The sequence below is a fragment of the Protopterus annectens genome, chromosome 4.part0 (genome assembly GCF_019279795.1).
Source record: "Protopterus annectens isolate FY-2018-M chromosome 4.part0, PAN1.0, whole genome shotgun sequence".
NCBI classification, from domain to species: domain Eukaryota; kingdom Metazoa; phylum Chordata; order Ceratodontiformes; family Protopteridae; genus Protopterus; species Protopterus annectens.
In genome coordinates, this window is record NC_056733.1 from 77,748,351 (window position 1) to 77,870,246 (window position 121,896).

The window sequence follows — 121,896 nt, forward strand, 5'->3', positions numbered from 1 at the left end:
TTACATTTTAGTGGAAAGTCCCTATTTTTAAAACAGCAAGATAGATTGAAAGGGGGTGGTCACTTTTGTATTCTGGTGCTATGGAATACAGTAGGATGGCCAATAAATTTAAATAGTTGAAGGGGAGTGATTTCACAAAATGATAATTTTGTGCTTACTCACACAAGCCAATAAAAACAGAGAGGAAATGAGATATATGGTCAAATTAACATAAGGGGAAGGCAACTAGAAAGACAGTGGTGTTTAAGAACACTACAGTAACCGGGTGGGAGGTTGGGGAAAACAATTCTGCCTGACTCACAAGAGACAGAGCTGTGGACTCTTTAAACGTTTTAATATGCAGGTAAAAGCAGAATACAAGTAAAACACAAGGTAAATAAAACAAATCACAGTATTCAAAATAGAAAAAGGCAATAAAGTAAATAAAAAGCAAACTAACCTTTCCCTCACAGCAAAGTGTAGCAGAGTCTGGGTGAGCCTTTCTAGTAAAGCATTGTCAACTTCTTGCTGGCTACAGAAGTGATCCAGTGCACAGAAGCACCTACAGCTGTTTTCAAGCCTATAGACATATTCTGAAGCTCAATATCCCAAGGAGTGAGCAATATGTGCCGCGGCACTTCTCAATCTAGAGTATTACAGTTGTAACTACATCTTCTGTTCAACAGATGCAAGAACAACAGTGCAGGCAATGGCTGTTCAGTCTCATATTCCTTCACATCAGAACTAATTGTAATCCCCTTCACTTACCCCCAAACATACGTAGGTACTCCATTTTAGCTTCCAGTCTTACATCAAAAGAAAATACATCAGGACGATAACCCAAATACTGAACCTTTAAGAAAGACTCTTGAGATCCAGACTTTCTAATGCTACACAAAAGTAAGGCAATCCATGCACAGCTTGACCCAGAAAACCTCTCCACCCGGAACACACACACAACTACCTGAATTAATCCTCTGACACATCCTCTCCAGGAAGAAAAATGAATCTTCTGTTTCTCAATACTCCACTTGTGCTTCTTGACCCAGAAACATCGCTGTACTCCACTCAACCCAGGAATAGAAATTAATCATTGGCGCTGGAATGTGCATCATGCCAGTTCCTGTTTCTTTGTTCCAGAATTTGAATGCATGCACAGACTGCAGACCTTGCAGTCCGATCCCCTTCCAGTCTATACGGTTGTAATCGCATAGACTTTTGGGGCTTCTGTAGACTGCTGCCTTCTTCCTGAATCTGGACTGGTTAAACAGCAGTCCAGATTCAAGTTACTAAGGACGCATGCGTGAGTTTCGGGATGTTTTTACAGCTGGGTGGGCTGCAATCCTACACTCCAATATCACGAGCCACCACTGGTCCTCAGCTTTGGTTAAAGACCTTTGCCAGTTGAAGGCATCCATGCCTTGTGTCATGCAATACATGGGCAATGTGTTAGCACAGTGACATGTAGGTGATAGAGTGTGCCCTGTGTTTCCGTAAACCATACCTCGTATCATACAGTGCATAGGAAGTGTGTCAGCACAGTGATGTGTACTGTAAGTAATAGGGTGTGACTTGTACCACTGTGCACCATGCCTCATATCATGCAGTGTATAGGCAGTGTGTCAGCACAGTGATATGTACTGTAAGTAATAGGGTGTGACCTGTACCACTGTGCACCATGCCTCATATGCAGTGTACAGGCAGTGTGTCAGCACAGTGATGTGCAGGTGATAGGGTGTGACCTGTTTTTTTGTAAACCATGCCTCATATCATGAAATGTGCAGGTAGTGTGTCAACACAGTAATATGTAAGTAATAGTGTGGGACATGCACTTCTTCTGAACAATGCCTCATATCATGTAGTGTGTGGGTAGTGTGTCAGAATAATGATGTGTAAGTGATAGGGTGTGACCTGTACTTCTGTGAACCATGCCTTATATCATGCAGTGTGTAGGGAGTGTGTCAGAATAGTGATGTGTAAGTGATAGGGTGTGACCAGTGAACCATGCCTCATATCATGCAGTATGTAGGCAATGTGTCAGAATAGTGATGTGTAAGTGATATGGTGGGATCTGTTTTTTAGTGAACCGTGCCTCATATCGTGCAGTGTATAGACAGTGTGTCAGCACAGTGATATGTAAGTGACTGGGTGGGACATGCACTTCTGTGCATCAGATCTCATGTCATGCAATGTGTAGGTAGTGTGTCATCACAATAATGTGTAAGTGATAAGATGAGACATGTACTTCTGTGAACCATGCCTCATATCATGCAGTGTGTAAGTAGGATTTCAGCACAGTGATATGTTAGTGATAGGGTGCGACCTGTACTTCTGTGAACCATGTCTTGTATCATGCAGTGTGTAGGTAGTGTGTGAGCACAGTGATGTGTAAGTGATAGGGTGGGACTTGCACTTCTGAGAACCATGCCTTGTATCATGCAGTGTATAGGCAGACTCATCTTATGCAGCCTCTGTTATGCGACTTTAGTTATTCTTGCTGTGGGAGATGTAGGGGGCGGGGACAATCATACAAACCTCTCAACTGTACATATTTTCACAGAAAGTCCAGATTTTTACCTCAAAATTTTTGTCTGTTTCTCATAAAAGTTGTGGTTTTCTGGCAAATCACTGAGGATTAAAGTAATTATATAAAGGCATAATTTTGAGTTTCAGACTTCATATCCTTCAGAAAATGCATGCTAACACAAATCATGTTATTCTTGCAACTTCTTAAGTTTGTAAGAGCAATGTTTAAAATATGTCCCTATTGTTGGGCTTTTGTCCCCTCCATTATTTTAGGCTTTGTTCAGATTTCTTGAACTAAGAGGTTGAGAGGTATGCACCCAGATTTGAGTAGTCTCCATTTCGCTGGTTCATTTTTAGAAACTGATCATGCTGGTGTGACAGGGGCATGACAGTCTATACCATCAACAATGACAACTGAACCTGTTGTGTTGTCACTACATCTGATTCCATGTTATAGGCATGGTATTGCAGCTGGTGTGGATGGTGCTGTAAAGGATGCCCTCACAAGCAAGTAGAACTACTGTAAACATGCAAAGAGTCACAGTTCATGGCAGATAGGTCTCAATAAGGATATGCTACATTATGCAGCAGGTATCCTGTCATGACTATTGTAACTGGACACAAGAGCATGATGCAGACAGGGTACAAAGCTCTCCATTAGTTCTTTTTATTGAGCACTTTCATCCTTGCTATTGTTGGGACTTCATCAGAAAGCATTTAAAAGCAGAGTTGCTCATTAATTTAAAAGTGTTTGCAAGACACCTGACTTAAAACAACCACAGTTATTTTTATTTTTATTTTAAGGGGGGAATTTTTCCATCGGAAAAAGGAAGTTGCAATGGGGGCTCTTTGCACATTCATATATGCAAACATGGTTATCTGTTTGGGAAGAGAAACACAGTTTTACTTGGTTTACTATCAAAATCCTGAAGTGCATTTGTGCTTTTATTCACGTCGTCAAACCATATTGTCAAAATTGAAAATGATTTCACGTCCCCATTTCAAACCATGTTAATACCAATAGTCGGGTCTATATTATATGAGTGAAAGTGCATATGAACGAACGCTCTTATGAATGAAAATGCCGGACATCGAATGTTATATTGTGGAGGGCTGCGCCCCCACACCCCCGCTAAATATATATTCCAACTCTGAGATCGCACTACAGTGAGGAAAGGGCAAATATTCCTATCTTCACTGTACTGTAACCCCAGAAAAAGAGTTTCGATGTCTGGCATTTTCACTCATAAGAGCGTTCGTTCATATAATATAGACCCCCGATAGTCCGAAATTCTTTGTAATAAAAATATGACAATTGGATTTAATTTGGCATTTGGTGTTCGTTGATGTAGGTTCGCTAAGTTTACATTCGATTTTCAGACACTTTGAAACTGTACTTTGATGTAACACTAGTCGACAAAATGCACTTCAGGATTTTGATAGTAAACTGTTTTACTTCTGAATTTAAGGAATTTGTATACTACTATTTCAGAGTGTTGGCTGACATGTTTATGTTATGGAAATGTGGAATAGTTGATTTGAATAATTTCATTGATTTTATGTTTACCACCACTTCATTTTTCAAGTTCACACATTCATACAATAAAGAAAGAATAAACTACTTAGATGTTTTAGTTCATACAAAATGGTATATGCTAGACATGAATCTATGATATAGCAAAAAAAAAAATTACTAACTCATATTTGTACTTTTTCACTTGCAAATCCCATTACAAAAAGAGTAACATAATGAAAGGTCAGCTTGTCCGTTTATCTAGATTGATTATTAATGGCAATACATTTTTGGACAAAGTTGATGTTGTGTCTTTCGGCTTTATTTTTGGACAAAGTTGATAAACTCCCTAAATTGTTCATTGGTAGGGACTGGACATATTAATGGAGGTACAGAAGAAAGTAACTAATTTGAGATATACTCAATTCCTTCTGATTTTAGGTAATGAGCTTAAAGCAATTGAGAAGCACGCCCTATTTGTCAGACTATAAAAAGTATAGAACAATGATCATTCCCTATTGTAGAGATGTTACAGCAATTGGGGATATTATTAACAGAAACTGGTTACTGATGTTCACTCCTGAACTTAAAAGTAATTTAGGAGATGATCTCTTGATTGTGTATAGTAGAGTTAAAGATATAAAAGAGATTTTTGAAACTGATAGGAAGGAGAAAGTAAGGGATAAATGGAAAATTGGTGTACATGCATATGGTCGAGTGCAAATTGGTCGAGCGGGTATGGCCGAAAGGAGTGCGGCAACATCTCAAAACTGCGATTGCAAATGTTGCGAATCGCAAAATCCCGTCACCTTTTTGACCCATGTTAGCACTCATTTTAGGGTGTAGAGCAGTTGGAAATGTCGAATTCTGTGTTTTTACAACATTCCGACCATTCTGCGTTATGGGATTTGAAGATAAAAATCGTTCAACTGCATGGTCAAGCAATTTGCGCTCTACCATTTGAATGTAAACCTGGAAAATTATGAAAAGAATGTCTGAATGCAGGTATTGTAAGCACTGTAAGTGTATACATGATGACCCTAACATAACTGTTCAGGGTACAATGGACTGATTGGTTTTAATCGTGTACATATATAATTATGAGACAAGCATCCTGCCTCACATGTAAGAGGTTTTTATGTTGGAAAAAAACAGAAAAAAAATTACTGCCATTATTATTCTTATTTGGGAGGTGGGTGTTGCCTTACCACTTAGCTCCATATACCCTCACCCCCCAGTATATGCCTCATTTTTGTGCATTCAGATGGAAATGGTTTAGCTGTTTCTAGTGAGTGAGCAATGCGTACAACAATCTGAGAGTGAACTGCCCCTTTTTCCACAGTCGTAATGTGTGGTCTGGCCTGTGGCTGATACTTCCATACTTACTGCTGCCATATTTGATATAATAAACAGTGTGCATTCCATAATGCTTTCTCACTACACATGGTTACAGCTGCATTCATCTTTGGGAATGAGATGTTATACATATGTGGTGTGCTTTATTAATCACATTCTGTCACATCATGTAATGAATTAGGTTACATATGTGTACTGTTGCTGATTTGTTGATTGCAAACTAGTCCTTCTGGAGAAGTTGCATGTTTGTCTGTGAATATTTTAAGACTTTAGTATGCCATTTGCATGATGCGTCATTGGTGTGTACTGTGCAGTATGTTAATGAATACCACCTCAGAAAGCAGAGAGTTTAATACCTCTGTACTGCACAAAGTTGTGAATGCCTTATTTTTTCTTGTATGCTGACACTAGAAGACTTATTTTTCAGTCATCTGAAATATGCCTTTCTCTCCACATCATAAGTATCCCAAAGAGTAATTTCTTTCCTAATACACCCAAGATATGCTGTGACTTCATCTGAGCCTTAATATTTTCTCTAGTGCTCTTTATCCCACAAACATGGCTTCTTTCTCTTTCATTTTAGGCTGTGCATGAGTCAGAACAGCTTCTGTGGGTTTTCTTAATTCAGAAGTTTCTAGAAGCACTGCTTCCCTCTGCCTTTCATGTTCTCTGGACTGATAAGTAAATGGTTGCTGGCATCCTTTATGAATGACATCTGGCAACTGTCTTCTTTATCTTTCAGTTGTTGCCTTACAGCTTCTGTGTGCCATATGCTGAGTCACTTTGCAGAAGAAGGTAGAGTTTCTCTGACTGAATGTTCTTTGCCATTGGGACTGGTTTCTTAGTGTCTTTGTTAGCCAGTGAATATTCCTTCTTAGCCTGGTCCATCTTTTCTCTCTCCCACATTTCCTGCACTCCTCCTTCTTTTAATAAATTCCTGAAATTCTACATTCCTCCAGCAGCTTTTCTTATGTATCTTATTTTCTTACTTGGCTTGGCTTGTCCAAATATCTGTTCTATAGTCATCAGACATGCTGTTCTCAGATGCTGCTTTTCTTCTACAACTCCACCTTCTTCTTCCTCTTTCTGAGGTACTATAGTCCGGAGTATTTCCTCAACTCCACCTTCTTCTTTTGAGGTGCTAGAGTCCAGAGTATTTCCTTGAACTCATATGCTTTTGCTCCAGTCAACTTCCTGATCTTCAGCCTAGTCTCTATTGACCTTACAGCCTTCTCTGAGCACTGCTTGCAGATGATTGTGGCTACAAGTGATTTATGCTGGGGTTCAAGTGTTTCATTGGGGATAACTTTGCAATCTCTGATTTTACCTCAGTGCCCTTTCTAAGGCAAAGTCTACCTGACCACTCCTGTATGAGGTCTTGTGAGCATCTCTGTTGACAAGCCATGCATTGGTCACCATTAATACATTTGTCAAACAGAAATCTAGAACTTCTTCCAACCACGAAATAAAGCCAGATGAATTTAAATATTTATTTCATACAAAACTGTACAATATCCCTAGTGCTTCAGCTATACAAGCCTTAACAAAGAAATCTAGAAATGCCTGTCTACTTTTATTCCTGTTAGCCTCATCAGTGTGGATCCAGGTAATCTTCATATCCAGTTTGGTCTTTTCCAATATGAGCATTTGTCCTCCATTATTAACAGAAAGTGATGTACTGATTTATTTTGCCCACATTATCTAGGATGTCCTGCAACTGCTGCCAGAATGCCCTCTTTTTTATACCATCACATGCTGTGCACTTTAGTTCATTTTTGGCAGGTTGACTGGTTTTACATCCAACTCTTCCTCACCAGCTCTATCCAAAGTAATCCAGGCCGGGCCACTGGACACTGGCCAGCAAGTGCTTATTGATCCAGGGCTGATGAGCTTTATGGCAGGCACATACTAGACAATGGGGCATGTAGACCTCCAACCACTAACATGGTTCCCTGGTATATGTCAAAGCAGGCCAAGTCCTCATCTCACTATCCATTTAAAACCATGTCCTATTTAGATGGCACTAGTTGCAAATAACCTGGAGGCAATGTTTTACTGCAAAGTGGCTAACCTTGGTGTGGCACACAGCTTGTTTTACGTGTTCTCTTCCCTAGAGGATACTGCACACTACAATTGATGCATACTGTGGTTGGTCTATATGACTGTTCTCCCCAGTAGCCATCACCTACAGTCTTTGTTGCCGCCCATGACTGTATCTATCCATTTTGGATAAACTCTGTTGGTATACCTTTCAAGTTCAACTGGGAGGACTGGGGTTGAACCCAACACCTTCCATTCTTGAGGTGGAATTATCCAACATGTTTTTGGGAGGGGGGATACAGTCCACATAGAGACAGGGAGAACATGCATACTCCACACAGGCAGGGACTGGAGATCAGAATCAAACCCTGGACCCCGTGTCTGTGAGAAAAAGACCATAACCATTGTGGCACTATTTTATCCTTGCAGCGATATGTCTATTGTATGACATTTATGAATATCACATATAAGTCTGTCTCATTCTAATGACTCCTGCAACTTTCCAAACTCTCAGTCTTTAGTTCAGTAAAAAAGCATCCATAATTTCTACAGTACCTTGTGTCTTTAAGAAAAACAAATGAAGTACATCTAGCATGGAACTCTAAAATTTCTGGGTCACCTCTGTAATATTTTCTGTCTTGCTCTTGGCCTGTTCAAACTCAAATGCATCATAAATGTTCAGCACCACCTCCTATGCAACATCTACCTCTTGCAGCTAGAAATAAAACAAATCTCTGTAACAGTTCATGGACAAATTGCCTACAGAGAGAGACTTCATTGAGGATGTACCTGCATCATTCTAAAACAAAATGCAGATTGACTTGTCCTTCAGTTATGACTTCATCTGGCACCATGTACCATTTGGTATATTAAAAAAAAATGAATTAAGGAAGGTGATACGAGATGTTCTGGCAACTCCAAGATGTGCTGGCAACTCCATTTACTTTCTTACTACGCAGTAGTGTACAGCAAACCAACTCACATAACAAACACATGGAACTTTAAATAAAGACAAATGTGCCAAATATTTATAGCTATAAAATCATGAGTTGCAGTTAATAGGTTGAACATTTGCTGTGTGGGACCTAAATGTTGAATGTGCATAATATTGAATGCACAGGTTTTTAAGGTAAGTGTATGTGTAGAGATTGAGAGGGTGGGAGTTTGTGCATGTGAGTGTGGGTGGGTTAAATGGGCTAGGTGAGGGATAGTGTATGAGAGTTTTGGGTGTGTGTGTTTGTGAATTTTAGGGTCAGGGTAGGGAGTTAATTTGGGTGATAGTTGTGTGTGTGTTTTGTATGTGATCTGTGTCCAAGATGCCATGTATAGTGGTAGTGTTACAGGAAGTGTTTTTCCAAGGTTAGATGTAGGTTGGGGGCAGGCTTAGGGTTAACAGGTATTAGTAAGGGGAGGGCAAAGAGGCTCCCCCACACACACTTACTAATATCTACTAACCCTAACCTCAACCCTACACCTGTCCTTAGAAAATCCCTTCCCATTACACAACAGTTATTCTGAGGAAGTATGGCTGGAGTTAATGGCAGGGTTAACAGATCAGAAGAAGATAGTCTGCGCCATTTTCAATTTGTTAAGTTTCAGTGTTTTAAATGTTCAATGCACTGTTATGAATATTTGTCCTGTGGATGTGGATAATTATCATCTGAATATGGACCAGACAGGAAGTACAAGCAAACAAGACTAGACAGTGTCTGACATATCTGAGTCTGTGGTGAAGGAGATTTCAGGTGTGGAGAAGCTCACAGTTCCACAAAATGATAATAATTTTAAATGGTTGGAAGGATGTGATCGTGAGACAGTATTAGTTTTAGAATGTATCTACGATGTGGCAAAGGCGGCATGATTTAATGATGTATCTGGATGAACTAAGGAATGCAGAAGATCATTAGGCGATGATGAACCAGTGGAAATATCTTGTAAGAGTCTTAAATGCTGAACAGGTGATGGATACTGTTGAAGTGGAAGGCAACTTATCTCAGAACATGGAGCTCAGATTTGGGTGAGGAAGACTTGGATAAGGAAGATAGTGCATGGATAGCACATTGAGGGTCTCATTGCCATGAAAATGGGGTTGATATGTGGTGCCCTCCCACAGTAGTAATATGCTAATTTGGTATAACCAGGGGAGGGTATGTTACAAAAACCAGAGAAATTAGTTGTTTTAAAACTTCATTGATGAGCTCAGTCATGATAATTCCCAAAAATCATGAAACCCAGGTAGTGATCCAAAGCAACATGTCTTTATTTGTTACAGACTGCTTGTTGCTTTGGAACACTACCTGGGTTTCATGATTTTGGGAATTACAGCGACTGAGATTATCAACAAAGTTTTAAGACCACTAGTTTCTCTGTTTTTTTTTCCTCAACACTTGCGGTGGTGAGGTTGGGACAAGACAGATTCCTATGCTTGTTCATGTTTATTTATTTATTTATTTGTATGTTACAAAATGATACATGGTGTGTCTTATTTTTAAAGAGTTCACCTTGTATTATTGTAGTCAAGGTTTATTGACTAGACAGCTGTTGAAAACTAATGTAGATTTAATAGCTGCTGATAGTTTTTTGTTAATTGGAGTGCTAAATTAAACACATGCTGTTAGTTTCAAGATAGTGTATGTCCTAAAATGACTTGGATCAAGAACAAAGCCATTGAACAGTGAGATAACAAAAAATAAATAAATAAAAAAACAGTGGTGTCACCGGATTGTGATTAAGATTTTGAAAAAAGAATGATAACAGGCTTTAAAGAAATTAAAATGTGAATATTAATAATGCATTGTATTAATGAGGCATTTCTCTGGATGAAAGAAAGGACTGAGCTGTTAATTATTCTAGTGAAACTTGAACAGTGAATTTTTTTGGACTTGGAGTAGAAACAGAAAGTTATGTTGTAGTTTGGGTTGGGGCAGAGAACTCCTCAAAATATTTTAAATGGGCAGAAAAGGAGTGTGCTATATTATAACAGTTTTCAGGCTATTGCTGAATCCAGGGCTGTGTTACAAGTTTCTGTGTTGCCCATACCTTACTTGCATAGAAGAAAGTTTCTCTGTTCACCTGTGAGAGAGGGGAGCTTTGAGCAGCCTATCTGTCCCTGGAGGAGTGGTTTCAGCCCAGAAGTTAGTAGTTTATCGGCCATTTTGGGCTAATTTCTATCTCTTTCACTTCCCTGCTATAAAAACTGCATTTGCGCAGTTTCTGTGCTTGTATTCTGCTCAGCACGTGCCTTCCAAGTGTTCTGCAGAGTCTACAGCAGCAGAGAGACAAAACAGTGACTTTGGAGTGATTAAGTATCATTTTTCTGCTTTTCTTGCTGTCTTAACTAATTCCGCCTAAAACACCAGTATTTTTAGTGAATCTGTTTTTTAAAAAGTTTGTTATTGCTACATATTGTATTTATTTGCTGCCTGCACTTGAATTAAGTCATTTTTGTGTTTAAATAATCTGTTTAACTGTTGTAGGCTACACACTAAAGTGTAATAGCCTTTTCTGTGCATTTAAAGTAGTGTTGTTTTGATTGTATCTACTCTATTTTCTGAAAAAAAACCCCAAAAACAAACAAAAAAAACAAACAAACAAACAAAAAATATACGTTTTCACACCTTTCTGAACTAGTATAGTCCAGTTTTCAGGTTATTGCTGAATCCAGGCTCTGAACTAGTATAGTCCAGTTTTCAGGTTATTGCTGAATCCAGGCCTGTGTTACAAGTTTCTGTGTTGCCCATACCTTACTTGGATAGAAGGAAGTTTCTCTGTTCACCTGTGAGACAGGGGAGCTTTGAGCAGCCTATCTGTACCTGGAGGAGTGGTTTCAGCCCAGAAGTTAGTAGTTTATCGGCCATTTTGGGCTAATTTCTATCTCTTTCACTTCCCTGCTATAAAAACTGCATTTGTGCGATTTTGTGCACCGGGCAGCGCCATTTAGCTAGAGTTAAACTATTCTCTGCTCCACAAAGTCTACTCTTCAGTTTTTCCATTGGAACTAGACAAACCTTCAACTTTAGCACTCAAACCATTAATTTCACAGTCAAGCACTTGCTTAAAACTCATAGCAAGCACTAATTAACCCTAGCACTAGACCCCCCCCATACTGTCCAGAAGGACAAGGCTCTCTATTCATCCCCACCAGCCAATCAGAAAAACAGCTTACTCTAGCTATTCAGGCATGTCCAAAGGGCAGTTTCCGGTGTACTCTCCAGTCCAACTGGTGAATCTGGGTATTTTGAGGCAATGTTACAATTGCCTCATGTACATAGACAACCCTCTCCTCCTACCACCAAACACTAATATATGCGAGAGATGCAATTATACAGCCAAACTGGAGGCAAAACTCTCTCAACCCAAGACTGGAACTGACAGTCAAGAGGAGAAGAGTAATACTTGCAACACACCACCAGTCTCACATAGACCTAATAAACCAACACCGGCAAATAACACACATGAATACATGAAAACATACTCGGAAGCTCTAAATAAAAATCTACAAAAGCAACAGAGACCTCCAAAGCAGACAACCAAGCAACCTCCACACCCTATCATCAACTATGAAACACATACTTCACATAATCAGTGTGCCATGCAATCACAGTCCTTAAAGCAAAATAACATACCCAACACACTAGTAATAGGCGACTCTATAGTCAGGCGCACTAATGTCCCACTAACTAGGCTGGACAAGGAGAAGGTTACAGTTAGCTGCCTGTCGGGTGCCAGGATCCGCCACATAACACAAGCACTCAGGTCACTCCAGAACAAGTACAAATACAACTCTGTCATTGTCCATGTTGGTGTGAATGACCTGAGACGTACCTCCCTGGACTACATGAAAAGAGACATGGAAGAGCTCTCTGATCATGTAGCCCAGGCCGGTATGACCCTGACCCTGAGCAGCATCCTGCCCTCACCAAGAATGATGCCACAGTATAAAGAAAAAATGATCAATTTCAACAATTGGCTAGGTTCCTGGTGTCATTCAAAGGGGATCCAGTATCTGGCTGTCTGGGATGACATGCTTGACAAGCCACGTTGCTTCACAAGAGATGGCTTGCACCTGTCACCCTTAGGCTTTCGAATACTGGCCAAGGCTCTTGCCGCCCCCATAGTGCCTTTTTTAGGCAAGGCTCAAACGACAAACTCACCACCATAAATAGCACAAGTAACCAAAAACTGAAGGCAATGCTACTCAATGCCAGAAGTCTAAACCTCAAAATGCACGCACTCAAGGCACTCCTCAGTATGGAGAACATCGACATCTGTGCAGTAACAGAAACCTGGTTTAAGGATCCTGAGAGCACCCCAGCACTACTAGGCTATAACTCATGCCATACCTTTCGGCCACAGAACCAGGACCAAAACACAAAAGGCGGGGGGTGTATCCATATTCATCAAGGATACCCACACCTCCAGGTTAGTGGCACAGCACAATGCATCAGAGATCATCCATGTGCAACTAACAATGGAAAAAACTGCAATCCAAATTGTAGCTTGCTACAGATCACCCACCATGGCCCAGGACCTCCATTCCGCATTTCTGGAGATACTGGGAAATATGAAGGTCCTACCAAACACCCTAATACTGGGTGATTTCAATTACCCAAACATAAACTGGGAGAACTACTCAAGTACTAACTCCCTTGCCCAATGCTTCCTAGAATTTATAAACTCGAACACCCTGGATCAACTGGTCAACACCCCCACCAGAGGGAACAACATATTGGATTTGGTCATCACAAACATGGGCGACCGGTGTTCCACACCGGAGGTCAACCCCTTGCTGGTTAGATCAGACCATAGACTAATCACTCTGGATATCCACATTCCGCCCCACCCCCAATCAAGGAAACCACCATGAAAAACATTTCAAAAGCAAACTTCACATTACTTAAGACCGAGGTGGAAAGGTTCACAGCCCCCATGCTAAAGAACAATGCTGTCCAAGCTGCTGAAACCTTTACAAAGGCACTCTATGAGCATCTGCAGGAATGCATGGATCGTGCTATCCCAAGTAATACCAAGACTCACTCCTCCAAGAAAAGGAAACCAGTCTGGTGGACCCCTGCCATAAACAAGCTATACAACAGAAGGAGGAAACTAGTACAGAAAAGAGTAAAATCCCAAGAAGGAAAGACATCCCTGATCAGTATCAGCAAGAAACTACAATCCCTCATTAAATCATCCAAGGCTAGTTTCTAAAGAAAAATTGACAATGACTCCAAAGATAACCACAAAGTGTTCTTTAGCTATGTCAAGAACCTAAGTGGAAACTCTCAGATCTGCTCTGAGTTAGTGCAGAATGACACAAAATACACTGAACTGACTGATATTGCCAACATTCTGGCAGACAGGTTTAGTGCAAACTTCACCCCCCCCTCACCCCCTAAAGGGCCCATAACCATACCAGACGAATGTAGGGCCCCATTAATCACTGACACACAGGTTAAACAGCCCTATCCAAAGCCAAACACAGCTTCAATGGGACCGGACGGTGTCCCAGGCTGTGTTTTACAAGAGCTCCAAAATGAACTAACCCCTCACCTAAACACACTGTTCAAACTCAGCCTCTAAAGGCTACGTACCCACAGAGTGGTGCACAGCAATAGTTATCCTGCTCCACAAAGGTGGAGCCACAACGGACCCTGGGAACTATCGCCCTATAAGCCTGACTAGCCTGGTCTGCAAGGCTATGGAACGCATCATCATGGAACTCATTAACAGAGACATTGGGAACCTCCAAACCTTGGACTGTACCCAGTTTGGCTTTGTTAAGGGCAGATCATGCCTCCTAAACCTGGCTGACTTCTTTGAGATGGTTACCAAGGCATTAGACGAGGAAAGGAGGTCCACACAGCCTACCTAGACCTAGCAAAGGCTTTCAACACCATTCCCCATTCTAGTATTATAAACAAGCTCACCAGCTTGAACATAAACCCCTACATCATGAGATGGATTGCCAACTGTCTCATGGATAGAACCCACATGGTGAGAGTTGTAGGCTCTACGTCCGACTCTAAACCGGTTACAAGTGGCGTCCCCCAGGGCTCAGTCCTAGGACCCCTCCTGTTCGGTATATACTTCTCAGAGGTACAGGCAAGCATAGGAGGACTATGGTTGACCAAGTTCGCAGATGACTGCAAACTAGGGGCCATAACTGATTTTCCAGCTGATACAGACACCCTCCAGATGGGTCTCACTGAGACGGATACCTGGTGTCAAAATCATGGCCTCAAGGTAAATGCCAAAAAGTGCATAGTCATCCCCGCTGGAAAAAAACAAAGTACCCTCAAACTGCCACACAGGTGGTAGTCCCTTAAATACAGAAAATGTAATAAGGGATCTGGGGACCCAAGTAGATAGTAATCTCTCCTTTGATAATCATATTGCCAAGGTGGTTAGAAAATCCTTCTATGTGCCCCACCTAATCACAAAAGGGTTCACATCTAGAACAAAAGAGGTTATTGTGCCTCTCTACTCATCACTCATTAGACCCCTCATAGAATACAAAGCCCCATTTGGGATGTACCTTATAAGACACCTGCAACAGCTGGAAAGACCACAAAAGTACCTCACCAAGAGGATCACTAGCCTCAAACAGATGCCCTATGCAGCCCGACTCAAGAAACTCCAGCTGTACTTGGTAGCATACTGCTTACTCAGAGGTGATCTCTGCCTGACGTACAAGGCCATGTCCAACCCAGAATTGATGGACATGCTCCATCTAAAAAAAACAAATCCCAGAGAACCACATGCTCTAGAGATATAAACCTCACCACAACAATAAATAGGACATGCTGGAGGGATAGATTCCTATCCCAGAGACTCCCCATGCTTTGGAACAGGATTACCAATATACATCAGGCAGAGCCCCTCACTAACACTTTTCAAGAGAAACCTTGATGGGTGGATGGGAAACAGAAAATTTACCCCAGGGATCACTGCAGTGGCTCTGCTGGACAGTGGCACAGGGAACTAATGTCTCTGCTGGACAGAAGCACAAGGACCTAATCTAAGGGGGTGGTGAAAGCCAACACATTCTGGCTAGGCTTATAAATGCCCTTGGGCAGATAGCCTAGTACTTACCTATGAACCTATAACAACCAACTGAGTTAAAAAAAAAACTGTTTCAGGCTAGGTTTCATTACACTTGGATGAGTCAGCATTGGTTGGTTGAACCTTCAACTAGATCAGAGAAACAGGCCAAAGCTTCAGCTCGTTGCAGAAAAAAAAAGAAAGCTTCATGTCTGGGACTTTGCCCTCACCTCTTCACCCTGCACCATTTATATGCTAACTCAAAGATCACACAGCCACAAAGAAAACTGAAAAGCCCCAACATTTTAAAATCACTGCTAATGCACTAATGGAAACTGTACTCTCAGCAGGGGTGTAGCCATAAATTTACAGTTTGTACTCAAACTTAATGCTGTTGCCCCCTCCACCCAATTATCATTTTAAAAATGTACTCAACCCTCAAAATGCTAGCCTCCAGGTCTACTTCAGAAGACTGAAAAACCAAAAGCCTGAAAATTCAAAATACTAAATGATGGAATTTGCCCCTTCTTCACTGTTGTGTGATCTTGGAGTTGGTACATATAATTAGCAAGGGGTGTATGAGGAGTGCAGGGAGGCTTTCCTCAGCATTAAAAATGTGTTCAGTATTTTGAATGTTCAGTCGTTTGGTTTGTCAGTCTTCTGAAGTAGACCCTACCTTCCATATATAGGAAGAGGACACATTTTTTTTCAACTGTAATAATTTATACCCATAAAAATCTTATTTTAGAGGTGTATTCCTTTTACACAAGCATTCTTTGTATACCTCTATACTGTAAATATTTATTTATACAGTTAAAATATTCTGTACTTTTTGAGTGTTGAGGTTTCCAAGAAATTCTCAGAAAAATGTATTCATTTGAGTACATAGAGTATGCCTAGCTACACCCTTGACTCTCAGTGATTCTCAGTGACAAACATAAGCTGATGAGCTGCCACTTTCAGGAAGTGCTCTAAGCAAGTTGCAGCCTCGTCCATTTCATACTTGACTGTGTGTAGAGGAGCAGTGGGGCAATGGGCCATGTGTCAGCAGATTATGTTTATTTTTCCCTAAAACACACAGGCCTTGAATTAGGTCACATGGCTTATCACCTGTGAAATATTTTGAAGTGTAATGGTGAAAGGGTGACTTTGTATGATGGTGGAAAGGTGTGTTGAGGTGTGGGTTGTGACTCGAGAAGGTAATTAATAAGAAAGATGGGGTTGCAGATATAACAGTGCAGAAAGACAGGGATGAGGTATGAGAGATCCAGAAAAAAGTGAGCAGAGATGTTGATTGGAGGAGGAGAAAGATAAATGGGTGGCTAAAATGCAAAGAAGAAACATATAGAGGAAAGTAGCTGAAATCAGGTATGCTGTTTTGGAACAGGAAGAAGATATATCGAAAGAGGGTATTTAGGAAGCTAGAAGGATGAAAAACTTAAAGAAAGCAGATAATTATTTTTTCACTTATTAAGTGTACATTATAAAGAATTATGATTTGGACTGAAGAATACAGCATTAGTACATAATGTCATTCTGGACATTGCTGTGGAGATTATTATTTCACTACATACTAAGCTTAAAAAGAGAAGCCGGATGAGTGGGTTAAATGTTGATGAGTGGGATGAGTGGGTTAAATGTTGATGAGTGGGTTAAATGTTGATGAGTGGAACCTGTGGTGGTTAAAGGATGTGTAGTTTTGTGATGACATAACTGTGCCAAAAACTAATAAATAGAAAGAGAGTAAGGGTAACAGAGGTAAGGAGGGAATAATCATGCTAATCTGAATTCATACAGAGGAAAATAACAGCAGGCAGTTCTATTGCTGGAGTATGTGCAGTAAAGGGAAACATAAAAGAGTGTTACAATTACTGAGCTTGCAAGTGCCAAAAATGAGTGATAGGCACAGGCGACTTGAATGCAGATTTGGATAAGAGAAAAAGTGTGAAGGGAATGTAGCAGGTGATGCACAGACTTTCTGACAATTGTTAAAAATAGAGGATTGATTCATTTTAGTGGTGGAAAGTTGCTGGATATATCCAAAGGGGAAGTGAAGGTACAGATTAAATTATGGTTGATGTTAGAGGAAAAATATTAGTTTGAGATGGATGTTCAGGAAAGGCATTTCTCCATTTACTGTCTGATGTTACTTATAGAAAAAGGTAGAGTGGATGACAGGCTACAGTCTCTTGTGGGTTTGCCCTTGACTGAGCTCCAGATAATCTAGGTTTGCTTAACATTCTGATTGGTGCAGAAGACACTGCAATTGCTAGAAAGAGATGACAGAATTGTCATAAAACAAGCTGACAAGGGGGGAGCAACTGTTAAAATGGATCGGGGAAAAGATTTTGAGTCATTTAAAATTATGCTAAATGAAGAAATTACTTTTAAACAAATTTCCTTTAATGATGTGAAAAAGTATATATCAAATATAAATATGGCTGTTTATGACCTAACTAATGATATAACGTTAGAGCTATTTAATTATTTCACTGTCTCATGTCCTAGGATCTCTCAGATATATGGGATCCCTAAAATTCACAAGGCTATTGACAATCCCCCCTTGAGGCCTATTGTCTTGGGGGGTGGTTTGTCCACAGAACCAATCTCAAAATACTTACAAACAATATTGGCGAAATATTTAGCCAGATGTCCTAGCATTCTTAGGGACACTGATAGTTTTTTTAGTTAATTTATTTGAATGACATAAGGGATATGCCAGGAGAGAATTTTTTATTTGTCACAACCTCACTCTTTACGGTAATACCAAATGAGCATGGGATAGAAGCCATGCGGAACTTTCTTAATATGGAAATTAAGTTACAAGCTAGAGAGACAGAGAACATCTGTACATTGTTGGAAATAGTGTTGACACAAAATGTGTTTATTTTTGATAGTGTACATTATTTGCAACTAACCGGAGTGGCAATAGGAACACCAGTGGCAAATACATATGCTAATCTGTTGTTACATGAATGGGAGAAAAAGTATGTTCTTAGTAAGGTCAATATCCTCAATAGTAAAGTTATTTTTTATAAGAGATTTGTAGATGATTGCTTTCTGGTATGGCAAGGAATAAAAATGAATTAGATACTTATTTGAGTTCTTTAAATTCCACAACAGAATTTCTGAAATTTAAAATGACGGTATCAGAAGAAAATATAACATTTTTGGATGTCCAGTTATATAAGAAAGTAAATAGAATAGAGGCAACTATACATAAAAAAGCGGTGGCTGTTTGTAGGTATATTAATAGACACAGTATGCATGCACTGCATACTTTTAAAGGAACCTTGAAAGCACAACTGATTAAAGTAAACTTAACACTGAGGAAATGAATTTTGAAATGCACGCTAAAAGCATGATACAAGAATTTAATGACAATGGTTACTCACCAACATTAGTGGATGAAAGTTATAAAGATGTAATAAGAGGTAGGCAGGATAAATATAGACCAATATTTGGTCCATTGCCGCAGGAGAAATCCTTGGAGTCAAAGGAGAAACATGTAACCAGATATATCACTACTTTAAAAACTAATACGAAAGGAGTAAATAACATATTTGGAAAAAATTGGACCATTTTGATGGCTATGCCAGAAATAAAGAATATAGTTGTAGAAAGACCATCTTTTTCCTATAGGAATTCAGAAACACTAAAAATGAAATTGTGTTATAAGGATTTTAAGGGGGAATGGAAGAAGGATATAATAAGTAAAGTAGGAACAAAGAAATGTTATAATTGTATTTTCTGTAATGATATTTATGGTGGAATAGATACTTATAAACATCCAATGACAGAAAAGAGTATTTTTTAACATTACTGCAACATGCAACACAATTCAAGTGGTTTATTTAGCAACTTGTGTAGCATGTTTTGGATTTTATGTCAGCAAAACTAGCCGGAAATTGAAGGAACGAATAGGGGAACATAAATCAGAAATTAGGAGGAAAGTACTGACAAATGCTTTGAGTAAGCATATTTCTGACAATGGTCCAGGACATCAATTTAAATTCAGGGTGATCAACATGATAGTAAAGGGAAATAGGGGTGGTGATATGAATAATGCCTTGGAGTTAAAAGAATATGAGTGGATTATTAGATTACAGGCCGACAGTAATCCAGGTTTAAATAATACTGTGAGCCTGAAGCCAGTATTGGTGAGAAAACAGAGAGAAAATGTATAACTGAATAACATAAAAGAAGTTTCCTTCTATATATTTATAAGTTTTATTATTTTTCTACTTGTTGCTTATATGTTTTATTTAATGTATGTTTTTAGAATTTTTTTAAAAAATCTCTTTAAAAAAACTTTTGTGGATAGGCTGGCTGAATCATGTGATGTTAATTATCTCCTGTTTAAAAGGAAGAAAGATCTTGTTTTAATTGCACTGATGAAGGGTGGTTAGCCCGAAAGCTTTATCGTGATATTAAATTTGTTGGCGCTATTTTTGTGTGAGATTTGTGGTGCAGAAGACAGCCAGAGAGTGATGGGAAGGGGTAGCTAACCAAACCCACCCATCCTTGTAGGGGTGTTGGCAGAATATAGGTGCAACAGAAATATCTTGGGGAAGGTCTAGAAGTACAATTGCTTTAAACTGGCCTTTGGGGTGAGGCGTGAGAATCCATTAAAGTCTGAAAAACACAAATGCATTAGCTCAGGACTGTAGGTCTGCAGAACTGTGCATCAGTACCACTCTTAGCATAATGGTCACTGGGAACTACTTTACAGCTGTGGGTGCTGCAAGTATTTAAAACGTCCTCCACTGCCCAATAGACGGTGGCCAGAATCATGATTTTCACCACCTCCTAACAGAGATTTCAGGTGGTAGGAGATAGGAAAATTGAATGGGTCTGTAGGGGTAATTGTGAGAGTTGTCATAGCTGGAGTCCTGACAAATTATTAAAAAATGTAAAAAGCAGTCAGGACGTAGATGGTACTGCAGGTTGAGTAATTCACTGCTGCAAAATAAGGAAGTATGTGACAGATGTAAGAAGCATGATGGTCACTTTTGTCTGATTTTTGGCCACAGTTGAGAAAGAGCACTCAGAACCAAGTTTTGTTGTAAGTAATGTGTATTGGCAGTGGATGTTGCAGTGGTCCAGTGCTTAGAGCTGCTGCTTCAGAGAGCATAGTTCTCTGGTTTGCTTCCCATCTGGGTGCCTTTTGTGTGGAATCTGCTTTCCTTCTTGTACTCAAATGGGATTTTGCCATGTATTCCACTTTCTTCTCATATCAATAGCATGTACCAAATAAGAATTAGAAATCTTCCAAACTGCTACAAGGTGTGTGTAGCAGTGGGTGAGTATGTGTCTGCACCCTGCGATGAACTGCCATTCCACACTGTGCTCTGTCCTGCTCTGCCCAAGCTGAATACTAGGATAGGCTGTCACTTCATAGTGTCTCTGAAATGATTAAAGCTGTTTCAAAGAATGAAGGAATGCTTTGTATTGTTTGTATCTTTTTATAATAATTTGAGAACACAACGGGTATAGACCCCATTCCTAAGTCAAAGTAGGATTAAAGATCATGAAATTAGTATTGTTTTAATCCCTGATGTTAGCCAGAAGTGCTCTTTGCAGCACCCACATGTGTTCAGAATCATTAACATATGATTGTATGATTGTAAATTCTTTTTTATAAGACCTGTTGCTCCTATTACTATCGAAACTATATAGGTATCCTTCTTCCATATTGTCCTAGTTTCTGCCTGTAAATCCTGGTAATTTATGACTCTGTGTCTCTCTGTATGTAAGACACTTTAGTCACTGGGTGCAGCAATTTCAGTGATCAATGCTACTTTTGTCTTCTTTTCATAGCCTACTATATCTGGTTTTCTGGCATTTATTCTTTGAACTGTTGGTAATGGGTGATCCCATGATGTGATACAAACATCAGCATTCTCTATAATGTTTTGTGGCTCATGTTTCCAGTGCTTCTCATCTACTTCAATATTGCTAGATTTGCCACAGGCACAGCATTTAGGACACACTACTGTCATAACCTAAATCTTCTAGGGTGGCTTGAATTACCTAGCCTACTTCAATGCAACAAGCTTATAGTGGCATATAAAGTACTCAACCAAACTGAAAATACGCTTGCACTTAAAAATATCATTAGCCCCTACAGTAACCTCAGGCCACTTCGCTCATCTAACAGACTGCTGATTCAAACATTCAAAACCAATAACTCATCTGCAGACTCCCTGTTTGCCAACTCTGTCGGCAAAACTTGGAACTCTCTTCCTGCCGACCTTACTCTAATATCCTCACTAACTCAATTCAAAAAGTCTCAGACAACATTTTAAGACACACTGGTTGTCCTTGTTCTAATCCTGACTAGCTCCTTTCTATAATTGTGTGCCAAACAGTACTTTATACTACATACAAGCTGTGACATAATTGTTAGTTTAGATACTTATGTAAGTTTAATAATGATCAAATGTATAACTTGCTTGACTGAACAGAGTCTGTAAACTGTTTGCAACGTGTATTTATATTATAATTTCCCTGTATTATTTTTTCTGTATGTTGTGTTTGGAGATTTTCTCCCCGGGCCTCTGCTGAAAATGGACATGTATCCAGTCAGACTATCCCGGTCAACAAATGTAAAATAAATAAAGAAATAAATATTTACACAATCCCCAGTGCAACAGTCTTGCCACATTATTATGCCTTTCAGTATACAGGCTTTCTGCCATTAGTGCCTCACACCTGGCAACAAGATTTGCAACTGTTTCCAATTCTGTTTTACAAAACCTGCATCTCTCTGTTTCTCCCACATGTTCAATGGACTTTGTAAACCACCATGTACGTAGCCAATATCCTGGGCCGCCAATATTAACCTTTCACCTCTTGGTTTAAATTCACCTTTCCTTAACCAATCCTTTGTTTGATCCTGATCAACATGTGGTTATTCCGAGAGTTTTCTATACTTGCAGCTATATTTATGCATTTTCCACATTCCTTGCCTTCTCATTTGATCATTCACCTTATATTCTTCCTTTTGTTTTTCGGCACATTAATTTGATACCTAATTTTTATCTACTTCTGGTTTAATTTTCATTCCTGCGACACAGATATTCTTCTGCCAAACTAAACAAGGAAGTCATCTTAGACTTATTCTCCTCATGTTTTAAAACGTTCACTGTGTTTGGGTCTTGTGAGGTCAGCAGATATGTATGTAGTCCTATGTTTGCAGATCAGTACATGCAATCAATGTCAAGGAGACCCATACTTCCTTCAGAATGGGGAATATATAATCTTGGTATACACTGATTTTTTTATAAATCATTTGAAGAGCATGAAGCATTTTCTTGTTTTCCAGTCCAACTGATCCAATACATTTTGGGGTCGGTCAATCATTCCAAAACTGTAAGTTAGGACAGGAAGAATACATTGGTTTATAGCTTGGACTTTGTTCCTAGATGCCAGAGCTGTTTTCAGTATTCATTTTAGTCTGCTAAACTATTCCTTACTATGTTTTAGTCACATTTGTCCATGCTTTATTGTTGATTCTTCATCAGTTCCTAAATATTTATATACTCTCTTTTATTCAAGTTCTTTTATATAACATTCTTGTCCCAAACTGATGTTTTCTTGGTGCTGTAGCTTTTCTGCTTTAAAGGCTGCCATAGCACATTTATCAAGACCGAATGACATCCTTATATCATCTGAAAAGGTTTTGACCACTTGCAGTTGTGCCTTCAATTCCTCATCTGATGATCTATACACTTTTAAATCATCCACAAAAAGAAGATGAGAAATCTTTACACTTTGTTGTTTTCTGGGAGCCAAACTGTAGCCATGACCTAATCTGATAAGTCGAAAGCTTAATGGATTAAGGGAAAGGCAAAAGAACAGTGGTGACAAAGAGTCATCCTGGAATATCCCCCTCTGAAATTTTTATCTCTGGAATAATAATTTACCCTCTATCATGGCTTAACTGCACAGTGTTTTGCCACTCTTTCATGGTTGCTGTAATGCAATCAATCAATGCAGGGTGTATCATATACATTTTTAAGCACTCTTTTTATTCATGAATGTGGGATACTGTCAAATGCTTTTTTGTAGTTTATTCATGCCATACTTAGATTATTCCCCTTTTTACAGTTCTCCATTATGACCTAATTTGACAACAAATGATCCTTTGTTCCATATGACATTCTTTTGTTACTGTTTTATTTTATTGCCATAATTGAGTTTTCTTCTAAATGACTTTAAACTCTGTTGGCATCATAGCTCTCAACCTTCCATCTCCAAAATGAGGAACACTTGCCTTCATAATGTGGAACAAATGGGCAAAATGTGGAACACATACTAATGGCTTACTAACAACTTCAGCTAGGAAGGTCATAGGATGGTTAAAATATGCTGGTTTTACTTATAAAGAAGATCTTTTAATGAATTAATATGATTAATTTATATTTACCATGGATTTCACTTAAAATAATTCCTAACACTGAATGTGTGACAGACTCTTTCAATGTGGAACTTTGAGGAACTTCGAGGAACATGAACTTTTTAAGACCTCAAATGAGAGGTATGGTTGGCATCAATCCCAGTGTATAGTTTATACATCATTGGAAGGCAAGTTATTGGTCTATAGTTTTTAGGATAGCTTGCAGGTTCACTCTTAGGGAGGAATATTGTTTTCCTATTGTCAACCAGGTTGGCATCTGTTTCGAGTTTGCATATAAATAGTTCTTACTCATGGTTAAATTTTTATGTAAAGATGTTAAAACTTTTAAACAGAAATTAGGTACTGCATTTCAGCCTGGGGTTTTCCAGTTTGGAACTTTTCTTAATTTTGTTTCAATTTCTCTGACAATTGCATCATCCTATTTCATTCCCTGTACATTTGAACTTCTTATTCTTTCATTTACTTCTTGTATCCATTCAGCATCTTTGCTATGTTCCACAGGATGATGGATCTTCCTGGATATTTCTACAAAATGTATCTAGTTCTTTTTTATGGTGGTGTTTCAGTTCCTTTTCAGTTGTTTCCCAATTCCCAATAAAACTGTTTTGTGCCATCAATAAATTGCATATTTTGTAGCTTTCCTTTATATTTATCTGCATTCTTCTATTTGTTTCTGCCTGTGCTATCTTTAGTTTATTATTTGCAAGAATATATGATACATCCTGATCTGTTCTGATGCTGCATGTGATTTTGTTCTGAGTATTTTTGTTGATCTGCTCCCTCTTCTGTACTCTTCTAACAGTGCCACTTCCTGTATTAACTGCTTTATAGTTTTCTCTATTTGATACTTCCATGATGGCATTTGATTTCTCCCCTTCCTTTCCCTTACTGCCCTGTGTTTTTGTGGTAAAACCTTTATATGTTATTAATTTAGCTGCACAGTAATATATCCTATTTACTTCTGTTATATTGCATGAATTTCTATGAACAGTCCTGATTACTGTGTTCATTTATTTTATCAAACGTCTAACATTTTGAGCCTTACTGACTTTCTGTAGTCTATTTCTTTCATTGATCTTAATATGTCTATCCATCTCTATTAAATCAAGCAACTCTTCCCTTAGATAATTTTCTTCTAAACTGAAGACACATTCCTAATTCTCCATTTCCTGCGAGCATTCTGCAGAAAGTTCAAGAGCATCTTCCTGTGTCATATTCTGCTCAGTTTCATCCTGTGCCATCCATTGCTCTTTCATATGAGAACTCACTGGCCTGTCACTCCACAACATTGACTGTGTCAGAGTTGGCACATTTTCCTGTTCCTTCCCTTGTTGTGCAACTCCAACTGAGCTTTTGTACTGGTTTCCTACTGAAGGCTCCTAGGTATTTTCATATGGCAACTGATCAGATGTTTCCCACTCCACCAGTTTCTCCTTAATTTGGGCATCCATTATTCTATTCTGCTGTGGTGTTATCAGAGATAGAATTTCCTACACTAAATCCTTCACTTTACAGGTTCATAGGTTCATAGGTGTGTACTAGGCTAATGGCCCTGTACCTTTACAAGCCTAGCCCATAGGATTGCCCTGGCATCATGCCACCCGACTTTAGTTCCCAGTGCCATTGTCGAGTAGAGCCACTGGAGTGATCCCCGGGGTGACGTTTCTATTTCCCCATCCACTCATCAAGATTTCTCTTGAAGAGGCCCAGTGAGGTGCTCTGTTTGGCATGTATGGGAAGTCTATTCCATAGCATGGGCAGTCTCTGGGTTACGAACCTGTCCCTCCAGCTTGTTCTGTTGATTGTGGTAATGAGGTTGAGGTCTCTGGAGCATGTGGCATGGAAGAATTGGGATTTCATGCAATCCATAACCTCACTTTCTTTACCTTCCCCATTACTAATCCTCTTTTCTACTTTCCCTCTTTATTTTCTTATTTTTATATTGTAAAATGTTCCATATCCGGATGCCTTTATTTCTCTTCAAATATCTTTGCTGCTGCTCTTTTTGTATTGATTAGTATTGCTTTCTCCATTGCATAAATATCACAGCATACTAAATCTCTTTTTCTTTCCCTTGTCTATATTTCTTCTTCAGATGTCTCCTGCTCCTCCTGTTTCTCCTTACTTTGGGGACTCATTGTTTCATTATGCTGTGATGTAACCTGCGTTAGGCTTTCTACACTAAATCCTTCACTTCACGGGTATTCTGTAACTTCAGCTTCTATTTTTTTAACCTCTGCTTTACTAATCATCTGTTCTACATTCCCCTTTTTGATCTTATAATTTGTAATGTGACATTTTCCATATCTAGGTGTCTTTGCCTGTATTTCTCTTCAAATATCTTTGGGGCTGTTTTTTTGTATTGATTAATTTGGCTTTCTCCTTTGTATAAATATTGCACCATATCAGATCGCTCTTTCTTTCCCTTGTCCATATTTCTTTTTTATACCTTTCAAAAATCTTTAGATTTTGTTCTTTGTATTTTCGCACTTCCTCAGTCATTCAGTGCTGTACAGCCTAGATGTTAAAGTATAACTTACTGAATTACGTTCTCATGAGGAATGACATGCCACAGAAATATAGATTTTGATAACAGAAAATACATACATACATACATACATACAAATATTTCAAGCACTGGCATTAACGCCCTTCTAGCTTGACAAAATACCAAAACACTTGTTCCTATAATAAGTGTCCAGGCTGTTCTTAAAAGTATCTAAACTAGTACTTGTTTTAATGTAATTTGGTAGTCTGTTCCATGCATCAGCTGTTCTGTCAGAGAACCTATTAGTGCACTTCTCATTCCTAAAGAATCTTCTACACAGGATGTCTGATGATTCTCTAGCACTTGGATAACCACAAACATTCCAAGAGGTAGTCTCTAAATGCCCTATATACCTGAATACGATCTCCTCTTAGATATCTGTAAGAGACACTGTACAAGTTCAGATATTTTAGTCTTTCACAATAACTTAAATGTTCACATCCATGGATGCTCTTGGTATATTTCCGCTGTACTTTTTCCAGCTCACTCATGCTAGTTTTCTTATAAGGTTTCCATATTGTTATTCCATACTCATGTTTGGGTCTAATATAACTAACAAACAATGACTTCATCATTTTTTTGATTTCCTAGACTTTATAAATCTTTTTATACAACTTACATTTCTATAACTATCATTAACCAATTGGTTGATATGATTAGAAAAACTCATAGCTGAATCTACCTGTATACCCAGGTCCTTAAATGAGTCTACAGTTTCCATCACTGTGTGCTGTATTAAATATTCATCATTCATTTTATGTCTCCCAAATCTTATATACTTCGTTTTTGATGTATTTATCAGCATATAAGATCTGGGAGACATAAAATGAATGATGACTTGTGCCCAAATGGTCGATTTAGTCAAGTTATTTTGCAGCATGCCTTATCTGTAACACATGTAATCAGTTTACTCAAATTCAGGTCGCCTGCATATAGACTGTAGAACACCTCAGATGAAGAAGTTAGGTCTCAAAGATACAATCTAAGACAGTAAGGGTGTAGGACAGAGGCCATTCATAGCTGTTATTATATTGTTATAGAACATCATGTTATCAGTGGTAATAGATCTATTTTCAACATATGCATGCTGATATATGGTTTCAAGTCCCAACCTATCCAGTTCTGTCAATATCTTATCCAATATTATCTTCTCCATTATTTTTCCACTGATACCTTTTTAATCAAGAAAAACTATATAATTGACAGCTATTGAAAAAAATACATTAGCAGGAAAAAATGTCTTCCATATCCATGCAGGGAGCTGTGTCTATACCCTGAAACTATTACATCTGATATTGCCACCCCTCAGGGAAAGGACATAACTAAGATAATTTTATGGCTATCTATTCACCTTATTGGTCTCCATCAAATGGAACTTGATGAATCAGTCATCAGCTAAGTGTATGAAAAGCCACATCCATTTGGCAAAAGTTGCCTATTCTCATGTTGTAGTCATTTAGGTAACTGTGGACTTCTTTTATAGTGCAAATACACCTTTTTCATTTAGTCTCATCAAAGCATATATTACAACCCAGATTTTCTTCTTTTTTGTGGGGTGATGAACCCTACACTATTTTTCATTATTTTATTTTAATTTTTCTGGTAGGTAGACACAGCCAGAAGTACATGTTTTCAGCAATGGCCTTTCATACTGACTAAAAGTAGCAACATGTGTCATGAGTAACATTGTTTCACACTATCTTGAGCAGAGGTTCTATTGTAGCAGGAGCAAGGCTTAACAAGGTCCATCAGGTAGGGCTTAAAAATAATCTTTAAGTTAGTCTTGCCTATGTTACCCCAGGGTTTGCAGTGATATTTAATGTCATTATATACATAAACTTTCACCTTGGAGATAAATTTCACAAAGCTACTAAGGCCTTCAATGGACACACGCAGAGCGTTTCCAGTAGTAAAAGCCTCTGAAGGATGTAAGCAAGACGTTTGAAAATTAGGGCGAATAAATGAGGAGAGTTTAGTGGTGCATTCCAGGGTGAACTCTGGTATGAATAAGGTTAATAGTAAGGTTGAAGGTTCAAGGTTAACAGTAAGGTTGAAGGTTCAAGGTTAATAGTAAGGTTGAAGGTTTCAGTAGCAAGGGCTTTTCAATGATGTAAGCTAGACATTTCAAAGTTAGGGTATATAAATGGGGAAAGATCAGTAATGCACTCCCTGCTCTACCTGCATAATCAAGCATTTGTAACTGTTCTGCCTCTGTCATTTACAGTTTATCACTGCAATACTCTTGCCAGCATTAATCAGACCTCATTCATAGGTAAATACTGAGAAATCAATCTGCAGACTATTACACATCTAGCAAATAACCAGGCAGTGACTTAAGATGAGAATCAAACCTTGTAACTTGTTTCTGTGAGGTAAACACCTTAACAATTATGTCATCCTTCAATCCATTAAAACTAATTAACAAATCCCTGCATTACACAACTGAAAGCAAACACAAGAATATCATAAATCCCCAAACACTACTCTTCAACACAATATATATATATATATAAAGTATCACAGCAAAGCGATAGAACCCATATGAGTATAGGAAATGTAACCCAGAAAAAAACACGAACAAATAAAATGAACTGGAATCTATCAACACACTACCTGCTATAAATTACAATAGTTCATTAAAGCTGCATGATAAAATGCATTTAGACATTAAAAAAGAATAAATAGAAAATATGCTCACCTATTCACCACAGATAGTCACAAAAAAAATGGCAGCCAGAACAATCACAAACTGTAAAAAGACTCCAACTTCATAGGTTTATAGGTTCATAGGTTCATACTAGGCTATCTGCCCTAGGGCATTTATAAGCCTAGCCAGAGTGTGTTTGGCTTTTGCCACCCATTTTAAATTAATTTTGCTATGCCCTTTTTCGAAGTTAGTATACTGTGCCTCTGTCTAACAGTGACACAGAAGTGATACCCGGGGTAAACCTACGATCCCCCATCTACTCATCAAGATTCCTCTTGAAGAGAGTCAATGAGGGACTCTGCCTAACCTGGACTGGGATTTTATTCCAGAGTGAAGGGAGCCTCTGGGTTATGAATCTGTCCCTCCAGCATGTCCTATTTATTTCAGTGCTGAGATTCAAGTCTCTCGAGCGTAGCTCGATGGGATTTGGATATTCTGAGGTGCAGCATGTCCATTAATTCCGGGTTGGACATGGCTTTATACGTCAGGCACAGATCGCCTCTGAGCAGGTGGTATGCCACTGAGTAGAGCTGGAGTTTCTTTAACCGGGCAGCATATGGTATCTGTTTGAGCACTTTGATCCTCTTGGTGAGGTACTTTTGGGATCTTTCCAGTTGCTGCAGGTGTCTGGGAAGGTACATCCCAAAAGGGGAATTGTACTCAATTGTGGGCCCGATGAGGGATGAGTAAAGAGGCACGATGACCTCCCCTGATCTAGATGTGAATTCCTTCATGATTAGGTGGGCTATATAAAATGTTTTTCTAACCACTTTGGCCACGTGGTTGTCAATTGAGAGGTTGCTATCAGCTTGGGTCCCCAGGTCCCTAATTACTTCTTCCGTACTTAATGGATTACCACCTATGTGGTAATTTGTGGGCACTTTGTTTTGCCAAAGGGATGACTATACACTTTTTGGCGTTTAGCTTGAGGCCATGGCTCTGACACCAGTTGTCTGTTTCTATGAGGCCCTTTTGGAGGATGCTTGTGTCGGCTGGAGAGTCAATTATGGCACCCAGTTTTCAGTCATCTGCGAACTTGGTCAGCCACAGTCCTTCCGTGTTGGGCTGTACCTCCGAGAAATATATACCGAACAAGAGAGGTCCCAGGACTGAGCCTTGTGGGATGCCACTTGTAACTGGTTTGGAGTCTGACATGGCTCCAGCAATTCTAACCATGTGGGTTCTGTCCTTGAGCCAGTTTGCAACCCATCTAGTGACATAGGGGTTTATATTTAAGCTGGTGAGCTTATCTATAATGCCCGAGTGGGGTATTGTATCGAAGGCTTTTGCGAGGTCCAGGTAGGCTGTGTGGACCACCTTCCCCTCATCAATGGCCTTGGTGACTGTTTCAAAGAAATTGACCAGGTTTAAGAGGCAGGATCTGCCCTTAACAAAACCAAACTGGGTAGGATCCAGTGTCTGTAGGTCCCCAATATCTTTATTTATGAGGTCCATGATGATCCTTTCCATAACTTTGCAGACCAAGCTAGTCAGGCTTATGGGGCGATAGTTTCCAGGATCCGTTGAGGCACCACCTTTGTGGAGAGGGACCACTGTTGCTGTACGCCACTCTTTGGGTACATATCCTGTGGTAAGGCTGAGATTGAACAATAGTTTTATGTTTGGGTTTAGCTCTTCTTGGAGTTCATGTAGGATGCAGCCTGGGACACCGTCTGGTCCCATCGATGCTGTGTTTTTTGTTTTGGAGAGGGCAGCTCTTACCTGAGCATCTGAGATGTTAGGGGGGCAGCACTCTGCTGGGATAGATATTTGCCCTTTTGGTGGGGTGGGGGGAGAAGTTTGTGCTGAACCTGTCAGCTAGGATGTTGGCAATGTCTGTGGGTTCGGTGTATTTTTTGTCATTTTGGACTAATTCTGAGCATATTTGGGAATTCCCACCCAGGTTACTAACATAACTAAAGAAAGCCTTGTGATTATCCTTAGTGTCCTGTGCAATTTTTCTCTCGAAGCTGGCCTTAGATGATTTTATGAGTGCCCGTAGATTTTGCTAACACTGATCAGAGATGCCTTCCCTTTTTGGGATTTTGCTCTATCATGTAGTAGCTTCCTCCTTCTATTGTGTAGTTTGTTTATGGCTGAGGTCCACCAGACAGGACGTCTGCCTTTGGAGGATTGGGTCTTGGTTTTATTTGGGATTGCATGATCCATGCATTCCTGAAGGTGTTCATAGAATGCGTTTATAAAGGATTCTGCAGTCTGGGCCGTATTTTCCACAGGCCTGGGGGCTTTGAAGGATTCCACCTCAGTTTTGAGGAGTGTGAAATTTGCTTTAGAGAAGTTTTTCACTGTGGTTTTTTGGGCAGGGGGTGGGGTCAGGATGTGAATATCCAGTGAGATTAGTTTATGGTCTGATCTTACCAGTGAGGGATGCACTTCTGGTCTGGAGCATACAGTCCCCATGTTGGTGATGATCAGGTCCAGTATGTTTTCCCCTCTTGTGGGAGTGGTAACAAGTTGTTCCATAGCATTTGAGTTTAAAAATTCTAGGAACCTTTGAGCTAGGGTGTTGGAGCTAGAGTAATGCTCCCAGTCTATGTTTGGATAGTTGAAGTCGCCCAATATAATGGGGTTTGGAGAGACCTTCATATTTTCCAGTGATCTCAGGAAGGCCGAGTGGGGTTCCTGGGTTTGGGAGGGTGGTCTGTAGCAGGCTATAAACTGGAAGGCAGTTTTACCCACTGTTAGTTGCACATGGATAGTCTCTGATGCTTCGTGCTGTGCCACCAACCTGGAGGTGTGGGTATCTTTGACGAATATTTTCTGTTTCGGTCCAAGTTTTGGGGCCGAAAAGCATGGTATGAGGTGTTACCTGGTAGTGCTGGGGTGCTCTCGGGAGCCTTGAACCAGGTTTCTGTTACTGCACAGATATCGATGTTCTCCATGCTAAGGAGAGTTTCGAGTGCATGCATCTTGAGGTTTAGACTTCTGACATTGAGTAGCATTACTCTTAGTTTCTTATCCCTTGTGATACCTATGGAGGTGGGTTTGTCTTTTGAGCCTTGCCTAAAAAAGTCACTATGGGGGTAGCAAGAGCCTTTGCCAATATCCAAAAGCCCAAGGGTGACAGGTGCAAGCCGTCCCTAGCGAAGCATCGTGGCTTGTCGAGCATGTCATCCCAGGCTGACAGGCATTGGATCCCCTTTGAATGACACCAATACTTAAGCCAATTGTTGAAATTAATCATCTTGTCTTCATGTTGTGGCATTATTCTTGGTGAGGGTAAGATGCTACTCAAGGTCAGGGTCATACCGGCCTGGGTTACATGCTCAGAGAGCTCCTCTATGTCTCTTTTCATGTAGTCCAGGGAGGTACGTCTCAGGTCATTCACACCAGCATGGACAATGACTGAGTCATATTTGTACTTGCCTTGGAGTGACCTGAGTGCTTGTGTTATGTGGCAGATCCTAGCCCCCGACAGGCAGCTCACCGTGACCTTCTCCTTGTTCAGCCTGGTGAGCAGGACGTCAGTGTGCCTGACGATAGAGTCACCTATTACAAGTGTATCAGGTGTGTTCTTTAGCCTTAAGGGCTGTGACTGTTCAGCACACTGGCTTTGTGAGCTATGTGTTGCACGTGTTTTGTTTTGGGGTAGCGGTTGCTTGGATGTCTGCTTTGGAGGTCTCTGCTGCTTAGGCAGATTTTTATTTAGAGCCTCCGAGTATGTTTTTGTGTGTTTATGTGTTTGGTTTGCTGTCGTGGTAGGTCTATGTGAGACTGGAATTGTAGTGAGTGTGGTTTCCTTCTCCTCCTGACTGGTTACGCCAGTACTGAGTTGAGAGAGCTTAGCCTCCAGTTTGGCTATATGGTTGCATCTCTCACATGTGTTGGAATTTGTTGGGAGGAGGAGAGGGTTGTCTGTGTACATGAGGCAGTTGTAACATTGCCTCAAGATTCCCAGATTCACCAGCTGGACCGGAGAGGAGATTGACAACTGAGCTTTGGACATGCTAGAATAGTATTGAGAATTCCTTTATAATTGAAAAAAGGGCCAACGGGGAACAAGGCACTCAAGGTGAGTTTGTGAGGGTGTAGTGCTTTTAATTTTTTTAGTGCTGACTTATATAACTGCTTTAGTGAGCAAGTGCCAGGTAACTTAAATGCAATGTGTTACAGGTAACTTAAATGCAAAAACGACAAACAGTAACTTCATTTCAAGTGAAACAAGGAAATAAGTACAGTAAGCAATGCAGATATCACTAGGGATCCACAGAAGTGCTGAAAAGCCGCATTTTAAGTGGAATTAGCATTTCAGGGAAATAACAAGCAAACAAGCATACAAACAAAGCTAGATTCAGCAGGCCTGGATCTAGTCTATGCTACAGCAAACAAGTTGTACCAATTTCAGTAAGAAAAGTGGAAAGAACTAACTCAAAAATACAAAATCAGCCTAAAAATAGGAAAGAACTGAAGAAAGCAAAAAAGTACAAGAATTCCATCCTCAGAAGGAAAGTACTTCTCACTGCTACCATAATCTATCACAGACTTAAGCCTAAAAAGAGAAACTATGCAAAAGTAATAATAATAATAAAACAAAAATGAAATAATTTCACAATAAACAATAAATACTTTCAAATGCAAATCTTACTCATCATCATCCCATCTAATTCAACTGATACCATAGGTTCATAGGTTCATAGGTTGGTACTAGGCTATCAGCCCTAGGGCCTATACAAGCCTAGCCATAACAATTCCCTGGATATTTCTTCCCACAATATTTACTTCCCTGGACCCCTGTCTAGCAGGGTGACTGACGTGATCCCGGGGTAAATTTCCTATCTCCCATCCAATCGTCAAAGCCAAATACTACATGAAAATAAAGAACAAATAAATAAAAAAGCTCCAGATCAATAAAAGAGTTACACATACCTGTACACACGTTAAAATGAAGAATCCAGATCATCATCATATCTCATGAAACTCTCTCGTAAGTTGTAATCTTGATTGCTGACATCTTCCGTATCCACTAACCTCTCATAAATTACCTACCACTATCCCCAAGCTCCAAATCATAGCCACATATCCTACCTTTTTTACTTTACTTTACCTATTTGTAGACTGGGTAAGTCCATTGGACAAATTGTCCCTTTTCAGTGGCGATCTGGGAGCATTGTCTAGTTAAAGATCGAGTTCATAGTGACAGTAATGTAACAAAAACGGGTCTACCTGAAAACACTGAAGTCCTAAATGCCGACAAGGAGAACACTGACACCGGAAGATCGACAACGGAGAAGACCGACAGTTGAGAATCCCGATGCTGAGAACACTGACATGTTAAGGTAAGTGTGCGATAGGGACGGACGTTCGGGTCAGGGTGTGGGTAAGGTAAATGTGTAATAGTGACAGACGTTAGGGTAGGGTGCGGGTCAAGTAAGTGTGTGATAGTGATGGAATTTAGGTTTAGGGGCGGGTTAAGTGAGTTAGGGTTAGGGTGCGGGTAAGGTAAGTGTGCAATAGTGACAGACTTAAGGGTTGGGGTGGATTAAGTGAGTTAGGGTTATGGTGCGGGTAAGGTAAGTGTGCGATAGTGACAGACCTTAGGGTTAGGGTTTGGGTTAAGGTTAGTGCATAGATAGTTGTGTATGTAAGGTTTAGTGTAGGTTTGTAAGGTTTTTGGTGTGCGTGTGTTGTGTGTGTGTTTTTCGGGAAAGGTATTTGTTTTGTTGATTGTCGGGATTGTGGTTTGTCGGGCATGTGAAGTTTCATGTTTTTGAACTTTTGGTTTCTTTCGGTTTTGTCGTGTTGGTTATTTCATTGTCGGTGTTTTGGCGTGTCAGTGTTATCAGGTAGACCCAACAAAAACACATACAATTTTCCTGATTACATCTTCAGACTTGCACTCACTAGTTCTTTCCAAACAAAACACTTTTCATTAACACTTCCAATAAAATTTAAAGTTTTAAAATTTCTGTGAATACTGGAAACTAGATTTTGTATACCTGTTGGCTTATTCTTTCAATTAGTACAGCCGTCTGGATGAAGTGATATCATAACGGAAGCATGTTGTAATTACTTAATTGAAGACATACTGCAGAACTGTAACCAATTTGATACATGCCAGACTGCTAATTAAACTGGGCACTGGGACTTCTGACCGCTGACAGAAAGCTTAACTGCTTTCTGTGTGGCCCCCAAAATGCATCATCAAAGTGATTAAAATGCCACCGGGGGGGGGGGTGTGTGTGAGAGAATGCAAAAGACGACATTCATATTCCTGTTTCCTGTGTTCACAGAACTTTTAAAACTTGAATTTTAGAGGAAGGGCAGATAACAAAGGTTTCATTTTACAAAGATCATGTATTCACAAGCATGAGGATAAGATCAGGAAAATGGCAACAGTTTTTGTTATATTCCTTCATTGCTCTAAAGTTGGTCATTAAGTGACTTGCTCAGAGTCACACAGTAAGGAAATGAAGGTGGAAGGACTCAAGCCCCGTATGGTCAGAACAGGAAGCAGCACATTAACAGTTAAGAGTTTAAGCCTCTGAGCTAACTGCCTTGAGCACAAGACACAGCTCATTAACAGTTTATAGAGATTAAATTCTCTTCTCTTCCTGCCAGACTATATGCTGCTGTAAAATCTGAGTGCATTTCTCATCCAGGAATGAACGCCCCACTGAACCTAATTCCAATACCAAACTTCAGTGCAAAAACTGTACAAAAATGTTCTAAAATCAATAACAAATAATGTTACTGATGGAGAAACTGCAAATAACCAATCTTTTCAACCTTTCTCAATGAAACCTACTTTCTCAATGAAACCTAACCGAAATGAAGGGCCATTCTCAACAACAGGTACAGTTATGACTCTGTCATAGTCCATGTTGGGATGAACGACTTGAGACATACCTCCCTGGACTATATGAAGAGAGACATGATTGAGCTCACTGAATATGTGTCCCAGGCAGGTATGTCCCTAGCCTTAAACAACATTCTACCATTACCCAGAATGATGCCTGAATACAAACAGAAAATGACTGACTAACAATTGGCTTAGTTTCTGGTGTCATTCCAGGGGGATCCAGTACTTGACAGCCTGGGAAGATATGATCGACAGACCACAATGCTTTGCTAGAGATGGTCTGCATCTGTCTCACTTGGGCTTCAGGCTTCTGGCAAAGGCCCTTCCCTCCCCCATAGTGCCTTTTTTAGGAAAAGTCCTGAGGTCAATAAAACCAAAATAAAAATTTCAACAAAACGCAAATTAAAGGTCATGCTGCTAAACGCTAAGAGTCTAAACATGAAATTGCACTCATTGCAAGCATTCTTAACCCTGGAAGATGCTGACATTTGTGCAGTCACAGAAACCTGGTCCAAAGCTGCAAAGAGCATTCCAGCCTTACCTGGTTACTCATCCTATCATCCATTCAGACCCCAAACTGTGGGCAGCAAAGCCAAAGGAGGTGGAGTTTCAATGTATATTAAAGACACACACACCTCCAGGCTGGTCAAACAGTATGATGCACAGGAGACACTCTAGGTGCAGTTAACCATTAACCCCTATTCAAATCATAGCTAGCTACAGGCCCCCAAATTAGACTCAGGATGCCCACTCCACCTATCTGGACCTCTTTGAATCTATCAAGATTCAATCCTTTACCCTGATCCTATGCGACTTTAACTACCCAACCATAGATTGGAAAAACTACTCATACCAGAATGCAAATGCCCAGAGATTCCTTGATTTTATCATTGCAAATGCCTTGGAGCAGCTAGTCAGTACCCCCACAAGAGGTAATAATATCTTCGACTTGGTATTAACCAACATGAGTAACCATGGCAGCACCCCTACAGTATCATCCTCCCTGGTAAGATCCGACCATAAAGCGGTCACTTTTGAAGTTAGCATCTCCCCTGACCCCCCCCCCCCTTCTAGCTAGAGTCAAACAAAAAAAACTTCTCCAAAGCTGATTACAACCTCCTGAGGGATGGTATAAACAGTTTCATAGCCCCCTTCCCCTCTGCTGGAACTGGCACCGATGTCCAAATCTACACCAAAGTACTATACGAGCACTTATATAGATGCCTGGAATCAGGAATACCTGACAGGACAAAATCATCCCTCACAAGGAAGAGTAAACCTGTCTGGTGGACATCTACAATAAATAAACTATATAACAAAAGGAAACAATTGCTGTCCAGGACCAAGAAGGAGCAGGTGCCCAATTGGAAGAAATCTCTCCTTAGCCTGAACAAGCAAATAAGAGCACTAGTGAAATCATCTAAAGCCAACTTTGAGTCCAAATTGGCCACATCTACTAGAGACGATCATAAGGCCTTCTTCACATATGTCCACAATCTCAAAGGAAGCACCCAGATCTGTTCAGAACTGGTGGTCAAGGACACCACATACACAAATGCTGTAGATATAGCCAACCTACTGGCTGACAGATTCAGTAAAAACTTCACCCCTCTGTCCCCCTATTAGTAAATCAGGACATCCCCAGTACCTGCCCCCCTCCCCTTACCTCTAGGTAACAGGTCATCACTGACCTCTCAAAGGCAAAAGATACAGCCTCCATGGGACCCAATAACATCCCAGGCTGCATCCTACATGAGCTCAGGCATGAACTTGCAGCACCATTAGGCACCCTATTCAACCAAAGCCTGAGTACCGGCTTTGTCCCAGCCAAGTGGAGGACAGTCACTTTCATCCCTTTGCACACCGATCCGGGAAATTATAGACCCATCAGCCTAACTAGCCTGATCTGCAAGGCCATGGAACAGATTATCATGGACTTCTTTAACAGGGACATTGGCAACCTCCAAACACTTGACCCCACACAGTTTGGCTTTGTCAAGGGGAGGTCATGTCTGTTAAATCTGGTTGACTTCTTTGAGACAGTCACCAAAGCCATGGATGAAGGGAAGATGGTGCACACCGCCTACCTTGACCTGACCAAGGCCTTTGACACTATTAACCACTCGGACATAGTAGACAAACTCTCTCAACTAGGTATCAATCCATATGTTATGAGATGGGTAGCAAAGTGGCTCACTGACAGAACCCACCTAATCAAAACAGGGGAAGCCACTTCAAGCAGTAGACTCATAATGAGCAGCATACCCCAGGGATCGGTCTTGGGGCCTCTGTTATTTGGGATATACTTCTCTGAGGTGCAGGCCAAAACCATGGACTGCAAGCTGAGCATGGTCATCAATTCCCCAAGTGATGTGGCCATCCTCCAAGAGGGTCTCACCCAAACAAATGACTGGTGCCAGAAACATGGCCTCAAGCTGATGCCAAAAAATGCATCATCATCCCCTTTGTAAAGAGTGATGTCCCCACATATTATCACATTAATAACAATGTCCTAAGCACGCAATCAGCCATGAGGGATTTGGGCACCCAGGTTGATAGCAACCTGACTTTTGACCACCATGTTGCTTCCATTGTACGGAAAGCTTTCTATATGGCTCACCTCATAAGTAAGAGTATCTCATCCAGGGACAAGGAGGTCATAACATCCCTGTATTTTTCTCTAATAAGGCCAATTATTGAGTACAATGCCCCCTTTGGCATGTACCTCATAAAACACATGCAGCAGCTGGAGAGACCACAGAGGTTCCTCACCAGAAGAATCCAGGGCCTCAAACATCTACCCTACACAGATAGGCTAAAAGACCTGTCCCTCTACTCAGTTTCATACAGACTCCTGAGAGGTGACTTCTGTCTGGCATACAAAGCAATCTCAGACCCTGCCTTGATGGGACTACTGCATTTCCACAAGTCAAGCTCCACCTGAGTATCCTGCACGTGTGACCTCAATCTGGTCTGTGACATCAATAGGACTTATTGGTGGGACAGATTTGTGTCCCAGAGACTCCCCCATATGTGGAATATACTTCATCTCCATGTCAAGCAGAGTACCTCATTGTCCCTTTTCAAGCGCAACCTGGAAAACTGGATGGGAAACAGAAAATACACCCATGGGATTCCACCCATGTCCCTGCTGGACAGGGGCTTTGGGTGCTGACTTGTCTAAACATGGGCTAAATTCTTGGCTAGGCTTATAAGGGCCTCAGGGCCAATAGCCTAGTAACTTCCTATGATCCTATAAACCTATCTGTTTGACACAGCCAGGAAAACTATAGCAAAAACCTATCTCCTGTGGACAGCTCAGAGATGCAGCAGTATTGTTGTCACCTCACAGCAAGAGGTTCTGCAGTTCAATTCTTGGCTGGGGTGCCTTCTGTGTGGAGTCTGCATGTCCTCCCTGCATCCATGTGGGTTGCCTCTGGGTGCTCTGGTTTCCTCCCATATTGCATAGATATACATCTGGAACATGTCTTCTCGGGCCTCTGCTGAAAATTGGCTTTGTTCCAAGTCGAACTTTCCTGGTAAACAAATGTTAAAAAACCCCCAAAAAAACAAAAAAAAAAACACTTGCTATAATGATGTGCTACCAAACAGCCCTGTGGGACTCATCACTGTATTGCCCTAAGGCAACTAAACTGGCTCTAGCTACCCCACTACCTAACCTATTCTCAACTATTCATGGCCCAAACTCTTATCTATAAACCTGAAAAATATCCTTCTGCACTATACACCATCTAGAGACCTTCATGCTAATAATACATTTCTTCAAAGCACTATCAAATCCAGCAACAGTTCAGTTGACTCACCATATTCCAGCTATGATGCTAAGTTATGGGATGTCATCCCACTACTCATAAGACAAACTGACAAACAAAAAAGCAGAGACTCAAACAACACCTAGATATATAAAAGTTAGACTTGTGCTTAGCTCCAGGTTAACCTCACAAGTCTTTGATCACCTTGCTGAGATTTCTGTCCTCTTTAATCCTACATTTCTTACAAGGAACACCCACTCATCCGTTTTCTTTATTGCCCAGTTCTTTCCTTCCATATGTTTTCTATTACTTTCTTACCCTTTTCCCGTCCTATCATTTTCTGTGCTTATTGTGACTTTTATTCCATTCTACTTTCATAATGCTTATTTAGCTGCAATAATTAAATATGTTAAATATGAGGTCAGCCATTGACATATTAATTTCAACTCAATCTAATTCTGTAAACACACTATGTACCACTCATAATTTACATATAGAAAACCTTCACTCTTATTTTTTCCTAATTTTTGACTATAATTTATGTCCATGATTTCTCTATTGTACTTTTTGTTAAACATATAATGTTACTTTTTGGAGCTTTTCTTCCTGGGTCTCCCCTGAAAAGAGGCATGTTGCCCATTTGGACTTTCATGGTAAACAAAGGCAAATAAAAATAAATAAATAAATAAAATGTCTGTTAAAATTATTTGAAGTAAGAGCTCCTAGTTAGCAGTTTCTGGATTACAATCGTAGCATTGACATCTCAGGAAGAGTGGAGGGGTTGGTCCATCAGTACTTGAAGGACTACAAATTGATAGGTTTAGAAAAAAAAACTGCAGTTCATCTACTTTATTTTGTTGGGGATTTACACCTACTAGAAATAGGTTCAAACAACTGTGAGAACAATCAAATCAGTGTAATTCAGGCAAAAATGAAAAAAAACAGTCAAATTCTAGAAGGTCTATAAGATGCTTCGTACTTGCACTACTGTCATTGTATTTGCATGATAGTTAAAACATCTAATTCCTTTATGTTTAGCATGACTTATATAAATAGGGACCTGAGAAAGATTCTGGGAGCAAGACCTTCATGCAGTAAAACAAGCAAGACCATATTAATATGGCAGGCCCATATGATGGATATGTTCCCATCCTGTTGTTGATGTAATCAAACTTGGGCATGGTCCATTAGTAGAGTGGCTTCTTTCCCTAAAAGATAGCACCTTAGGTAGGGAACCAAGTACCCACTTGATTGCTATGTATTCTCTTTTTGACTGTAGAATACGTAGCCTCTGTTTTGCTTAGATTTCAGCTGAGGAAACAAACTAGATGCTAGCCTACATTAAAGCTTGTGTGATCTTTGCTCCTTATCTATCTCTGATGCATCTGTATGGTCTATGAATGGTTTACTAAATCAGGAGATGCTAGCAAAGGCTCTGAGCATAATGTGTCCTTCAGCTTCCTAAAAACAGTACCTGGTCCTGCTTTCCACTTTATTTACAGGGACATCTTCCTGTTGGTCAGATCTGTGAAGAGGCATGCACTCATTGCAAAACAGGGCACAGACTGCCAGTAATATCCTGGTTAGCCCAAATATATCATCACTTGTTTTTTCAGTTTCTGAAATAGAGACTTTTCTTACTGCTTCTACTTTTTCTTTTAGAAGTATAATCATTCCTTTTCCTACATCTTACTCCTGGTGTTTAACCTCTGTAATGTCTACCTTGCTTTTTGAGGCATTCACATTTAACCCTGCTTACCACAGGGAATCTTGTATAGCCTGCAACATAACTAGGTATGAGTCCTTGTCCTCAGAATATATAATAACATTGTCTAGGTAATCTGCAGTACAGTTGATGTGATGTTTCAAGACTGAGCCCATTAATCTTTGGAAGGTTGTTTGGACACTATGCAGTCAGAAAGGAAGAAGGTTATTCTGGAATAATCCCTCTGGTGTTGAAAAGACTGTATTCTCCTTATGTTTAGCTTTTAAAGGTATTTGTCAGTAACCTTTCATTAGGTCTAATGTAGTTAAGGCGCTTGCCTTCCCTAACCTTTCTGTTAACTTATCAACCCTAGGCAGGGGGTAATTGCCATTTTGAAATACTATTCAGCTTCCTAAATTAATAGTTCCATCAGGTTGTGCGACTAACTCTATGGGACTGTTCTACTCACTTATAGATTCTTTAACTACCCCTAGCTGAAGTATTTACATTAATCCTTCTTGTACTGCCTTTCTTTGTGACTCTGGTAGGTGAAAGGTTTTTTTTTTAAGTTAATCTCCTCTCCTGGAGTACTCTTAACATGGCATTGAATCATATTTGTTCTGCCAGGCATTTCTGAATACATTTATTTATTTTGTAACATCACATTATATTCTTTTTTGTTTTGTGGCTTGGGCAGTATATCATATGTCTGTTTTCTTTCTTCTCCAGATTCACTAGTCTCTGCTGTTAAGCTAACAACCAAAATGTGTACTCCCTTCCATAGTTTCAGAACATTGATATGGTATACATGTTCTGGGCTTCTCATACCTGTATGTCTACCTTTGTAGTTTACATCATTTATTTTCTCTGTTATTTCAAAAGGAACCTGCCCACTGCTATTTACCTAAAATCTTATTGTCTACAGAGGTGAATAAAACCAACACCTAGTCTCTAGCTTTGAATTCCCTTGTACTTACATTTCTTTTACATACCCCTTATTGTATAGCTTGAGTTATTTCTATGTGTTCCTGAACTATGGGCTTCAGTACTTTTAGCTTGTCTTTCAAGCTGGTATAGTATCCTATGACACTTTTTAATGAGGTTTTCACTTTTTCTATAGTTTCTCTGGCAATACCTAATAATCCACAAGGGTGTCTGCCATATATAACTTGAAGTAATACTTGACCTAGCGGTAGATTGTGGCACTGGTCTAATGATAGGTAGGTGGTATGGTATTAACTGGTCAAGTTTTTGTGATCTTCTTGAACAACTTTTCTTAGCTTGGACTTCAGTGTTTGTTTAAAATGCTTCATCTGTTCATCTCTCTAGGGTGGTACACTGAGATTTTAAATGCTTGATCATAAAACAATGGCAAAGTTGATGCATTATTCTGGATATAAATGAAGTCTCCTAATCACTGGGTATTCTATTTGGTATCCCTTCTTTGGAAAATAGTAAGACAACATTCCTAGCTAGAGATTTAGCATTACCTTTGCTTAGTGGGTTGGCTTCAGGACATTTAATTGTGCAGTCCAAAACAACCAAAATATATTGAAATACATTACAGGATTTTACCAGTGACCCAGCCATGTCCAATGTAATATGTTCAAATGGAATCAAAGGATTTGTACAACCTGAACAAGGGGCTGCTTTCTGTCACTCAGGGTATCCAGTACAGACATTTTCAATTTATTTCACTATTCTGGATGGTAAAACCTCAATAGAATCCATGTTTTAGTGTTGCCTATCCCTAGGTGTCCCCTAACACAAGGGTGTGTGATAATCTCATACTTAGGTTTCTAAAACTTCTTGCAAGCAAAACAAAGTCTTGTAGTTTAAATAAATGCATAACAAGTACTTTTAGTTCAGTCATACTGCTGAGAAACTATCTCTGTTGGTAGTCATCTCGGGATTCCTCGGTCAGAAACAATTTCTGTCTTCTTTTTCAAGGTTTTCTTTCACTGTAATTGATTATATTTCCCAGAGCCACTGCTCTGGGCATCTAGTCCTTTTTCACAAAAGGCAAGCACTCTCTGACTCAGCTTCTCTCAGCTCTGCCTTTAAATGGCATTCAGTAGCTCATTAACAAAGCCTGATCTTGTTAATATACACAGGAATCTTTTAGCTCCCTAATTTCAAGTGCCAACAAGCTGAAAAAAAAAAAAGACAGAAAACCCAAGAAAAAAGCAAACCTCAAAGATTGCTCTTCTCATTTAAACTTCTATTTTTTGGGAGGGGCTTGCCCCCCTGATGAACTTTATACCAACTCCAAGATTGCCATACCTCAGAGAAAAGGGAATATTTCCAGAAACGGGCATCTCAGACTTAGTATATGTAAGTCCATTTTTCAGCCATTCACTCCCCATGTTTCCCGATTCACTCTAGCCGGTCCCAACATTTCAAATGGTTACTAGAATCTTTATGTTAATGAAGTGGCCCAACTTGACAGAAGCACTTACTCCATTTAAAACAACACAACTCTGTTTACAATGGACTCCTTCTAACACTTTTATTAAAAATTATTCACAGAAATATATACTGATTTCGAGTTACTTCATTCTTCTATTTGGTGAAAAAGTACAGTTGTGTAAGATGAACTCACTATAACAGTAGATGTTTGAATGATCAGTGCTGTAGTGCTATATGGGTTATATTCTGCCAAGAATATAAAGTAGGTCAACGTCCAAGCTTCAGGGCACCTTCCATGTGCCCAAACTGTCAAGCAGCTTGAGCTGAGCTGATGAAAAGATAAGTTTGGTCACGAAGCCCTTGAGACTTCCTGCCAAAAGAGAGAGGGTGGATGAGTCCGGAAAGAACAAGGACAATAAAAAAATGCCACACACTGCCATAAAAAACACACAAAAAAAAAAAAACAAGGGGGATGGAGACAGGGAGCAACTACTGCAACAGTGATCACTGGAGCATCTACTGTTACGGTAAGTTCAACTTACACATCGTTCTTCATATTGATCATTGCTGCAATAAACCTTAGCTATATGGGAAAATTCCCATAGTTAACTGTATTTGGGAGGTGGAAGGACAAGAGCCCACGAGCTCCTGGAGAATGATCCTAGCAAAGCGTGATCTAGACCCAGAGAAGGATTCCTACATATAGTGCTTTGTAAAAGTATGCACAGAGGACCAAGTAGCAGCTTCTAGAATACGTCTAGAATTCAACTCTATCCAAAAAGCCATAGAAGAAGCCAAGGTCCTTTTAGAGTGGGCCTTGACCCTGCCTGGAATAGATTTGTCATGGTGAGTATGACAAAAGGTAATAGCCTTAGACAACCATCTGGAAATTGTCTGTTTTGGTGCCGGTTGCCCCTTCTTACCTTCACAAGAAAATAACAATTTATCTCATGATCTGAAAGATTTAGTTCTTTCAATATCATACATAAGTTGTCTGTGGGCATACAAAGTATGGAGTATACTTTCTCCCTTATTTTTAGGTTCAGGAAAGAAAATAAATAGATGGATAGTCTGACTTAAAATAACCTCGGATACCACTTTATGCATAAAAAAAGGATTAGTTCTCAAAGAACCCCTGTCCATGAGGAAAATAAGGTAGGGTTGACTCACCATAACAGCTTGCAACAGATACCCTTCTTGCAGAAGTCAGAGCAATCAATAAAACTGTTTTCCATGTTAACAACCCCAAATCAGCCAGATTCTCTGGTTCAACTGGCGCAAGTGTTAGTTTCTCTAATATAAAATTAAGATCCCAAGGAGGGACCCCTTGTTTAATTGGAGGCCTCCTATGCAAAACCCCTTTCAAGGACATTCTGACAGGTGACTGCCTTGAAAGAGGAGGATCCATGGGTAGACATGTTGAAATGGCCGATAAATTAATCTTGGTAGAGGAATAAGAAGAGCCATAGGATAGTAACTCACACAAATATTGTAAACCAGAGAACAACTAGCCCTGAATGGGTGCTGGTTATGTTGTTGACACCAACTAGAAAACCTTTTCCATTTGCTAATATATGATTTTCTAGTAAGAGGCATACCTCTCAATCTCTTAATGCACAAACTCTGGGCAAAGCTTGACAACATGGGGGTACAAATAGGGACATATTTTGAATATTGTTCTTATAAACTTAGAGAGTTGTTAGAGTAACAGGATTTGTTTTAATATACATTTTTCTGAAGGATTAGAAGTCTGAAACTCAAATGTATGTCATTATTTAGTGACTACAATTCTGAGATTATCTCAGTGATTTGTCAGAGAGACAGAGGAACAGGCCAAAAATATGTGCCGATTATCTGGACATTCTGCGAAAATCTGTAGCGTTGAGAGGTATGGTAACAGGCTGTCTTGCCTCCATTAATATCTGTTGCACATTCACAAAAAAAGGTGCCTAAAAGGAATTAAGATCTTATCATCCAGGCCATCATTTGAAGATGATTGATGTTTGGGTGTATCAAACACCCCTGTTCTTTTTTGAGTGGCTCCATTCTGTGAGGAAACTTGTAGTAATTGCCCCTGGCCATTTCAAAAAGAAGGGAGAACAACAGTTGCCTGGACCAGAAGAATGATCTTTTGGGGGCACCTTCTGAATCTTCAGAAGTAATCTGGATATTAGTGGAAAGGGTGGAAACGCATACAGAAACATTCCTTTCCAAAGAAAAGAAAATGCATCTGTCTTCCAGGCCTTCTTCCATGGAGTCCTGCAACAGGATTTTGCCAGTTGATTGTTCAGAGGAGGCAAAAGGTCTGCTTGAGGAACTTCCCAAAGATGGATGAAATTTGGGAAGACCCCTGATCTAGTTTCCATTTGTGAGGGTCTGCCCTGATCATACTGAGTTTGTCTGCCACACAGTTTTGCTCTTACAGAATGTAGGATGCCTGTAGAGTGAGATTGGGCTGTGAAACTATATCCCAAGCTAACATGGCTAGTCTGTAAAGGGGTGTATGACCTGGTTCCCCCTTGATTGTTTATGTACCACATCACTATGGCATTGTCTATAACCACTTGAAGAGGTCCAGAGGACCAAATATGGTTCAGAGAAGTGAATGCTTTGATCAGGACAAGCATCTCCTTGATATTTATATGCTTTCATCTGTCCTTGGTGTCCCACACCCCCCTGCATGTTTATCTCTCCTAAAACTGCTCCCCAAACAAAGTCTGAAGCATTGTGGTGACTGACTGCTTTGAAGCAGGGAGGGAGAAGGGGAGACATTGATTTAAGGATATCTGTTGTCTCCACCAAGTGATTTCTCTTCTGACAAACCCCAGTACTGGGATCTGAAAAGATAAAGGATGTTGATGCTGGGACCAAAGAGATTTCAGATACCAGTGTATATTTTTCATGTGGAGTTTTGCTAGGGGTATCATGAGAATCATAGATGCCATGAGACCCAAAATCCAGAGGTATTCCCAAACTGTGACTGAAGTCTGAGTGGAAAAACTTAGAAATAGATCTAAATAAAGATATTTTTTCCTGTGGAAGAAAAGCTCTTTGAACTAAGGTATCTAGTTGACATCCCAGGAACACAGTCCTGTGTGAAGGATTCAATAAAGACTTTTGAATGTTCTCTTGGAATCCCAGCTTGTGCAAGAGATCTCTCACTCAAGAGAGAAATTTCTGACATTTTGCAAAAGATTCTGCAAAGATAAGCAAGTTATCTAAATGTCAACGAAATGTGGATACCATGTAGCCTACAATGAGGTATAACTGGAGATAGACACTTTGTCAACACTCTTGGTGCAGTGGGGTAGTCCAAAAGGTTAGGGAGAGAACTAATAAAGTGATCCAGACACACAAAACACCTTAAGTCTGGATGAATAGGAATGTGATTTTAAGCATCTTTTAAGTCTAGTGTTACCATGAAACTTGGAAGAGGAAGAACAGGCAACAGGTTGTGAAGTGACATCATTTTGAATGTGAGAGTATCACAAACAGGTTTAGGAAAGAAAGATCCAGAACTGGTCTCCAAACATTTTCTTTCTTTGAGGCTAGGAACATCCTTGAATAAAACTTCTTCCCCTCCTGGAAGGAGGAACTGGTTCTATCACTCCTTGGGACAGCATGTGATGAAGAACAGGTGGAAACAAAACAGTCTGATATGCTGGATGAGGCATGACCCCTTGGAAAGGAGGAATTTCCTCCCAGTGCCATCTGTAATGATTTTCAGAACCCATTTGTCTGAAACAATCTGTTGCTAAATATAATAATGGAGATCCAGATTTTCTGGAAGAGAAAGAGGGCTACCAGGGTGGGAGGGGGTCACAAGGTTTCTTGAAAAGTCATTCAGACTTGTTGGGGTGTCCTTGGTTTTGGGAGCTTTGAGGCTTATTTTTGGAACCTCCTTGCCACTTCTTGAAAGTCTATTTACCTGAATTCTGTTGAGACAGTTTATTTTGTTTTATGCTAAAACTGGATGAGGAGAAAGAAAATTCATTGAATCAGCTGGAAAAGGAGGCCTGAAAAATCATAAGAGATTTCCTGGATCAGCTTGCCTCTTTCATCACACTTTTGATCAGCTTTGCAGCAGAGTGGTCAAACACTAAATCTCTATTCAAGGAATAATTCAAAATCTCATTTTAACATTATCTGGAAGGGTCTGAGAATGCAGCCAAGCAAACTTCCTTAAAACTGTACCAGTGGCCATAGTCGTGGAAGAAGTATCAACAGAGTCATATACACACACTGCAAATAATGAGTATTGACCTGTGCAATATAATAAACTACGTTATTTAAAGCAGATTTTTCTTTACAAAAAGAAATATAGATAAAACATTCTGCATATTTTCACAATATGTCAGAATAAACTTTAACATATGAGCCTGGCAGTTTAAAATTTTGAAATTCAAAGCTGTAGAAGTATACACATTTTCCTCATACCTATCAATAATTTTCCCATCCTTATTAAAAAGAGTAGCATTGGAATTAATGAAGTGCTTATCAGCAGATAGGTTAACTAAGGCTATATAGCTGCTGGGTCAGATTTGGGAACAGTGTATAATTATTTTAAACACTGAGGAACTTTATACATGCTGTCTTTTTAGGGATAGCTGGCTGACTATCAGGAAAATTGCAGACAGTAAGATATATGTCCTCTAAAGCAGACAGGACAGGAGGAATGGGTGTAGGTTCTGGAAGATCCTTCTGCAATAACTCATAGTATTTTTAGAGGGACTGAGAAATGTCAGTGTTCTCCCACTGAAAACACTGGGACATTCTAACAATAGTCTCAGAGAAAGAGAAACCCCCACAGGGCGAATCAGGAAGAGAGCTCTCCTCTGAGTCTGAATCAGAAATCTGAGAACAAAACCCTGAATCTGTCCCTGTAGCTTCCTGTTCAAATTCATAAACTTGAATCTCTTTTGGAAAGGAGGCATCCCTCTTTCTTTTACCAGAAACTACTCTACAAGAACAATCAATAGCCTGAATCAAATCCTGACCCAGTCCCAGCAAACTACTCATCCAAAGAAAGGCAAATTGCTAGTCTGCTGTGGTGGTGAAGGCTGTTTACTTAACTTTTTCTTATTGTGGCTGGAGGAAGGACGAAGCATGAGAGTGACAATCTGCTCCATGTTCAAGCTGGAAATGGTGCCTCTATCCTTGGGAAAACAAGCAACAATGCCAGTAAAACTACCAGCTCACAAAACTTACTTTTTTATTTATTTTTTTTACCAAAAAACAGAGTAAAAAGTACTTTCAAGCACTATGGCATCCGGTATACATTCATTTAGTCATCCGTTACCTTGTCAACGTACCAAATGTCGAAAACAGTGCAGCAGGTTCTCACAATTGTGAACCGGAGATAGTCGAAACTCACAATACCCCCCCCCCCCTTTTGACCCATGGTAGCGCTTGTTTAGGTGGTAGAGTGGTCAGAAATGTCACATTTGGTGTTCTGTATGACATTCCGACTGTTTGCCACTTTCAAATTTGACATTCTGTTTCAACGTTACACCCATTTGAGATTGGTGTGGACGCTCAAATAAATGTATACCATGGCAGCCCCATGTCCTTAAAATAAACACAAATTCTTCACAGAAAATAGTTTATCAGTTAGATAACACTATGTTTAAACTGACAGAAACAATGTGTACTCCATTTTAAAGTACATTACAGTCTCAAGACTATCCATTAAAACACAGCACTCCCAGCTTTCCTGAAGAGGAAAGTAATAAAACATCAGTAATAAATAAGAAAACAGGAGTTTTTTTTCTCCAAAGTGGACTTATCTACCCAGCTAAGGAAAGCACAAGCTGAACGGTGATCCTCAAAATCCTCAGAGGAGCATACACTTTGGCAGCAGTAAAGCTCTGAAGGGCTGTGCACCCAAACTTGTCTTTTAGTCAACTCAGCTCAAGCTGCTTGACAGTTTGGGGGTATGGATGGTGCCCTGAAGCTTTGGAAGCTGGCCAGCTGTTATATCCTTGGTAGGATATAACCCATATAGCTAAGGCTACTGCAGCAGTGATGAATATGAAGCACATCAACTATGTTATGCTAAAGTATTTATAGTGGCTGGATTGTGAGGCAGAAAATCTTAACCACTAAGCCACTATTTTCCCTCATCTTGTTCAACATAAAGAACTAACCAAATAAATAAATAAGTAGTACAGATGAGGGAGTTCAAAAGTACATGCTTTCTGCTAATTATATGACATGTGAAAGAAAAAAAATCATGCTGAGAATATGTGGTGTAAAACATATGGCGCCATTGGTGGTGATGGTGATGGTTGGTGGTGGGGTGCAGGTCAATTTAATGCAACCATATGAAAGGTTCACAAACTCATGTTAGCCTGTTGGATCATTTGTACCCTAGTCAACAGTCCCACCAATTTAGCAAGACATTTTTTTTTGTTCCCCTTTCTTCATCCTACAACTCTCTACTCCATTGCTGTGTCTCCCAGCCTCCTCCAACACCCTTGTACTTTCTCTGTATGAGCTGGGACTGACGAGGATCCTAAGGGTGTCTTGTAGGGGTCTGTCCATCTCACCATCTGCTGGGAAATTTTTATTTTATGCCTTATCCCATTTCCCCCTGCCCTGCAGTCTGTTGGTTGCATCCAAAGGGTGGGCATGCAATGGTGGTGTGCTACTATATTGTTCTGTGGCAGATCAGTCATGTCAATACTCTAATCCCTCTTAAGACTCCATTCCTTCTTCATATGTCCCTAGCTTCCACCAGGGATTTATTTATTTTATTGTTTATTTATTTTATTTCAGTTGGTTTATTAGGATGGTCCATTGGGCCAAGAAGAACCCGTTTTCAATGGAGTCCTGGGGAGACAAACTCCATACAGACAATATTCATGAACAACAGATTGTAAGTTACATAGCAGAACAGTAGTACATATAAAACATGGTATTTAGAGATACAGTTAATGAAAATCCACAATTAAGTATAAAAAATCAACAAAGTAAGTATAAAATATAAGTATGTACAAATATTTACAAATATATCTGTTCCTGCTATAAAGACAGCTGGGCCATGAGCACTAGGGATACCTATGGTGTTAGTGGGGATGTGAGATGAAGGAGAAATTGATTGAGAGAAGAGAGAAGGGAGAAAAAGGGGAGGGGTGAGGAAGGTAAGAAGTAAGGATGTTATGTGGGATGGGATCATGTGAGGAATGCGCCAAAGACTGCCCGCTTTCCAGGATGTTAATGCTCCCATGCTGTTCATTCAGTCACCCTAGCTGCTAATCAAACTTAGGTTTGCTGGGCTGTAGTCAGGATTTTATTCCTGTATGCTACCATATTGGCTTCATTTACCAAGTCATGAATTAATATCAGATCCTAGCTTAGCTCTAGCCCCTTTCCATAACGACTAGAGGGGCCAGTCCAGGGGTGTACTTATGATTGCCCATCCAGTTGTTCAGGTTATGCTTAAAAAGGGTCATGGAACTAATCTGCTTTACCTCTAGGAGGAGACTATTCCATAAAAGAGGTACTGCTTGTGAACGATATCTATCCCACCAAGAGGTTCCATTTATGTTTCACTAGCTAGTTATGTGTCTTGAACAGGTATTTATGATGATATTAGTTTTGTGGATATATAGGACATTACATATGACTGGATCTTTCAAGACTCTTTAGGAGAGGCAGAGATTTCCTCATAATAGTCGATAGGAAACAGAAAAGTGTGAGAGTGCTTAAAGTTGGTCAAGGTAACTCAAGGAGGATATGCCCTCAATTTGTTTGGTAAGGAAATGATGCGGTCTCTCAAGTTGGGTCATATGCCTAGCCAAGTACTTACCAAAGGGGATATTATATTCTGTCAAGGGAGGAGTGCAGGGGCAAAGACATCCTTGGACCTAGAAGATATGCCCCAATGATTATTTTGACTATATAAAAGGAATTCCTAACAATAGTGGTCAGGTGGTCAAAGGAAAGTTCATTGTCAGTGAAGGTGCCCCAGTTCCTCATGACCGACTCAAGTTTTAGCTAGAGTCTCTTCCTATTATTCTGTAGTTTGTTGATACAGGGGTTCCATCAAATAAGTTTGTTTTTAAATTTGGCACTATGTTTATGTCTCACTAAAAAGGAGGCCTCAGTGTTAGCTTGCAGGTAGGCATAGAATTTATCATTGAAAACTGCAGCGTGTGAAGCATGGTCATCTAGGCGGGAAAGGTGCTTGAATTTCATTAGGTCATCATTTTGCTGAAGTAGAGTTGCTTTGGAGTAGTCTATGAAGACAGATGGATTTTGGAGTAACTCAGGCTTCCCATATGCAGTAAATTTTACTGTATGATGGTCAGATTTGACCAGTGATTTGGAAACTGTGGGTTCTGAGCATGGGAGGGCTGTACTTGAGAGAACCAGGTTTCATATTTTTTAATCCTCATTGGGATTTGAATTAGCTGGTCCAAGGAGCTGGTTTTAATGAAATCCAGAAATATCTGTGCATTATTTGTGGTGGTGTAGGTTCTCCAATTATTGGAGGTATAGTTGAAGTCACCCAAGAGGATAGTGTTAGGTTCTATGGAGAGGGATGTCAGTTTGTTATGATATTACCTATGGTCTGCTGGTGTCATAAAGTCTACTATATGGTACTTTTTTATTGTAAGAAGAATGCAGAGGGAGTTTGAGATCACTACAGGTCATTATCCTGCTTTACAAGTTTGGAGATGAAATATTTCCTTTGGAACACAAATATAACCCTGCCAGCTACAACGTCCAGTTCACCACTGGGTCTGAAGGAGTGGTAGACATTAAAACTCTGTACTGCAGGAGTGCTTTCACTGTCCTAAAACCATGTTTTAATAATTAAGATATATCAATATTTCAAAGGATTAGAAATGCCTGTCAGGAGTGCAACTTTTTGTTTAGGTTTCTAGCACTGACCAGTGCTTTTATATGATTTTCATTATGATTAGCTATGTGGGTAAGGAGAATGACTTTGTCTAAAAGACACTATGGGGGAATAAAAAGTTTTAGCCGTAAGGACAGAGATACAGACTAGTTCTTGGAATTCATAAATTCCAATGCCCTGGATCAACTAATCCATAGTCCCACCAGGGGCTCCAATATCCTAGATCTGGTCATTACCGACATGGGAAATTGATGCTCCACACCTATGGTCACCACCTCATTGGTCAGGTCTGACCATAAGCTAATCACCCTTGACATCCACATCCCTCCCCCACCCCCCAGTAAGGAAACCTCCGTAAAAAAACTTCTCCAAAGCCAACTTCATGCTACTCAAGTCAGAAGTGACAAACTTCATGACACCCATGCAGATGGGAACTGAAAGTTTTACTGCTGAATCTACACTAAGGCATTATATGAGCACATCCACTCATGCATGAATCGTGCCATCCCAAATAGAATCAAGATGCTCTCCTCCAAAAAAAGGAAGCCAATCTGGTAGTCCCCTGCCATAAAAAACTTTACAACAAAAGGAAGAAACTGTTGCAGAAAAGAGGAAAATCCCAGGATGCAAAAAACCCCCTTACCAGCCTCAGTAAGAAGCTGAGATCCCTCATAAAATCCTCCAAAGCTAGTTACGAAAATAAAATTGCCAAAGATTCCAAAGACAACCACAAGGCATTCTATAGCTATGTCAAGAATCTAAATGGCAATGCTCAGATCTGCTCTGAGCTACAACAGAATGGCATTAAACATACTGATCCCAAGGATATTGCCAATATCCTGGCAGATTGATTCAGTGCCAACTTCACCCCCCTCTCACCCCCTAAAGGGCCCATCTCAATACCAAAAGATTGCCAAATTCCAGTAATAACAGCCACACAGGTAAAATCCGCACTCTCCAAAGCTAAGAATACAGCATCCATGGGACCAGATGACATCTCGTGCTGTGTACTACATGAACTAGAAAATGAACTGGCACTTCACCTAAGTGTCATGTTTAATCATAGCCTCACCTCAGGCTTCGTGCCCACTGAGTGGCGCACAGCTACAGTTATCCCACTCCACATGGGGAGATCCACCTTAGATCCTGGGAACTACCGCCCCATCAGTCTAACGAGCCTGATCTGCAAGACCATGGAATGTATTATCATGGAACTTATAAACAAAGACATTGGCGACCTTCAAACACTGGACCCCACCCAGTTTGGGCTTGTGAAGGGCCAATCTTGTCTCCTGAACCTGAATGACTTCTTCGAATCTCCAGAGCTGTGGATGAGGGTAAGGCGGTCCACACACAACCTATCTGGACCTCACCAAGGCCTTCGACACCATCCCCCACTCTGGAATCATAGATAAACTTACTAAGCTGGACTTTAATCCCTACTTCACTCGATGGGTTGCCAACTGGCTTACAGACAGAACCCACACTGTAAAAGTAGCCAACTCCAAATCCAGCTCCAGACAAGTGACAAGTGGAGTACCTCAGGGTTCAGTCCTGGGACCACTCTTGTTTGACATCTACTTCTCTGATGTACAGGCCAACACTAAGGGACTCTGGCTAACAAAGTTCGCAGATGACTGCAAACTGGAAGCCATTATTGAATCCCCAAATGATGTGGATATTCTACAAAAGGGCCTTACAGAAACAGATGCTCGGTGCCAGAGCCATGGGCTCAAGCTCAATGCCAAGAAATGTATAGTTATCCCCTTTTGGAAAAAACATGTACCCGTGAATTACCACATAGGTGGCAGTACACTAAACACCAAAAGTGTGATAAGAGACTTAGGGACACAGGTGGACAGTGGTCTCACCTTCGATAACCACATCGCCACAACAGTCAGAAAATCCTTCTATGTGGCACACCTCAACAATAAGGGCTTTTCATCCAGAAAAAAGAAGGTCATTGTCCCACTGTACTCATCCATCAGTAGACCCATTATAGAATACAACTCCCCATTTGGTATGTGCCTCTCAAGACATCTGCAACAACTGGAAAGGCCACAGAAATACCTCACTAAAAGAATCACAGGCCTAAAGCAGATGCCCTATGCTGACATTCTAAAAAAACTCCAGCTATACTTTGTCATATATCGTCTACTCAGAGGTGATCTCTGCTTAACATACAAGGCCATGTCAAACCCAGAGCTGTTGGACATGCTACACTTAAAGAAATCCAAATCCCTCAGAGCCACACGCTCCAGGGATCTAAACCTTGTCATCACAATGAACAAAACATGCTGGAGGGATAGGTTCCTGATCTAGAGACTCCCCAGACTCTGGAATAGACTGCCCATACATGTCAAGCAGAGTGCCTCTTTGGCCCTCTTAAAAAGGAACCTTGATGATTGGATGGGAGATAGGAAATTCACCCTGGGGATCACATCAGTCACCCTGCTAGACAGGGGTCCAGGGAAGTAAATATTGTGGGAAGAAATAGCCAGGGAATTGTTATGGCTAGGCTTGTATAGGCTCTAGGGCCAATAGCCTAGTAGCCTAGTACCAACCTATAAACCTATGAAGCTATATATATATATATATATATATATATATATATATATATATATATATATATATATATATATATATATATGGATGCCTATCAGATGCTTGAGTTGCAGAAGACCGAAGACCATATGGTCGAGACCATATGACCGAAGTTTTGCAACCTCGAACACTTTGCATTGAGATTGCCGTAGAGAGAAGAACTCAGGATTTGCCATTTTCCTCACTGTAGTGTGATCTTGGAGTTGGTATATTTAAGTAGCAAGGGGTGTGGGGAGTGCAGGGGGGACTTGCCCCCTGCAAAAATGTTACAAACATCCAGGTAAGTTGTTTTATTTCATTTTGTGTTCTTACTTTTTTTTCGAGGTTGCAAAACTTTGATCATATGGTCTCGACCATATGGTCTTCAGCATTCTGCAACTTGAGTATCTGATAGGGATCCATATACCTTTTCTTGGCTGGCCCCCAAATCCGTCCCACGATGGTATCGGTTCCTTGTTCAGCCAGGAGAGGAATTCTCCATCACCCATTGGTTGCAAGCCTTTTGCATTCACTTTGCCTACTCCAGTGCCATTCACATCTCTCTGTTCTACCCCTGAGTAGGATGTTCTAGCTTCCTGCAGCTCACTGGGAGACTTTTCAATGACAATACAGTTGTTAACATTCATTTATTTAGCAGTATGAATTTCTTTTGCTCTACCGGAGCATACTAAATCAACTTTAGTATTAATTTAGGATATTAAAGCCAAAAGCTGTATAAGACTTGCACTGTCATCATTGCTAATATTGTCCACAGACTGATCCATTGCCAGGAATGTGTCAGTAAATACTGGTCAGTCTATGATTCACAAAAATACTTGCTTTTAGTTTCTCTCTTCAGATCCAACTTCCAAAAAAGTGTCAAAGTCTTTCCTTGATCAAGTATCCTGTGTACCGATGTACACCAATATCACAATAGTAAAACACATAAAAGCAAATAATCCAACAAAAATGTCACAGGATACCTTCTCCTTGAAAAGAACCAGACACCAGACAGGGTAAGGTTATAAGCGCTTTCATTCCCTTTATTCACACAGTACAAACGGAACTTCATCAGATACAAAGCCTTACACACTTCTGCCCTTTTTTATATACAATTCAATTAATTAAAAGAAGAAGAACAACATATCCTTTCACCTGAGTGGTGACTAACCATTACTCTGTCTTTACTCAGGTTGGTGAGTATAGCATTTGTGTGTGTCTAACTATGGAGTCATCTGTAACCAGGACAATACCAGATAAACTAACTTGTTCTTGCTGCCTTAAGGGCTTGTGTGTGCTAGTTATATGACCCCTGTTATTGTCTGTCTTTCTTCTAGTGTCAGAGTGAACTGTATGTTAGATGTGTTGATTTTGGGTTTAGCAAAGATTTGTTATTAGTGAATATTAGACAGTTCATACACTTCCTCTGGATTCCATGTGTTATAAACCTGGCAATGGGAGGGGGTTGTGCATTGACTCCCCAGGATGACCTCTGCTGCTATATTTAAAGTACATGAAGATCTAAACAGAAAGCTGGGGAAATATTACAGCTAACAGGAAGCTTGCACAACTAAGTGCAAGCATATTAGAGAAAGTAAAAATGGATTAGTATGGCTGTTTAAGAAGGTACCCTTTCTGTAGTGTGAGAAGAGAGACTTTTGCTTATGTGTGCGACCTGCTATGGAAATATCACTACCACAGTAAATACAACAAAAAAAAAAAAACAAAAGAACCGATGAAGGCTAGATAAAATCTGAATTCAAGTGCTATAAACTGCCCAAGGCCTGTAGCAAGTAGTCTAACTTGCACTTAGATCAAATCACAACTATTTCTATGATGGCTTCCACCCTTCACCAAACAGATTCATTCAAGGTAGTACTTTAAAATGGGAAAAAAGTATCAGACACATTAGAACAGCTCAAAATGGCTAAAGTACAGCTAGCAATATCAGGCGAGACAGTATTAGCTTAAATTGTTAAAATGATGTACTGGAGTACAAGCAATACAAAAACAGCTCAAAACTGATAGAATAGCTAGGCAAATTAAAGGCAGACAGAATAAAGTACTTTTGTGGCTTTTTTTTGTCTTTTTTCAGCAGCTAGATAAATTGTGGGGATGAGTTGAGCTCTCTGCAGTCTCTTTAGGAATATTGGGTTCTTTTACTTATTAGAAACTAGGAATGGTAAAACTCTTCTACTAGTTTGGTTTATTTGGCTTATGAGAAGTCAGAGATGGTAAAACAAATTTACAGTGTAAGAACAAACAGTGCTAACATACATAGTCTTATAGCCAAAGACATCTTGGATACTAACCAGAGCCACAATAGTGATACCCTCCATGATTGCTGATTTGTTTACATGCTTGGTAAGCTGATTATTGATTAGTTAACATGCTTGGCAAGTCTACTGAGAGACTATCACATGCAAGTAAAACAATACTATGCCAGTAAAATATTTTCCTAGAAAAATACCAATAGCTCTCAGGTCCGAGGTATGATGACATTTAAGTTAATGAAAAGCTTAGGTGTCATTAAAGTGTAATTAAAACCAACATAACTGGTGGATAATATACTTGCTGTGGTAAAACAGACAAATCATCATGCACATTAATCCACAAGATCTGAATAGAGAGTATTACCCAGTGCTTACCGTTGATGATCTGGTTGCAAGAATGAAATGCTATTTTTTGTGTATAGTAAATACAGTACACAGTTTCTGGCAGACAAAGTTAGATAAAGCAAGCTCCAAACTGCATAACCATAATGAAGGTATAGATTCCTTAAAACTTCCATTTAGCATTTGATCAGCACCAGACAATATTCCAAAGAGCTGTTGCATAAGTAACTAAAGACAAAAATGCTGTTATAAACATAACTGATGATCTATTAGAGTCAAATACATGAACAGTATGGCAAGAGAAATGAATACCAAGAAATTCATTTTGAGAGAAAAGCAAAGCAACTATATACCTGTATGGGTCTAACCAAATTCATCTAGCTATCATAAAGCCAGTACAGAAAACACTGACAAAAAAGCATCTAAAACTCAAAATTTTTACAGCTGATTGCCGTATTAAAAATTATTTAAAAAAATAAAAATTAAAATAAAACAATTAAAACATTATTAATAACTATTTTTAAAAAATGGTGGCACCCTGTGTAGCTGCAGCTGTGCCAACTCATTCTAGAGATATGTATATTTTGTCTTCTTTTGCACAGAAAATCTCAAAAAAATCAGTTTCTGCACTTCCAGTTGAAGGTACAATCATTTATAGTAGACAGAAGTTACTAGAAATTAAACAGTCGACATCTACATGTTGCTGGTTGGATGCCTTGAAGTCTGTAGAGTGGCTAGTGCCTACTAATTGCATAGAGCTACAACAACTGGGTATTTTAACTCTTCACACTCTAAAGTGCCTGAAACTGGTAGAACAGGTTTCTGGAATACCCTGGACAAGATAAAAGAGAAAAAGACGTCAGAGAACAAGGAAAAGAGGTTGCAGAGCAGGTATTGATGTAAAGTTAAAAGCATACCCCTACAAGCCTGTACTACCAACTATACTGCTAGCTAATGTGAGATCACTGGATAGCAAAGCAAGATGGACTACTTGAGACTGGAACTCTCCAACAAGAACAAGGAGAGGAATACTTGTTTATTTTTGATTACTAAGACATTGCTGCATAACAAGATAAATGATAGTTTAGTAAACCTAGAGAATTTATGCTTTTTCGTGCAGACAGAAAACATACACTGTGTGGAAAGGCTAGAGGAGGTGAAGTCTACATCTATGTTAACAAAAGATGGTGCAGCAACTGTGAAATCATACTATCACACTGCTGTGAGAACTTAGAGTTCTTGTCCATTAAATGTAGACCATTTTACTTTCCCAGGGAGCTGAATGAGGTCAGTGTAACAGTGCTGTATATCCCATCTAGTGCTAATACCACTGAGGCTCTAAATACACTATGCAATCACATGGGCGAGCTGTAGAGCAAATATCCTTACTTTGTACACACGGCAGCTGGTAACTTTAATAAAGTAGATCTGAAAGAAGTACTCCCACACTGCCATCAGTATGTGGATGTTCCTACAAGGGGTGATAATATCCTGCACAAGGTGTACATAAACTTAAAGAACGCTTATAAGGCAGTGTAGCTTCCACAAATGGGAAACTCTGACCATTGTACCATCTTGCTATCACCAGCTTACAAACCTGCAATGGGTAGAGAAAAACCCACAAAGAAACAAATCAGGGCATGGCCCAAGGGAGCTATGGAGCCCCTCCAAGACTGCTTTGAAAGAATCGACTGGAATATGTTCAAGGAGGTAGTCACAGTGAATCAGCATCTGAACATTGATGAATACACTGAGGTAGTAATGGCATACATTTCAAACTGTGTTGATGGGGTAACAAATACCAAGAGTATCACTATTAGAGCTAATCAGAAGCCATGGCTCACCCCTAAGGTATACAAGCTTCTGAAGGAGAGAAACGCAGCTTAAACTCTAAAGACAAAGCAGCCGTAAGTGTAGCAAGAGGTAATCTGATGATGGGTATAAAGGAGGCTAAGATGGAGTATGGTAGAAAGGCACAGCGCCACTTCAAAGATATGAAGGATGCAAGGAGCCTATGGGAAGGCATACAGGACATCACTCACTACAAAATCAGATCAGCACAATGTGAGGACAGCATAGAAATCCTGGACAGTTTGAACATTTTCTTTTGTAGATCTGAGGAAAGAAACAACAGTTTGGCACTAAAGCTACCCACTGATGAGAAGGATGCAGTACTCAGCCTCAGCACAGAGGAGGTAAGAAGAGAGCCAGGAAGACTGCTAGCTCAGATAACATATTGGGCAAGGTGTTAATAGGCTGTGCTGATCAATTGTGCATAGTGGTCAAGGAAATATTTAACACCTCTCTTGCCATGGCAAAAGTACCCTCGTGCTACAAGGAAACTAACATCATCCCACTACCTAAGAAAACCCCTCCCCCCAGCCCTAACAACTACAGACCAGTTGCTTTGACATCCACTGTTATGGAATGTTTTGAGTGGCTGATAAAAAGCGTCTTTTATCATGCCTACCTCCTGATTTTGACTCTCTGCAGTTTGAGTACAGAGCTAAACGATCCATGGCTGATGCCATATCAGTAGCACTGCACATCACCCTTGAGCATTTAGAGGGCAAAGACAGTTATGTGAGGATGCTGTCCATATACTTCAGCTCTGCATTTAATATGGTGGTACCAATGCAGCTCATTTAGGCATCATTAAACATCTCTATAACTGGATCCTGGGCTTCCTAATTGAGAGACCACAGAGGGTGTGTACAGGTCAGAACACATCAAAGGGCATCACGATTAACAACGGGGTTCCCCAGGGATGTGTTCTTAGCCCACTATTATTCACCATCATGACTCATGACTGCTATGCTAAGCACAAGTCCAACCACATCATCAAGTTTGCTGATGACACCACAATCGTGGGGCTCATCACAAAGGAAGATGAAAGGGAGTATAGAGAGGAGGTGGCATCTGCGATCAGTTGGTGCGAGGGAAACAACCTTGGCCTGAATGTAACCAAGACCAAAGAGATTATCATCGACTTCAGGAAATGGAGAACAACCCACCCAGTGCTCAGGATCAATGGTGAGAGTATGGAGAGGGTTAAGAGTACAAAATTTCTGGGTCTAGACATATCACAGGATCTCTCATGGTTGAAAAACACCAGCCAACTGGTCAAGAAAGCTCACCAATGCCTCCACTTTTTAAGAAGGCTGAAAAAAAGTTAAGCTTCCTCCTCATAGTCTCTTCACCTTCTATAGAGGTGCAGTAGAGAGCATCCCCACCTGCAACTTCACAGTGTGGTTTGGAAGCTGCACAGTTACAGAAAGGAAGGAGCTAGAAAGAATGGTGAGGGTTGCAGAGAAGGGAAAAGATTCCAATCTTCAGGCACTAGTCCCAGAGGTCTGGACACATAAGTCAATTTGAATTTATTTGCGCAATGTATACTTACATATATTCCAAGTAAGTTCAATATTTATTTATTATATCCATAGTCAGTATTACTTAACTCACTTAAGTGCAATATTAGACAAATAACTTAGGCATGTGTGTTTTGTATTACTTTAAATAAGGTAGTTCATTTAACTCAGAAGAGTGGATTTGGATTTTTGAGGTGGAGCATGTCCATTAAGATCTGGATGTGGGTATTCTTTTGTATCACAGTGTTGATAGCTGTCTCTGCTCTTTCTTTCATGTATTGGGAGTAATATTGTATTTGTTACTTATGTTTATTCCACTACTTGTATGTGTTGCTTCATTTTCAGTTGTAATTTCAAGAACTGAGCTGATGCACAAAATTTCATTTAGGCTACACGTGTGTAGTTCTAAATGACAATAAAGTTTACTCTGATGTTGACTTTATTACTGCAAGATTGCTGTTATAGAAGGGAATGGAATATATCCTTTTACTGCTGTTGTATGGCCTTGGAGTTGGTATGTATAAGTAGCAGGATATGTGGGGGAACCCAGCCTCCTAGATGTTATGAAGGAAGGGCTTGTCTCTCTGAAAAAAGTGCTGGTTTTGGATTTGCATTATGTCACATTGCATATGCAGTCTCTGTTAATCTAACTTTTAGATTTTTTGACAGTGTTTTGTGTGTCAACCTTATAACAGTTAGATCAGTTTCAGCATGCCTATGTATATATACGTATGACTGCATGTCAAATGGTCAAAATGACAAGTGTTCACAAACAAAGTATTTAAACGCTAGTTATCAAAGCACAGACTATCTAAAAAAAAGGAACCACACTTCAGTAATTCTTTTTTTTTTTTTTTTTTTGCAGGGGTGCAAACCCCCTGCACCACCTTCTGCTACTTATATACATCAATTCCAAGATCATACTACAGTGGGAGAAAGGCAAATTCCCAATACCCACAGCAATACCACAGGATGATTCTCTCTGCTCGACAGTGGCACAGGAAAATAACTTTCTTGGGTGGCGTAAGCCAGGGAACCTTGTTGGCTAGGCTTATGTAGGCCATTGGGCTGATAGCCTAGTACATACCTATGAATGTATGAACCTATATCTCTCATATCTCTACAGAACTTCTCCCCCACCTTGCAACTATTTCATTTTTTTCTTCTTCATCAAACCTTCTCTCTTCTCCTCAATAACCCTTCTTTTACACATTCTTTTCTCTTTCTCTCTTATATATTGCACTTGAATCCTGCACACACCACTCTACTCAATACTAATATGTGTGTGTGTGTATATATATATATATATATATATATATATATATATATATATATATATATTATTGTCAGACTTCAACATGTCAATGTTCTTCATGTCCAGAATGTCACACTGTTAATTTATTTACTGTGTAATATTTACTAACAGTGGTGTTAACATTTCAATGCTTTGTAGATTTTTTTGTTATTGTAATACATGCCTATGCTATGATATTAAAATTTGTTTAAATTTGTTGAATATACTGAAGCTTTTCTCCCTCGGCCACTGCTGAAAACAGGCAACTGGTCCAGTCAGACATTCCTGGTAAACAAATGTAAAACTAACTAACTAACTAACTAACTAACTAACTAACTAACTAACTAACTAACTAACTAACTAACTAACTAACTAACTAACTAAACAAACACGAACATGTAAAGACTGTCAATGTGAGTCACGGGCCAGCATAGCCATGGGCATATATATATATATATATATATATATATATATATATATATATATATATATATATATATATATATATATATATCTATATATTTTTTTTAATTTGCTAACCTGGGCAGAGCACTGATTTCAGTGGACAATTTTCAGTGCCCAGGACACAGAGTAACACTGCAACACTTGTCTGCTGCAGACTTGCTTGACGCTACTTTCCCACTAGGTATTAATGACAAATTATCTATTAAAAGTTTATTAAATCTGAAATATGATAGGAGTTAATTTGTTTATTAAGCTTTACAATGGGTATACTATTTGATTGAAACTGATGTGTTTTATATTTGAAACATGAGCATTTTTTTACTTTACTTATGTGGCTGTAATATTGACTCATTTAGTAAGTTAGTTGCTCTTTTAATTATCCATTTGTTTTACACTGGAATGTTTCTTATTGCATGGAATTTCTTGTATAAGCAGTAGGAAGGGATGTATTTTTTTATTCTGCGAAAGTTCCATTATAATAGGAACAAGCGCGCTTAGTATTTGATATAATAAATGACATTTTATGGGACAACGTGAAGTTATTAAAATTAAACAGTTATTGGTATCATAGATTCATAGTATTCAGATGACCAGTTCAGAAAAGAAATGTATCGCATTAAGTACAAATAGTTTGCCTCACTACATACACACTTGTCCTGGATGTGTCCTGCCTCAATAGTGCAGTAATGCCCATCATGAGTCCCTTCAGTACTGCTGAACCATTCAGATGTTGATTCCTCATCAGTACAAAGGAATCTATCATTGTGATGTCATTGGGCTAGGAATCCATCATTGTGATGTCATTGGGCTATGCTACTCACCAGCCCCAACCAGTGACACAGGAGATGCTACTGAAGGACAGGAGGAGTAACAAAGCTCTATGAGTCTCCCTGTCCTCCAGTTTCCCATCAGTACTTCAGGGAAAAGTTACAAACCTGATATTTATTGTGTTGTTTTAAATAACTAATGAGCACTTTTAGCCAGAAGGTGTTATCATCATTTAAATGATACAAATAACTTGGATGTTTATATGTGTGAGTGAACTGAGTTATTTGCTGTCCAATGTGTTATTTCTCTTAGGTTAGACTGCAGGTTGCTTAGAGTCATTTGAGGTGCATATTGAATGTGCAAGAATCAGGAGCTAGGGCTTCAGAAGTACGTTACTCCATGAATCAGTGTGTCCCCACAGAAGGTGTGGGATTAAATCTGAGAGATGAAAGTGGGGTGGGGGTAGTGACTCTCCAATAATGGACAGGACAAGGGCCATGTGTGTGTGTGTGTGTGTGTGTGTGTGTGTGTGTGTGTGTGTGTGTGTGTGTGTGTGTGTGTGTGTGTGTATGTTAGGTAGTAACATTTTTTTCAGACAATTTATCAAACTGTACCAATCTGGGAACTTCATGACACCCATGCAGATGGACAATACAGTTACGACTGCTGAATCCTACACAAATGCACTCTATAAGCACTTACATGAGTGCATGGATTGTGCTATCCCAAACACAACTACACAGGTAAAAGCTGCACTCTCTAAAGCCAAAAACACAGCATCCATGGGACCGTACAACATCCCAGGCTGCGTTTTACATGAACATCAGAACGAACTGGCTCCCCACCTAAGCACCATGTTCAATCATAGCCTCACATCAGGCTTTGTGTCCACTGAATGGCGCACAGCAACAGTTATCCCACTCCACAAAAGGGGAGCCGCCACTGATCCCGGGAAGCATTGCCTTATTAGCCTGATGAGCTTGGTTTGTAAGGCCATGGAACATATCATCATGGAACTCATAAACAAAGACATTGGTAACCTCCAAACTCTGGACCCCACCCAGTTCAGGTTTGTGAAAAGCAGATCATGCCTTCTGAACCTGATCGACTTCTTTGAGACAGTCACTAAAGCTGTAGACGAGGGTAAGGTGGTTCACACAGCCTATCTTGACCTCGCCAAGGCTTTTGACACCATCCTCCATTCTGGAATTATTGATAAACTCAATAAACTAGGTATAAATCCTTACATCACAAGATGGGTTGCCAAATGACTCACTGACAGAACCCACACTGTAAAAGTTGCAGACTCCAAATCTGACTTCAAACCAGTGACAAGTGGAGTACCATGGGACTCAGTCCTGGGACCTCTCCCGTTTGGTATTTACTTCTCTAAAGTACAGGCTAACACAGAAGGCCTTTGGCTAACGAAGTTTGCAGATGACTGCAAACTAGGAGCCATAGTCAAGTCCACATGTGAACATCCTACAGTAGGGTCTCACTGAGACAGATGCCTGGTGTCAGAGCCATGGCCTCAAGCTCAATGCCAAAAAGTGCATTGCCATCTCCTTTGGTAAAAACTCTGTACCCATGAACTACCACATAGGCGGAAGTCTAGTTAACCCTGAATGTGTGATAAGAGACCTTGGGACCCAGGTGGACAGTAGTCTCTCCTTTGATAATTACATCACCACAGTAGTCAGGAAATCCTTCTACGTGGCACTCCTCAACACAAAAGGGTTCTCATCCAGGAAAAAAGAGGTCATTGTTCCCCTCTACTCGACACTCATTAGACCCATTATAGAGTACAACGCCCCTTTTGGAATGTACCTCACAAGATATCTGCAGCAGCTGGAAAGGCCACAGAAGTACCTCACAAAGGGAATTACTGGTGTCAAACAGATGCCCTATACTGACCGTCTCAAAAACCTCCAGCTTTATTCCGTAGCATATTGCCTACTCCAAGGTGATCGCTGCCTAACATATAAAGCTATGTCAAACCCAGAGCTGTTGGACGTGCTGCACCTAAGGAAATCACAATCCCTTCGAGCTACATGCTCTAGGGGCCTTAACCTTGTCATCACAATAAACAGGACATGCTGGAGGGATAGATTCCTGTCCCAGAGACTTCCCATACTCTGGAACAATGTAAAGCAAAGTTTCTCTTTAGCACTCTTCAAGAAAAATCTTGATGAGTGGATGGGAAATAGGACATTCACCCCGGGATCACTTCTGTGGCTCTGCTCGACAAAGGCACAGGAAAATAACTTTCTTGGGTGGCATAAGCCAGGGAGCCTTGTTGGCTAGGCTTACCATAGGACCTTGGGCAAATAGCCTAGTACCTACCTATGAACCTATGAACATATATATAGAACATATATATATTTATATATATATATTCACTATATATATATATATATATATATATATATATATATATATATTCACTATATATATATATATATATATATATATATATATATATATATATATATTCACTTCAATGTATTTACTCCACCAGCATGTTTTTGGAAAGTAGCTGAAGTGCCAGAAGAAAACCAAGAGACATGGGGGAATAAGTAGACTTTACACAGACAGTAACCAGTGGCTAGGATTGAACCTCAAACCATGAAACTTTGAGAGAGGGACTCTTACCCCTGAACTACCATACAACCCCAAAACACATCAATATAACTACCTGTAAACTATAAACTGTATTATAATGGTACTATGAACAGCATCAGCATCATCACAGTGCACAGCAGAGGTTCAATGCATTGCTGCTTACGTTTGCACTGTTTGAACGTTGCTATTGAATCAGGAGTGTATATGACCAAAACAACTTCTGTTCAATATTAAACAACGCCAGATGCTTACTCTGCTTTGCAGTTCTCTATATATCATGGTTTAAATTTCTCTTTTTACTAGAAATGTAGCGGAATATTCTAAAAATATTACAAATTCTTTCTCACATGTAAAATTTGTCATCAATCAGTTTGACTGCTATATAGTAGAGTGATTTTCTAGTATGTCGTCTTATAAATAAATATTTATATGCCTTCCTCTTTCACTCTTTATCACATGTTTGTTTCCTCTAACTTTTAAGAAGTGATGGTGAGAAATGCTGTTCAAACAAATGAGAGATCCCTGACTGTTGAACAAATATAAGGCATGGTTTCACTGTCATAACAGCTATGGGAATCGCAGCAAAAATTACAGTGGGATTGCTTGCTCTGTGAAACTTTTATGTATCTGTTAAGTAATGTCCTTTCCAAGCAAGACAACAAAAGAAATTTCTTTTGGTATTCAGTAAAGAAAGGGCACCAACAGACTCTAATGTTGCTTTATATGAGGTGGGGGAAGGAAAGTGAGTTCATGCCTAATTTAACTCACAAGCAATTAGAGAATAAAGCATCACAGCTTTGCAGCAAAAGACACAATCTTGTTCTTCCAACATAACAGCAGATTACATGAGCTTGTGTGGGTTAAAAGTGACCTGACAAAGTTTCCTGTAATGCATTAGCATATAAAAGCCAGTGCTGGAGTCTTCAGGAACTAGACCACCACGGAAGTTTGTATGCAGACAGGCCTTTTCCTGAAACAGCTGCTATAGTGTTCAGCCTGTTTTCACTACACTGTGGGATGTGACAGCTTGCACTCAGAAAATAGCAGCCTTTCACAAACGTTGAGCTACACTCTCTCAAACATTAACAACAAATGAATTTACATTTGCACATTTAGCTTGCTGTGAGCATTACAGACATTACATCATTCTAATTTTCAGCATTTTCTCTTTACACTATATCTTTACCTATGGAATAGAACAGATGATACTGAATGGAAAAATTAGGGGTTGTTCATGGTGTAAGGAGCTTTATTTAAGGCCTATTGGCTATAAGAAATGTACTGGTGTTTTCTTTTATAAAATCTAATGTTGGTATTGTGACTGCACATACCATAAATTATATTTGGCACTGCTGTGCAAGCTATTAATGACAATTTAAAGCAGTACACCTACCAGATTAGCATATAGCATCCTTAACAGTTATGTATATTTTGTAATATACATGTAAAGTTCAAGGCAGGTATAATGCTTAGTAACTTCAATTCAGATACGTGTGTGTGTGTGTGTGTGTGTGTGTGTGTGTGTGTGTGTGTGTGTGTGTGTGTGTGTGTGTGTGTGCACATGCGCCCATGCATCTGATGTCTCATGATCAGAAGGCTGTATAGAATCAGTCATGTGTGGGGTAGTACTACCAAGGGTGTACAGAAATGATGGATAAAGAGACAGTTGTACTGAGGCACCTTTCTGACTGCAAGTTAAATCAAGAACAAGGGCAAGTCCTTTTGTATGTGTATTTGCAGTTGTTTCAGTATACATGAAAGTGGCATTGTAACACTTAGAACTGCAGATTCTTATCTGCATTTATTTCCTTTTATAAGTAGTACTACCAAAGGCTTACACTGTCATAACACTAGCTGTCTACCACCTGTATATTGCTTCTTTTTCCCTTCACAGAGATGAGGGTGAAAATTGAAATCCTTTCCCTGGTTAAAATGAATGAATGAGTCAATGAATGAATGAATGAACTAAAGAATTAGTTGTAGTGCCCCAAACGTGTTGCATGTGAGGCATTTGTAACAGTGGTACGCCTCCCTTGGAGTATTTTTTTTTAAACAAAGTGCACATGCAAAATGTAACTGGCAGATGAGTGCTGTTGTTTTTTAATGTTTTCTTCAGCATAAAGATAAATGTGGTTCTGGTGGAGGAATCACCAGATATATGTAGTGAATTTTCACCAATGTATGTACGAGGATGCTTTTTTTCTGCTTGCTGCACTGCTGGTGAGGGTAAAAGAGGAGAGCATGGCTTATCAAAATACCAGTCGTGGTCAGTGTTTTTTTCTTTCTTTTTCACAGCTTTACTAAGAAATCAGAAGAAAGCCACTTTGGCATAAGAGAGATGTATGGAAAAGTGCAGCAATACAATAAGTAATAAATGGCTGCGTAAACTTGAACTGCAGAAAGCTCTCATCTGCGATGCCATTAAATTGAGTTTAATTAGTGATCCAAGTGCTTGAAGGTTAACAAGAAGTGGCATATGTTTGGTGCTGATGGTCTACCCTCCAACAGGAGCAAGAGACTAGTTCTGGGTGCCCAAAAGAAAAGGGAAGTAGACAGGTACAGGACTTCCAAAGCCATGTGTGCCTATTCCATTATGTCATTCATATGCCTTATCCTAAACCATATTCCCAGAAAGGAATGTAAAAGTGTAACCCAAAAAATCTTGCAGATGCTTCCAGTATGGTAGCCACTGACCTCCGTATATTTGATTTTGTCCCTTTCATTGCCCGGCATCACTGCTGGTAGTGTGTCCAGTAGTGGAGACTGATGGTAGACCAGAAGCATTAGAGGTGTTTGAGTACATGAACCTTTGTTCACTGATACTTCATTCTTCCCTCCTTTAGAGGTGTTTGAGTACATGAACCGTTGTTCACTGATACTTCATTCTTCCCTCCTTTAGAGGTGTTTGAGTACATGAGCCTTTGTTCACTGATACTTCATTCTTCCCTCCTTTTCAGATATCACACATATCTGAAGACTCTGGTGTCTAGTATGTGACGGCTACCTATTTCCAATACCTGCACCAGTTACAGTCCTTTGTTCCTGCTACATCTCCTTGAAAGTTGTCAGTTTCCTCCATGTAGAGAAAGTCTTCATCTGAGGAGGGTTTGCATCAGGCCTGGTTCACATGAATGAATGGGGTCATGCAAGACAAACCTCTACAGGTCTGGCCTAATGAAGTTCATTAAAAAGTGATGGATAACAAAATGGAGAACTGAAGCTTGTAGAGACTGGACAGCAAAGCAAGATACAGCTACAAAACCAACAGCCATTAAAGGGTTTGAGTAGCAATTTATTTATTTATTTATTTATTTATTTGTCTTCAGTGACCATGAAAATTCCAACTGGGTAAAACCCATTTTCAGTGCAGGCCCGGGAAGAAAAGCTCCATATTTAAGTTACACCTGATGCACATTTATAATTGCATGGTAAAAACATCTATGCATGAGCTTATTTACATTATTTTTAAGTATTTCGTATACAAACATAACATTTTAACACACACAAAAAAGGAGAAATTCATAAACATTTCAAGAAAAAAAAAGATTGCACCTTGAATCAGGTTTCATTATCCATCTGATTCTAGAGTAATTGTTGAAAATGTATTAGTAAATTGTCGTTTATGGACTTTCATTTGTCGTACGTGTTGCTGCCAATCTGTTTAGATCATTTAAAGTTGTTACCTGCCAGTAATTATTCTGATGCTCCAAACCCTGTTTGATGTCCCAGTCTCCACTTGACTATGTATATGAGACACTCAGGGAGCACAGAAAACCTGAATAAGCTTGTGATAACTGGATGCCTTTGTAGCAGCAATTTTATCTCATTCCCATTCACTGTTCATCTGTAGGGCTAAAATCCCTATTGGTACCTCCTTCCCCTCTGACTGGATGTATTATAAAACTGTTATTTTTATGTAATGATGTTCATGTTACAGGGGCTTCTCCCCACGGATCCCTCATCCACACTGTCTACATATGCAACTGTACACCTGCCAGGCTTCACACAACAATGAAATATCAAGAGAAGCCATGATTAGCAATTATACAAAAGTTGTCATTATGTATGGGCTATTAGTTTATCCACTTTGCTGCAAATTCTGTGTCCACAGTGTCAGTTACCAGACTATGCACCCTGCTTAGCCATAAGACAACTTGCTAATTTAGTAGGTAAGACAAGCATTCCTTTATAAACCCTTTTCTGACACAAAATAGCTTAACAAGGAAGGGGTTAGTACAATAAATAAGGACAGCTTGGTATAGCCATTCATTTGGCATGTTTGTTTTGGAGGTTGAAGGAAACAAAATACCTACAGAAACCTCATTCAAGCACAGGAATAAAATACAAATTCCACACATACAGTAACTGAAGAGCAGGACTGAATCTTGGATCTTATCATCTGGAACGGTGTGACAGTTTTTAAGACGAAGTCCCAAGTTTGATCATACTTGGCAGTCTTATGTCTTAACATTTTAATTTTTAATAACTATTTACTACCACTTGCTTTTCTAAATTGATACCATCTTTGCTGCTGTGTAGATCTGGTTTCTCAATTTTGTCTTAATATATTCTCTATTTAGTTTTGTATTATGACCATACTGTGTTTCTGTGTGTGTGTGTGTGTGTGTGTGCTGTGTACCTTTATGTGTGTAAGTATTGCTATGAATATTGATATAATGAAATAGGTATAGATACACACAGACACACTCACACATGTATATATGTATATATATGGATTCACTTCAGAAGCTCGAATTTACAAAATCTCGAACTGCAAATAACCAAAACCAAAAGATCGAGTTTCATAAACTCAAACTTCTGAAATGAAACCAAAAAAAAAAAAAAAAAGACAAACTTCGCTTTTGCAGGCCTGTGCCCCCCAAACCCCCCTACTTAAATATACCAACTCCAAGATCACGCTACAGTGGGGAAATGGGAAATCTCCCATCTTGCGATGTATGCGGAAGCGCAAAATGGGAGATTTCTCATTTCCTGTCAACACCGCAAAAAAAATAAAACATTACGTACACACAGAGCATACAAAAATCCTTGCCTCTGTGTGCACGCATTGTATTAAGGTATGTAAACTTTTATTTTTAAACACTACACATATTCGATTTACTGAAATCTCGATCATATGGTCTCGACCATATGAAATTTGAGATTTCAGTAATTCGATTATGTGAAGTGTTCCTATATATATATATATATATATATATATGTGTGTGTGTGTGTGTGTGTGTGTGTGTGTGTGTTTATTTGACTCCCTGTTAGAGGTGTAAGACCCACTAGAACAAGTGCTGATACTTTGAAAAACAAACTGCTTCAAAAGAAAAAACAGTGATATGTGAAACTCACACTTTTCAAGTATTTTTACAAGGGGGCTTTGCTCTATTGCTTCGCATTCCTCATATGTGGGCAGCTGCTCCCCTCCAATACCCCCTGGTACAATTCTGAAATCAAGACAGAAATGCAGGGCAAAAGCACCTCAAACCCCAGCAATCTTCAGCTATTTAGCTCTTTAATAAAAAAAAAAGTGACGAAAAAAACACAGTAACACACTGAAAATGTTGTTAAGCGCTTTTCGTCTGGTTCAATGATCAAACTTATTCTGACAAAGGACAGCAGGTATTAACTAACTTATATACAAGGAAACACTTCCCTTCACCCCTTAATTATTCAATTATTCAATAAACTGACAATCATAAAAAATGAATCTCAAGTCCAAAACCAAACTAAAATACATCCATTAAAATCAACTGAATCATTCTAAATGTATATTAACTTGTCTACTCTGAACATATAGTCCTACAAATATTATGCATACAATTTACCATAATATTATGGAATAAATACATATAAATTGTATTTAAGTTTTTAAGTGTTTACAATTCTACAATCAACATCAATTGACCCGACATTCACCATAGACGTTAGGTATCAGAAATTCATAAACCACATATTTAATCAACCACTATTTGAAAAACATGTAAAACATGAAATACTGACCATAAACATAATACAGGACAACTTGTCATAATAAAATTAACTTATAAAAATACTTATAAAAATTGGTTATCTATTCAAACTTTTAAGTTTTAGTAAACATTGAATAGAACAACTGTCATTTATACCTGAGAAATGGCAAACATCTAAACCAATCTGCCACATTAATACTCTTTTTTTCTAGTAACAAAGATCTCAGACCACCCCTTATTTCACCAGTTACATGGTCTATTACTCTAAACATAAAACTATCTGTGGGGTTGGTTTTGATGTGGGCCACTAAAGCATTCTCAACCTTGCCTTTCTTGATGTAGTATAGATGCTCATATACCCTCTCACGCAGTCTACGATCAATTTTTCCTACGCAGAATGCGGGGCATAATTTACATTGAGCAAGATATACTACATAGGTTGAGTTGCAATTATACTTGCCTGATAGAGTCTTATAACTACTATCCCTGATGTTAAATGAGTACCCAATATTCATGTGTTTGCAAAAGTTGCATGATTCACATTTACTCATCCCTGGATTCTTAATAATTTTATGCTGTCTCATTTCTATAAAAATTTTCAAATTCACACCTCTCTTAAATGTAAAGGAGGAGTATAAACCCAAAAATGTATGCAATTCCAAGTTATTGTTTAGCAAGTCCCAATTCTTCCTTATGATTGAAATGATGTGACCACTCTCAGGGCTATAGGTTAGGGTAAATGGCACTGATGACCTATTATCCTTCTGAATACTAATCATGTCATTCCGTGGTGACAAAGCACCCTGTAATAATGGTATACAAAAAAATTTACATCTTTTATATGTCACTTCATCAATCATTTCATTAATAAGGTCCCCTGGGTAACCTCGGGCAAGGAACATTCCAGCTATCTTATTACATTCCACTATAAATTCACTATCAATAGTTACCATCTTCGCCGCTCGTACTAACTGCCCTTTTATTACAGATTTGTTCTGGTGGAAGGGATGGGAACTACTGAAGTGTAAATACATGCTTGAAAATGTATCTTTCCTGTGAATCCTAGATGCTACTCCTTTTTGAGTTGAGACCTTAAACACTTCAATGTCCAAGTATGCTATGGTCTCTGTATTAAAGGTACATGTAAACCTTAAAAATGTGGTAGTTTGATTTAAATATTCAACAAACATTTCCGCTTCTTCCAGCCTCCCCTTATATAGAATATGAATATCATCTAGGAAATGTGTGTAAAGGAGAAATTTCTCTGTTAAATGACTTTGTGAGAGAATAAATTATCTTTCCCAAATAGCCATCACTGAATTTGCAAAGCTGACCCCACATGGGGACCCTATTGCCACCCCTATTTTTTGTAAATATAGTTGATCATCAAACATAAAGAAATTGTTTGTTAACACTATGTCCAGTAGAATGTTAACTAACCTGATCTCACTATCAAGGGCACCTTTCGTATTCAATAACTCTGAGATCAATATAACTCAGAAAAGAAAGAAAACTCCAAGATAATGCAACCTCAGATTTAAATTTGCAGGACTGCAATTACAATCATCACACTTGCACATGCAAGTGCCCACAGACACGGGCACAGACATTGACACACATGAGCACACTCATTGCTTGGAAAGAAAACAGAGTTTATTTTCCCTATACTGTAGCTTGCTATTTGATTGTTTTAGTTACATCTTCTCTAGTGTATAGATATTAATTTCTTATACAGGTTGTCTAACATCTGTACTCCTGTCATTTGCATAGCTTCCACACTGCCAATGCCACTTTGAAGATAGATTTCAAAATTAAAACACTGTGCGCCTCAGTGCACCTTACTTCTATATTTCTAACAGTCTTACTACTCTCTGTGGCTCCATATCTTTTCTGATTGAGAAATGGTTATTATATGCCTCTTTTTAATTTACATTTGCCATTTATATCCCCATTCCCTGCATGTCTATTTATTTTGTGTCCTTTGCAAATAATGTCACATTTATTATGCCGAGAGGCAGCCCTTTAGTTACAAGAACCTTACAATATTTCCATTAAGATACATCCCATCAGGCCCTGAAACAGCACTAGAAACACAAATGAGGATGCCTTCCATTTTTACAGATTTTTCATGTAATCTGCATAAGAGTATACTTCTGCAGGACCCATGGGAATTCCTTGTTCACGTTGTCCTCCAGAGTGAATGTTTTTACCACTGAACGTTTGTCATTTAACCGGTTTTCCACTCATTATTTCATTTAGGGTGTGTTTCATGGCTACACAAATTCCTTACCTTTATTCTTTAATTTTATGGCACAGACAGCGCCACTGAAGTCAAACAGGCCACATCCAGCACCATTCTTATAGAAATAGTTATTACAACAAGCTCCCACTTACAACCTAAGAAACCTCAAGCACTCTGCCATTCTTCAGCAAATCTCTCAATGTCAACTACAAACTTCTAAGCATAAAAGGGCCAAATTTTGAGAATCTAAATTTAAAGAAGTCACTTATCCCAAATTCCATATTCTGCTAAAATCAGACCTAATAACTCAACCAAAGTGTTCATGTTACCACTCCAATAATATAACCTAGGGCCTCACTCACCTCTTCATTCATTGTTCTCCTGCACTCTGATTTAATCTTTCAGTAGGGTATATACCCAAGACATACAGTCTATGTATATTTTTGCTTTATACTTAATCTTTTTATTAATCTGGACATATGGAATCTTGGTATATGTTGTGCATTACGCTCATTGTGTGTTGTATTGCATTATAATCTCACTGCATCTTAAATTTTGTAGTTTAGATAACTTGCCTTATATTTACTTCTTGTAACTTTGTTTGTATTTCCTCCAGTCTGAGTCTGAAAATGGCAAAAACTAATCTGTGTTCTATTTTGGTAAACAAATTCAGATATGTTTTTATTACTGCAGGTGTGCTACGCCTAATCATTCTGCTTGTTTTCTTATCTTTTACCAGCCTCTGATTTCATATAAGATAGATCTATTTACTGTCTCAGCTTCCTACTTCATGTAAAGTCTTTTATGCTTTTACCATGCACTTCCCAAATACTACAGGTTTATCTTTACCCGTCAGATGGCACGTTCCCTGAACAGCCATTCAACGTAAACACAACATCAAAAGTTCTTTTCAATGAAAGGCCATATGATAGTAAAAAATATCATCAAAAGATCATAGTTGGCCAACATAAAGAAAACGGCATGAAGAATGTACTTATTGGTAAAGTAGGGATGAGGAAATCTGCCCTTACCCTCACTGCAGTGCAATCTCAGAGTTGGTATATATAATTTGTGGGGAGGGGGTGTGAGGCACAGCCCCCCCCACATGAGGAGGATTCGGTGAACATCAGACCCTCCTTATGTGGGGGGAGGCCATTTCCCCCTAATTATATATACCAACTCTGAGATCGCACTACAGTGGGGAAAGGGCAGATTTCCTTATTCCTACATTATCGATAAGTATGTACTTCATGCTATTTTCTTTATATTGACCAACTATGATTGTTAGATGTAATTATTTACAATCATGCGGCCTTTTTTTGAAAGGCGCTTTCGATGTTATGTATGCAATGAATGGCCATTAGGGGAACATGCCGTTCAATCGCTAAACATAGACCCAAATACAACAATATGGTTGTGCTTCTTTTACTGTCACCTATGCCAGGACCTTGAATTCTGTTAGATGTATAGTATACTGATGTACTAACCTCCAGTTGTTGTGTCTTTCGGCTTTTCCCGGTTAGGGCTCACCACAGTGGAACTCCGGTCCGCTAATGATTGGCAGTAGATTTTTACATGCTAAGTTGCCGGCCCTGATGCACAACCTTCAACGAAGGTACGCCTATTCACGCATGTCTCTACACAGAAGACGCTCTAACTGAGAATTGAACAGGGCAACGTCTTACTGTGAGACAACAATGCTACCGCAGCACCACCACCGCAGTATTTATATACTAACCTCCAGTGGAGACTGTAAAATGTGTACTTTCCCAGCATCAACAAGTACAATAAGGTGCACAGAAGCAGACACATGGGGCCAGCATAATGAGCACCTATGCTCATTGTGGCTTCCAGGGGAATAAAGGCAGTTGGACTAAGTCAAATCCTTGATAGTTGCTTGAATGATGGCCTCCTGTGATTGAGTCTTATTTGCTGGGAAAGAAAAGATCAAATTGTCAAAGGGAAGGTCTGATGAATGACAGGCATTGTGAGAAAAACATGTAGAAAAAAATTGCATGCAGCCCCTATTAGTTCATTCCTGCATGGCTGTACTAGAATGGTAGCTGTGGAACACCTATGCTATGGCCCACTCCTGAATATTCTTTCATTAATATATGTAGAGCTCTGTGTTCCCCTTATCACAATTACTGTTTTCAGTTGAAGTAGTCTCACAAATGAGTTTGACCATGAATGTGTGAGTGTATGTGTGCATGTGTTTGGGTAGGTACACACCCTCCTGGAGGAGAGCTTAAAAAAAGTGAATATGCTGAGTGGCACTTTCAAACATTTTGAGTGCTGACCTCATTTTACCACTATCAAGCATCTAAGGAAATTTTAAAGCTTCATATGCAGGCCTAGTGGACTTCCAAATACTTGTTTTCCTGTTGTGTGACATGGCTGTCTAAGTAAAGCACTACTTCATAGGAAGCCATACTTTTGTACATTTTCTTTCGGGAAAAAGGGCAACATACTGTTTATATTTATTTATTTAACATTTAAGTCTAGACTTGGAACAAAGCCAATTTTCAGCGGAGGCCCAGGGAGAAACGCCCCAGATGCATGTCTTTGTTATGTGGGAGGAAAGTGGAGTACCCGGAGGAAACCCACACGAATGCAGGGAGGACATGCAGACTCCGCACAGAAGAAATCACAGTAGAGAATCTAACTGGAGAACCTCTTGCTGTGAGGCGACAGAGCAATAGCTGCATCACTGCCCAGTCAAATAAATAAAAATAAAATAATGTGGCCACGCCTCTCAACTGTTCAGATATTTGCAAAATGTTCAGATTTTTGCCTCATATTTTTGGTCTGTCTGTTCCTCATAAAAATTGTGTTTTCTGGCAAATCACTGAGGACTGAAGAAACTAAATAATGACATACAGTTAAGTTTCAGAGTTAATATCCTTCAGAAAATGTATGTTAACACAAACCCTTTTATTCTAGCATTTTTCTAGGTTTATAAGAGCAATATTTAAAATCTGTCCCTCTCTATTTTTGGGCCCTTGTCCCTCCATTATTTTAGGTTTTGTCCAGATTTCTTGCACTAAAAGTTGAGAGGTATGAACGTGGCATTTTCAAGTATTGTTTATAAAGGTCTTATGTTTGCAACTATTACTTTTTTCAGTGGACAGAGGAGTGACCAGTCTAATAACCCGTGTAACAAATTCGAACGAACGAATAATCCACCCCTTTTATAAAAATGAAATTAAACGAAATGAAATAAAATAAAGCAAATTTGAGAACCAAAATTAGGGATGACGCGTGCCTAAAACTAGCGGACCGATTTTTACAGGTGCCATTACCAGCCTAGGTGCCTATATACTGTCCCCATTGGTACCAGTTAAAGGGGAACAAGGAGATTCATTATCCACAAAAGAAAGAAGTGCAATTGTGGTAGGGTACTACCTTGCCTATGGATACGTCTAATGCAAATCAAATGGTCATTTAGTCAAACTGAGTGATTAGTAAACATTTCATATTTTTCATGAATTATAAAATGACTATATATATATATATATATATATATATATATATATATATAAGGCACACACACGCCTACAATTCCGCAGCACGTGCAAACCGTTTGTAGAAACTTTGCCCTCTTGAAGTGGCTTATTAACTATAAATCTTCTGTCCCTGCTGCAATAGCACTTTTCAGAAACTCAAGGAACAAATGCAGCGCATAGGAGCTTGGAGCGGGAACTATGGTTCAACAGGGACATTAAAATCACCTTTGCACAAGCACCCCTCCCTCTCACACTGCAAACAACAGATTCGGAGTATTCAGAGAAGAGTGTGGGAAACCTTTGTCTAGCTATTTTGGTCGACTTTTGACCAAATCTAAGTAATGTCCCCTCCCGATTTTCTCAGCTTGGTGGTGGGGTCGTCAGATACATTAGAAATCACTAGGTATGAAACTTAGCAAATCCAGCTTTACTTAGGAAATGAATCGTTATCTAAAATTTAATAAAAAAGGGTTAAGGGAAGCCTTTAAGAATGGACGTGTCAGCGAGTTACCGTTAGTGACCTTTTCTCAGAACCTAGTACTCCGTGAGAGTTCATTAACAAGTGGAGAAAAAGTTTCAGTAGAAAGGATTAGGATCCCCACCCCATGGCGACCCTTTGGCCAATGGCTAGATAGAAAGCTGTTTATAGGGGCGGAGTGTTGCCACGGCAGCGGTAGAAGCTTTCCATGGTTGCTACTTATTGCTCATACTTTGCCTTGGTCAATTCATTGCCGCTACTTTCATTAAAAAATAAAACTGGCGCTTCAAAAAGTTTGGACAGGAGAGTAGTCTGCAGACGATATTCAGCGGAGTTTATTTTATCCCTGAATATATTGTTTAACGTGGATCTTAGCTGTGGACCTGTAAGGTATGGACAAAACGTAAACTGAATTTGTTCTTAATTGAAGAGCAATATGGATAGAAGAAATTCACGTGATTTATTTTCTTTACTTTCTTAAAACAAACGTTTTAGAACTTATAGGCATACAATTTCAGATAGCTACGCTGTAGTATATCTAGCTGTATAAACATATTTAGGAATAAACTGTCCCAATGTCCTGTGCTCAGTTCTTTCAGACTGCTTCCTTTTCAAATGCTCTGTGTGACTTTTTAATAGAAAGGTGCGAAGGTCTGGGTTTCTCTTTATTTACAAAAAAGGTCCACCAATGCACAATTTATCTCGTTTCATATCATAACTAGCCGTTTCAGAGACATAAACTTAAAGATTTTGCAACAGGTTGAATAAAGTTAGAAAACATCTCTTCTTCTAACATCACAGGTCTTTTGCCATTTCCATGTTTGTTCACAGGGCATAACTGCAAAGACAAGTACTGCCCGTGAAAACAAGTGCATGTTGTAACTCTGTAGTCCTTGCTTAAAGTATATGGACTTGAAAGCAGTGACTGACTTGAGTCTGAAAGGTTGAATGTGAAATATCGTTCATCAATAACACACTTTGATGAAAAAATGCACGTATCTACATTATCATAATCAGAATGTAATGTAGTCTGTATTCCATGGACACTCTAAATGTTCTGTAGCAAGAACTTTTGTGAAGCACTTACTTTCGTTAGGGTTATATGCTGCTAAGGAAAACACCTGATTCTTTGTTGAGAGATATTACCTGAATATCCCACACAACTGTTTGCAAGCTGGTGGTCTGTGATTTTCTGTGTCAAGTGTAATGTGCTGTATGAAAAGTAGTTATGTATGTGTAGTAAAACTTAGGCCTGAATGCCCACTGGTTATGGCAGCTTCCTCCTTTGGTCTTTGTGTGAAATGATTTAATTGTTTTCTTGACCTGCTGTGCTCAGTATGACATACCATATTATCCAGCAGTATTTTGGGTCTATTTGTAATGTTCACAGTTTAAAAAATAGAAAATGGAAATAAATCCTTTCCCTAATTAAATCTCATTTCAATTAAAACTCAGATATGGCAATTTAGTTAAGCATATTATGCTAAGCAAGTAAACATGCTTTATGAGCCAATAAAAGCTGAAAGTTGTGAGTATAGGCATTTTTTCTTAAGATGATGTTTCTTTTTACTGTGGTGAAGTCCTGAAGTCCAGTTTTGAATCAAAATGTCCATGCTTATAACTTCAGCATCTTATTTTTGTCTGTCTTTCAGCTCCACCTGGCTTGCTCAATGATGTTCCTTATGAATCCTAATAAAACCCCAATGTCTTCATGTTGCAGCTTCTACAACTAGGATGAGATAAAATTGATATAGTGTAGATCCTTGTTCTTCAGCTGGTGTCTTGGTGCCTTACGCATGCGACTTTTTAATAAATTATTGCAAAATGGACCTATGGCTTTATGGTAAATGGCACTGGAAGCTAGTTTCCCTTAATGATAAACCATATTACCAATGCAGTTTCATTAGGTTCTTCTTTGCATATTGATTTGCTTGGCTGAGCAATAGGGTGAGATATTTTTCTTGCGATATTAAATTTGATGACTAGTCTATTGTCGGTTCTGAGAGAGACTACATTTGTTTAGTAATAAGTTCTTCAAGGAGTGCCGAAAGGAAATGGTGTACATGTAATTTACAGTGCACTGTATGGCAACAAGTTTGTAGCATGCTGTTGTAGTTTTAATATGAAAAGAAGTGAGGGGACCAATGCTTTCAAGTTCTGGTAGGTATTGTGAACAGTAACTAATTTCATTACAAAAAAAAAGCTTTCAAATGCTGGTCAAGCAATTCTAAGCTATGCAGGAGAAAAGTAATGGCATGCTAAGCTCTTATTTAGAAGGTTCTGGAATGCAGTGCAGAATGCCAACTGTATTGTAGTAACATTGCTAGTTTACAAATCCTGTTATCTTTTGTGTGGAATTAGCACATTTAACTAACTGAAAGAAAAATAGAGAATGAATTAATTTTGCTGCTTTTGATAGAAGTAGACACGCAGTCCAGCTAATGCTGGAGAAGCACAAGTTTTATAAATGTTAATGTTTAATTTTAAAGTGAGGGATCATGATTCTAGGCGACAGTCAGTTTGCTGGAAATGAGAGCTGGAGGTACCCATATGCAATAACTATGCTACTTTCACTGAATGTAATTAAAGGAAGTAACCATCTTTATAATGCATTTAGCTGAATTAATTTGGTCAAAACTACATATTTTCAGGGTTACTTAGAATGAGAAATTTTGGCTAGTGTTTCTAATAAAGTCCATGAACAAATAAAATCTAAAACTGATGCTAAGAATACAAATAAATGACTAAAACAGAAAATATTTACTTTAGTTTATATATATCATAACACGCATGAACAATATATGACACCTCAAAGTTTTAAAGTGAATTTTGCAGTGGTCAATAATAAAACATTTTTTTAATTAGGACAACTTTTCTTTTTATGTAGAATCATTTTAAATAATGTGTGAAACTGACAACAGGATAGCTGAAAAATGTTTTGGTTGTGAACTTTAAAAACTAATCTGAAAGAAGACTAAAGGATGACATAATTTACTTATGATACTTTTGTTCTATTAAATACAAACATGCATTGTAATAATAACAATGCAGTATTTTAGATCTTTAGTTTGCATTTTAGTAGAAGTTGAAGAAGTCAAGAGAAATTTAACTTTAAATGTATTTTTTTTTCTTAAAGGCATTCCAGATGTTGGAGATGCCCCTCCAACCCTGCTCTAATACAGTTAATGGGCTAAACATTTACTGTGAGGGACCAGAAACTGATGAGTCCCACATGGAGGAGTCAGTAAATTTGGATGATAGTTTAACAAGCCTGCAGTGGCTACAAGAATTTTCCATAATCAATGCCAACATGAACAGCAAGCCATGTACTTTTCAGAGTGGCTATGCTGGCTACAGCAATGGTCTTGGTTCTATGGCTCCCTCCTCTCCTTTGGCTGCTGATCCTGCTTCAATGGGAATGCCCCACACCCCTGGAAAACCCATATCTACTTCCACATCCAGACCCTGCTACCCAGGGATGATATATCAAGAACAGCCACTGGAAGACATTGATTACAAGACCAATCCTCATGTGAAACCACCTTACTCATATGCCACCCTTATCTGTATGGCAATGCAGGCCAGCAAGAAGAGTAAAATTACCCTTTCTGCCATCTACAACTGGATCACTGACAACTTCTGCTACTTCCGACATGCAGACCCTACTTGGCAGGTATGATGTGCCTTTTGGTTGTTTTATGTTTTAGAGTATTATGCATTTTTATTACACATGGATATGCAGGCATTTTACATATATAACTTGTGTGAATATTGTATCAGTGGTGTAAGTACAGCTGACATTAGTTTTGCTTAACAAGCTATCCCAGTCTTTTTAAAATAATTATATAACTTGGTGCTTGCATTCAGAGTTTTATGAGAAAGCTATCCTAGTCATTTTAAAGTAATTATGTAACTTGATACTTACATTTTGAGTTGTATAAGGAAGCTATTCCAATCCTTTTAAAGTAATTATATAACTTGGTGCTTACATTCTGAGTTTTATACATTCTGAGTTATATGAGAAAGCTATTCCAATCCTTTTAAAGTAATTATATAGCTTGGTGCTTACATTCTGACTTTTATGATTAGCAGAAAGCAAGGTGATCTCCTATATACACTCAACAAATGAGGTGGGCTATCACCTGAGCTCCTTTTTTAAACTACTATTCAGTTCTTTATATGTTACATTATCAATTTGACTGTTTGAATGATTTCCCCGCTACCTGAAAGTAAAATATTCCAGCATTTAATATACATTTTTCTAATTCTTCCACTAACAGTCTTTAATTTATTTAACCCCACCACACACACACACACACACACACACACACACACACACACACACACACACACACACACACACACACACACACACACACACACACACACACACACACACACACACACACACATTACAGTTGTTAACTGGGTAAGTACAATGGTTTGACAACCCTTTTCATGCATGCTCCAGGCCAAAAGGCATAAAGCAAAACATTATTACAGTAAATGATCTCAAATCAGGAACAAAACTCAGATGCTAAATACAGCAAATTTAAATATGGAGTACATGTAACCTAATGATAAACTGTAAAATAAAGTAGGAAAGAATAAAAATCATTAAAAGACAACAAGCACCATTTCAGTTATATATTGAAAGGATGGAAACACAGTCATGTGACAAGTAAAAACAGTGAAGGGAATTAGAATAAAGGGAAGTGGTGGTGAAGGGTGATGTAGATTAGGATGGGAGGAGACTCCATAGAAGTTAAGCAGGTTAGTAGAAGAAATGTAACAATTAAAAGATGGTGGAAGATCTTACTGTACTTAGACTTTGTTTAGATATAATTTTACTAGGTGGAAGATCTTACTGTACCCAGACTTTGTTTAGACATAATTTTACTAAATAGCAAAAATATGTTGCTGTTCAGATATTAATTGTATATAAAACTGATATTAAGTTAATTAAGGTAATTAAGTATAAACGACTTTAAACAGTTTTCAGAATAAACTGAACAGGTCTTTTTGATTTTTAGATATCTCTGTGTACTTCCACTGTCAGTTGACTTGATACTTTTATGTGCTGTGTTGCTTCACTAGCTTTTGTGAAAACCAAAAAGTTACCAAGTGAGCTGCACATTCAATATACATAAATGGACAAGTTTACATATTTATTTTGTTAGGCATACTAAATGCAAGCATGCTTATTTCAGATGAAGACTAAGAGAATTACAGAAGAAAGTAGACAAGCATAGTAAACAAAACACCATTGTAACATATGGTATAACAGAAGCAGGATATAATAAATGTATCAATCAGCATTGCACAGAACAACAGCAATGGTAAAGGAAACCGGGATTAATGCTGTAAAGGCAATATATGCAGTCATTCTGCAACAATGCAAAACTCTGTAGGAAGTATGAGTTAATAATCATATAGTGGGCAATTTACAACAGCTAAAAAGAAACTAACTAAAAACAGATATAAATAATTATATTCAAATCTAGTAGTTAGAGAGGTTGAATTATGCTTGGCATATGAGTAGGGAATGTGATTAGACAGAAAGATGTACCTTTCTTGAAATTCTGATTTTGCCTGTTTTCTGAAGGCTAAATTAAGTGGGAATACCACTGCAGAATTTCCCTGAAAAAAGACAACTAGCCTAATTGGATTAACTCAGTCAACAAAGTATAAATAAATAAAACAGATTAATAAATAAATAAAATAAAGTCTGCAGAGTGACAGTCAGTCCTAGGTGTTTGAGAGAGGCAGTAATTTTGTTTTTGGAAGAGCAGAAAGGGAGATCATTAACCGAGAAGACATCCTGCAATTGAAAATCATTCCTATGTTACATTCAGAGAGAGGTGATACTTTTGCAAAAAATATGATGGAGCTATAAACTTCAGTGACAGGATGTAATGTAAGTGAGAAGTAAAGATGTTTAGATGTTAATGGAGATTGTCAGCATACAGCAAGGTAAAGCAGAAATGAAACAGAAGCTATCATCATTGTATGCATTAGGACAATAGGATAATACCCAAAAGGCAGAGATCCTGGAGATTTCATACATAACATGAAGCAAGGAAGAGGAGGAACAGGATAAAACATGCCCATGGCTACCTATTATGCTTGTAGCTTCTGCACCTCAAGATCATGGAAGGAAATGACAGCATGTGTGATACAGAGAAAGTGGCTACTTTCTGGATCACAGGCTATGATAAGATCTATGAATGGTACACTGTTACCAGATATTTTTTATGTTGTTAGCTTTACATCATCTGTTAATGTCAGGTGTGCAGCTTAGATATTGTACCCTGATGTGTGTATGTGTGTGTGTGTGTGTGTGTGTGTGTGTGTGTGTGTGTGTGTGTGTATACGTACATATATACATATACAATAAAATCTCAGTTAACCGGCACCCATGGGGATTGGTAGATGCTGGATAACAGTAGTTTCTGTATGCTTGAGAGTTACTATTAAAAGTAGGCCTGACTAAATACTGTACTCTATACTATTTGTTTGATTTGACTTGTTCTTAGGTTGGGGAGAGAGGGAATTTGTTCCTTTCTTTTTAAATCTCTAAAAAAATGTAAGGTATGTTTTTGCAGGGGACGGAAAGTGCAACACATAAAAATTGCACTGTATTTTTTCAATTTTTTTTCCTGGTTGCTTGAGAGTTCTGGTTGCTTCAGTTCCAGTTAACTGAGAGTTTGCTGTATATTTTATATGTATATATATATATATATATATATATATATATATATATATATATATATATATGGGTCCACTTTGAATTTCAGTATTTCAAACTTACAAAGCCGCAGACTCATATTTCCGAAACCGGCAGAAGAGCGAAATTCAAAATACCGAAGCATGGATATTTTGAATTTCTGCTTCCGGTGGTGTGGTATTTGGATGTTTTGGTTTAGTTTTGGTAAGTTTGTGTGTGTAAGTATGTTGGTTAGGGGTTTAGTGTGTGTAAGTGTGTGTTGTGACTGTTATGTGTGTGTTTGAGGGACTGTAAAATGTATGTGTGTGAGTTTTGTTTGTGCAATCCTGGAGTTAGAATATATAAGTAGGGGGGGTATGGGGGGCACAGGCCCCCACATGGGGAGTGCATGGCAACTTGCCCCCCTGCTTACATGTGATTTAGCTGTATTTGTTTGGTTGTGGGGGGGAAGTTTTGTGTATGTTTATGTGTGTACTGCATGTGTAGCGTAATTGCGGGATTTTGAATTTCGCGGTTGTGTGTTTTTGAATTTGTGAGTTGTGGTTGGGTTTTGAGCTTTGTGGTTTCGAAATACTAAATTTTGAGATTTCAGTATTTCGAAATTACAAAGTGGACCCATATATATATATATATATATATATATATATATATATATATATATATATATATATGCACTGCCCAAAAAGATCAGATTACACTGAGAGATGAGGTAATATATTCAGATAAAATAAAATCTTTGTAGGATACTGAGATTTACTCATCTTTGCACCCCCAAGATTAGTGGTGGTGCTGCGGTAGCGTTGTCGCCTCACAGTTAGACGTTGCCCGTTCGATTCTCAGTTAGAGCGTCTTCTGTGTGTCGACATGCGTGAATGGGCGTTCCTTCGTTGAAGGTTGTGTGTTAGGCCCAGCAAGCCAGCAAGTAAAAATCTATTGCCAATCATTAGCGGACCGGAGTTCTGCTGTGGTGACCCCTAACCGGGAAAAGCCAAAAGACACAAACATTTGTTATGTATTTAAAGCATGTTTCATATGGTAGGGTTCAATGTATTATCAGCATTTAAATGCTTTTATAATCTCTTCTGTGAAATGTCAGATGCTGAACAAACAGTTGGAGGGTGACACTCTTTAAGCTTCAATAGACGACTGCTTCATTTTTGATTAATCTGATTAACGTCATCTAATGTGCATTAGTTTGCATTTAATGATTTTCTCATAGAGCTCAATCTCACCCATTTCATTTTCTTGCACTATACAAGGGCTGACAAAGGAAAGCAAGTGCCATTGTGTTTTTGTTTATGTTAACGTATAAATATTTGTTACATCTGTTTATTAGGTCTTGTGTTGTAGTAATACAGAATAATAAATATTGATTTTGAGGGCTAATGGTAGTTATGCATCTTAAAACAGTGTGCATTTGCAGCACTTCAAAGCACTGATTGATGTTGAGAAAGGGCTTTGTCATTTTATCAAAGCTTAACAGCCATTTATAATTATTTGAAGGAACCTAGCTCTGGTTACAGCTCTTAGAAGATAAAACAGTTTAGTTCTAATAAACATTTGCTTATTAACACATAAATGAGGCTTTGTGACAGAGAGTCTACATTTTCACTAACAGTCCAGCCTGTATGAGCAGGTTTAACTATATAACAACATCGTGACATTCTGCTGCATAAGAAGTTCATTACTGTTAATTGTAAACTATGCCATATAACGTCTAGCAAATGTGCTAACTCTGTGGTCTGGGTCAGACAGTAAAGGTGTAGCTACTCATCTTCCAATAAATCAGTACATCACACAAATTAACAAGACTAATTCCAGTTTATGTACGCTGCATCTAACAATGATTTTGTAACATTATATCTCATGCGACTAGTTCTAGTCAAATAAGAGAGCTTCAGTCAGTTTTCTATCACAGAAACAGGGCAATATTTCCTTTGTTATTTCCATTTCAGGTTTTATTTTCCACATTATGTTTCAGAAATAGTAGTACTGGAATGTATTTACTCCAGTGACAAAGCAATCCTGTTTTTAAAAGCCAGTACTTTTAAGAACAGAAAATCCGTTCTCATAACCCTGTTTTTTATTATTACTTTTTAAACAAATGTATAACTAAGGATATTGAAAAAGGATAATGCATTAATCTTGCCTGTTGAGAGCTGTTGTGTAAATGCATACAGGTGTGCTAGATGAGTAAAGGACAGGTAGAAGAAATACTTTATTCAGGAAAATTCACAGTTTTTAGAATAAACTGAGATATCGAGCAATTAAATTCCCATTGATGCACCATGAGGGGCTGATGGTCTACTCCCCTGTTTTATCACAATGTGCAAAGAACATACACATCCCACCCTATGCCTCCTTTACAACCTGTAGTTAAACTTCATCATATTGCCATCTCTCTGGAAACAGACAACTGTGATACCCTCCTCTAAACAAGCCAAACCAGAGAACACCAAAGACTTCAGATCGAATATCCATTGTGTCTTGTCTTATCTAAATATTTGAAAAAAAATGTATACAACTTGCAAAATATATTCAAAAATGCTGCATTTCCTCACCTTATCAACATGGTTTCTGGTCTGGCTGAAGGACTCTGACAGCCTTATATACTCACAGATATCCTCAAAAAAATGGACGTTGACCTTTTAACAGGATCATTTTTATTGACCTGTCCAAAGCATTTTTACTCATAAACCATGAACTTTTTCTGAATTTCCATATCTGAGCTGGTATCAGACAAGATTCTCTACTTTGGTTCAAGGACTATATCAGCATCAGACAGTTCACAGTCAAAGAGGGCTCCTGTCTTTCCCCTCTTCACTTTTTAACATTGGAAAACCTCAGGCCTTGATATTGTTCATTAATAAACTTCCATGTGATCTCCCTCAAACAACCATTGTCCTGTACACTTATAATATGGTCATTTATTGTTCTAAACCTTCCCCATCTGCCATCAGAAAGGATTTAGAAGATGATCTCTGCCTAGCTGGTTAACCAGCAACAAATTTATAATAAATGCCAAAATAAAACCCCAAAAAAACAAACCAAAACAAAAAAACACGAAAAAACAACATGCATGTGTGTGCGTGCGCACACACACACACACACACACACACACACACACACACACACACACACAAAACACATATGTGCACACACACACACACACACACACACACACACACACACACACACACACACACACACACACACACACATATACACATAGACACACGTACGTGCACACAAACACACACAGACATGCACACACACACACACACACACACACACACACACACACACATGTGTGTGTATATAAATAAAGAAAAATAAATACATATGCACATAGCAGTGTCAGTTGTGAATCAGGTAGAACACTCGCCTTTGGTGCAAAAGGTTGTGGGTTTTATTCCCACACCAGGTGGATCAATTACTGACATGGCACTGCAGCATAAGGGGTGAGTGTGCAATCCTTTGGATGAGAAGTTTAGCCATGACACCATCTGCTTGAGTTGGTAGTAGCTCAGGTAGGTTTAAAAATAATCTTTAATGTATTTCCTTCCTATATTTGCCTCTGTTTTATCTCTCTCTTCTTAAATGTATTTTTTTATATACTGCTCTATTACATCAAATATTTTTTCTTGTGTGTTCACTCTTTCTCCTTCATTATTTTTCAATTCTTAGTTGCTTTAATTTTTCTCTCACTATTTACTCAAATATTGTGTAACTTCTTTTTCCCTTGTAAAAAGTACCTTTGCTTATATAACATTTTCTTAATCTTCTCTTGGTTCATTTCATATATTTCCTTCTCATTTTCATAAAAGTTTTTTATTATGTCTTATTATCTCTCTAAATACTATCTAACTTAATAAGTTATATTTTTGCTTTTCTTTCCTTCTTTTCATTACTTGACATTCTAGAAAGCAATTTTTATACTTTCTTTTAAAACTTAACTACAAATCAGTCCAGTTTTCATAAAATATTATAATTTCTATATGATCTTTCCACAATTGATCAATTTCCTTTCTCTTTCTCTCTCTCCTTCATCTAAATCTTTCTCATTCAATTTTTTAATACCTTTACCTAACCCTATATGTACTTCCTTTTCTTTTACTTCTACCCATATAGCCAAATAGTCTGAAATAATGTTTCCTTTGTTCCTTCTTTTATAATTTTTAAATTATCAGATATTATGAAGCAACCAATTTGTTTTAATGTCATTTCTTTTAGAAGTCTAATGTATATTATCCCATATATATAACTTTCTACTTTTCATTATATGACATACCTTCTTAACATAATTCCCTTCTTTCTTTCTCTTACTTGGCTCACAGTTAAAATTTCCTACTAGTATTATTTCCATTGGGAGTGCCTTCTGTGTGGAGTCTGCATGTCCTCCCCGCGGTTGAGTGGGCGTTCAAAAGACATACGTTGAATGGGTGTGCCTTCATTGAAGGTTGGGCGTCGGGCTGGCAACTTGACACCATAAAAACCAACTGCCAATCATTAGTGGACCGGAGTTCCGCTGTGGCGACCCCTAACCAGGAAAAGCCAAAAGACAAACAACAACAACATTATTTCCATGTTCACTCGTACATAGTGTAAGATTTTTAAACATTTCCTCTCTCTTTCTTTTTAGTAACATATACATATACTACAATACTTCTGCACACATCTTTCTTATATCTTATATGTAACACTGTTGTTCTACCTAACTCAGCTATAGTATAATCTAAAATCTTAATTATTTTGTTACATAACACAGCAATCCCTGAGCATGTATCTTTTCCCATATTCCATACAATACTTCTAGCGCATAACTTTTTTATCTGCATCCTTTCTTCTTCTGTTAATATTCTTATGTCTTCTAGAATAATTACATGCACAGCAAGTAGCATACACAATTCCAAAACACCTAATCTTTTCAAATTTTCTTTATACTATTAACATTTATTTATAGAATTATCATGTTCTTTCAGATTTATTGTATTTTCCATCTTACCCTTTATCTTATTTTCTTTTATTTTCTTTCACAATCACACTTTTAAGTTTTCCTTTTCTATGTTTCACCCTTGTCCCCATTTAATTCTTTTTTCCTCTCACTATTTTCCAACTAATATCTTCTTCACTTGTTTCCAGTACTAATTCTTCACCTTCATTATTCTTATTTTCTTAATACATATTTTTTATTCTCTTCTTGTATGATATTTTGTTTTTCATGTTCATGTTCTACATTTTTTTCTACATCATGCACATGTTCTTGTGTCTGTTCTTGTTTTTCAGCTTGTAATTGTTCATCACAATTAACTGAATCATGCCTCATTTTTCCACATTGTTTACATATCAGATCACATTTCTTTGCTTCATGTCCCATCTTTCCACAAGCAAAACTTTTTCTCTTATTACAATTGCTTATTAAATGGTTATTTTGTTTCTTATATCTTACAAAACCTCTATTGCCTTCAATATTTATTACACTTGGAATACGTACAATCTAATCTTGGCATTTTCAGAATTATCCCACAATTTCACCCCAGTCCATAAACCTCTATCATCATATGTTTTTGTAATGCCCAAAACATCTTTACATACAGTTTTTAAACATTCTTTCAATGCTTTTTTATCCACCTCAGTTCAAAACTGTATAGCAATTCTTTTTTGTTTCTCTATTAAAAGTATGCACTACATAAGAGTTTCACACTTTCTTTTTTCAACTTTCTCTAAATAACTTTCCATATATTGTCCAGTCTTGAATACAACATCACAATAAGTCTCTTTGTTAAGATGAATAAAGGGTCTTACTTCATTAGGTGATATTCCCAAAAATGTGATAACTCTGTCCCATACCTTATACATTTCAAGTTATTTTTCCTCCTTATTGTTAAACTATACAACAAACTTTTTTCATAACCTCTTCTTCTCTTTCTCCTGCTCTTATTTGCTTCTTGCCTTCTTTCACCATCCTTGTATACGATTGTTTTCTTCTGTGATTTCTCTCACCTCTTCCTGAATTCTTTCCATAATGTCACCACACAATGCCACTGCCTCACTTTCGGGTTCACTCTGAATTATCATTTCTATTAAATATACATCCTGCAACCCTTCCAACTGGAGGGTTGTAACCATACATTCTGACTTCGACACAGAAAACAGATCTTTTTGAAACAATTACTCAGAATCCTGTGAAGGTTTGATTACCTTCTTTTCATCATTCTCCTTCATTTCAGCCTTCTCCTGCTTCCTCAGAATAATGACTGATCCTTTGATTTCATTTACCTTTCATGACCAACAACTTTCTGATTCTGCTCCCTTCTGTGAACTCTCCACTTCCTTCTGTCACTCACCATCACACTTACTTGCTGCATCCATCTTCCTTCCAGTTTCTCCAAGCTGCCTATATGCTCAAAATGGAAACCAGAAGTCTAGCAATGAATAGTGTCCCCACATGCTCACAAAAGAGTAGGTGAAATTCCCCAATGCCCTGACCAAATTTCCCCTAATATTATAAATACCACCTCAGGTATCCCCTGAAAAATGGCTATCAGCCCAGCGAGAATAATTTGGTCAACAAAAAATAAAATAAGTAAGAGTCAATCTAAGATGAGGTCACTGGAAAAGGTGCTAAATAAATATAAAGAAACAGGAGACCTGACTGATAGTCTGGAAAAAAAGTATGGGGAGGAGATAGATATTGGTGCCGAGTGATTTGAGAAGAGCTGAAGAAAGGACTCTTGGACTTCACGAGGATAAGATACTTTGGTCAAACAGGTTGCCCCTATATCCTGGGAGGATAGGCAGTCATGCTAGGTGAACTACTGGCAATATGATATCCTTTCTTGTTGGACAGTGAAGTAAAGTTAGAGTACTGGAGTGTGGAATTGGTGGACTCATTACACAAAGGAGGATCCAGAAATGAACTGGGTAATTTAAGTGGCACCTGCTGTACCATCATCCTAGGAGATTTTATGGGTAAAATTCTACAGGGAAAGGTTGTGGAGCTCCTGAATTCAAACCCTGTAGTAGATGGGAAACAGTAGGCTTACACAGAGCAGAGACTATGTCAGTCTGACCTGATACATTTCAATGATCTGGTCACTTCTGAGCCAGACAATAACAACCTGGTGGATATTTTATACCTAGACGTCTGTAAGGACTTTGATTCTATGCCTTACAGGATACTGATGGGAAACTAAAAATGTATGGCATTAAACCCAGATGAGTGATGTGGATATGCAGTTTGTTTGTAGTGTAGTAGAACTTTGATGGTGGAGAGAAACCAGAGACCAGTGGAGTGTCATAGGAAATGGAGCTGGTACCACTCCTGGTCTGCATATTAGTCTCAGAGATGACAATAGAGTTATAGAATGATGACATCCTGTTTGGTAACACCAAGACCGAACTGGGGGCTAATGGGGAAGTATTCTGCAGCTTGACCAAATATAGCTCACAGTGTGGACAGACAGGTAACTGGAGGGGGTTAAATCCACAAAAAATACAGGTTTATGCATTTTGTAGCAGGTGGAAGAGCTGTTGGATGACTTATTTTAGGAGGACTAAATGAAGCAGATAGAAACAAGGCAAAAAAAAATGTTTGCATAATCACCCCAAGGTGATAAGCAAGACAGTGGTAAAAGCCTGCCAGGATTGCGGACTCCAGAAATACAGCTTTTACCCTCTCATTATACACAATGTTGGTGAGGCCTCATCTAGAATATTGTGTTGAGTTCTGCAGAGAAACTCCCTTACCTCCAAGCTACAGTATTTCACTGCTTTGTTTTACCCTATCTGATAGGATGCCAGAGTCTTCTCACCATATATAAGTCACTGATCACTTTTATTTTGTTCTTTCCTTGCTGTAGAGTTTAATTAGTATTTTATTTTGGTTGAATCTGATTGTTGCGGTTTGGCGTGTTTCCTGATTTGATTGACGTACCCTTCAGCTGTGTCTTATTGAGCATTTTATGTTTGGCTTTGCCCCCCCCCTTCTAATTAGCAAAGTTAGTATACTGCACAACCTACCACTACTGACATAATTTTTTGACCATTTCATTAGCTTCAACCTAGACCTCTTTCTTCCTTTGTCACATCTGACACTTTCTCCACAGGTGGCTCTTAAGGCTTAAACATATATATATATTGTGGATGTACCTCCTTTCTTTTTACTCCTAAATGCTAGCTAGCTATTTCATGATAATAGTTATTGCATATGTATAAAACACTGCCCAAGCTAAGTTTTCTGATAACTTCTCTTTGCCTTGTTAAGTATATTTTCAGTGTTCAGTATTAAAGTTATCTTGTTAATTTTCTTTGGATTCATGAGGGTTCCTCTTATGGTGTTTTCGCTATCCTGAATGGTATGCTATACTATTCCCATTTCTTCAAGTTGTCTTGTGTATTGTAGTCTTCTTTAGCCTTGCTTCTCTGCTTTGCATTTCACCATTGGTATGTTGAGGCACATCCTACTGGTCCCCATGTTATACTGGACCTGTTTAGCTAGCCTCTACTATTTGCTTATTGGACCTGTTTAGCTAGTCTACACTATTTGCTACCTTTGAACCTTCTACTTTGATTGGGTTCTAGTTCAGTTGGATGCTTCCTGATCTGTGCTATTTTTTGCCCACTGGATTGGTCAGCAAGTTCCTTTGCCTAGTGGGGTTCTACTTGTCTGTCACTGACCCACTCTTTGTGAGGTAATACCTGATTGACACCTCCTCTTACCTGCTCTGATTACAGTCAAGGCCAATTTCCTCTTTATTTTATTATTCTTTCAGTTCTTAATACCCTTCATTTTAGCCATTTAGTACAACTGACTTAAACTATGTAGTTTTCTTGGTTTAAATTTATATACAGTACATATCTCAGCTGACTTTATTTTATTTATTTATTGATTGATATGACATTGCTAGAAAAATCTGACTGGGTAGGTGCTCATTTTCAGCTGAGGCCAAGGGAGAGAAGCTCCAGTGTATTAAAAAAAGCATTTTAAGAACAATAATTTTGCAGTTTTTAAAAATAATACAAAACCATCTACAGTTTAAATAGTTATATCAAATCAGACATAATGTGAAAACATTGCTTAAGAACAGATGCGAGTTATATTGCAATGAATTAATATTCAGAGAAATTTTTGCCAGTTTATAGAGAAATTAAGGTAAGTTAGTATAAAACAAATAGGACTTTTTATTTTTAACAGGAGCTTTATAATTTTTCATTACCATAATTCTTTGCACCAGCCAATGCACACAAGGTGTTAGCTTTCTCTCCACTAGTTGTATAGTCTCTCCTAGTTTATGGTTCTTCTAGAAGTTTTGCAAGATGGTTCTAGTCAGCTTATAACACCTTTCATATGCTGACCTTCTCAAGGCTGAGTTGTTTCCTATGATTTGCACTATTTTCTTCAGGGTTTCTGATTTTGTGATAAATTAAACTATGCAATTTGCCTCTGTTTTAACAAAGTCAGAGTATTTGAAGATTCAATATTTCTGCATGGCTCCCCTCTTGCCTGATGACAGTCAAACCATTCTGCCATATGTATCAACCTAATTTTTGCAATTCTTGTTCTCCCCTCATGTCCCTATGACAGGTGTCCCAGTGGCCCACATCTTTTCCTGGGTCTACGGGCACTGCAGTCAACCCCAAGTCCATTGCTCAAATGTGAGCCGGGCCAGTGAGGATAATAAGGATGTCCTAGGGGCTCTTGCTGTCTTTCTTCAATTGGGGGGGTTTGTACTTTTTTTGACATACCTTGTTTCTCCCTTCTCCCCTCCCTCGTGGATCCTGTGGTTACATTCAAAGGGTGGGCGCACAATAGAGACATGTAGCAGATTGCCCCATCTCTGCAGCAGCTCAGCTATGTCTTCATCCTTTTTCTTCCATTTGAACCACACCTCCTAGCAGAGATATTCACTGTCTCTATCAAGGATCACTGCAGGAGATGCCCACAGGACTGCCCTCTCTCCTAGGGATAGTGATACTTATCCCTCCCTGCCACTTTGTCAGTCACCTGAGTCACTAACTGGACCTATTTGGCTGGGCCATTGTGAAAGCTTTATTTATGCCACTGCAGCACCTAACCTCATTCATTCTTGATGCAAAGTGACCAGCCTGCACTGACGAAGAGCCAAGCCAAGAGGGACGTCATGTGAGCAACCATAGTGTAGCTTTTGGTCCTACCTGTGCACTGCTCGCTGCCACAAGAATATCTTCATCCCAGTGCGCTAAGGATCTAACTTCACCCCACCCCAGACTGAGTCCATTTGTGTTGCAGAACTGATTCTAATTATCCTGAGGCCAGGGAGGTATGTGGTAGTCTTCTGTCTTAGCATTTGACATCATACCAGACACAGTTTTAGAGAACACTTCTGTTTAAGACCTTAATCTCCCCCAGGTAGCTGACTGACATAAGCATCTGCGTCTCTGTGGGGACATGCATGCTACACCCCCCATGTGTGCTCCCACACCTATGTCAGTGAAGGCTATGTTCACCAGCTTGGCTCTGTCAGGCTCACGTCTTTGGTTCATAGGTAGGTACTAGGCTATCGGTCCAAGGGCCTACATAAGCCTAGCTAACAAGGTTCCCTGGCTTACGCCACCCAAGAAAGTTATTTTCCTGTGCCACTGTCGAGCAGAGACACAGAAGTGATCCCTGGGGTGTATTTCCTATTTCCCATCCACTCATCAAGATTTTTTTTGAAGAGTGCTAATGAAGAACTTTGCTTGACATAGATGGGTAGCCTGTTCCAGAGTATGGGAAGTCTCTGGGACAGGAATCTATCCCTCCAGCATGTCCTGTTTATTGTGGTGACAAGGTTTAGGTCCCTAGAGCATGTAGCTCAGAGGGATTGGGATTTCTTTAGGTGTAGCATGTCCAACAGCTCTGGGTTTGACATAGATTTATATGTTAGGCAGAGATCACCTCGGAGTAGGCGATATGCTATGGAGTAAAGCTGGAGTTTTTTGATGCGGTCAGTGTAGGGCATTTGTTTGAGGCCAGTAATCCTCTTTGTGAGGTACTTCTGTAGCCTTTCCAGCTGCTGCAGATGTCTTGTGAGGTACATTACAAAAGGGAAATTGTACTCTATAATGGGTCTAATGAGTGTCGAGTAGAAGGGAACAATGACCTCTTTTTTTCCTGGATGAGAACCCTGTTATGATGAGGTGTGCCACGTAGAAGGACTTCCTGACTACTGTGGCGATGTGACTATCAAAGGAGAGACTACTGTCCACCTGAGTCCCAAGGTCTCTTATCACACATTCGGTGTTAAGTAGATTGCTGCCTATGTGGTAGTTCATGGGTACAGAGTTTTTACCAAAGGGGATGACACTGCACTTTTTGGCATTGAGCTTGAGGCCACGGCTCTGACACCAGCCATCTGTCTCAGCGAGGCCCTTGTGTAGGATGTCCACATCATTTGGGGACTTCACTATGGCTCCTAGTTTGCAGTTATCTGCAAACTTCATTAGCCAGAGGCCTTCTGTGTTAGCCTGTACTTCAGAGAAGTAGATACCAAACAGGGGAGGTCCCAGGACGGAACGCTGTGGTACTCCACTTGTCACTGCTTTGAGGTTAGATTTGGAGTCTACACGTTTTACAGTGTGGGTTCTGTCAGTGAGCCAGTTGGCAACCCATCTTGTGACATAGGGATTTATACCTAGTTTAGTGAGTTTAGCTATAATTCCAGAATGGGGGATGGTGTTGAAAGCCTTGGCGAGGTCAAGATAGGCTGTGTGAACCACCTTACTCTCATCTACGGCTTTGGTGACTGACTCAAAGAAGTTGATCAGGTTCAGGAGGCATGATCTGCCTTTCACAAACCTGAACTGGGCGGGATCCACAGTTTGGAGGCTACCAATGTCTTTGTTTATGAGTTCCATGATGATACATTCCATGGCCTTGCAGACCAGGCTCGTCAGGCTAATAGGGCGATAGTTCCCGGGATCAGTGGTGGCTTCCCCTTTGTGGAGTGCGATAACTGTTGCTGTGCACCATTCAGTGGGCACAAAGACTGATGCAAGGCTATTATTGAACATGGTGCTTAAGTGGAGAGCCAGTTCTTTCTGAAGTTTGTGTAAAACGCAGCCTGGGATGTTGTCCGGTCCTATGGATGCTGTGTTTTTGGCTTTAGAGAGTGCAGCTTTTACCTGTGTAGTTGTGATTACAGGGACTCTGCATTCTTCCTGTATAGATATGGGCCCTTTAGGGGGTGGAGGGGGGTAAAGTTATCACTGAACCTATCTGCCAGGATGTTGGCAATATCAGTTGGTTCTGTAATTTTTGTGCTGTTGTGCTGTAACTCAAAGCAGATCTGGGTGTTGCCATCGAGATTCTTGACATAGCTATAGAATGCTTTGTGGTTGTCTTTAGAATTAGTGGCAATTTTGTTTTCATAGCTAGCTTTGGAGGATCTTATAAGGGATCTCAGCTTCTTACTGAGGCTGACCAGGTAGCTCCTCCACTCATGGGATTTTACTCTCTTTTGCAACAGTTTCTTCCTTCTGTTGTACAGTTTGTTTATGGCAGGGGACCACCAGATTGGCTTCCTTTTTTTGGAGGATAGCGTCTTGGTTCTGTTTGGGATAGCACGATCCATGCACTCGTGTAAGTGCTTATAGAGTGCATTTGTGTAGGATTCAGCAGTTGTAACTGTATTGTACATCTGCATGGGTGTCATGAAGTTTACCACTTCTGTCTTAAGAAGCATGAAGTTGGCTTTGAAGAAATTTTTTACTGTGGTTTCCTTAATGGGGGTGGGGGCGGGATGTGGATATCAAGGGTGATTAGCTTATGGTTGGATCGGACTGACGAGGAGTTGACTTCAGGTGTGGCACACCGGTCACTCATGTTGGTAATGACTAGGTCTAGGATATTGTTGCCCCTGGTGGGGGTGTGGATAAGTTGATCCAGGGCACTGGAGTTTATGAATTTCAGAAAGCGTTCAGCTAAGGAGTTGGTACACTAGTAGTTTTCCCAGTTAATGGTGGGGTAGTCGAAGTCGCCCATTATTAGGGTGTTTGGTTGAACCCTAATATTTTCCAGTACATCAAGAAAAGAGGAGTGGGAATCCTGGGGCATGGTGGGAGATCTGTAGCAAGCTACAATTTAGATTGCAGTTTTGACCAGAGTTAGTTTCACTTGGATAACCTCGGCTGTATTATGCTGAGCAACTAGCCTGGAGGTGTGGATATCCTTAATGAATATGGTTACACCTCCACCTTTGGCATTTTGGTCTAGGTTACATGGCCGAAAAGTGTGGTATGAGTTATAGCCTGGTAGTGCAGGGGTGCTCTCTGGAGCCTTGAACCAAGTCTCAGTCACTGCGCAGATATCGACGTTCTCCATTTTAAGGAGTGCCTCGAGTGAGTGCATTTTGAGATTTAGACTTCTAGCATTGAGTAGCACTACCCTCAGCTTTTGCTTGCCTGGTCCTGTTATGGTGGTGAATTTGTTATTTGGTCTTGCTTTTTGGTGCTTGCAAACCTCCACTTGCAATGTGACAATTTTGTCAGCTAAAACCATTTCTCTCCATGGGAATGGGCAGGCCAGCATTGCTTGTTCACTTCCATTTTTTACCAGCTTTCCATCACCTGAACTACTGATATTCCAGACATCCTGGTGCAGACAAGGCTTTATTCCTCTCTGCTATAGAGTTGGTTCATTAAAATTGTTTTTAACATATAATTCAATTGGAGCAGCTTTTCTTTCACAGTAAAAGATTAGAGCAAGTGTTTTTGAGCATACAACATTTTTATACTATAACTCTGCTTCATTTTTTTATACTTGTAATATTAGAGTTATCATTGCATGTAAAGTTAAAGTACTGCAAAGTGTTATCTGTTTGATAAAGTCTATTTGTTGACTGAACCTGCTCATGTTGCTTGGTATTTCAAACTTTGCCTCCTTAGTAAAAGGCTCTGTTGACTGTTCTGTAGTAATTCTGAGCATGCTTATATATCATTCTTTGATGAGGGTTTCAGAGTACAACTAGAATCTCTAGTTTTGTTGTACTGATGAGCTATTAAAAAGGAGGAATATATCATGTCTGCAGCTAGTGGAATCTTGCTTTATTAGCCTGAATAAATTAATAAAAACACATAAAAATAAGTACAGGATCATTCTGCATTCAAAGGCCAGTGTGTTGGAACAGCTGAAAGTCAATGGTAATGTATAAATCTCCTATGATGTTCCCATTAAGGGAGCTTTGTAATTGCTTTTAAATATAAAACTTTCTTTTGTCAGTGTCTCTTTTCTTTATGCATTTGCTATGAAACTTGTTTGCTTTATTTATTTGAAAGTCTATATTGTATTCATCCTTTTCCTCTGTGACAAAAATAGGTATTTATCAGTTGAAAAATGATTTATTTACTTACATTTGTACTACATTCATTTAATAAATTCATTTCTGACATATTCAGTATTTTAAAATAAAAAGTGGCTCAGCTATGGTTGTTCCTTGTGAAGACAGTATATATGTTTTTTGTTTCATAAGTATGAAGGTATTGCGATTCTGTTCTATTCTCTCTTAGGTATGTAGTTTTATTTAACTTTTTACTTTCCTTTCCAAATGGAATAATATTGTTATCCATAAGACACATCTGACAGGATCTGGAAGTATAATTCACATGGAAATTAGCCATAAGAAACTGAATTTAAGTTTTGCTGAAAGCACAGCTGACCAGCACTTGAAGTTCAAGTAAACGCAAAAAACAGTTTATTTTGGGACATGGCCCCCAACTTGCACTTCCACAATCCCTGTGTATTAATTTATCCAACATCTAAGGTTATCATTGCCACTGAGGAAGGGACATGGTAGCACTCAACAACTAGAATTTATCTGTGTAGAGACTCAGATACATTTCAAATCTGGTTTCTTTCTGATCTGTCAGTGCTTGATTTGTTATACTTATTCATTCATGCCCATGACAACTGATCTAACTTGCACTGTGGACAATTTTAATTGATTATTTTAATTACTGAGGTGAAAAACCACCTGCATGGAGGATTGAAAGGATTAAACATTTTTTACTTGAATTAATGGCTTTTGACAAATAAGATGGCAGATATTACAATCATATTCTTAAAAGCACTTCTATGTATATATGGACATTGACAGTCTACTGACAAACTCTCAATGCATTAACTACACACCTGAGCCCAGATTTGTATTTCACATATTTTTCAAGTTTTCAATAGCTGAGGTTTTGCGCACATTTAAATTTATAGATATAAGCTCAGTAAGTACGCATTGAAAATTGTCTTGAATTGTACATCTACAATGCTCATGGACAAATTAAATGCTGTGACTTAAAACACCCAATACCTATTAGGCCCCTAACATTCCTAATTAGTTTTTTTTTACATTCTTGCCGAACAGCAAACTAATTGTGAATGAGAAAAAGACCTTCATTCATGCCTTCTTTCCCTGATACTCACTTTATGTTATTCTGGGTCACAGGGAGCCAATGTGTATCCAGCAATCAAATGGTTCATAGCAGATAAATAGTCCCAAACAGGATGCCACTCTCTTGCAAGATACATTCACATATATATGCACTGTATGCATACATGCAGGTGATCTAGACCATTGACATTTCATTTAATGTTAAATCACACAGGGCAGTATCTCTTTATATCAGTAATGCATATGCAATACATATGTGCAAATTAGTAGTGTCTCTGCTGTGCTCAGGGAAGTGTTTTTGTAGTTTTTTCTGAGTACCTTTAAAAACAACAGTGTAGTGGCTAATGGAATCTTATGCATAGGGCTCCAACTGTGACACATTAGAAATGCTTAATGAAATAGACTGCCATCTGACCTCTAGTCTCTGCTGGCTGGATCTTTGGTTCATTGTCCCTTGGCAGCTGTTGTTTTAACTTTCTATCATTTTGCTGGACTGGTCTTGATTGATGTGTCTCAGTGTCCATACTGGGACATAAGTCCATCTTTGGTCATAAATTCAGACTTCCATCTCTATCTGTGATCATGCCATGGCATACCCATCTTTCTCCAATGACAATGTGTGAAACATCCATCTTTTTCTGATAATGGTGTAGATCATGTGGGTAATTTAGTGGGTTCCATACATTAGACCAAGTCTCCCAAGGCCACATAGCAAATGAGCATACTTGAAGGCATCAGATTGCTAAAACAGAATATGCAGAAATAGTGGCAGGGCAGAAATTACTAGAAGAAGTATTATCATGTTAGCAGAAACTGTGGGCTGAAATGTTTGTATAGATATACAAGAAATATACATAGTTAGGGATGACACAGTAACAGTTTTCTGAAATGTACAGTACAGTGGTTGTGCAGGTTCATGTGTTTACAAAGAAGTGCTGTGTGCTACATCCTGGAAGTCTGCTTTGCAGTTTAATGATTAGCTTTGTAGCATGGCCTGCAGTTTCCATTCTTTGATCATGAGACACCAGTAACTGATATAGAATGATGTCACAAATGTAAGCAATCCTATCATGTTCTGCAAATCAATCCAGCATTAATGCTAACTTGCCATTTCTCTTGTAGTGTGCAAAGTCTCCTGTGCCAAGCCTCAATACTATTTTGCATGCAGTTCATGGTGTTAAGAGCATAACTCCTATGCACTCTAGAAAGTAGCATGAACCAATGGTGTATTTTTTTCTCAGCAGTGCATCCCCATATTTTTTGTCTAGTAGGTAAGTATTCAACATATTACCATGGGACCCCTATTTGATATCATGCTGGATAAGTCTTTGCTAATACACAGTAATATTTTTCTTTGAAGGAAACATCAGTGCCAGTATCTGCTTCATCTGTAGCTGGAATGAAGGGGAGGGAGCATTCAATATTTTGAGCCTGTGTCTGTCTTCATATGAACTGGCTGGACTTGAAATGGTAACCCTTTACCGTACCCTCACTAATGTTGCAGGGGCCAGGGCATACCTTTTATAACAACCTTCTTGAAATTGGCTATTAAAGCTTGATGCTTCAGATCTGTGAATAATTTGCTGATCAGTCTGTACAGATCATTGGAGGAGCTGTGACAGGCTTTCTCTGGCTCTAGTTATCAGGCTATATGCTTACAGTTCCTAGGCTGCCATGTACTGTGTATAACCCTTTGCAGACACTTGATAAAATTGGAAGAATGTTGTCCATGAGTCACACTTTTACAATTTTTTAAATCTTCCAGATCCTCAACACTTCTGAAGAGTTGTACATTTATATTACTTTCATCATATTTGATGCATTAGAAAAAGTTCATTTTTTAATCAGTAATATTTATCTCTGAGGTGTGAGAAATGCTCTTGACCATTTACTGACATGAGATGCAGTCTGATTTCACTTCCTCTTGATGGAGTGACTAAATGAATGAATATTACATATTTCTAAACCAACCTCCACAGCAGTACTGCAGACAATACAATTCATAATAGCGTATTTTATTGTTTTAATTTTTATTTATTTATTTTTGCTGTGGGTTTTCACGCCAGTTTACTGCCTATGGTTGAGCTGTCCTAAATTGAGGGTTATCAACCACTGTTGACGTTAGTCCTTCTCTTGCACCGTACCTTTATCCGATCCCTCAGAGCCTCTGATTTATTAGGGCATATCTCAAAATGTCCTTTTATACAGTGATTCTGTCTCATCAAGTAGAAATAGCCTTTATGTCTGATGGAAGCTTTGTTACCCAGTGACATGGGGGGAGTGGCTCTGACAATAGATGGCTATCATACTGCAGCATGTTCGTAAGATTTGCTGCAGACTGATATGTGTATGTGCATTGGTTCAACCCTCACTAATGTGCTGGTTTTATACTTGCAACTGCATGTGTTGGTGCAGTGAGGTCTGGCTATGATAATGCCTATTTCTGTGATTATGCATACCCTTAAACCCTGGGGTTGGGGTTGGTATAATGGTTAAAGTGTTGAGCTCACAGACACAAGGTAGAGGGCTTGATTCTTACCTTTAGAAGGGAAACTGGCAGGCTTAAAATGGCCCACAAGGGCAGCTAGCCTAGTACTTATGTATGAACTCTTGTTTTTAGCAACTATCACAAGGGAATGGGGGCCTCTAGAAGCCACATGATTCTAAATGCGCTGAGGTGCATTTTAGAGCTTTTTTCTGCAACCTTTGGTCCACTGATACACTGAACAAAAAAAAAAGTCATGATGACTGGGGACTGCATAATGGTAAAGGTTTTTATCTTACAAACACAAGGTACAGGGTATGATTCTCACCTTTGAAGGGAAATTGTCTAGGATTAAAATGACCAGCAAAGGCAGCTATCCTAGTACTTGCCTATGAACCTATAAATATACACCTACATGCTATCCTAGTACTTGCCTATGAATCTATGAACCTATAAATATACACCTACATGCTTTGATTAACAGTTGCCAATGTCCTGCACTCCCAGTCTCCATTTGTTAACAGACGATGGCAGCCTTCCTGGCATGTAATCTCCTAACCTTGCTCCTGAAAGAGTTGAGCAGGTACTTGCTTTATTATTCTTCCCTCCAGCCTACAAATGGTTCATCCATCTCCTTGGCACCTAGGTGAACTGAGGTAATTTGAATGGTAGTCAGGGCTTTGTCCTTTTGTGTCATGCAGACAATAACTACATCTGATATAATTTGTGAGAGCTTATCCTTGTTTTTTAATGCATTATGCCTCACATGTTCCTTAATTTCAGTTATTAGTTAGGCAGCAGTAGCAGGAGGTTGACAAGGGAGAATACTTCTCAAAAACTCCTCCCCTGTGTCTTGCACTTTGGTAATCATATAGCTAGCCCAGTAATGAAAACTTCTAATTGTATTCCCAGTATCAGTTACAGTCCACTGTCTTCTAAAGATAAAACAGGTATGTATCTATCAAGTGGGGAGGCTGCGTGTAAAGTGTTGGCTAACCAACTTGAGACTACGTGTGATTATCAGACATCCACTTTGACGCTACGTGTGATGATCGGCCATTGAGGTTTTCTATTTTGTGTTTTAGCTTGCATAAGACAGCAGCAAAGGTATGGGGACCTCAATGTGACAGGCACTCCTTGCTGGCTGCATATGAAGGCCACCTGGTGCTGCTATTTCGACATGAACTGTGAATGTCAAATGTTTAATGCACCTCAGAGGAGGGAGTCACACACTTTAACATACTGATATACAGTGTAATTTGATGTTCAGTGCTATACCATATCTAATGAGGGATCAGTTAGGTCAGCAGGGTAACTAAGAGCTAAAAAGTATAAATGCAAAAGCAGTATCCAGTGATTGCGCCTTGTCCCCTTTTGATTATGTTAGTGACCAGTAAGGTTGAAGATCAGGACATTTTTCAATACGATAAGCTGCAGATGCCACTGCTTATTTCAGTATCTCTATGATGTTCTTTGTGTTTCACTGTTGCAGTCCTGATTTGTGGGATTTCCTGCTGTGTAAGCCCTTAGCCAGCCTGACTAGCAGAGTAAAAGTCTCCCTCCTCCTTAGGCTGGTGGATGTCCTATCCGACGTCAGTATGCTTGGGTATATAGGGAGCCAATGGATGCCGTGATATCAGTCTTTTCTTGTTGTCAGAGCCCAAAGCAGTATTTCAGTGCTTCAGTCAGGCCACAACAGAGAGAAGTTGTCTGAAAGCTAAGTATCCCATTGGGGAAATCCTTTTCTTGCTTTAACCCATGTCAAATAAGGTTAACAATTGTCTCCACCGTGGTAAGCAAATCCCACACCGAGACTTCCATTCACTGTGTGTCACCTGTCTAGGCCCTGATCACAGCATTCCTAATTGTAATTTCTGCTCCTGTTTCAACTCTACGACTATCAGACGTAGGGCTGAGATCTTAGCTAGGCATCTTAGTTTCCCATCTTCTTCACATCGTCCGCGGGCATCCGCTTGTCATCCTGAGGTTGAGCTCCCTAAGTGTAGGGAAAATAAGGAAAAAAGACTCAAGCTTAGGGCCTTGGATGACATTGTTCTCAGTCTGCCAGTCCTGCAAGACTTGTTATCGTTGAGGTAGGCGAGGCACTTTCGCAGCCCCTTTATGCGATTGAAGTGGTGGCACAGGCCTCTGTCGAGACCTGTCCAGAGTCAGACATGCTGTAATGTCCCTCAGATTCTACAAAGGCCTTGATTCTTAGTTTGTCGGTCAGGTCCGGGGTTGCTTAGCTGTCTTCAGCTTCCGACGAGTAATCTTTTACCAACGATGTTCCTTTGAGGCGTCAGCCTGCAGCGACTCATCCTTACAGAGCTACCTCAAAGAAGGGTTCTACCTCAGGCCTTATGCCTAGGCCTACCAGCTCCCATGCACAGGGATTTCAGCAAGACATGATGAGGTTAGCTGAAGACCTTATCTCTATAGAGCTAGGCAACTTCGTTTGGAGTGTTCCTCAAGGGAAAGGAAGAGACATCCTATCACTGAAGTTTTCTCTGAGCCTCCTGATTCCAATGAGGATTCTGACCAGGAAGAATCTGTCTTTGAGGAGAGACCCTTCTTTACTTCTTTTGAAGAGTCAGATTCTGAAGAGAATCTGGTTTCAGCTTTGCATCCTGAAGACATCACCTTTGGGGAAACTCTCCTTGTCATGAAGGAACATTTCCAGTGGGAAGCCCAGGAATACCCACAATCAAAAAAGAGGGTTAGGGAATTTCTTGACCTCCCAGAACACAAACCTTTGGCTATCCCTCCTGTGTCGAAGGTTATAAAGAATGTTTTTATGGATTCCTCCTTGAATCTGGATTCTCTTCCTACACCCCCTTGAAAACCAGACAGATTCTAGAGGGTGTTGGACTCACATAAATACCTCTTCAAGAATCCTTATGCTGATCCAGTGGTTGTCACTCCAGGACCCAAAGAATCAAGGGCTAGCTCTTCAAAAATCCTTTATCTGCTGACAAAGAAAGCAGGGCCCTTGATAGGTTTGGTAAAAAAAGTTTACACTTCAGCTACCCTAGCCATGCGGGCCCTTAATGACCCATTTCATATAATCAAATACCAACTATTTTAGAACTAATGAAGCAAACAATATCTTCCCTGGAGGACAAGAACATTTCCAAGGAACTGTTGGACATTTGCCATTCTAGCTCTCAGGTGGCTAGACTCTCTTTACACTGCAGCTGTAATGCTATGGAGGCCTGCAGCCGAGCTGCAGTCTCTGGTTCTGTTATTAGAAGACATGCTTGGCATAGGGAGCAGACCCTTTCAGACCATGTCAAGTCCATCCTTCTGGATGCTTCCCTGAACAAGGACTTTCTCTTTATCCAAAAGCTGAGGATGTGCTCAAAAAGGTGGTAGATAAAGCAAAATCTATCAGACTGTTAAAGGCTTAATCCAAGTTCAGCCTGCTAGGTTCAGTAGGAATTTTCCCACTAAACATCGGTCCTTTCCCTCTCAGTCAAAATGCAGGTTAAGGAATCCCCCCCCCCCCCCCGAGAGAAAGACCTTAAAGGCAGCATCAATCACAAAGACACAGGCAGTGGTCCTCAGAAACACCTAGGCAGGGGAGTTCTAGGCTATAGGGTCCTGACAGGGATACATAATGACTCTCCCATTCCCTTCCCCTTGCCCCCACCCTCTCCCAAAAAGATAGAAGGAAGACTGAAAGGAAGGTTATCCCTTTTCAAAGAAAATTGGTCCCTCATCACTTCAAACAAGGGCATTCTGAATATTATCTCAAATGGTTACAGGCACACTTTCAAAGTGCCTTTAAAATATTCATGTTTCTCAGATATTCCATAAAATTAGAGAAGAGAGGCCCTTTCTCAAATTCCACAAAATCAAAGAAGAGAGGCCCTTTCTCAATTTCTCAATCTGTGCTCACAGGACTTAGTGGAACCAGTCCCAGAACACCAAAAAGGAAAGTGGTTCTATTCCATGGTATTTCTGATTCCCAGAAAGAAAGGCTCTTGGAACCCTATTCTAGATATCTTTACCATCAATCAGTCCCCACTGGTACCAAAATTCAAAATGTTAACTCTTCAAAAGCTTCTACCCATGATAGCTCCTCAGGCCTTAATGGTCACCCCAGATCTAAAGGATGCTTTCTTGCACATTCCTATAGAGAAATCATGCAAAAGCTTTCTACTTTTCAGAGCAGATACCAGTCACTTTCAATTCTCTGTACTGCCCTTTGGATTGTTTACTGCTCTCAGGGTTTTCACAAAGTGCTTAGCCCCTGTGATCACCTTCTGCAGAACAAGAGGGTTCCAGATTTATCTTTATCTAGATGACTGCCTTATTCAAGTCATGAGTCTGTCAAAGCTCCTCATGGATCTGGCCTTTATTCAGAGACTTCTCATCTCCTTGGGTTTCACCATAAACCTATGCAAATCCAACACAGACCCATACATCAGGATAGTTTTCCTGGGGAATCTTCTGGATTCTTCCCTTCAAAAGGCCTTTCTCCCTCCAGAAAAAGTCTCCTTTCTGACTCAATACTTCTAAAACATTATGCAGAGACAATGCCTCTCAGCCAGGGAATTCCTCAGAGCATTAGGCTACATGGCTTCTTGTGTCCTCATGCTTCATCTGGCCAGGCTACACATGAGGAAACTCCAGTGGTACCTCAGGAATCTGTGGTGCCAACATTCACAGTCCCTAGAGACAGAAATTAACCTGATCCCTTGTCTCAAGGAGGAATATGCATGATGGGCTCAGGCTTGGGCCCAAAACATGGGTCTCTCCTTCAGGTTTACCCCTCAAGGTCATATATTAACCACAGATGCTTCAGAGACAGCCTGAGAGGCTAATTTCCAACACTGTCAATCCCAAGGCAAATGGCAAATTCAAGTCAGAGACAAGCACCTAAACTGGAAAGAACTGATGGCAATTCAAAAGTGTCTAGCAGATTTCAAAGAAAAATGGAAATCAGGGGTCCTGCTAGTCAAAACAGACAATACTACTGTCATGTGGTACATAAACAAACAAGGAGGCACTCACTGTTACCCTCTATGTATCTAGCTATGCATGTCTGGGAGACAGCTCACTCTCTGGGGCTGCACATCATGGTACAATACCTTCTGGGAGTTCAAAACACTCTAGCAGATCACCTCAGCAGGAGCTTGATGGGTCCCCATGAATGGCATCTGCATTGGGAAACATTTCTCAGCATAGTCCAGAAATGGGGAACCTCACAGATCGACCTCTTTGCCAACAAAGGAAATGCTCAACTAAAAATATTCTGTTCTAGGAGCAAACTGCTTACAGTCTGGAAGACATATGCATTTTCCTTCCTTTGGACCCATCTTTTCCTTTATGCATTTCCCCCTTGCCTCTTCTTTCTTGGGTCCTCCTAAAAATCAGGGAGAGGGCCCAAGAGTCATTCTGATAGCACCAGACTGGCCCAGACAGAACTGGGATCCTCCGTTACTAAGTTTAACCAACAAAAATCTGTAGCAGTTATCTCATAAAGTGGACCTTCTGACTCAGGGCAAGAGGAGGTTTGTACATCCCAATCTGCAAGCCCTCAGACTCTCAGCCTGGATAATCTAACAGCATCCACCTCAGAGCATGACAAAGGCCTAGTACTAGGAAATCATATGCAGCCAAGTGGAAAAGATTCTCCATCTGGTGCTAGCAGAAAGGCCTCTATCCTAATTTAGCCAATATCTCTGCCTTTTTAGATTACCTGGCTACCTTGATTGACAGAGGCCTCTCCTTTTCTGCCATCAAAATTCACGACACTGCCATTTCAGCCCACATCTCTGCTCTTCCCCCTATCTTTTCACTCCTCCTCCCACTGAAACAATTCCTTAGGGGAGTGATCCAAATCAGACCTCCCAGAAGGCAACCCACACCTCCATGGGACCTCAATTTTGTTCTGGAAAAAAATGCCCCCCCCCCCCCTTGAACTGGCAGCTTCTGATGACCTAAACTTTTTTAACTTGGAAGACTGCCCTTTTACTGGATATCACCTTAGCTAGGAGGATCTCTGAGCTGCAAGCCTTCATGGCAGTGGAACCTTTTCTCATATTCCAGTCAGACAGAGTATCCCTCAGGACTAACTCATCCTTTATACCCAAGGTGGTCATGGGCATATCCTTGAATCAGGCCATTCACCTGTCCACCTTCTTCCCCAATCCTCAGAACCAGGAAGAGAGAATCTTTCATTCCTTGGATGTGCATAGACAGCTTTACTACTTTCTTGACAGGACTAAATCTTTCAGAAAATCAAACCATCTCTTTGTGTCCTTTGTCACTGGCTCTGACTGGAAGCCAGTTTCCAAGCAGACTATTTTCAAGTGGCTATATCACTGTATTTCTTTTTTTTTTTTTTTACAGCCATCATGGTAAAAAGCCACCTGAAGCTGTCAGGACTCACTCTACTAGGGCCATTGCCACCTCTGCTGCTTTCCTAAAGGGAGTCCCTACCAAAGATATTTTAGAAGCTACTACCTGGTCATCTGTGCACACTGTTACCTAACACTACCACTTAGCAGCCTTTTCCAGGCCTAGAGTGGGATTTGCCACTGCCATCCTGCTTTGCATCCTCTCCTCTCCATAATCTTCCTTCCACCCTCATCTCAGCTTTGGGGATCATCCCAAAAGTCAGGACTGCAATAGTGAAACATGAAGAATATAGTACAGTCATGTACACTTGCCATAAATGCAGTGTATTATCTGTTGCACTCTTCTTTCCCTACCTCCTTCTCCATTTACTTACTATAGTAGTCTGCTTCTATCTTCTTCCCAGGTTAGTGGACCCCCCTGGACGTTCCCTCTGCCTAGCCTTGTTTCTGTCTTAGACCCTTGCTTATTGGTCATCCTAGGGGCTCCTACCTTCTAAGGGGCAAGAAAAAACTCATATCATGACATCGGCTGGCTCCCTGCATACCCAAGCTTACTGACATCAGATAGGATGTCCACCAGCCTGAGGAGAAGGGAGATTTTTACTCTGGTGGTCGGGCTGTCCAAGGACTTACATGGCAGAAAATCCCACAAATCAGGACTGTTACAGTGAATATACTCGAATATCTACATTTATGTAAGTGTACACATCTGTAATTTCTACCCTTTTGTTTTATGCAGTCTCCTTTCAGCAAGGGAATGCAGTAGAGCATTTTATATGGTTATTAATACCCAGTGTGAGCATATTCTGGGGGCCAGAAAAGGTGCTGTGAGCACAGTGTATGCACAGTTAGCAGCCTGGCAGGATTATATTGTAATATCTTAACACTATAGTCTAATGCACACAGTCCTGACAAAGCAAGCTTAGAGTGATGCCCTGAATTCAGAAATCCCAAAACGTATTCACTTTGGTTAAATAAACACATTCCTTTGTAGATTTAAGGGTCTGAATTTCACTATATATGTTTCATCTTTCCTATAAGATGTATATATATATATATATATATATATATATATATATATATATATATATATATATATATAGGTGAATGGTTGTTTTGCTTTACAGAGCAACAACTTGCCATCATAATTTTTGCTATTTTAAAGGGTAGAACACCTGAATAGAAGTCACTATAAAACAAAATGTCTCAAACATGTGAAATAACATGCCTACTGCATACATAAACAAATTAATCTAAAATTATTTCTGTGAGAGGACAGCTCCTTGCACCCCCCCCCCCCCCCAACGACTTAGATATTCTTACTTTGAGGCTGCACAGCTTCTGATAAAAGGAATTACATGTTTTTCCACAAGTATTCTCTTTTTCTTCTTGTGGTCCAACTGTAGTTGGAATATTTTGGTAGCGACAGAATGCAGGCATGCCCACTGCAGAAATACATAACAGCTTTGAGTTCTGTGATGTAATTTTGTAACCCACTTCAGAATGCAGACAGTGCAGGAATGATGTGTCTGTCCGGTTACCCAAGGAAGATTATGGGTTGCAATTTTTAGTAATGGAATTTTATAATTCTTAAATCTGTCTGTTGTGTATTAGAATTTTGACACCAATTTTTGGTGTGGAAACCCCACCCCACATCTGACTTACTAGAAGCTTCACTTACCTTACTGTTCTTAGCTCTTAATTGCTATAACTTAGATGTCAGTTGAAACCAATCAGCCTCAGTTGCAGCTATCCAGGTGCAGAATTCTGAGCCATGGTCTTCTAATTCTCATCTTACCTACCATCTGAATTCTGTACGTGTGTGTACTTCATAAGACCAAAACTATTTCAGGCCTTTGTCTTCTTTTGAACTTTTTGTTTGAGATTGTCAGCATTAAGTTAAAGAGGAGGTGAAAAACTGCTGAGGGAAAACAACACTTATTTGTTCCACGGCTCTTGTTACTCCAGTGGTAGTGACGCCAGCATACCTTAGGTTCGAGTTCCACTATGGTTACAGCAGTTTTACATTTTGTAGCATTGACAATTTGTTGGGATTTTGTTATGCACTAATGATTTTTGTTACAATCATTCAGTGATGAAGGCATTTTGCATGTATTAAACATTTCGTCTACTCCTTCTGCCACTTCCCTCAGTTGAGCACCATAGAGTACTGCTGTAACTCCATGGCTACTTCACAGAAATGAATTAAGAGTGTCAAAATAAGTAGTATGAATTCACAAAGGAAGCTGACCATAGCGGCAAGAAGGCCCAGAAATAAAACTTTATAGCATAGTTAAGAAAATATCCTTGGTAATAAATACATAAACTGTAAGTAGACTGCATGTCACAGTAAATCATTCAAAAATCACCTGACTTACTGAAAATGACTCAGTATCCATCCATACATAACTGAACCAAGAGGCATGATTTGTCAGTCCTTGCATTTAAACTAGTAGATAAAATTAATTGTAGTGACCTAATATAAAAAAAAAATAGATGATTTAACATCACTTTTAAAGACACCACTCTGTAGTCACTACAGATTTCTGTGTATGTTTGTGTTCTTCCTTGTTAAAAATGCAACTTACATTTATAGACTTACATTATAGCATGAATCCTCCTACTTCCAAAGCCTTGTGTATTTTTCATATCAAGAAACCTTGTTAATTCATTTCTGTATAGTCATAAGTTACTGATGAACCTGAGAGAATTTATTACTGAAGACTGAGGAGCTGAGAATGCTTACCAGCTGGGTAATAATCAACTGTGCTCTGTTGGAATATAGGGGGTGCAGTTTAGATCTTGGCTGTGTAACCCTTGTTAACCATCAGCTTAATGTCCGTGATTACAGACAGTATTGATATCCTGAGTGTCTTTTATTAAACTTTTGTTGAGTTCCAGTTAAAATGTAAAATTCCTATAACCTTTGCTTACTCTTAAAGGTCACACCATCCATTAGTAGAAGGCAGATACATTTTCTCCTACAGTAGTTGTGTATTTTGGTAAGCAGCCAAGGAACAGGCAGACCCATTAGAATGAAAGCCTATCTGGAACACTGGTTAATCACCCAAATTTTGCCAAGTTTATAATTAAATGTGGTGGAACTGAAGTAATGTTTAAATCATCATTGAAGTAAGTTATTCTCTGTTCTACATTACTTTAAAGATTTATGTATGATTAAAACAATATATAATTTGTTTCCATTCTTAATGGTCAGAAAAACAAGAGAAACCAAACCTTTTTGTAGAAGTGATTAAATTGTAGTTGCATAGTAGTGAAAAATAATTGCGCAAATATAAGACCACTAAAATAATTATGTAATGATCGCCTATTATAGTCTATTGTCCTGTAGAAAATATATGAATAATTTATCTTTGCCATATTTATTTGCTAATTAAATAGATTCACTGAATAAATGATAGAATGCTATATGGAATATTTTAAATTATACAACAACCCTCCATTAATATTCCAAAACGTGCATGCTGATTGGTTAGTGTGCACGTTGTAAATCAGACTTGTACTAATGGAAAAAGGTCCGGTCACCCAGACTTTTTCCATTAGTATAAGTCTTTTTTTTTTTTTTTACAGCAATGGAGAACGCAAGATCTCCGTTGCTTTTTAGAAACTGTCTCGCTATGTTAAAAGGGTTTAACAAAGCGAGACATCTTTAAAAAAAGTAACGGAGATGTTCCTTTCTACGTTGCTTTTTTTAAAGCTGTCTCGCTATGTTAAACTCCTTTAACATAGCGAGACACTTTGTAAAAAGCAACAGAGATCTTGCTTTCTCCGTTGCTTCCACCCACAGCTCTGATGTACTGTGTAAGCATACGCATGCACAGTACATCAGAACTGCCGCAGAATACCAGACAGCTGTGGAAGGGCAGCACGGCGGCATTATACAATGCCATTATTTAAGAAAAATAAGTATTTTTTCTTAAATAATGTCATTGTATAATAGCAATAACCCACTTCTGGGTGTGGGTAATGCTGGATTTACCTACGGTTGTCTTTGTTTGGCCACTCGGGCTTCGCCCGCGTGACCAAACCACACCAACTGTGGGTAAATCCAGCATTACCCACACCCAGGCGTGGGTTATTGCTTAACTAAGCCATGGAGGAGTAAAGTGTGTATGCTTGGTATGAATTCGGACTCTTGATTAGCAAATAAAACTTCCCAGTAGGGGAAAACCATATAACAGATAATAATAAAATAATAATAATAATAATAATAATAATAATAATAACTCCTGCCAAAATGTTTATGAACACTAAGACTGGATGAATATATCCTGTGGATCGGCACCAAATTATTTTTTTTGTACCATAAAGATAACTTGCTTAAACTCAGCTAGTATATCCTCATTTTAGGATGCTAAAACTCTGCTGGGTTGTCATTCATGCAAATGTGTAGCAAAAGTCTACCACTCCCTGACTGTCTGTTTGCAGTACTGTATGTCTGGTACTCAGGTTAGTTTCCTTCCGTAATTATTTCACTACTTTCTATACAGAATTTGCAATCATCATAAGAAGGACCTTCATACTTGAGTTCTCTTAGTATGAAAATAAAGAAAGGTTTATCAGACATATCTCTTAGGGCTAGAAAATGTTGTCTAATGTTTTCAGATAATGCAACTGCTGGTGATCAGACACTTACCATGCCCAACTTATAAGTAGCAGTTCATTTTGTGTTGTCAGTTACCTGATATACTGGAGTTGAGACCACTAAGAAGACTGATTTACTATTGCCAGAACTCAATACCCCCAATTAGAAAATACTGCACAACTACCTATATACACTAAACACATATGATATTGGGTTTGCCCAAAACTCTACCTACTTACACTAATACATATATGATACTGGGTTTCCCAGAACCTCTACCTATATACCCTAAACATATATGATACTGGGTTTCCCCGAATCTCTACCTATATCATTAAACATGTATGATATTGGGTTTCCTGAGCCTCTACCTACTTACACTAATACATATATGGTACTGGGTTTCCCCAAACCTCTACTCGTATACATTAAACCTCTATGATATTGAGTTTCGTCGAACCTCTAGCTATATAAACTAAACATATTGATACTGGGTTTCACTGAATCTCTACCTATATCATAGGATCATAGGATCATAAGAAGTTACTAGGCTATTGGCCCTGAGGTCCTTATAAGCCTAGCCAAGAGTTTAGCCCATGCATAGAAAAATTAGCACCCGATGCCTCTGTCCAACAGGGACATTGGTGGAATCCCAGGATACATTTTCTATTTCCCATCCAGTTATCCAGATTGCACATAAAAAGGGGTAAAGAGGTACTCTGCTTGATGTGGAGAGGGAGTCTGTTTCATAGATGGGGAGTCTCTGGGACACAAATTTGTCCTGCCAGCAAGTCATATTGATGTCACAGACCAGATTGAGGCCACGTGTGTGGGTTATTCGAGTGGAGCTTGACATGCGGATATGCAGCAGTCCCATCAAGGCAGGGTCCAAGATCGTCTTGTATGTCAGTCAGAGGTCACCTCTGGGGATTCTGTATGAAATAGAGTAGAGGGATAGGGCTTTTAGCCTATCTGTGTGTGGTAGGTTTTATGAGGCCTTGGATTCTCCTGATGAGGAACCTCTGTGGTCTCTCCAGCTTCTGCATGTGCTTTACGAGGTACATGCCAAATGGGGCATTGTACTCAATAATGGGCCTTATAAGGGAAGAATACAGGGATATTATGACCTCCTTGTCCCTGGATGAGATGTCCTTACTTATGAGGTGAGCCATGTAGAAAGCTTTCTGTACAATGGAAGCAACATGGTGGTCAAAAGTCAGGCTGCTATCAATCTGTGTGCCCAAATCCCTCATGACTGAGTGCATGCCTATAACTTTGTTATTGATGTGATAATTTATGGGGACATCTCTCTCCCCAAAGGGGAAGATGATGTATTTTTTGTATTCAGTTTGAGGCCATGTTTCTGGCACCAGTCATTTGTTTGGGTGAGACCCTCTTGGAGGATGTCCATGTCACTAGGGGAATTTGGCCTGTACCTCAGAAAAGTATATCCCAAATAACAGAGGCCTCAAGATTGAACCCTGGGGTACACCACTCGATATGGGTCTACTGCTTGAGGTGGCTTCCCCTATTTTGACTAGATGGGTTCTGTAAGTGAGCCAGTTATCTACCTATCTGGTAACATATGGATTGATGCCTAGTTGAGAGATTTTATCTACTATGCCCGAATGGGGAATAGAGTTGAAAGTTTTGGCCAGGTCAAGGTAGGTGGTGTGCACTATCTTCCCCTCATCCATGGCTTTGGTGACTGTCTCAAAAAAGTCAACCAAATTTAACAGACATAACCTTCCCTTGACAAAGCCAAATTGTGTGGGATCACGTGTTTGGAGGTTGCCAATGTCCTTGTTAATGAGGTCCATGATAATCCATTCCATGACCTTGCAGATCAGGCTAGTTAGGCTGCTGGGTCTATAATTTCCCAGATCAGTGGACACTCCACCTTTGTGTAAAGGGATGACAGTGGCTGTCCTCCACTCAGCTGGGACAAAAACGGTACTCAGGCTTTGGTTGAATATGGCACCTAATGGTGCTGCAAATTCCTGCTTGAGATCATATTAGATGCAGCCTGGAATGTTATCAGGTCTCATAGAGGCTATATTTTTGTCTTTGAGAGAGCAGTGATGACCTGATCCCTAGATATAAGGGGAAGGGGGCAGGTACTGGGAAATGTCCTGATTTATTGATGGGGGACAGAGGGGTGAAACTTTCGCTGAATCTGTCAGCCAGCAAGTTTTATAGATCTACGGCATTTGTATATGTGGTGCCCTTGAACACCAGTTCTGAACAGATCTGGGTGCTACCTTTGAGATTACAGACATATGTGAAGAAGGCCTTATGATCATCTCTAGTAGATGTGGCCAATTTGGATTCGAAGTTTACTTTGGAAGATTTCAATAGAGCTCTTATTTGCTTGTTTAGGCTAAGGAGAGATTGCTCCTTCTTGGTCTTGGACAGCTATTTTTTCCTTTTGTTATAGAGTTTATTTATTTCAGATGTCCACCAGACAGGTTTACTCTTCCTTGTGGGGGATGATTTAGTCCTATCAGGTATTCCTGATTCCATGCATCTATATAAATGTTCATATAGTAATTTGGTATAGTTTTGGATACTGGTGCCAATTCCTAGAAAGGGAGGGGGGATGTGAAGCTTTTTATACTATCCATGAGGAGGCTGTAATCTGCTTTGGAGACTTTTTTTGATTGACCCTAGCTAGAGGGAGGTCAGGGGAGATGGTGACTTCAAAAGTGACCACTTTATGGTCAGATCTTACAAGAGAGGATGATACTGCAGGGATGCTGCAGTGCTTACTCATGTTGGTTAATACCAAGTCCAAGATATTATCACCTCTTGTGGGGGTATCGACTAGCTGTTCCAAAGCATTTGCATTGACAAAATTGAGGAATCTCTGGGCATTTGTGTTCTGGCAAGAGTAGTTCTTCCAGTCTATATTTGTGTATTTAAAGTCAGCCAGGATCAGGGTAAAGGGTTGAATGTTGATAGATTTGAAGCGGTATAGATAGGTAGTTTGGGCATCTTGGGTCAGATTTGGGGGCCTGTAGCTAGCTATGATTTGTATAGGGGTCTTGTCAATAGTTAACTGCACGTGGAGTGTCTCCTGTGTGTCATACTATTTGACCAGCCTAAAGGTGTGTTTGTCTTTAATATATATTGAAACTCAACCTCCTTTGGCTTTACTAACCACAGTTTGGAGTTTGAATGTATGATAGGATGAGTAACCAGGTAAGGCTGGGGTGCTCTCCACAGCTTTGAACCAGGTTTCTGTGACTGTGCAGATGTCAGCATTTTCCAGGGTTTTGAATGCTTGCAATGAGTGCAGTTTCATGTTTAGACTTCTAGTTTTTAGCAGCATGACCTTTAATTTGTGTTTCATTGAAATTTTTATGTTGGTAGTTTTAACATCATCACATTTCCTAGAAAAGGCTCTATAGGGGAGGCAAGAGCCTTTGCTAGAATCCTGAAGACCAGGTGAGATAGATGCAGGCCATCTCTGGCAAAGCATTATGGTCTGTCGATCATATCTTCCCAGGCTGTCAGGTACTGGATCCCCTTGGAATGACACCAGAAACTAAGCCAATTGTTAAAGTCAATCATTTCTGTTTGTATTCAGGCATCATTCTGGATGACAGTAGAATGCTGCTTAAGGCTAGGGACATACCTGCCTGGGACACATATTCAGCGAGTTCAATCATGTCACCTTCATATAGTCCAGGGAGGTACCTCTCAAGTCATTCACACCAAATGGACTATGACAGAGCCATAACAGTACTTGTTGTTGAGAGACTTGAGTGTGTGTGTGATATGGCGGATTCTGGCCGCTGACAGACAACTAACTGTAAAGTTCTCCCTTACACAGCCTGGTGAGAGTCACATCTGTGTGTCTCACAATGTCGTCACCTATGACTAATATGTTGGATTTATGGTTAAGCCTTAGTGGTTATAGATTAAACATATATGATGCCAGGTTTCCCTGAACCTCTACCTATATACATTAGACATATATGATACTGGGTTTCCCCAAACCTGTACTTATATACATTCTAAACATATATGATACTGGGTTTCCCCGAACCTCTACCTATATACACTAAACATATATGATACTGGGTTTCCCTGAACCTCTACCTATATACACTAAACATATATGATACTGGGTTTCCCTGAATCTCTACCTATATACATTAAACATATATGATACTGGGTTTCCACGAAACTCTGCTTATATACACTAAACATGTATGATATTGGGTTTCCTCCACCTCAGTGAACTTCAGATGAAGGAGTGCCATCTGGCTGTATTCATCTCAGAGTAACTGAACTCCCCACTTACAGTCTTCCATAGAAAATCACGTTTGGTGCAATTTTTAACTAGAACTGGCAGTGATTTTTTTTAGTTTTCTCCTTTTTTATGTTTGTATGACCATGGAGTTAGCATACATAAGTTCAGAGTGAGTGAATGGCACTTGCCTCTCACATGGCAGGATGCAGGCAAGTTTGACCACAGCAGAAAATGCTTTAGTGTTGACTTTTCATTTGGATGAGATTACATCCACTTGTAACCTTGTCGAGCTGTAATGTGTCATAAGGGCGACGATGCTGCCAACATATGCATTACTCATCTTGCTTTCTTTTTCTCTGCCTTATTTTTGTCACTCCATGAATACATGTCTGCGTTATTTGTATCAGTCTGGTTAGCTTTTTGCATTTCTGTTTACTTTTCCTGTACTTCAGAATCACTGTATTCATACTCTAAATTTAATAATAATGACAGACATTTGAGTTTCACACTTCATACCCTTCAGAAAATTCATGCTAATGCAAAACCTGTTATTCTGTCAACTTTCTAAGTTTGTAAGAGCAATATTTAAAAGGTGTCCCTATTTTTGAGCCTTTGTCCCCCCATTATTTATAGGTTTGTTTAGATTTCTTGCTCTAAGAGGTTGAGAGGTATGACTGGAAGTAGTTTATATTAAAGAAGTGAAGTGACTTAAATATACATAATATGGATGTAATATATGTAGAGAGAGACAAGGTACATCTTATAGATATCCTTAGTAGTTTGCTTGGTCTTGAATGACATCTGCAGCACCAGTCTGTTATAATAATGGCTTTTATGAATGTTGTTGCAGAAAAAAAAACTCTAAATGTTTCACTGAAATGTAGAGGTCGCTGCATAGAAGTATGAGGGAAAAACATGACAGTGTGATTTTCAAAACTGTGTGAACCTAAGCAGGTCACTACCTCTCCTGGTTATTAAACTGTGAACACAGCCTTTAAATGAAATGTTGCATCAGTTCTCAGCTTTAATTCTGCGTGATACTGAATAAATAAACCAGTGTAATATATCTTGAATTTATGCTTTGCTTTTTCCTTTCTTTTCAGAATTCAATCAGGCACAACCTTTCTTTAAACAAGTGCTTTATCAAGGTTCCAAGAGAAAAGGATGAACCTGGGAAAGGTGGATTCTGGAAGATTGATCCTCAGTATGCAGATAGACTTCTGAATGGAGCATTTAAAAAACGTAGGATGCCCCCAATACAGATTAATTTGGCATTTGCCAATAAGATACAGTCAGAATCTGGAGCTTCATCTTCTTCATTTAACCAGGAAACCTCTCCCATTGTCAGTGGTGGGCAGTTGAATGTGGACATGGAGTCAGAAGAGCTACTTCGGGAGTTTGAAGAGGTAACTGGTAGCCAAAACTGGAATGTCAATGAAGGAAATCGAGCTTCCCGTAAACGTAAACAAACTTTGCCTAAGCGAGTTGTAAAGACCCCTCGATTCTCAAGCTCACCTTTATTGACTGTTGAGGAACAGACAGAACTTGGTTCCTTAAAAGGAGACTTTGACTGGCAGTTAGTATTTGACGATGATGCCTTAAGTTCTAGTAGCAATTTCTCAACCTTTGATGACATTGTGTTTACACCACCCATCAGCCCCATTAACAGTGATGTTGATTTAACAGTTCATGGCAAACACATTAATATACCTCAGGAAAGGCACTCATTTGCACAGGAGCAACATCCCACAGAGTCAGAAAAGAATGACTTAGACTTTGATGAGGAAACATTTCTAGCTACAGCTTTTCTTCAGCATCCTTGGGAGGATGGCAAAAATGACTTTCTTTCAAGTACTGTCAATTTTGATCAGCTGTTTGATATTAATGAGTCACTGGAAAATGACTTGAGTGACTGGGACAAAATTCAGTCATTTTTGTGAAGTTGACTAGCTAGGAAATATTAGATAGGCCTAATAAATTGATAATTTGGAAATGCTGCTGCAGATTTATGGGAAACAACCATATTATAGTCTATAGATATTCTGTTTATTTTTTTGTGAAGTCTCACTCAGAAATAAATATACAGGAGTTTTGGTTTAAAGTTTTGATTTAATCAGTTCACCTAAAACATGGCAAACACATACACACATGCATGTTCACAATCAGTTTTAATCACAGTCTAATAAACTGCTCAACACAAAACTTGTAATTTTATGATCTCATAAAATTCACATTCTTGCTTTTCCAAAGTCTGTACCATAGAAAAATGGTCTTGGACTGTTTGGTGCCTTTCTGGCCAATTGATGGAGTGTTTTTTTTACTCTGTATTTTTGAAGGAGTTTGTTCTTTATATCCTCATTTCCCATGAGCTTACACTTTTTCATAGCGCCAACAGAAAGCTGCAGTTTACAAAGCAATAATCGAACTGCACTGATGCTATCTCTCATGATGTGCAAGTCTGCAGGTCTTTCATGAAGCCCTGAATCAAGAGTGCAACCTGCAAATTATACTTCAGATTGAAGGCAGCAGAGAAAACATTATTTGATGGTTATCTAAATCTATAATATAATAAAATATAATTTTATTGAAATCAGTACAGAATACTTGTATGTTAATGTTTAGCTCAATACTTGCTTCAGGAAGAGGGTTAATTTGAGATGATCATTTGATCTAATAACAGTCATTTGAACTAAGGAGGAAGGAGAATGGTCATTATATACATATAGATGCAAAAGGGAAAAATAAATAGCATAATATAATTGCATGTTTTAGATTTTTAACTTTTGTTTCCAAGATGGTCTTTAGAAAATATTTGTTTACCCATCCAATAAAAAATTACTGTTATTTTTATCTGTGCAAACAGTGGCTGCTATTCTGCCTTTGGTTATGAGATACTGTCTGTCATCAATGCAGTTCAGTTACAGCATGAAATGCAAAAATAAGAAAAAAATAACTTTGTAAGGATATGGAGGAAGGTTGTATTAATTAAAAGTATGGTAACTCCCCAGACAGTATTAACATTCTGTTCACTGACATTAAGTTATCATGACTGGTGCAATCAATACTGAGTACTTCTAAGAATAATATGTTGTTGTGTCTTTCGGCTTTTCCCGGTTAGGGGTCGCCACAGCAGAACTCCGGTCCGCTAATGATTGGTAGTTGATTTTTAAATGTCGAGTTACCAGCCCTGACGCACAACCTTCAATGAAGGTACGCCCATTCACGCATGTCTCCACGCAGAAGACGCTCTAGCTGAGAATCAAACCGGACAGCATCTTACTGTGAGGCGACAACGCTACCGCAGCACCACCAATAATATCCCTTGGAGAAACCCTATTTTTCCCAGTTAAGAGTAAATACTTTGCCCATTTCTGTAAACATGGCAATATAAATAGCTCAGGATACTGCAACTACTATTATGGTAAAACGAA

At 39.2% G+C, this 121,896-nt stretch overlaps 1 protein-coding gene across 1 annotated transcript; it reads left to right on the forward strand.

Moving 5' to 3' along the window:
* The first annotated feature begins 78,888 nt into the window (after nt 1-78,888).
* FOXJ1 (forkhead box J1) lies at nt 78,889-121,620 on the forward strand. Its single transcript, XM_044068101.1, has 3 exons — nt 78,889-79,013; nt 81,760-82,296; nt 119,569-121,620. Exons 2-3 carry the CDS (start codon nt 81,769-81,771, stop codon nt 120,403-120,405), a joined length of 1,365 nt encoding a protein of 454 aa, XP_043924036.1. The 5' UTR covers nt 78,889-79,013; nt 81,760-81,768; the 3' UTR covers nt 120,406-121,620.
* Nucleotides 121,621-121,896: the final 276 nt, after the last annotated feature.

Bases quoted from the DNA above. Each gene is read 5' to 3' on its own strand.
- FOXJ1 (XM_044068101.1), top strand. From the start codon at position 81,769: ATGTTGGAGATGCCCCTCCAACCCTGCTCTAATACAGTTAATGGGCTA. The intron at 82,297-119,568 runs GTATGATGTGCC...CTTTCTTTTCAG, and splicing joins ATGCAGACCCTACTTGGCAG to AATTCAATCAGGCACAACCT.